The sequence below is a fragment of the Euleptes europaea genome, chromosome 1 (assembly GCF_029931775.1).
Source record: "Euleptes europaea isolate rEulEur1 chromosome 1, rEulEur1.hap1, whole genome shotgun sequence".
Lineage (NCBI taxonomy): Eukaryota > Metazoa > Chordata > Lepidosauria > Squamata > Sphaerodactylidae > Euleptes > Euleptes europaea.
Window position 1 is genome coordinate 116,104,432 of NC_079312.1, and position 133,815 is coordinate 116,238,246.

Here is a 133,815-nt window from a genome sequence, read left to right on the forward strand (position 1 = left end):
AACTACTGTGTCAATTTATTTGCTGACCTATATGAACAGCTAACGATTAGTATTAGAATACTGTATTTATCAACAAATATAAATGGAGGACTATTGAACGTGCACATGTTCCTAGCATAAACTGTTGGGGGAAAGCACATAAAAGTGGGGGGGATGGTAGTTGAAAGGTGACTGCATACCTATACATATAGGGGGATGCACATACTCAAACATATCTGGGGATGATCACTGTGGGATATTAGGGTATGCATGCACATAGCAAGAAAAAAGGAATTAACAGAGAGGAAGAAGAAGAGTTGGTTTTCATAACCCATTTTTCTCTACCTTTAAGGAGTCTCCAGGCGGCTTACAATCATAATCCCTTCCTCTCCTCACAACAGGCACCTTGGGGGTTAGGTGGGGCTCAGAGAGTTCAAAGAGAACTGTGACCGGGCCAAGGTCACCCAGGAGGCTGCATGTGGAGGAGCGGGGAATCAAACCTGGTTCTCCAGATTAGAGTCCACCGCTCTTAATCACTACACCACGCTGGCTCTATCACTGCATATAATGTATCAAAGACAAATCCACAGATGGTACATGCACACACAAACACTGTAGCAGGATGGTTGAACCACACCTATGTGGATAAGTGAACTACTAAGGATGGATTGTACATCACAGAGGAAAATACAATGGGAGTACATGCAGGCAAATACACATGAGGCAAGTTAGGATAACCATATTCATATATGGGAATAAGGAATCTGGGCTCATACAATTTACCATTTAGGGATTACCCAAAAATAAGTACATAGGGATGGCACACTTGTTTAAACATTCCTATCTTGAATTATCCCTTCTAGGTGGCCAACAATGGAAAAAACCATTATGAGGATTCAAAATATAACAGTCCAGTTAGCAAGATTAAAATGAACACATTTCAAATTAAAAGGCACGCAGAATCGAAACACACACTGCCAAATCTGCTGAAACAATTTACCATCCACCAAACATTCTCTGAAATAACAGTCTTACACGCCTTCCTAAATGTAGCAAGTGAAGGCGCCCTCTGCACCCACCCTGGTAGAACATTTGAAAGGGTCCACCATAGGAAAAGCCCATGACTTAGCTATAACAGTCTAAACAATCCTGAAGGAAGGCACCTTCAGAAGGCTGTCTGAAGAACATATCTGGTGCATGAGTACACTGGGAGAAGTGGTTTGATAAGTATGAGGCATTGGGCCATGAAAGGCTTTAAAGATAATAACCAGCACTTTGACTATGACCTGGAAGCAAATAGGTATCCAGTGTAGTTGACACAGCCCTCAAGTTATGCGCTCCAAGTGATTGACCCCAGACAGGAGCCTTGCTGCCACATTACACCAACTGAAGTCTCCCAAGACATCTTCAAAGGCAACCCCACATACAGCGTGTTACAGTAGCCCTATCTGGAGTTGTGATCGTATGAATCAGCATAGTTAGGTCAGCAAAGTTCAAATAAGGGGGACAGCTTATGAGTTAAATGTAATTGAAAGAAGGCACTTCTACGAACACCATCAACCTGTTTATTTACTGACATGGCTGTGTCTAGAAGGACCCTAAACTATGTACAGCTGGATCCTGAAGGGCCCAAAACATTAATTTAAAATAATTTATATGTTTTTCTCCTGAGTGACTCAGGACCTAAGGAAGGTAACAACAATTCAAAATATAATACAACTCTGCATAATCATAGAAATAAAAACAATTAAACATTAAAACCAGAAAAGAATAAACTATATTTCCACACCAGCCTGAAACACATTATACTCAGCTAGCAAGATATTTCCCTTTGCCCAGACTGCCCTCGAGCTCTCTAGGATAATTTTGTTTTACAGCCTCGCTAGGAGGATAAAAGCCTCTCTGCCCTCTCCTGGGAGGCTGTTCCACAGACATAAGGTGTTATAAAATGTGGTTTAGACCAAGGGGCAAGGATAACAGACTGCGCTGGGAAGAATGAAGTTGCCACATGAAAATACGCAGGGAGAGGTTGCCATTCAAGTATGTGGCCATTGGCCATGAAGGGCTTTAAATGGAAGCACAGACATCTTGGACAAAGAAATTAACAGACAGCTAGCGAGGGGATCTCAGAACAGGAGTAGCGTGGTCCCCCACCCTCCAGCTAGGCACTGATAACATGAGGGTTGCATTTTGCACCAGCCGAAGTTTCCAGATTTTTGTCAAGGACAATCCCATGTGAAGCATGTCGCAGTAATCTAGCCTGGAAAGTTACTGAAGCATGGATCAGTGGGGTTAGATCCAGCATCCGTAAATAGGAAGCCAGCTTTCAGTTAAAAGTTCCACACCCCACTGAGGGTAGGAAAATCAATCCCATTTAAATCAGCAGCCCTTCCAGCCACCATAGGGTTGCCAATCTCCAGGTACTAGTTGGAGATCCCCTGCTATTACAACTGATCACCAGCTGATAGATATCAGTTCTCCTGGAGAAAATGGCTGCTTTGACAAATGGAGTCTATGGCATTGAAGTCCCGTCCTTCCCCAAACCCCACCCTCCTCAGGCTCCGTCCCCAAAATCTCCAGGTATTTCCCAATCCAGAGCTGGCAACCCTAAACCACCATCACCTTTGCTTTATCTGGATTCAACTTCAGATATAATAGGGTCCACCTTGAGCCTATATTTGGGCAGAAAGGCAGCATAGAAATGTTTTAAATAATTAAATAGAAATGCATTCCCTTTTATCTGTCTAAAGATGGATACTGTCCACAAATATCATTAATGGAGTCTCTACCCCAAAACCAGGCCGACGCCAGACTGAAAATGATCAAGGGCAAATGCCTCATCCAAGTAGTTCTGGAATTGCTCTGCAACTACTGACTCAATCTTTCTCAGAAAGCTCTGTAATTAACTTATCTAAAGATGCCTTCCTAACAGTCTAATAACTACCACTTTCAGGAAATTTAGAAAAACCCTCCAAAGAGGCATTAGCAATCTTCTGAATTAAAGGGTCTAAAAACTAAGCCCTCCTGCAGAATTTTAACAAACCAAGAAAAATATGCATCTAGAAGTAGTGGCCTTCACAATCTCTATAACCTTGTAAACACCGACCAAGAAAACCAGACTGTACTGATCCAAACAGCAAGTAGATGGTACTAGAGATACCTCTACAACCTGTGTACAGATTAAATCAGCATCTAAATCAGAGCAGATCTGAGAGATTTTATCAGAGGAGAAGGAGAAGAAGGAAAAGAGTTTTATATGCCAACTTTCTCTACCACTTAAGGAAGAATCAAAGGATCACCTTCCCTTCCCCCTCCTCACAACAGACAACCTGTGAGGTAGGTGGGGCTGAGAGAATTCTAAGAGAGCTGTGACTGGCCCAAGGTCACCCAGCTGGCTTCATGCGGAGGAATGGGGAAACCAACCCGGTTCATTAGATTAGCCTCCGCCGTTCATGTGGAGGAGTGGGGAGTCAAACCCGGTTCTCCAGATTAGAGTCCACCACTCCAAATCACCCCTTAACCACTACACCGTGTTGGCGCTCTTAACCACTACACCGTGCAGCAACATTCTAGCTAAAGGTGAAAACACTAACATTTGGGCTCTCCCTCCTGGGAATGGTCAATTGCCAAATGAGTCTAAATAACAGTGCTGGATACTGTCCAATGCATGCAATGATAGTGGAGAGGATTTCTTCTTCGCCATCACTGTCAAGTCATTTGCTTTCCAATGGGGTTCTATAGCATTTTGGCCCAAGTTTTCTGCCCCGATGCTCTAGTCTAGATGTCTCAGCTCCCCTGCAAACGTGAGGGCTGGAATACTATCTAGAGGCAGCAGAGGGCACTGGGGAAGAAGCTTGCCTATTATCTGGCAGAGGCTGTCATCCCAGGCTCTCACCACTTTCCAGTTAACTAGCTAGCAACTGTAGCACTATTTGGCTGCAGTAAAATTTATTACTTTCTTGCCTTGTGCAAGCAACCTGATCCCTGCATCATCCGCCTGTGTTTACAAATGGTGAGTCATTCTTTCAAACAAATAAGAGTGTAAATGATTTTACGTCTTCAGTGCATAATCCCATCATTCACCTTTCTTCTTTCAGAATGTCATGAGGCATAGAAACACTAACGTCTCTAGGGTTTGGGATCTTGAAGGAAATACAAATCTAACCAGACACACACTGAAACTTCCTTGCTCACAAGATTGGGAATTAACAATCCCCCCTCCTTCAGTTTATATGCCCTGCTAGGCATTATCATAAACTAAGGGTAAAAACAGAATGATATGCATTCGATCAGCAATAACTGCCATTGCACCAAATGAAAGTATACGCAAAGCGAATTCTAATCTTGTACCTCGGGGATGGCGATCTGGCTGCGACATCTGTCACCCCATTGATCGCCAGGGTTGATTCAGCTGATCTGGCTGGCTAGGCGGGTTTCCCCTATCTCCCTCACCACTCCATGTGCTTCCCTCCCGAAGCTGTGCACTCGGTGGAAGAGGACGACCATCCCAGATAGGAGTGTACCGTTCTTCGGTCAAGGGTATACGATAGCTGCAGTAACACTAGTAAGGTGGCAAGCCTTGAAAAGAAATACTGAAGCGCAGATGGAGTTTGTATTTTATCATATTATTCTCTTCCAATCCACCCAAATTTTGACTCTCCAAAAACTTCTCTCAGAAAGGTCGCTCTTTAGCACAACTGATTAAACTCTTCCAAATAGTTTTGATCTGATCTGAACCAGTAGGTTGCAGTCCCTAGTTCTCACAAGACTTGAAGATTCCAAAATTATTTAGGGTGGTTAAAACAAAATTGGACTGTGAAGAGCTCCAAAAGGATCTCTACAAACTGGAAGAATGGGCACTAAAATGGCAAATGATATTCAATGTGAGCCAGTGTAAAGTGATGCATATTGGGGCAAAAAATCCCAACTTCTCATATACACTGATGGGATCTGTGCTGGCAGCGACAGACCAACAAAAGGATCTTGAGGTGGTAGTGGATCGCTCGATGAAGATGTCAACCCAGTGTGCGGCTGCTGTAAAAAAGGCAAATTCCATGCTGGCCATAATTAGATAAGGAATAGTGAATAAAATTGCTGTTATCATACTATCTATGGTACAAATCTATGCTGAGACCACACTTGGAATACTGTGAACAGTTCTGGTCACCACACCTAAAAAAGGATATTGCAGAGCTCGAGAAGGTGCAGAAAAGAGCAACCAAAACGATCAGGGGATTAGAGCAACTGCCCTGAGGAGCGGTTGAAACACTTAGGGCTGTTTAGCTTGGAAAGAAGGCAGCCGAGGGAAGACATGATAGAGGTCTATAAAATTATGCACGGTTTGGAGAGAGTGCACAGGGAGAAGCTTTTCTCCCTCTCCCATAATACTAGAACGCGAGGTCATCTGCCGAAGCTGGAGGGTGAGAAATTCAAAACGGATAAAAGGAAGTATTTTTTCACAAACGCATAGTTAAATTATGGAACTCCCTGCCCCAGGATATGGTGATGGCTGCCAACTTGGAAGGCTTTAAGAGGGGAGTGGACATGTTCATGGGAGTATTATTCATGGCTACTAGTAAAAATGAATACTGGTCATGATGCATACCTATTCTCTCCAGGATCAGAGGAGCATGCCGAATATTTTAGGTGTTATGAAACACAGGCAGGATGGTGCTGCTGCAGTCATCTTGTTTGGGGGCTTCCTAGAGGCACCTGGTTGACAACTGCGTGAACAGACTGCTGGACTTGATAGGCCTTGGTCTGATCCAGCGTGGCTTTTCTTATGTTCTTATTCTATTTGCTGAGTACCAGGAACCCTCAAAATGGCAAATGTGGCCCCCAAAAGCTACCCAAAATGGTGGTGCTGACAATGCTGGGAAACTAGAGACTACTTATTGCAGAAAATTTCTGGGATTAGGACTCTGATATCTAGGCAGGCATAAGCAGTGCTCATTCATGTCAAGGTGAGGTTTATTTGGATCATTCTGATCCTAAAAATTGAGCCTAGATGAGGATGGGGCAAAAAGAATTAGAAACACAGCTGACATTTGTATTTGCTTCAACAGGAGGGCATGGACTTGGCCTTACCAGAAGCTGCTGCGCCAGATCCCCCAGTTGTCTCCATTTTACCCACGGATGACTACTTCACTTTCATCAACCGCATCCACAGCATGCAGCTGGAAGTTGCTACAGGAAAAATAAAAAACCCAGCTCCCAAAGATGACAGTGATCAGGATCCTAGCACCTCCTCCTAGAGCTCTGCAAGGCCTCCTCTCCCAAATCTTACAGTTCATCAAGATATAGCATGCCTCACATTAACCTTGTGTTTCCACCGCCTTCAGACCCAGGGACCTAATCTGCAAACACCTTTGATAACCAGCTTCTCTTCGTCTTCTCACTAGAGGTATTTACATCTATTGGAATCTCCTCTTCTTGACTTCATCAAAACTACACATAACATCACCTTCCCAAAAGATCAACCACCATTTAAAGTGGGCACATAACTTATTTATTTTGCTTCCCAATGAGACACATGCAACTCTGTACCTAAAGGCCTAATACCCAACACATACAACCCACAACCCCATGTTTTTTCCCTTACTGATGTTCCCTCAGCTTTAGCAAGCTCTGTCTCAGCATACAATTACAATAAAGGAACCTTTTTTAGTACAGTGGGTGGCTAATTATGGAACCGGATTGTGTCTTGAGACAACCACATACAAACTTTCTGAAGCGCAGACTGAAAAGTGTTGACTCTAGCTTTCAGTGTGTTTGAACTATGTAAAAGTAGAACAGGAACTAGGCAGAAAGATAGCCAGAGTCACAGTTCTGGAAATAAATAAAAAAATCAGAATTTTCAGAAATCATAAAGGGTAAAACATAAATGTAAAAGGAGAAATCACTGGGAGTTCTTCACCCACATCGCGAATTAGGCTTCTTTTTGGCTTCGCAATTTCTGCAAAAGACATACATGCCAGAGAATCCTGTTCAATCATGTCCTTCCCTTCCAAGTTGCAAGCAGAAAGCCCACCAACTTCTTTAAAAATATTTTTATGTTGCCACATGGACATGTATCATTTCATCAGCAATATATTTTTTTAACACCCTGCAATATGTTATAGAGTGTTAAAACTGCTCCAGGGAAGCATGGGGGAAGGTGGTTTCATAATCACCCAACAGCAGCCAAGAGCACTCCTTAGGCAACTCTTCCCCATTCCACCTCAGAATCACTGTGCTCACCTTGGGGCAAAAAAGCTAGGCATCACATAGGTGAAGACAGATAAGACTCTCCCTCCTCTAGGGACAAGTGTGGGTTTTTTTGTTTCTCCTGTCACGTGAACTCGGATTTCTCTCACATTTTCTCCTCTCCTGATTTAGGTTTATCTACTGACCTTGAAAAAATATCCTGTTCCTTTTACAAAGGTTTAATGGGATGTTATTTACCTCACACCATGAGAAACTTCAGCTGTCCATTTCCACACATTAAGCTTCGATTAAAGGGGAGCATTTTTTTCTCCTGGCCAGCTGGTAACCTCGGCTCTTGATACATGGCTTCATCACCAGAACAGATTTTAGCCTCCCGCCTTGCTTCAGACAAGTCTTTGGCTTTTTGTGTTTTACACTTTTTCCCCCAGCTGCCCTGCATGTCTGTTCATGAAAACAGGTGTTTATTATTTTAAGTACTTGTACCCTGCTCTGTCATTTAGCACCTTTTAAAACCCTGAAGCACTGCTACACAATGGGGGTGGGGGCAGTGGCTTTGCACATTCCATAAGGGCCAGTGGATTAGCACTGTGGGCCCTCAGATGGGAAGAAGGGAGCTTTGTGATTGCCAGCACTGGCACAGCCAGATTGCATTGGAGGCAAAAAGAACAGGTTGCTCCTGGGAGCAATTCAGCATGGAAGTTTGTATGCCTCTCCAAAAAGGGGTATGTACAGATCTTTGCATCTTTAAGGCTCTAGGATTACACAGTAGAAAACTGGCTGCCACCACTCTCAACACTGTACATTTATGGACAACTAAATGAAACAAAAGTGTGCCTCTCTCCTATATTTAAAATGCAGCTGTATCCAGAGCTATAGTCCTAGCCTCTAGCTCTAAGTGAGAGAAGAAAGAATTTCAATAGGACTTATAGATGCGGTTTTTGGTACTTTGCACAATAGCCTGCAATGCAACCCAATATAGGAGAGTCTAGAGACATCAGATGCTTCTACTGAAAGCTTTATAGAGACTCAGTCTTCCCATATGGTGTCTTTGTCTATCAAAATTTTATCCTTCCCTCCCTCCAAGGAATTCAGGGTGGTAAGACATAGTTCTCCAGCTCCCCAATTTTATCCTCACAATCCTGAAAAGTTAGACTGAGAGACAGTGACTGGCCCAAGGTCACCCAGTGAGTTTAATCGCTGAGATGGGATTTGAATACACATCTCCCTGTGTAAGTCTGACACACTACCCAGTATACCACATTGGCTGTATACCACACTGGCTTTATTGGAAGTGATTCATGTGAGCCAGGTTTCTTCAGCTGAATCAAGGGCTTTAAACAGTTGTGAGAGGCAGAAGAGCAGCCTCAACAAGAAGCAGCCTACAGTCATTCTTGTCTTAGCCTTGCCTTGCCCGAGAAAGGCTGCAGTTCCCTAGCAGGCACAGAGGAACTGCTTTGCAGTTACTTTCACCTCATTGTCCACAGTCTTTTGGAGGAACATTTGACAACAATAAGGCTGAAACAGAAGGATGCTGATGTGGCAACTTTTGGGAGGGTATCTTCTCCCCCATAAGAACATGATGGGGAGAAAAGGATGCCACACTATTACTCCTTAGCCTCCTGTAGCAGCAGCTGCTCCTCCCGCTTCTTCCTCATTCGCTCTTTGAAGGCTTCCAGCTCCTTTCTCTGGAAAAGACAAAAGCAACCGTTCTATCATCAGCCAGCTCTTTATGTCACAAATGCATCTCTAATCTAGTGCCAGGTCGCTCACAGTGGAATTCTAAACAAACATACATTGACTCCAAAATGTTTAGAGGGCATAACTCTGCTTTGGACTGCCACGTCAGACCCTCTAGTTGCTAAGCATAGTGCTCAACCTCCAATAGACACTAAAATACACAGGACAGATGGGCCCAGAGCCCTTATTCTTTTGACCTCAACCCAGAGGACAGAAATAACACCCAATAACAGAAGGTATAAGAATGAGCATTAGCATGGGTGCATGGCATTTTTTAGAACCTCTGTAGAAAGCAGCAGCCAGGAAAGAAAGGAGTTACCAAAACATGTAAGGACTGCTCCCTTGACTCCCACCTATCTCAACACTAGCCATGTTTTATTTTATCTCTCAGTGCTAGCCATGTATTATTTTATGTGCATGCATGTGAAGAAGAGTTGGTTTTTATATGCTGACTTTCTCTCCCACTTAAGGAAGAATCAAACCGGCTTACAATAACCTTCTCTTCCCCTCCCCACAACAGGCACCCTGTGAGATAGGTGGGGCTGAGAGAGCTCTAAGAGAGCTGTGACTAGCCCAAGGTCACCCAGTTGGCTTCATGTGTAGGAAACCAACCAATTTCACCAGATTAGCGTCTGCCGCTCATGTGGAGAAGTGGGGAATCAAACCCGATTCTCCAGATTAGAGTCCACTACTCCAAACCACTTTTCAAAACCACTATACCACACTGTCTGTGCTGGGAGAGGATACATTTTGGCTCATTGTATCATGAGACTGTAAAGACATACCACACCCACACATAAGAGGGAAAGATCAAGAAAAAGTATACACCTCCCCGCCTGCTGTTCCTGCTGGGCTTTAAAAACAAAAGAAGCAGCCATTGGAAGCCAGAATGGTGAAGACAGGTAAGTAGACCAAAAGTGTTTTTCCCTGGATCATTTTTATGCTCAAAATTCTTCCTACATGATGCTTTTCACTCTGCAGGATTGTGTTTTTTCCTCTTTCAAGGAGAAAACCAAGAAGGGCTGATTTTTCTGCTCGTTAATGGCGCAAGAGAAAAGCGTCAAGAACCTCTTCTCCACCCACCAATATTCTGCTCAAGACTCCAGCTTCTTGTGCTTGTTTTTAGGACAAGTTTCTTTTCTCTCTTTAAAAAACAAAAAAACTTCAGGGAAACTTATATACAGCAGCACAGCATTAGTAACTTGGCTCTGAATATCAAACCAAAGAGAAAACTCTAATGCTGTGTCAGCTTCATTATTTGCAGGAAAGGCACATATGTTGCTAGCACACATCTTCTCAGCAGGACTCTTAGTGTCATTCCAGGTAGAGCTAAGTGTCATTCCAGGTAGACCCTTCTAAGTCCATTGAATGATCTCAGGATATAACTCTGCTTAGGATAGAACTGGCCCTGACCTGGATGGCCCAGGCTAGCCTGATCTCGTCAGATCTCAGAAGCTAAGCAGGGTCAGCCCTGGTTAGTATTTGGATGGGAGACCACCAAGGAATACCAGGGTTGCTGTGCAGAGGAAGGCACTGGCAAACCACCTCTGTTAGTCTCTTGTCATGAAAACCCCAAAAGGGGTCACCATAAGTCGGCTGTGACTTGAAGGCACTTTACACACACACACAGGATAGAACTGACAATGTTTATAACTGAAGCATATTACCTGGTACTCATCTTCAGGTGGAAAGATCTCTCTCTGCAGGAAAAATGATCACAAACAGCATCACACAATTGTAAGGATTAGCAGAATGTTGAAAACTCATGCTCTTCATCCAAACAGATTGGTCCACATCTAGATTATATTGTATCATATAAGCAGAAAGCGAGTCACCTGCCAAAGATACCAGCAGGGTAAGAAAAATAAATCCAACAGCCATAAACCAAGCAAACCATTCTACATGCACGCTCAATAATTCTAAAAAAAAAACAAAAACCTTAGCAAACCAGCCAATCTTACCAGATTTTTTTCTTATAATCCTCAATGCAGTAAAGAAATAGCATGCCAACCACAACACCCTTGATAATGTTTTTTCTTAGCCCCTAGAGAGCTTTCCTAATTTCAACAAGCTGCCAATGAAGCTTTATCCAGGAATAGCGGCACAGGACACAAAATCCTCTGTGCATATATAAACATATGGAAAGAATAGGGAGAGCTTTGTCTTTTCCTTGGGAGAGAACTCAGGAGTTCTGGTTCCCATTCACGTAACTCAGTACACAATCCTGCTTATTCTGCCATAACAAACTTCTATCAAATGGCAGAATAAAGTAACCAGGTAAAAGACGAATTGTGGGCAATGTGAGCCTTAGCCTAACTGAGGGAACCGGGAAACAGTGCAGTGAAAAACTGCCAAGGGATTTCCAATCCAATGTCAGAGCTAAAATCAACACCACAATAAAGAAAAATAAAACCACACAAGAAAAAATTTAATGGGTTAGTCCATACTGTCTCCCTCCTCCCAAAAAAGGACTAGAAAACTGACCTTTCGTTTGATTACATATTCTTCAAAATACTCTGCTTGATTTGAAATCCAGAACATGGCAACAGGAAAAGTCAAATACAGCACCATCTGGAAGAGAAAAAGGGAAAACACACTCAAATGTAAATATATAAATACACTGGTTAAGCCCAATCAAGGATACAGTACAGAATCACATTAGATTCTGATTAGGCAGACTCCCCAACCCCCGTCACTTTTGTTAAGAGAAGAGAATAACCAATGGAGGAAAAGAAGAGCCACTGCCAACCCTACAGGTTCCCCTTCCCACCCGTGTCAGAAAGGGAGAGAATGAGTTCTAGATCACCAGGGAGAAGCGAAGCAAGAAACAGCCACTGACATCATCCGGGGTTGTGCTATTCTGGGGGGAACCATGTCTCAATGACCACAATGGGGCTTTCCTGCAGACAGGTGTGCACACATCGTATCCTAACAATAACTGGGATGCTGGACTCCCCTCTACAAAAACGGGGTGGGGATGGCATTTCTGAACACATACCCAATTAATTTATGCTTTATAACACGTCTGCATGTATGCAATCTATGAAACTGTATTTATTAGATATGCAAGATAATAACAGCCCACTCAAGCAAGCGTTCTAGCGGTTTGCTCTTCCGAGTCTCTCTTTTTTTTTATTGCATTTTTCATAATGAAAAACATACAAAGAAAACATGAAAGAAAAAAAAGAAAAAACATTTAATACAAAGTAAAAAAAGAAAAAATACATATACAAAGCACTGATTAACTACTGTTACATTATTCAATATAAAACCCTATTAGTGCTTTGACTCCAAAACCCTTCCCCCACCACAGTGCCCTTCACCAAGGGACTTCCGATGGAGTGTTGTGGCAATATATAAAAATTCTATTATTATGTATTAATTAAGAACCACTTTATACTATAATTCGTTAATAATATTTTTAAAATCCGTTTTTACCAATTTGTCCCAATATGCGGCAGCCTTTGACCATGTAGATTTAAATTCTTGCATATCTTTACCATGTAAAGAAACTGTAATTTTGGCCATCCGCATATACATCCATAGCTTTTCTCTCCTCTTTAATTGAAGGTTTATTTGTTTGCTTCCATTTTTTAGCAATTATAATTCTTTCCGAGTCTCAATAACTCTATAATCCAAAGTACTGGAGGTGAAGCGTGACAGGGGCCCTAGACCCTGGAGTGGCTTGTCCTCCTGCTGCATGGTAAGGACAGGAAATGCTGGAGGACATCTCCATGGCCATTTCTGCATGGGAGGTTTCGCCTTGGATTTGCCGCTCTCTAGATGCACATTTTCCCCATCTGAGTTCTCAAAACTCTACATGGGGGGCTTATTTTTGAAGGTTGAGAATTTGGATGGGGGGAAACGTGCATCTAGAGAGCGGCAAACCCAAGGCAAAACCTCCCGTGCATCAATGGCTCATATCTCAGGACAAGGTAGGAAGGCACACGGCGCAGCCACCGTGCTGGATCTAAGTAGTTCTAGACAATGGCCAGAGTCCAGTAGCACCTTCAAGACTCACAAAAACATTTTCTGGCAGGGTATGAGCTTTCGTGAGCCACAGCTCACGCTGTGGCTCACGAAAGCTCACACCCTACCAGAAAATGTTTTTGTTCGTCTTGAAGGTGCTCCTGGACTCTGGCCCTTTTCTACTACTGCGGACAGACCAACACGGCGACCCACTGGGAATTATCTAAGGAGTTCTGGGGCTGCTGGGCAGCAGCCTCTGGGAAGCCTTGCAGCTGCCTTGAGATCCATAACAGCAAAACGGGCTATGAACGGTTTCAATTCATTCATCCTGCCATGACGAGGCCGGGGGAATCTGCTCGAGGTCCCCCCGCCCGGGGCACTGTGGAGCGCCGCTAAGTGCCTCGGCGGTTGGTGGGATCAAGCCTGCTAGGCCCAGGGGCTGGAGGGGGACGACGTGGGGAGGAACAGGCTTCCCTCTCCTCCGCTTTACGTCTCCAAAGACGAAACCCCCTCCCAGCCCTCAAGGGCCCCGCAACGAACTTCACACGGACCCGGAACACTTCCAGCTTCACCCCCATTGCGGCGCGGCCATGGAGCGCAGCGACACCCCACCTGCCGCGCCCGCCCCCATGACCTCCTCCCCGCCCCCTTCAAAGATGGCGCCCTGGAATCAACATGGCGTCGAGGAGGAGGTGGTGGGGGGGAAAAACCACACTCGCTTCGCTCCTCCCATCTCTGGTGACCAATGGGAGCTTTGTTGATGACGCATGCGGAGTGGGGGGAGGAGGAGGTGGGGGAAAAAAAACACTCGCTTCGCTCCTCCCATCTCTGGTGACCAATGGGAGCTTTGTTGATGACGCAGGCGGAGTGGGGGGGGGAACCGAACGGGGCAACCGGGGTGACGTCATTGGCGCGCGCCTACGTCGGGAAGAGGCCGTCATGCCGGAGCTGGAAACGGTGTTGGGGAAGCGCGAGCTCCTCTTTGTGAGTAGGGCGCGTGGGGGGCGATGGGGGCCTCGCGAAGTGAAGCTCTGTTGAGCCTCGGGGTTTTTTGTTTTTTTTGAACCGGTGTGGAAAACTAAAAGTGGAGGGTGTCTTTAAACATGTGCAGAGTACGCTTGCCGGAACACGGGGCGACCACAACTGGGCCGCGCGTGCGGCATTAGAGGGCAGGGCTGCCGGTTCAGGGGTTAATTCACAGCGGGTCGCCGAGTTGGTCTGTCTGCAGTAGTAGAAAAGGGCCAGAGTCCAGTAGCACCTTCAAGACGAACAAGAATATTTTCTGGCAGGGTAGGAGCTTTCGTGAGCCACAGCTCACTTCTTCAGATACTTCTTGGTATCTGAAGAAGTGAGCTGTGGCTCACGAAAGCTCCTACCCTACCAGAAAATATTCTTTGTTAGTCTTTAAGGTGCTACTGGACTCTGGCCCTTTTCTACTGGTTCAGGGGTTGTAACTCGGCAGTGCCTTGCGCCTCTCGTTCTAGCAAACAAGCAGGGTTTCTCCGAGCGTTGTGGCTTCAGAGGTCTTCCGGCTTTCTAATCCACTTCTAAAGTTGTCAGGCACTTAGAAATAGGAAGCTTGCCAGGGCTGTGTTTTGTTGTAGAAGCCGTGTTTTCTCGAAGCACTTTTTACTGTATAAAATGTTCATTAAAAATGGGAGCTTTATTGCAGTATCGAGGGTTTTGACAAAACATTCAGTAAACAAGCATGGAACCAACAACTTGTTGTGTTTATAAGCTTCATAGTTTGCCCATCCACCCATACATTTCTACCCACCCAACTCACCTCTTTTCATACTCCAGCAAGAATGCTATTTTCTGTCCCCTGCTCACCTCTGAAGTTCACATCTCCATTGAATGTTAAAATAAAACCCAGTTATGATTTTTAAGGGTTGCTTTGTTGATCGTGCTAGTGCCCCGCTCAGGAGCTAATTTATTTAAAGGACTGCAAGCAACTGGTATTACCGCTGTCACCTCTCCCTCCATACACCTGTCTTTATGGCTGGCTTAACAGCTTGGGAGTTAACTGGTGGTACTCCGGGGGCCAGAGTTTTCAATTCTCACACTTTATCTTCCTGCCAGCCTTCATATTATAAGAGACTTGAAGTCACTGTGCTCCTTATCTTTTGACTATATCTTGTAATGTTTAGTACAGAACAGTATGCTGGGTGTCATTCCTGGCACTCAATGATGCAGGCAAGGAGGCTCTGAGAGTGATAACATATCACACACTGCTTTCATTGGAAGCTGAAAGAAATAATAGAGTTGCCTGGAGCACTGGTACTTTTGTCTCTCACTTAAAATTTAGTTTGGTTGTCAAGAACTCATGAAATAGGCCAGTATTGTTCCCTTTTTATGGGTTTGGGCAGAGCAGGGCTGGGGGATTTATAGGCTTGCCAACTCTGGGTCTGGAAATATCTGGAGATTTGGGGGGGTGAGCTTGAGTGGGGTGGGATTTGGGGGGGGGGACTTCAGCAGGGTATAATGCTGTAGAATCCATCCTCCGAAGCAGCCATTTTCTCCCAGGGGAACTTATCTAGGTCATCTGGAGATCAATTGTAATACCAGGAGATCTCCAGGTGCTACCTGGAGGTTGACAACCCTAGGGATTGAGTGTGAAATCTAGTTGCATGCTTAAGGTCACTGAGTGAATTTGTAATTGGAGTGAGATTTTACTTCCCAGCTCACACTTCGTAATCTTATTTGCTGAGACCCAAGGAAGACTAGCTAAAAATTGTGCAGTAAAAACAGTATAATACACATAACCAACAAAATTAGAGAACAGCACATTAAAGTACAGTTATTGCTTGATGGTATGCCAATAAAGGTATTTTTTAAAAAGTACAATTTGATGCAGACAATAAAGCAGGATTACAAGGCTGGAGAACAGCACTGTCCACCGCTATATATAATAAATGAAGATCGATTGTGGCATTAAAGAATAATGCAATAAAACCTGCGTAGTATACACAGTGACCACTGTCTTAAATTCCACAGATATTAGCTACAACCTTATTCACTTTACTAAAAAAGGCCCCCTGAACAATTCCAATATGCTGCACATAAAGTTACGGAACCATACCCATTCAGTAGCCTGAGAGTTGATGACCTAGCCTCTCAATCTCTGAAATTTCCATCCTCCCCTTCTCAACACAGGAGGAAGAAGACCTGCAATATGAGGAAGAGATCTTGCGAAATCCCTTCTCTGTCAAGTGCTGGATCCGCTACATTGAATTCAAGCAGAATTCTCCCAAGCATGTCTTGAACCTGATCTATGAGAGAGCTCTTAAAGAGTTGCCAGGCAGGTATGGACTTCTGTCTCTGTCTCTCTCAGATGAAGGGCACTTTAGCAAACTCTATGTCGGTGCAGGTAGCTGGAGAAGCTGAGGCTTTTCCAGTGCAGTTTTTTAAAAATGCTCTTATTTAAAAATGTAAGTATGTAAAGATATCTCTGATGCATCAAAAGATCTGTTTGGTGAACTTGATGTGAATTCATTTCTCTACTGTACCAGAATGAGAAAATGTGAACCTTCTGGGCAGATACAGCTCCTTGCTGACCTTGTCAGCCGTTCCATAGAGTTTATTTTAGCAAAAAGAGAGCAAGATGCTTTGACTCCTTTTGTGTGAGAACACTAGAGTGTTCTACTTTCTATGTGGGCATCTAGTACATCTTTATCCCACCATTCCTCCAACAAACTCAGAGCAGCATAGATGGTCTTCCCTTTGCCTTGTCACTAACCCTGTGAAGTAGGTTAGGCTGAGATGCTCAGGATCACCCAGTGAGCATCATGGTAGAGTGGGCATTTCTTTTCCTTCTTTGCTCCTGTCATCCATAGGTCCTGAGCAGTTATTTCTTAGAGGAAAATATGATGGAGAGATATTTGGCCACAGCCAATATTATATTTGGATCTCTATCCATCAGCAAAAAGGGGACTATTTTGTATCTTGTTATGGGGCAGGAATTCTTGCCAATATGGGAGTAATCCATTTATCTCAGTGGTGTTTAAAGAGGGGCCATTCCATCATCTTATGCGATAACGTGTCAATTTTATTTGAATTGCATGAGCAAAGTCTGTCAGAACATGGTAGATTTCTATATCTTCCATTTAATACTGCTGAGGGTGCAGCATTTAAACGGGCGAGCGTAAAGGCTCTTCGGAAGGAAGGGACTGTCTGGGGGTGAGCTTTTGAACCCACGTCTCCTTGATCCTAGTCCAACACTAACCATTGTACAGCATTAGCTTTCAATTACGGTGATGCTAACAGCTTCCTTTGTTATGTTTTGCAGCTATAAGCTATGGTACAATTACCTTAAGCAGCGGCGGAAACAGGTGAAAAGCAGATGTGTCACGGACCCCAGCTATGAAGAGGTGAACAACTGTCATGAGCGGGCCCTTGTTTTCATGCATAAGGTACAGTCATCGCTTATTATGATCATAGACCAGTACTACAAAACATACAATAGCAAAAATATTTACAGAAAACCATTACATAAGAAATATAAAAAATAACATAAGGTGCAGTAGTAAGGTGAGAGGGCTGGTAAAGACCGGGCAAAGGGAAGTCATTCTGACTAGTATCCTGGCAGGGTTGCTGCGGGTATCTTTTTGAAGGGCTCACACGAATTGGATTCCCACATATATATAGTGATACTGTCTGTATTCAATAAAGGAAGCCACAGCCATCAATTTGCAAGATCTGAGCAAGGCTGTCAAAGATAGGACATTTTGGAGGACTTTCATTCATAGGGTTGCCATGAGTCGGAAGTGACTTGACGGCACTTACACACACACACTGTCTATATTGGCTATAGGAAAGAATATTTGAGGTCATACCAAAAGGGGTCTCTGAAAATGTTATTTCAGTGAGATGCTGCCAACAGGAAACAGGTTGAAAATAATTCAGGCATGAGGGTGCCATTATTTAAGGCTGGGAACAGACAATAGTTTTTTCGTAGTTCATTGAGGGTGGTATGCAAGAGTCATTGTTGTCCATGATCATTCATCCAATGACTCCCTCCGGTAAATAGGTTTTGAGGTGTGCTAAAAATCTGGAAAACAGCAGTGAGATGAGAAAAAATGGGTGTACATGCTAGTGGTAATACTGGTTCTGTAACATCGCTTTCAACTCTCTTAGACACAACCATCAGTCCCCAGGCTATATCTGATGTGCCACCATATTTAGAATATTAAGCACATCCCAAAAATTAAGAACCAAGGAAGGTACCAAAGAGCCAACCAAAATAATCAAAGGGGGGCACATCTTCCTTATGAAGAAAGACTGAAGGGGCTGTGGGTTTGTTTGTTTTTTAGATGTAGGGAGAAAACCATTAAGAGAGGATGCAGTCGAAGATAATGAATGGTTTTATTTGCATTTAGTCATAGGCCATTACAAACATGTCAAGGATACCATCGATACACAGTAAAGGAAATAGGAGGTTAATAAAATTCTGGATTGGTAATAAGTATATATAAAATAAAACTATGCTAAAATTGATGCATTCAGAGAAATAATAACTAACAATTGTGGTGGTGTCCCAATCGGCCAATGGGTCCTAGCACCCATTAAAATCAACCCGAAGGTTCAGCTCTCTTAGCAACTGTATTGGACCTTATTTTCTTTGCCGCCAGAGCATACAGGGAAGTCCTGTAAGAAACAAACCATCGATGTCGAAGTTTGTAAATGTATGATCCATTTGGAGAGAAGTAGTAGAGATCAATTATTCTCTTTGAGAAAATAAAGAGAGGGTGATCCAATGAAAGAAATCGAGTGCTGGACTAGATAGACTTTTGGTCTGATCCCACAAAATTATTATTAACATTCTTATTGTCCCGCGTGCCTTCAGATGCCTCGGATATGGCTAGATTATTGCCAGTTTCTCATGGACCAGTGTCGGATCACTCGCACACGCCGGACCTTTGACCGGGCACTCCGGGCTCTGCCCATTACACAACACCATCGCATCTGGCCACTATACCTGAAATTTGTGCGTCTGTATCCACTACCTGAGACAGCTGTACGGGTCTACCGCAGATACCTGAAGGTGAGGCTTTCACCCAGTCCCTAACTAGCATGTCTCCTGCCTAGGAGCTGCCTAGGTGCTCACTCTAAGGCAGGTCTTGTATTCTGAATAAACAGCTGCATTCCTGCTCTGTTAGGCTTCATTCCATTAGTGGCATCAAGTCGGAGAAGGGAAGTCATTTATTCTTGTGTGTTGAACTAGTTAGACTGTTACTCAAATGCTGCATTTGGTTTTATTTTTGGAGGCTATTCCAAAGCTGGAGATTAAAAGAGAGAAAAAAATGTAAACATAACCAGAAGACCATGGAACAAATGATCACTGGTAAAATGGGAGTAACCAGGAGCCACAAACTTCCCTCATTGTCTTTGATTTCTTGTGGGCTGTTGTCCAAGTACAGTTTGTATGCCCTTCAGTTTTCCATCCTAGAGAACGATCGATATCAATTGAGCAGCCAGCATGTATAGAAGAGTGGCCATTGTATTTATTCCTGCATAACCATGAGTTGCCATTTCCAGCCATTGGGTGATTACTGTATGGCCCTCCAGCTGCCACCACTTTGGAATTATTTGATATGTTTATGTTGCAGCTGAGCCCAGAGAATGCTGAGGAATACATCGAGTACCTGCGCTCCATTGACCGTCTGGATGAGGCTGCAGTCCGCCTTGCGGCTGTCGTAAATGACGAACGCTTTGTCTCCAAGGAGGGGAAATCCAACTATCAGGTGAGAATCAAATAACAACAAATCTACACCTATCTATGCATTACTACAAGGTTTCAAAAAATCGCATAGTACTGCCAGAACTCTATACCAAAATATATTCAACATGTGTGTTCACAATTATATATAGACAAACAGTAACAAAACATCCCGTGTACATACAAATCCAATTATGTGAAACATACGTTTATATAATTATTGGCTAAACGCCTAATAATCTTTCAACAGTCCATAAATTGGACACAGAATATCCACTGATGGCTGAACACCTCTCTGTGTAACCAACCAAGTCCAAAGTCATAGACAAAACAGTCCAAGAACTTGGAGAAGACGGAAATTATCCTCCAGAGGCACTCAAGCCGTTTCTTATTGTTTACTTCTTCAGTAGTTTTTTGTTGTTTACTGTTTCTTTGGTTCCATATTGCATGTATTCCTATGCAAAATTCCTTACATTATAGCTCGCAGCTTATGGAGCTAAAGCTTATGGACTGTTGAAAGACTTATTAGGCATTTAGCCAATAATTATGTAAATATATGTTTCACATAACTGGATTTGTATGTACACGGGATGTTTTGTTACTGTTTGTCTATGTATAATTGTGAACACACATGTTGAATATATTTTGTTATAGCGTTCTGCCAGTACTATGCGATTTATTTTGCAACCTCATGGAGAATCCAGCCAGTTCTACCCTGTACACTGGTACGGAGGCTCCTTCTTCCTGTTCTCTGTCTAAGCGTGACTTTGCAGGATCTGGATATTCTTTGATTTTCCTGCCCCCCCCCCCCGGTAGCTTTAAGATCTCCCTGATATTATGTGGTCTCCATTGCAGCTGTGGCATGAGCTGTGTGACCTCATCTCGCAGAATCCGGACAAAGTCAAGTCCCTCGATGTGGGGGCCATCATCCGGGGTGGCCTGACCCGTTTCACAGACCAGCTGGGCAAGCTGTGGTGTTCCCTGGCAGACTATTATATTCGCAGCGGTCATTTTGAGAAGGTAAGCACATGGGCACAAAGGATTTTGTGCAAGGGCTTGGCTGAAGCTAAAGCCTGAGAAGCTCCCAAAAGCATAGGTGGCAGAGAGAGTAGAGTTTAAGTCCTTGAACGGTCTCCTCTAGCTCCTAAGGCATCTGCTGTGATCAAGAGTTTATGGGGGAAATTGCAGGTAGGCAACTTCCTTCAACCCTCTGACAAAGCAATTGGAAATAGGATGCATTGCTTATGCTGTGTACATTCAACCCTCTGACAAAGCAATTGGAAACAGGATGCATTGCTTATGCTGTGTACAGTCATTTCCCCAGTAAATAGGTTTTACAGGGCTTTGTATTGATCATTTTTTTAAAAGAAAACCTGTTTGACTAGAGGTCTGTCTTTCTGTCATGCATGTGTGTTATGGGAAGTGAAGCTTTGCTCAAACTACTTTCATTTCTCTTTGTTTCCATTCTTGGCTTTCTTCTGCCTGCCTACACTTTTAAAACTGTTATGCTGATTTTCATAGATATCAGGGAACAAACCGTAAAAGGAATAACCTCCAGAATCCACTCCAACCTAAAAAATCAAAAGGAAATGAGGGAGCATCAAAGGATGCCAAAGAGAGGAAGCCAGATAAAGAGAATAAAAAGCTAGTGAGCTAAGAGGAGAAGACGACTGAGGGAAGGCATTGGCAAGAGTGGAACTCTCCAGTGCATAGGAGCGGAGGGTATATTGCTACTCAGTGGAATATATTAAGTCCATTTGGATGTCTCGGTCTCAGGGCCATCCCTTTTGCTGTATATAAATATTTTCCTTTAGCACAGAGGTAAAGCATGGGATGTTGTAAGTTCATCACCTGAGTCCTTGCATTTTCCTGAGCCTGCTTACTTTTCCAGATTAAAGCCACCAGTTGATCAAACACTGTTCCATGCCCAGCCGTGCAGACAATATTCTCAAAGTTCACAGGAGCTTCTTGATTATGGGATTCTTAGTTAAGATGCTGTCGCAGAGAAGCACAACAGGAGCTCTTTGTGCTCTATTCAAGCACTGCTTAAGGGGTTGGGAGAGTTACTCTCCTGCTTTTTTGTGATGCTTGGTCATAAGAAAAGCCATGCTGGGTTAGACCAAGTCCAGCAGTCTGTTCGCACAGTGGCCAACCAGGTGCCTCTAGGAAGCCCACAAACAAGATGACTGCAGCAGCGTTATCCTGCTTGTGTTCCACAGCACTTAATATAACAGGCATGCTCCTCTGATCCTGGAGAGAATAAGTGTGCATCATGACTAGTATCCGTTTTTACTAGTAGTCATGGATAGCCCTCTCCTCTATGAACATGACCACTCCTCTCTTAAAGACTTCCAAGTTGGTCAAAGTTTATCTTTTCTGCTGATTTTCCACAGCTAAGCATCTTGGTGCTTTCTTGGTATGATTGTGTGAGTAACAGCATTCACTGTACTCTCTGGGCCACCACAGGCTTTTTTTTGGGGGGGTTAATGCTTATTTTTCCTTGGGGCTGAGGTAATCAGAACTGAGATGGGAAACATGACATGTGGACACATGCATCTGGATACTTCTGGATAGTCCAGAATTTAATCCCCCCTCCAAGTTGAGACCCAAGTTACTGTTTTAGCAAACATGCTTTGGATTTGATTGGCAGCTTTCGTTGATGATTTCCATTGCTCTGAACATGGCTTTTAAGTGGCTATTCAAGCTCCCAGCTGTTACAATGCAATTGTCACTTCAGGCAGAGTTATAGGCTGCTGTTTAACAGCTACGGTTTCTCAGCTCAGGAAGTTCATTGCCTGTTCCAAACAGACTCTCGTGTTGCCGTCCCAGCGGTGGCTGCCTGTTGGCACCTTGTATAAAGGCAAGATCCCCCCCCTTCCCCAGAGGTGACTGGATATCAAGGAGGTGGCTTGTCCTGCCTTGAAAGTCTATCTCCTTGGAAAGATGGCACAGGCATGGGGGCTGCTGGGTGGCTGGTGGTTAGAAGAGAAGCCACCCGCCTCCCCCTCTGCATGGGTGCACGGTGGCAATGATCTCTTCACCCCCCGTCTGTCTTAGGCTCGAGATGTATACGAAGAAGCGATACAGACGGTGATGACGGTGCGGGATTTCACTCAGGTGTTTGACAGCTATGCCCAGTTCGAAGAGAGTATGATCGCCGCCAAGATGGAGACGCAGTCCGAGATGGGCCGTGAGGAGGAAGGTAAGAGCAGAGCAGCTGGTGGGAAGTAAGCTTTCCTCCTGCCATGTAGAAGGAGGCTTGGGCAGACAACATCAGGGGAAGCATACTACCTAGTTTCCCTAAAACCTTTGAGTTGTGGCTCTGGTGAAGGCTTGTGTTAAGAAGGAGCTTCTGTTCTGCTGTTCTTTTGCCTTTTCCACTGGTAGCGGGCACCGTAAGCCAGCCTGGTGTAGTGGTTAGGAGCGGTGGACTCTAATATGGAGAACCGGGTTTGATTCCCCACTCCTTCACATGACCGGCGGAGGCTAATCTTGTGAACTGGATTTGTTTCCCCACTCCTACAGATGAAGCCAGCTGGGTGACCTTGGGCTAGTCACAGCTCTCTTACAGCTCTCTCAGCCACACCTACCTCACAGGGTGATTGTAAGCCGGTTTGATTCTCCCTTAAGTGGTAGAGAAAGTCGGCATATAAAAACCAACTCTTCTTCTTCTAATTCCCTTCCTCCTATTCGAATCCTTTGGGAGCTTGGATAAATAATCACTAGAATGTATAGGTAAGAAGATAGATGTGACCTCCGAGCTAATCACATGAACACATGAAGCTGCCTTATACTGAATCAGCCCTTTGGTCCATCAAAGTCAGTGTTGCCTATTCAGACTGGCAGCAGCTCTCCAGGGTCTCAGGCGGAGGTCTTTCACATCACCTACTCGCCTAGTCCCTTTAACTGGAGAGCCCGGGGATTGAACCTGGGACCTTCTGCATGCAAAGCAGATGCTCTACCACTGAGCCACGGCCCCTCCCCAATCGCGGTTGCCTTCCTACGCTCTCTGATTGCCTCCTCTTCTTCTCCGTGGGGATATAGACGATGTGGACCTGGAGCTGCGCCTGGCTCGCTTTGAGCAGCTGATCACACGCCGGCCCCTGCTGCTCAACAGCGTCCTGCTCCGTCAGAATCCCCACAACGTTCATGAGTGGCACAAGCGGGTGAAGTTGTACGAAGGCAAACCCCGGGAGGTAGGGAAGCATTGTGTGAGCAGAGCCGTAGCTGGTCTGAGAGGCCAGCCAAGGCAGCAAGCTATGCATATAAAGTTCCTTTGTAATAAATGCTGGGTTACATCATCAAATGTGGAATGTTGAAGTTCAGTGTTTTGAGCTTTCTGAACTGTCTCCTAGGAGCTGCTGCCTCCCCACCGTGCCCAGGCCAGAGGAGATTTATTCTTTAGTGTGTTCTTTAGTTTATTCTTTAGTGTGTTCTTGAAAAACATCATTCAACTATACTGGGGGCACCTCCTCTTCATATCTCTGTCTGAGAAGCTTAATGCTTCTGTCTGCTAATGGGAACCCAGGCAGTGCATTCTATATTGGAATCTGCACAGCTAGACACAGGGGTGTTTTATGGATGACTATTCATATTAGTCCAGTTAATCTGCTAGCCGGAAGGCTGCCACTTGAGGCTGAACTGAGAATATGATGTGAAAAGGGGCTGGATATGGGTTGCAGAGATGCCCAGCTTTGTATTGAGAAAGGGAAGAGCCTTCCGTTACCTTCTCTAATTCCTCTGATTTACCCTCTCCAGATCATCAACACGTACACAGAAGCGGTGCAGACGGTCGATCCTTTCAAAGCCACTGGAAAGACTCACACCCTGTGGGTTGCTTTTGCCAAGTTCTACGAAGTTAACCGACAGATAGAAGATGTAAGTGGCCCATGGGAGTGGGAAGCGATTGCTCCCTTACCAGTATCCTTAGGAATGTTTCCTCCTTCACTTTGCTGCTGCCTAGATCGAGAGTGAGCAGGACTTTGGTTGGGCTGTCGCCGGCTGCTTTGAAGTAGATCCAGAAGGGTTTCTGATGCTCTTGGCCCTCGGCCAACTCTGATTGGCTGGCTACGAATGCGTGTGTCTGCACCATTTTCATTCTCTCTCACATCCATACTTAAGTCTACTTCCTCACTACATGCTCCCCTGCTCACCACCCCGCAGCCATGCCCTCTTCCTAAGATTCAACAGCTGGGGAGACTCTCCCTACCCCATGAGAAAACCTCTCCAAAGCTTTAGCTTTTCCCCAGCCACTTCCTCCAGGAGCAGATAAACTGCTCAGTTGCTGCAAGGAAGCAACACAATAAGAAAATCAGGACTGATTTATTTTTTTTCTGGAGCGGAAGTGCTGTGGGGCTGCTGTTTGATACAAAAAAAAGCAAATTTCTGCTTGGAGGCAGGAGTGGGAAGGAATTGGGGACGACAACCCAGAATGTATTTTTATGAAAACCTTCTGGGTGAGTGTTGGGAATAAGAGTGGATTTTTGTGTGGATTTCAGTGGAAGGTGTTTGGATGTTGGCTGTCGCTCTGAGTTACCTGTTCCTTCTTAAAGTGTGGGCAGGGGACAGGCTTCACTTGCCCATTAATAGGGAGAGGAAGAAGCTCCCATTTCTGATTTTGAAATATCCATATTCTCCCACCTCTGAAGCACTGCAGATATTTCGGCCCTCCTCTTCTCCCTCCCGGTCTGCTTCCAGCCTCGTGGATCTCCCTTTCTGTTCTCTGCAGCTTCCTTGCCATAGCCATCTCCCAACTTTGCAGCCACTAGGGGTATTTGGAAGGGTGTGTGTGTAGGGTTTTGTTTTTGTTCGCTTTTTGCTTTTTATCACTTCCAGTTGACCAGTCTGGCCACTCTTTGCGTGTGTGTAAAGTGCCGTCAAGTCGCAGCCGACTTAGGGCGCCCCCTTTTGGGGGGTTTTCATGGCAAGAGACTAACAGAACGTGGTTTGCCAGTGCCTTCCTCTGCACAGCAACCCTGGACTTCCTTGGTGGTCTCCACCCAAATACTAACCAGGGCTGACCCTGCTTAGCTTCTGAGATCTGATGAGATCAGGCTAGCCTGGGCCGTCCAGGTCAGGGCTCTGGCCACTCTTTAGTGCTTGCCAAATAAAGGTGTAGACAAATAAGCACTTGTCCCCCTGTTACTGGATCTTTTAAAAAAAAAATCATTGTAATTTTCAACAAAGTGAGATGATGATGGGTGGAACTCAGCAATAGATAGACCTTAATAGTCAGCCTCACGATAACTTTGCTGGGTTTGCAATTATGAACACAGGTCCTTAGGAATTAAACCTACTGAAGTCAGCAAAGGCTAATTTCTGAGTAAAATTATAAGCAATCAGACTCTTAGTTTGGTTTTTTTACTGAGGCATGAGGGGCATGCTCTGCACTTGTCTTGGGGAGAGGGCCGTGGCTCAGTGATAGAGCATTTGCTTGGCATGCAGAAGGTCCCAGGTTCAATCCCTGGCATCTCCGGTTAAAGGGAGTGATGTGAAAGACCTCTGCCTGAGACCCTGGAGAGCCGTTGCCAGTCTGAGTAGACAATACTGACTCTGATGGACCAAGAATCCAATTCAGTATAAGGCAGTTTTGTGCATTCATGTGTGTCTGCAGTTCATTCCAGTGTACGGCTGGGGATTAGCCCCACCCTTGAGCTACCATTTCCTGTTTGGCTTCTGTTGATGAACCTTGGGGGTACCAGTAAAAAAAAGAAAACCAGACTAGATCATGCAAGGCTGGAGTCTGCCTGCATTTACAAAAGAGAGGATAAAATTCTGCATCCGTATGTTGATAAACTCCCTGAATGTTATAGGGCTTCAGGGACTCTGGTGGCATAGTATTATCCAGTAGACTGTGGGCATGAACTGCCACACACGCTGGAGCCAAGCCAGAGAATAGGTGCTGAAACTGCGGGCCAGATTGCCTGGATTGTCCCTTCCTCTTACCATACTTTCCTTGGCCCAGGCCCGGACCATTTTTGAAAAAGCCAGCAAGGTGAATTTCAAGCAGGTGGACGAGCTGGCTAGCGTGTGGTGCGAGTACGGCGAGATGGAGCTCCGACACGAGAACTACGACCAGGCGCTGCGCATCTTGCGGGTGAGGCACATTTGGGGTCTACTAGATAGTTGTGGTTGGGGAGGGGGAAACCAGGAATCCTCTTTGAGGTGATGGGTGGAGGATCTTGTGGTCAAAACATAGGAATCCTTTTTTTTGTTTTCTTTCTGGAGTGGGATCTGCTGGCCTGGGGTTCCCTTTTACGCCCCAACCAGAATAGCACATCACAGTTAGAGATAGGATGCTAGAAGCTGACGCTCCAGAGCTTCTGCACCTTAAAAGGTTAAGGAGGACAACCTTCCTGTCCAATAAAATGGCTCTGCGCAGACGAAGGGTGGTGGCATGTTTCTGTGGGCCCTCGGACACAGGTTTGCACAGCAACTCCACCCCCCTTGTGTCTCTGTCCTCTTCCCAAGCTGCAGCAATGCTTATTTAAGTAATAATTTGTAGATTCTGCCTAGGATATGATCTTTGTGTTTCATACTCATGCTTTCAAATTCAGTCATTTCTCTCATTTTGCCCGTTGACAGTCTTTTCTTAATCGTGAGACGAATTGGCAATATGTGGGCCATTTTATGTTTCTGTTCTTCTCTTTGGTCGTCTGCCACATTTTCATTTCTCCTTGCGCATTGATCATGTCCTGGTACGGCCAAGCTGTAGCAATGCTGAAGGGAATGAATTGTGATTTTCTCCTGTTGCTTTTTAGTCCCATTGATGACTGCGGGTCTAAAAGAAGCGAGAAAGGGTCAACTCCACGTAGTACAGCCTGCAGGCTCGTTGGGAGGGATGCCTGCGAGAGGCAGCAAAGCAAGATTTGCTTGCGTTTTCTTCCTCCAGCCACGCCAGCCTGAGGCATGTCCTTTGACTGGAAACAAGTGTTTAAAAATGAGCCGAGTTTTTAATCTCATAAGAACATAAGAAAGGCCCTGCTGGATCAGACTACGGTCCATCACATCCGGCAGTCTGTTCACACAGTGGCCAACCAGGTGCCTCTAGGAAGCCCACAAACAAGACGACTGCAGCAGCAGCATCCTGCCCATGTTTCACAGCACCTAATAGGCTTGCTCCTCTGATCCTGCAGAATCTCCAGGGCTCCCTGGCAGCCTGTCTTCTCACCACTCGGGGTGGGGGTCTGTTTCCTGTGCGCTCACCAACTCTGTCACCTCTTGCCTCTGCAGAAAGCCACAGCTATCCCGGCTAAGAAGGCAGAGTATTTTGATTCCTCGGAACCTGTGCAGAACCGCGTATACAAGTCCCTCAAAGTTTGGTCCATGCTGGCAGATCTGGAGGAAAGTCTAGGTACCTTCAAGGTCAGTGGCTCTTCTTTGCTTCTCTTCTCCTCCCGCCTCCAGTGCCCACTTTGCCTGCAGGGAAGAAAAATGCCAGGAACCCTGGTTGGAAGCATCTGCAGCGGCCCACCTCACTCAGATGGTAAAAGGATCCTTTTTGGGGGGCTCTCTTTTCATTACCTTTGTTAGTGTAGCCACAAAGAGGAGGACATTCTTCCTGGCTGGTCTAACGACTAAAGCTGATTGAATAATCTCCTTCTGCCCGTAAGTGTCTGGAAACCTTCTGAGGAAGTAAGCACTGGGCAATAAAGGTCTCCTCGAGCTAGCCGAGAGACAGAATAAGGGTCAACATCTGGGAATTAGACTAAAGACAAATTAGAAATCCAGCCCCAGTTTAGCAGGCAAAAGGATTAGCCACTGGGACAATCTGTCTTGGCAGTGAATGACTTTTACTGCTTATGGCCTCCCGAGTGTCCTTTCAGCCAGGGAGAAGTGAGTTGATTTTGAATTCAGAAAATATTTATTGTCTTTTGCTTGAAGCCAAGTCTGGATATTTTGTGGGTCTCTGTGCTTGTTGTTGGATTCAGTGTGGTATAGTGGTTTGGAGTAGTGGACTGTAATCTGGAGAGCCAGGTTTGATTCCCCACTCCTCCACATGAGTGGCGGACACTAATCGGGTGAACTGGTTTTGTTTTCCCACTCATACACATGAAAACTGCTGAGTGACCTTGGGCTAGTCACAGCTCTCTTAGAGCTCTCTCAGCCCCACCTACCTCACAGGGTGTCTGTTGTGGGGAGGGGAAGGGAAGGCGATTGTAAGCCGGTTTGATTCTTTGTTTAGTGGTAGAGAAAGTCGGCATATAAAAACCAGCTGTTCTTCTTCTTCTGAGTCATCCAAAATGAAAGACATGGATGTTTCCTTGACACCTTCAGGCCGTTCTGCTGACTGGCGCCCTCTGATGCCCTTTCATGCCTTAAAGCTGTGACATAATCCCATGAAAAGGCAGTAAGGCCGCAGCATGGCTGCTGTAGCACAGCCGTTGGCTCCCAGGACCTGAAGCACTGAAGAATCCATCACTTCGGGAGGTCACTCCAGAGAACTGGCCTCCATTTTATAGAGCTGGTCTAATTCAGCGGCATTCTTCACCACTGCCTGGGCCAGCCTTCAATAATTCGGACAAAACCTCTGGCTCTCGGTCCCAGCAACTTGAATCTTTGCTTACAGAATGCTGTGTTTTTGTATGGGGTTTTTTTTTGGTGCAGATGCACATGTTCTAAATAAATTTATTAGGTCTCTTGACTTCCTCTTCTATCTCCTAATATTTTTTGCTTTGTTGTTTTTTCCAGTTCCTCTCTGAAAATCCCGCCCCTTTAGCTGTTGGCAGTGCCTCTGCACCTTGCCCCAATGTTTCCATTCTTCCTTCCTGTTCCCAAGTGCCCTCACAATCTGACGAGTCTAGGCTTACAAGGTCCCGCCTCTCCTCCGGCAGGAGGCTTTTGGGGCAGAGGTGAGGCAAGATCACGCCGACGCAATCGCATCACTTCCGGCTTACACCCGGAAGCGCCACATCACAACGGGCCTTTTACCACTCAGAGTTTGAGTGGTAAACGGCCCCTTGCGATGTGGTGCTTCCGGGTGTAAACCGGAAGTGACGTCGCGCCGCGGGCAGGCACGCACTGCCCACCGACCCTCAGCTGGTCGCCGGGCAGCCAGATGGATTGGCGGGAGTTTGCCCGCCACCGCCTGGCACTTGGCAACCCTACTGGAGTCCCATGGCAGGCCGTTGTCTAGAGTAGAGCCTTGGTTAGCTGTCTGGATTGGCCAACTGTGGGTGTGCTACCACAGTTTCTCTACCACAGGCTGTGCTGCAGGTGGCGTACTGTATTGACCTACAGAGACTCAGTCATATGTTCATGTCTTTCCTTCCTCCTGGTCTCCTTGCCCTCTATCTGGGTGTTGTTGGGGGAAGGGGTAGGGGCTGAGGGTTGTACCTGGGCTTCTGTTATTTTGAGTGGCCCAGCTTAGCATTAATGTTTCTCTTGTCTTGCCACCCCCAGTCTACTAAAGCTGTGTATGACCGCATCCTGGACCTGCGCATTGCCACCCCTCAAATCATCATTAACTATGGCCTCTTCCTGGAAGAGCACAACTACTTCGAGGAGAGCTTCAAGGTGAGCTGGCCCTGCCGATACCCTCCTCGTAGAGCCCGCATGACCAGTCTGGGGGTCACTAGGTGTCAGAGGCCACCTTGTCCAGTAGAAGAGGGGACCTTTGCTCCCAGACATCTAGACTGTGCTGAGACACTGTCTCTTATGTAGGAAGAGGGAGCAGTGCAGAACACCTGGCCTGATGAATGAATAAACTCCACCTTGGATTATAGGCCGAGTGATACTGAGAACTGTAGAAGGAGAGAAACGTTGATGGACTACAGCACAGGAGCAAGGAGATGGAAAGGGTTCAGCAGGCAGTTGAGGAGGAAGAAGATAGTAGCTCATTGGCAGAGAAGATGTTCTGCATGCAGAAGCTCCCCCGTTTGCTTCCTTGGCATCTTCCGTTCCAAAGATTCTTGGGAATGGGGAAAGGCCTCTTTCTGCTGGAGAGCTCCTGCTAGTCGGGGTAGATTTATACTGGTCAACATGGACCAATGGTTTAATTCCCTATTAAGGGCTCTTGGCCCGGGCAAGCGGAGTGGGTCGGTTTCTCTTGCTCTTGAAAAGTTCAGGAAAGATGTGAACATCTCGTTTCCACCATCTGTTCTCTGTGGCAGGCATACGAGAGGGGCATCTCCTTGTTCAGGTGGCCAAATGTGTACGACATCTGGAACACCTACCTGACCAAATTCATCGACCGCTACGGTGGCAAGAAACTGGAACGTGCACGGGACCTCTTTGAACAAGCTCTGGATGGGTGTCCCCAGAAATATGCAAAGAGTATGTGGAATTATAGTGTCTGCAATGGAAAGAGATACTAATCCATCCCGTGTGTGGGGTGCAAGTTGGGAAGAAAGGCTCAGTCCCACTATCCCAGAAAGTTGGGTGATGGCAAATTCCAAGGCCCAAGAGGCAGGACCAACAGAGTTTCCTTTGTTGGTATTCTAGATGCCAGCCACTGGGAGTCTGGGTCCAATGGCGTATCTTGAGGACTGGTTATTTTTCTCGGAGGAGGGCAGCTCTCAGAAGGCAGGGTCTATTCAAACATCTTTTCCTTTGGCATGAGAAACATCATCCAGATCTAGTCCTGTCTTCGCTGAGGTTTTTTCTGAGGTCTGCTGGCACTGTAGGCCCCAGAAGAGAAGACCAAACGCCTTGGTGAGACGTTTTGACCCAAAGTTGGGCAGGGGGCAGAGTCTAGCTGTAACATCCCATCTCTTCACAGCTATCTACCTGCTGTACGCCAAGCTGGAGGAAGAGTATGGGCTGGCCCGTCACGCCATGGCGGTGTACGAGCGGGCCACACAGGCTGTGCAGCCCTCAGAGCAGTATGATATGTACAACATATACATCAAGAGGGCAGCTGAAATCTATGGGGTGACGCACACCCGTAGCATCTACGAGAAGGCCATTGAGGTCAGTTTCTTCTCTGTCGGCGGTCCTGAGTACAGATCTTTGTGTGCTCAGGCCAAGGTCGGGTCACCTGACCTGTGGTTTGCGAGGGACGGTCTTTGCTATTTAGGGGCGGAATAGGAATTAGTTCCCTTGGAGAGTACATACCCTCAAATCTACCACCCTAGGCCTTCTCACAATACTTTTCTGACGTCTTGTTTGCAGGTTCTGTCAGACGAGCACGCCCGGGAGATGTGCCTCCGCTTTGCCGACATGGAGTGCAAGCTTGGCGAAATAGACCGGGCCCGTGCAATCTACTCCTACTGCTCGCAGATATCTGATCCCCGAGTAAGTCGCCTCCCTCTCATCCCCACACACAGTCAGAGGATTAGTCATCAATGGCTGGCAAGTCCTCCTGTTTCCTGGCAGAGAGGTAGTACAAAGTCTTCCTTTTGCGTGGGAGGGTTTATAAATACTAGCTTCCCATTCAGTTCAAGGATGTCTTTCTTGGCAGCAATAATACACTTTGTGGTGGCAGAGATGATACAAGGACCCAATGCTCAAAGAGGAGAGGGCTGTGGCTATGAAACCGTCCCGCTTCTTTTCCAGTGGAGCAGAGTCATGCTTGTATTGCAGAGTCACTAAGAAAATGTTTTCATGCTCATGCTTCAGTGGGCAAGGCTGCCTGGAAGTAGGCTGGGCAGAGCTTGGGGCTTCAGCTGCTGGAAGAAGATGGCACTGTCTCTGAGCAAGGCAAGACACAAGCCGCCTCAGTCCTAATCCCATCTGTGCTTGCCCAGGCCAGAGCTGAGAGCCAGCGTGGTGTAGTGGTTAAGAGCTGTGGACTCTAATCTGTCGAACTGGGTTTGATTCCCCCACTCCTCCACATGAGTGGCAGACGCTAATCTGGTGAGCCGGGTTGGTTTCCCCACTCCCACACATGAAGCCAGCTGGGTATCCTTGGGCTAGTCACAGTTCTCTCCGAGCTCTCTCAGCCCCACCTTCTTCACAAGGTGTCTGTTTGTGGCAGGAGATTGTAAGCTGGTTTGACTCTCCTCAAAAGGTAGAGAAAGTCAGCATATAAAAACCAACTCTTCTTCTTCGTGAAGCTGGGCCTGAAACAGACGTGCATAGCAGAGGCCGTCACTCAGACAGGTTCACCTTCCTTCAGTCACTGAAACCCCCAAAAGCTGGCGCTCTTAGCACTTGCCTCTACATTGTCTGCCCTGCTTCTCTAGCTACCCAAAGAACTCTGGCCAGGGTAAGCCTAGAAGATGGGGGATAGGCTCTGCTGGGCTTGGCACGTGGTTGGGCAAAGGCCATCTGTCATGCCGAATACAGCGCAATGAGGAAATGACAGTACTTAATACAGCAAGAATATTTGGAAACTTTTGGACAGTATATCCTGCCTGACATCAGGCCATGTTTGTTAATGTTCTTGACATCATTTATTGCAACTCTCTTCCTAGTAATGATGGATAAGTGCCTGTAATTATTTCAGAGTGAAATACTTCACTCATGATAGTAAGCAAATGGCTTATGAAACAGTTATGAACAAAAAGGTGGAGGAGTAGACCACTTACTAAATTGAACATGGCTTAATTTGAAACAAAATAATCTCCCTTCCCCCCAGCGTGGTGTAGTGGTTAAGAGCGGTGGTTTGGAACGGTGGACTCTGATCTGGAGAACTGGGTTTGATTCCCCACTCCTCCACATGAGTGGCGGAGGCTAATCTGGTGAACTGGGTTGGTTTCTCCACTCCTACACATGAAGCCAGCTGGGTGACCTTAGGAAAGTTACAGTTCTGTTAAGAGCTCTCTCAGCCCCACCTACCTCACAGGGTGTCTGTTGTGGGGAAGGGAAGGTGATTGTAAGCCAGATTGATGCTCCCTTAAGTGGTAGAGAAAGTCGGCATATAAAAGCCAACTCTTCTTCTTCTTCACTTGGAGGACTCATGCCTAAAGAAGTTGTCACACAGAGTAAGGCGGGGCATGGTTTTGCCTCCCCATAAGGTGCTGCTGTATGTATCATGGACCATTCCTGGTGGGTTCATAGCCCAATGGCCATTTGCTCAGGGGACTCTCCTGCTGCCAGACATTGGGTTTTCCATAGCAGTTTTCTAAGGGGAAAGGCATTTTTTCTCCATTTGGGGGCCAATAAAATTGCACCCCCTGACCCAATCTTCACGAAACTTGAGTGTTTGTGTAAGGAGACTCACCAGCATCTATGCTGCAAATTTGGTGCCTCTACCTTGAACAATAGCCCCACCTCCCAGAGCTCTGCAAAGTCTCCCCGTTGGCGAACATGGAGCTGTGCTCTGAAAAAGGGGGAGGGCCGTGGCTCAGTATTAGAGCATCTGCTTGGCATGCAGAAGGTCCCAGGTTCAATCCCCAGCATCTCCAGTTAAAGGGACTAGGCAAGTAAATGATGTGAAAGACCTCTGCCTGAGAGACGCTGCCAGTTTGAATAGACAATACTGACTTTGATGGACCAAGAGTCTGATTCAGTAGAAGGCAGCTTCATGTGTGTTCAAGTGAAGTTGGGTGGGAGTGAAAAGTAGTTATTGTATTTCACCCTGTACTTCCTATATGCCATGGCCCCTGACCCTGCTGCTCCCGCCCATACTTGACAGTCTGTTGACCTATGAAATAACTGCCTCCTTATTTTTCTCTTCAGACCACCGCCAACTTCTGGCAGACGTGGAAGGAGTTTGAGATCCGGCATGGGAATGAAGACACTATTCGAGAAATGTTGCGCATTAAACGAAGTGTGCAGGCCACCTATAACACCCAAGTCAACTTTATGGCTTCCCAGATGTTGAAGGTTTACAGCAATGCCACAGGGACCGGTGAGCCTTGCCCCCCGCCTCAGAGAAGTGCTAATTCTGCCTCCTGCTCAGCTCCCCCCCTTTCTGTGTCTGCTGCCACCACCACCCCCATTCACGCTTGTCTTCTGGTTTCAGTGTCTGACTTAGCACCTGGGCAGAGCGGCATGGATGACATGAAGCTGTTGGAGCAGCGAGCGGAGCAGCTGGCGGCCGAAGCAGAACGAGATCAGCCTCGAGCCAAGGAGAAGATCCTGTTTGTCAGGTGCGGGTGGTAGAGGCTAATGTGACCTGCTCCCTTCCCTGTACGGATTCAGTGATTTCAGTGGCGGAGCAAGAGCCAAGCCCTGTTCTATGCTTTGGGTGTGGCCGGAGCCCCTGGTGCCATTTTGAGCAGACTGTAAGGAAACGAGATAGTGTGGACACTGATGCTGTCACGAGAAACTTGGTACCTCTTCTAAGTTTGCTTCCTAATGCTGGATGTGCCCTGAATTGTTCTTATAAATGATTTGCGAATGTATTTCTGGTCACAGGCTTGAAGGATGTCCTCCCCAAGACTTGGGATGATGGTGACATTGAAGTGTCACTGGGGCTATTTAGAAACCTTCCTTGTGTTTTTGTGTGCAACACAGCCCTGCAGGTTTCCCAAGCATTATCTTTATGGGTACAGGAAAAACTTAGAGACTTGTTTTTAAATGATGAACGCATTCACGACCTGGCTGTAGCTGGGAAAGGTGTCGAGACTGAGTTGGTCCCAACAGGCTCTTCTGGCATTAGCATCTTAAAGGAGACTGAAGCAGCTTTTATGTGAACTACTGGGGTTGTCCATTAAGAGTTACAGTACATTAGGGCTGGAAGGAAGGGCAACAGCAGTACCTTAAAAGGACCTGTAATGAGGCAACAGGACCTCTGAAATTCTGTTTTTTGCTGCCCCCTAGAATGCTTACCTCCAAACGTCTATTTTTATAAGGTTTGTTACAGTGGCCTTTAGGACAATGGTTATGGCTACTGAGCTGTAGAGGTTCTGATAGCTGGTGTAGGTCAGGGGTCCCAACGAGGTGCCCATAGGCCTTTTCCCCAGCAGAGCTTTTGACTGGCCGTTGGACATTTGATTGGCTTTGCAGTGGACTCTGATCTGGAGAACCGGCTTTGATTCTCCACTCCTCCACATGAAGCCTGCTGGGTGACCTTGGGCTAGTCACTCTCTCTCAGCCCCACCTACCCTCACAGGGTGTCTGTTGAGGGGAAGAGAAGGTGATTGTAAGCTGGTTTGAATCTTCCTTAAGTGATAAAGTCGGCATATAAAAACCAACTCATCTTCTTCTTGCCTTGAAAAACCTGCGGGGTCACCATAAGTCAACTGTGACTTGCTGGCACTTTCCACCGCTACACACATTTTGCTGCTACACTCACCACCGTGTGCCAGAATTTTAAGAGGGCCCACAGAGGCAAAACGGTTGGGGACCCCTGGAGTGTAGCAGAGGGGTAAACAAAGGAGACGGCTTGACCCACAACTGTCTGGGGGCGGGGCATAGTGCTCTCTCTGAGGAAGTGCATCTGTCAAGGGGTCAGCTTGAGAACATGATATACTAGGACTGCCTTGTACCTTCAACACTGTCTCCTTACTCTTTTCCAGGAGCGATGCTTCCCGTAGCGAGTTGGCCGAACTCTCCCGGCAGGCTAACCCCGACGAGATCGATATAGACGACGACGGGAATGAGAGCGAGGATAATGAGCCGGATGGTAAGAGGGAATACGGCTGTTGGGTTTTGTCGCCTTTTCCTGTAAGGGTTTGGTGAAGCTCGGGGTTACTGAGTGACCACCACGGCAAACCGAGAACTTGAACCCCAGTCCTGATCATGTGCGTTCTTCTTCCTGCATTATATGAGTCCTCTCTAACGTGGCTGGTTTTGTACTCTGCATTGACTGTTTCTCCTCTTTCTCCACCCCCCCCCCCCACCATCTTCTCTTCGGCAGAGGTTCAGCTGGAGCAGCAGAGCGTCCCTTCTGCTGTGTTTGGAGGCCTTAAGGATGACTGAACTCTCTGCACAAGCAACTGCTTTCTCTGGGATCACTTGTACTTATTTACTTTCTGCTATTTTTTTGGGGTTGTTGTATTCTTTTGTCAATCTGGCAAATTCCTATTTATAAAATAATTTGGCTAATGGCTGCTGCTGTTCTTCAGGGGAAACTGCGGGTAGGGGAGTGACTATCTGCCTCAGCACCTGCTGTTGGCGCCTCTTGCCAGCTGCTCAACCCTCATTGAGTTTCATTCCCCAGCTGCATTGTATGCCTTCTACTAGAGACCCAGCGTAGTGTGGTTAAGAGCGGTGGACTCTGATCTGGAGAACCCTAACCCACTCCTCCACATGAGCAGTGGAGGCTAATTGGGTGAACTGGATTTGTTTTCCCACTCCTACACACAAAGCCAGCTGGGTGACCTTGGGCAAGTTACAGCTCTGTTAGAGCTCTCTCAGCCCCACCTACCTCACAGGGTGTCTGTTGTGGGCAGGGGAAGGGAAGGTGACTGTAAGCTGGTTTGAGTCTCCCTTAAGTGGTAGAGAAAGTCGGCATATAAAAACCAACTCTTCTTCTTCTACTGAAAAAATGTAGGAGGAAAGAAGCCTCCCTTCCAACATGGGATGCTTGCTTAGTGGCTATAGCTCAGCTGTACCAGTAAACTGAACTTGTTGAGCACATAAAGTGTCTTTAAAGTAGCAGGGATGTCTTTTTCTTAACTACTTCAACAATATAAATAGTAGGACAGAAAGGGGTGTTTTCCAGATTTCATTAAACCTTCTCATTAGATTCTGTGCCTGGGTAACCAGTGACTTCATAAAATGGCTGCAGGGGGTATGACGATGGGTGGCCATGTTAGTCTGCCACTAGCAGTAGAAAAGAGGAAGAGTCCAGTAGCACCTTAAAGACTAACAAAATTTCTGGCAGGTGTATGAGCTTTTGTGAGCCACAGCTCACCTCTTCAGAAGTGAGCTGGTGGCTCACAAAAGCTCATACACCTGCCAGAAATTTTGTTAGTCTTCAAAGTGCTACTGGACTCTTCCTCTTTTCTGCATTTAAGGGTAATGAACACCTGAAAGATGCTCAGCTCCCGAGCTTAACTCATCATAGCATGGATCTGCTGCCCCCTGCAACATCCATCCTTCCCCCTCTGGCAATTACTCCAAATCTTGTTTCCCTATCATCATCCAATTGGGTGAGTGAGTGAAGGCCGCTATGACTGCCACATACAGGGTGATGGAAAAGCATCATATCCTTGCTTGACCCAAACAGGTTATTACAGAGTCCCAATTAACCCATTACTACTATGCTACCAGAAGTAGGAATGTCAGGAAGAGGCCATTTTAACAGATGTAACAAAGTCAGGGTTTAAAAAAAATAAATACAGACACACCCTAAGAGAGATAAATGGCAGTTTTCCTGCTGTATTGGAAAAAAAAAAGTGAAATTGCTGCTACTGTATTCTGAATTTCTTCAGCTTTTTCCATCAACTTGAGCTCATTTTCTCCTCCCTGCCCTCCCACAGCTCATCAGTAGACACAATTGACTACAGGTGCAGTGAGTGTTCACAATTAAACCACTTTTGAAGGTACAGATTGGCCTGCTCATCAATGGTACAGTCACAGACTTCTCTCTATAGCCCCAAACCAACCAAAGTAATGACCAGCAGAAAGCTCATTTAAGTTACTTTATTAAGCAGGCAGGGCAAAAGTCCCCAGCTGCTTTTTACACTGACCCCCCCCCCCGAAACCCTGCACTACACTGTACCCCACCCAAAACACCTACCTGACATTCAGTCAGCAACAGGCAACCACAAGAAAGAGACCAGGAATAAAGTTGCAACGAGACAGAACTGGGCTGGGGTCTGTTGAACGGCATCGTCTCTCTCTTTTCCTCCACCTTAAAAGCAGCTATGACTCCAGAAGAGCAGGAGACAGATGTGGGAAGGAGAAAGACACCCAAGCAGCATTTGGGGAGGGAGTGGGTGCTGTAGTGGCACTAGGTGCTCAGCCCCCCCTCCCCCCCATTAACAGGCCCTTCTGAAGGGACTGAAGAGAAGAACTGTATCCTACATTCATTGCCTACTCATGCCCAGGGCTGGGGCTACAGCTCTGAGTGGCAGGTTGGGGGGGAAGAAGAGGGGAGACTACCGGAAGCTCAGTTCAGGATGCAGAGGCCGGCTCCGTGACCAGAGCCACTTGACAGCTTCCTGGCACTTAACAGAAGTGACCGGCTGAAACCTGCTTGGTCTCAACCAGAAACTGGCTCCCTACTCAACATCCCACCTCCCCCACTACAGCTAAAGAATCATTACATGTAAATAGCCCTTTCCCCTTCCACCAACGCATCCTTGTGAACAAGGGGGTCAACAAAAGAAAAGTTGGCAAGAAGAAAACATTTAAACAAAAGACCCTGAAGAGGGAACAAAAAAAACACATTCATTCCACCACTCTGCTCTTTTCCCTCCCCCCGCATCATGCCAGCCTCATATACAAATACACCTTGCCCCGCTGTTCCAAATGCAATTTGATCCTTTTTTATATACAAATAATTGAAAAAAATCATTAAATAGCTCCAATATATATATATATGTATAGTATGTATAATATAAACAGGGGCTGCCTAGGCAATGAAAAACCCAGCACACAACCAACAGGGCCTGAGCACCGCTCCCCAGGCAAGCGGGAGTCAGAAAAAGAGACCCCCCTTCATTGCCCCAGCTGTGGACTGACATTCAGAGATGGTGATTGGAGGCAGATGGAGCATGCAAAGTTCAGACTCCAACCCCCAGGGCCCTAGATGTAGGGCAGTGTCACTATGGCAACTTCGAGCCTCTAGCTTATCGTGGGATTTGGCAGTTTCCAGAGCATCCTCTCATATACCACCCTCCCCCCCCCCCTGGAAAAAAAGCCAGTATCCGTCTCCTCCTCAAGGCAGGCACCAGCACTAACACACACACACACACCCGAGACCTGTGCGGCAGCTGGCTCTGATCCGGCCAGAGTAAGCGCTGGCCCAGGACTAGAGACACAGTCCTGCCTAAGGACCCCACCTACTCAAGCCACCTATTATGGAAAGCCGCCTGTAAAGTCCCAAAGTCCAGGCAGGGAGTTGACATGGAGCTTTTCAAGTCCCGGTTATTTCGGTGTGCCCGGCTTCTTGGGTGTGCCCGGCTTCTTGGTCTGCCAGAGATGGCCCTGGATGGTGAAGGCATCGACGCTCATGGACATGGTCTTGCTAGGAATCTGAGTGAAGCGCTTGCGATCCGAGCTGTACTTGTAGATGCCTTCGATCATGGGCATGGTGATGGTGCGGGGCCCGTAGCCAGCTAGGCGTGTCAGTTCGTCCGTCTCCCCTGAAAGCGTGTAGAGTGCCCGAAACTGGCAACTTGAATCGCGGAAGAGGATGAGGAAGTGGTTGGCTTTGCTCTTCTCAACTTCCTAAAAATGTAGAAAGGATATAGATATATATGACACGATATAACTACGTATAAGAAAGGAGAGATTGGGGATGATAATTAATGAGATTTAAGTGCTTTCATCAGAGATCTAAGTATTGTATCTAAACCAGGGATGGGGAACCTCAGGCCCGGGGGCCGTATGCAGCCCCTGAGGACATTTCTTGTGGCCCTCGGGAGCTCCAGGGCCCTGCTGCGGAGGTGCGGTGCAGGGCGGCCCTCCCCGAGGGCGTTCCTGGGGCCGCAGCTTGCAGGAAAAAGAGCAAGAGTCCAGTAGCACCTTAAAGACTAACAAAGGTGCTACTGGACTCTTGCTCTTTTCTACTACTGCAGACAGACTAACACGGCTACCCACTGTGAATTGTCTCTTTCTTTGTCTCCCTCCATCCTTTTCTTTCTCCCTCTCTTTCCATTTCTTTCTCCCTCTCTCCCTTTTCCTCTTTTGATGTTTTCCTTCCTTCCTCCCTTCCTCCCTTGCTGATTGACCGCGGGCTGGCTGCCCTCTCGCCTGGGAGGGGGGAGGACTGGGGGAGCGGGGGTGCCCTCCAGGCCTTCTCAGCATGGTCTCTCCTTGGGTTGCCAACCTCCAGGTGGTGACCGGAGACCTGGCAACCCTAGCCTCTCCCCCACCACCGGGAGAGCTACACCTGGTATGGCTCCCGAATGATGTTATAAATGTGCAAATGGCCCTTGGCAGGAAAAAGGTTCCCCACCCCTGATCTAAACAATTAGGAATAGCTTAGGAGAAATGACAGAATTTAAGGATTTAGAATAGGTTCCATAACGTGGTATCAGGCTTCAACGTGGGATGAGATAAAAGTAAAGTTCAAGTCTGGGCACAGAGATAATGAACAACATGTTAAAATTCCCCATTTGTCTTCCCTTTCTTTCTTTCTTTCTTTCTGTATCCTCTTTACTATGCAAAAATAAAATATTATTTAAAAAATGCAGAAAGGAAAGGGGATAGGAATTCCTTTTGGGCCATGCCTTACTGAAAATTACTTGTTAAAAACCAGGCATGTCTATGTCCTTGCTGAGGATTGCCCTGCTATCAAAAAGTGAAGCTAGAAAAATAATAACCTCACGCACTGCTTGCCTTTTTCCTTGAAGAAGAAAGGGAGACCAGTTGTGCTCTCAGGGGACAATCACTTGTTCAGATCAGAAGGGGCTCTTGCCACCATCTGGCATCTGCAAGCTCCCGTCTCTCACCCAGTGGCCTGCCTGAATTCTGTATGCCTCACCACCAGTCAAAAAAGGCCCAAACCTTTTGCACTTATTGCTGTGATATATCCCAGTGGCCCAGTGTGATGTGATCCTTTGAAGCATCCATATCGTAAGCAAAAAGGAAATCAGCGTAGGCACACAGCTTATGTCCACAACCCCAAATCCAGCCACAGCTAAAGGAGGTGCAGACAGTTTTTTGCACTTCCAAATTTACATGGGCAAGAGAAAAGGGAGATCCACGTGAATCCCCAGTGCAGAATTCAACTAGTTTAAGCGCAGAAGCAATTCAATGACACAGGGCTACAGAACTATCATGTTTTTCAATGTTTCATTGCAAAAATTAATTGAACTTTGATAATCAAGGGCTGATGGGCTGAAATCAAAGTATAGCTAAGCAGAGAAACATGGAATAAGGTGAGAGATGGGAACTATAACAGACAGTTCACCCCAAAAGATCCTTTCTGTTGCTGAGCCATCATGGACAAATGATATTTTTTCAAACTTATTGATGACAAGCATGAGGGCTAGTGCCTTTCCTTTAAAACAACATGCTCTTTGTGGATACTGAGTTCTTCCACTTGCCACATACTGTCCCATGACCGTCTACCCAATTCTGCAGGGCAAGTCCCAGCTCTGCTACACACAGCTATACGCTATGGGGAAAGCCAGCTAACCAGATGAGATGCACGAACTGGCTTTTCCATGGCCCCACAGCAGCCAGGCCAGTCTCCCAGCCCGGTTCCACTATCTTACCTCTAGGATGCGGTTTTTCTGGGGCTCGTTGACTTTGCCAGCAAGGCAACAGTGTGATAGTGCATTGTGGATGATGTACTTGTTGGACTTAGCACTGGGCTCCTTGTACAGCTTGGGCCCTGCAAATGCAGAGAAAAGGAGAGATCAGCAATTAATAGAAGAAGAGTTGGTTTTTATATGCCGACTTTCTCTACCACTTAAGGAAGCATCAAACTAGCTTACAGTCACCTTCCCCTTCCCACAACAGACACCGTGTGAGGTAGGTGGGGCTGAGAGTGACTAGCCCAAGGTCACCCAGCTGGCTTCGTGTGTAGGAGTGGGGACACAAATCCAGTTCACCAGATTAGCCTCCGCCGCTCATGTGGAGAAGGGAATCAAACCTGGTTCTCCAGATCAGAGTCCGCTGCTCCAAACCACCACTCTTAACCACTACACCATGGGGTTGCCAGGTCCCTCTTCACCACTGGTGGGAGGTTTTGGGGCGGAGCCTGAGGAGGGCAGGGTTTGGGGAGGGGAGGGATTTCAATGCCATAGAGTTCAATTGCCAAAGCGGCCATTTTCTCCAGGTGAACTGATCTCTATTGGCTGGAGATCAGTTATAACAGCAGGAGATCTCCAGCTAGTACCTGGAGGTTGGCAACCATAGCTATCAAAAGGATGTCCTCTCTTGAAGGGGAACAACTCCCTGCAGTAACAGGTTGAGGGGCTTGGCAATCCCTCACCTAGCAAAGAAAGGGGTTTGGAAATTCCTGAATGCATGCACTACCAGGTCAAGATAACCAGCTTTACCTGTGCACTTGGGAAAGTAGGGAGAATTCAGCGGAGCCCCCCCATCTGAAGAGACTGGGAAAGAAAGCTGGAGTACGTGAAAGCAACAAATGAGGCAGCAGGGGTTTACCAGTGTACTCTGGGATGGAAGCAGGCGAGGAAGCAGTCGACGCGTTCTCCCAGTCGCGCTCCCGGTTCTGGTTCGGCAGGAACCGGCTGGGGGACATTGCCCCAGAAGGAGATGCAGCTCTGGAAAAATCAAAAGAGAGGATACCTTAGGCCTTGCAGAAGTCTCCCCAGTTTTTGGCTATACTCCAGCCAGAATCTCCCACTGAGCCACTCATATCACAGGGACAGAGTCCCTGCTTAGTCACAGCCTATTGCACTGGGACAGAAACGTCAGGAAAGGCTATGGAGAAACGATCCACACTCACCGAGAGGATCTCTTGATGGAGAGTGTATTGGCAGGGTCATTGGCCACCGTTGAGAGAGAGAGCGTTGACTGGGAGTACACCTTGCTCAGCTTGGAGCCTAAGAAGAACATAGAATGTTAAAACCAGAACCTTTTTTTAAAAAATCATTTTTATTTTTTTATATATATTAGGATACAAAAAGAAGAAAAACGGGGAGGGGAAAAAAAGAAAATTTAACAGATATATCAACATGTCTGTGTCCAAGCGACAATACAATAATACATTTTTTGCCCCCATCACTAATGTTAAACTTATCTAAAAGATCATTAGATGATATTTAATCTTCAAGCCATTAGATGCTAATTAAAGTAACTGTTACTGCATTTATCTCTTGTACTTGCTATTATAACAATCACATAGTGAAAAAATCAAGTACTAACTTTGATAATATAGTTTGTAAAGCCATATTGTAGGCTAATTAAACTAAAGCTACTGACTTCGCATGTGGAGTACTGTTAAACTTATTACTAGTTGAGAAGGAATAAGCAGAGCCTTTCTTGCGTCAACGCACCACTAGAGTCGGAAGCCAAACCTTCTCTACAGCAATCCCTGCACCGCCACACAGCACCCTGCCCTCTCGTCCACGTGGGACAGAGCACCCTTCCTTACACACTCCTCCCTGCCCGAAGCGTGCATCCAACTTGCTCTCCGAGCCACTCGGCAGCACAGTTGTTACCTAGGAGCCCTTTGACGGGGCTGCGGGCGAGGGCAGAGTCGTCACAGAAGACCGTCTTGGGCCGCCCCTTCTTCAGGGCACGCACGGTGGTGGGCTTCTGCCGCAGCACCTTGTCCAGGTCCTCCATCAGCTTGAGCTGATGGCGCCTCAGGTACTCCTGGCGGGTGAAGTCCCCACGCCTTGGCCCCACTTCCTCCTCCTGCCGGGGCCGCTCCTCTGCCTGCAGCCTAGGGAAATACAGGTCCAGAAGAAAGGGGGGGGAAACGTTCTTGGGATTAGAAGGGACCATAAATTTACTCCACTCAAGCCCAATTTTGTTTTAATTAACTAAATATCCCATTGCACATTCTGTACAATTACTGTGCAATTGCACTTTCTGTGGAATTACTATGTAGCAATTGCACATTCTGTGCAATTACTATGTGATTTCTATAAAGTGCAATTGGCTTACAGCAGTGGTTTTCAAACTGCTTGTGCGGGACATATTTGCTTATCCATTCCAGGCAGTGGAGCTTTCACAGAAGAGATTCTTTGCAGGATGATCCAAATTTTTTTAATTACTCTTAGATTTAAAAACAATACCCAATACCCCAGTTCTCCATTTGTGGCTAATTGTACCTAGTCTGCAGGAACAATTTAGCCTTGGTCAGGCCATCAAAGGAGTAAGCAGAGTTCCCTGATTCACCTCCTTTGGCTGATTAGCAATCTTTCGCAATGTGTTAATATCAAGGCCCCTTAAGGCAAATAATGAGTACCCAGCTTGTTGGGGGTAAAGGGAAGACGACTGGGGAAGGCACTGGCAAACCACCCCGTAAATATAGTCTGCCTAGTAAACGTCGGGCTGTGACATCACCCCATGGGTCAGGAATGACCTGGTGCTTGCACAGGGGACTACCTTTACCCTAAGGCAAATAATGCATCTTCCCTACCCTGAAGGTTCTCAGACAATGGAACCAACCCACCTCCTGGCCAACCATGGCTCACTGTTTTCAAGAGAGTTGACTGACTTGGCTCTAAAGAATGCCCCAAGTTCCACTTTGAAAGAAGGTGGCGTTCTCAAAACGAATAGCACAGATTCGTGTAATTTACCGCCATTCTGTTTTTTTAGTTTCTGAGTCATTTTATACATTTGCCATGGAAGCTCCACATTCCCACGATGCAATCCCACACAGTTACAATAAGAATGCAAAGGTTGGAGACAGGTGGGTATGGCCAACTGGCCACCCATCCATCACCAGCCAGCAGGGAAGGTGGCGACTGGGTGGGAAAGGCTTGTGGGTCCGCGTGGCTCCAACGTTCCTGTGCATACTGCAACAACGCAAGATTGTACCACAGCAAAGCAGCTTCCGCACAGCAGGCTCAGCCCACACCAGGGGCCCAAACCAGGGAGGCTACTGTGGCCCACTCTTACGCCCCCTCACCTGGCCGCCTCCTCTTTCTTCTGCTCCTTCTCAGCCTCTTGCCACTGCTTCCTGCGCCGTGCCTCCTCACTGCGCCTCTGCTGCCTCTCTAGGACCTTGGCACGCTTCTGTGCCATCTCTTCCTCAGCTTTCTCTTCATCCTGCACAAACACAGCATGACAGCATAGAAGGGGCTTTCCAGGAGATGCGATGATGCTCCTGGTGTCCAAGATGTAATGTGGCCAGACAGAAGCACACACACAACCAAGGCTTTCCCTTTCCTATCCTCCCTTGGCCATCTCCTCTGAAAATGCCTCACATTAAGAGCCTTGAATTGAAGAAGTAAAGCTGTTTTTTATATCCCCATTTTCTCTACCTTTAAGGAGTCTCAAACCGGCTTACAATTGCCTTCCCTTCCTTTGGGGAGCCAGCGTGGTTTAGTGGTGAAGAGCAGTGGTTTGGAGCAGCAGACTCTGATCTGGAGAACCAGGATTGATTCCCCACTCCTCCACATGAAGCCAGCTGGGTGGCCTTGGGCTAGTCACAGTTCTATTAAAAGCTCTCTCAGCCCCACCTACCTCACAGGGTGTCCGTTGTGGGAGGGGAAGGGAAGGAGATTGTAAGCCAGTTTGATTCTTCCTTAAGTGGTAGAGAAAGTCGGCATATAAAAACCAACTCTTTTTCTCTCCGAACAACAAACATCTTGTGAGGTAGGTAGAGCTGAGAGAGTTCGGAGAGATCCGTGTCTAGCCCAAGATCACCCAGCAGGCTTCATGTGGAGGAGCGGGGAATCAAACCCAGTTCTCCAGATTAGAGTCTGCCACTCTTCACCACTACACCACACTGGCATAGGGAAAAGTCCCTTCCTACTCCCTGCTTCACCTCAGCTCTACCTGTTCACAGCATGTTTGTTTCCTGCATAATCCTGCCAGCTATTACTTTTAACCCAATGGGGTTGACGTCATCTGCAGATAGGATCAGGATCCCAATTATAAGAGATAAATTCCCCATGTCTGTTATTGATGTATTGGGGACAAAGGATTACATCTCAAAATTAGGTCAAGGAGAAAGCTCAGGAATCACTGCCTAGGATTCCTGCCCCAACTCCTAAGCTGCCCTGGCAGAGGTCAGCATGCACATTCCTAGGGTCTCTGATCAGAGTCTGAGCAGCTGATGCTCCAGTGCTCGTGTATGCACAGGATGCTGCAGAGACTTACATCTCCACTAGAGAGCAGCACGCTCTGACACAGTTCAATCCCACCTGCAGCAAAGTACCTACACATCTGTGAAATATGACTCTTCCTGACCTGTCACAGAGCAAGATTTCAGTTTTAAGAGGCAGGTGTGCAATGATATTGTATGGCCAATGGGCTCAATGGGGAGAAGAGAAAGATGGACGCCTCATGGACCTGGTTTAAAGTCAAAGGCTTCAACTGCCATAAAAATACCACATGGGTCTACTGGATTGTGTTACGGATTCCGTGGACTGCCAAAAAAACAAATCAATGGGTTATAGATCAAATCAAGCCTGAACTGACCCTAGAAGCTAAAATGACTAAACTGCGGCTATCGTATTTTGGTCACGTCATGAGACGACAAGAGTCACTGGAAAAGACAGTCATGCGAGGAAAAGTTGAGGGCAGCAGGAAAAGAGGAAGACCCAACAAGAGATGGATTGACTCAATAAAGGAAGCCACAGCCTTCAATTTGCAAGATCTGAGCAAGGCTGTCGAAGATAGGACATTTTGGAGGACTTTCATTCATAGGTTCGCCATGAGTCGGAAGCGACTTGACAGCACTTAACACACACACACTACTGGATTAGGTGAACGAGGCACATGTGCGCACATACATACAAAGCAGCGTCCTAAAAAAATCCATATAATCTGCAAGGTATGAGCACTCATGGATCCAATATATTGATGGATTCTAAGGGGGCCTCTGTAGTCAGACTACAGAGGTCACACAGTATATCCTCCACCCAGCATCTTCAACCAATCAGCAAGAGCACAAATCAACAGAGAAGTCAGCAATGAGGAGATCCTGTAGCCTGTTCCACTTTACAACTGGCTGATTCAAGGGAAGAAACATATCCAGACTAGAGTTGCCAGCTCCGGGTTGGAAAATGCCTGGACATTTTTGGGGAGAAGCCTGAGGAGGCCGAGGTTTGGGGAGGGGAGGTACTTCAATGCCATAGAGCCCAATTGCCAAAGCAGCCATTTTCTCCAGGTGAACTGATCTCTATCGGCTGGAGATCAGTTGTAATAGCAGATCTCCAGCTAGTACCTGGAGGCTGGCAACCCTAATCCAGACCCTTCTTCAAGAATCCTCCCCCTTTCTCCAAAAACCCTTTTCTATCTTCTACGGAGAAGTGAGAGATTCTAGTAGGTCAGTAGTAACCCAGGGGGTTAAGCTCTCACCTTGAAAAAGAAGCCCAGGCCAGCACGGGGCTCCGTATCCAGGGCCTCAGTGATGGATTCCTCCAGCGAATCATCACCATCCACATCTTCCTCCTCCCCCTTCAGGCTAGACAGAGGGATTTCAATCAGGCTGCTGCGCCGGTCACTGGGCGAGGAAACGTCACTGGTGCCATCCCCTGAGACACGGCCATTGCCCCCTTGTGGAGGGACAGATGCCACAGGCCTCAAATTACCCTGGGCTTCCACTTCTGGCACTGGTGGCTCCTGGTCCTCAGCAAAATGGAGGGAGGAACGGGTCTGCACAGGCACCTGGCTTGGTGAGAATTTGCGGAGGTGTGGCAGGGTGTCCACGTTGTGAGGAGGTGTCAGGACGCGTGTGAGGGGCGGCAGCTTCAGTTCAACCGGCCGTGTGTGCTTGGGGCTCTTTGGAGGAGCTGGCGCTGGAGACTTCTTGGGGGTGGGCTGAGGTGATCGAGACTTGCGAGAAGGGGATGGCGATGGTGAAGGGGAGGACAGCTCCACTGAAGAGCGGGGAGGAGCCCCCTCTCGGCTGGTCCTCGGGGCAGGGATCACCCAGGCTTGTGCACTGGGCTTCTTCTCCTGCATGAGGCGCTGTTGCTGTTCGCTGAGGCGCTGCATGTCCAACTGCAGTGAGCTCAGGGCAGTGTTCAGCTTGGCCACTGCCCGGTTGTAGTCACCCAGGTTTTCGTCGAGTGCTCCCTTGGTGATATCTGGGGAGAAGGTCACCTGCTTGTTATCCAGACGAGAACGGGGACTCCCGGCCTCTTCCTCAGCCTCCAGCTGGGCGAGCCGTTCCTCCAGACCAAGCCGACCATCCTCTGACTGGGATTCAGGCCCTTTCTGTAGCTGCAGGAAGGCACTCTTGCCCAAGCGCTGGCGGTGCCGGGCAAAGATGGCCTCTATGCGTTTCTTCTGGGCCTCAATGGCACGCCGCTTCTCCTCCAGCCTGGCACCCAACTGGCTCATCTCCGAACTGAGGGCAGGACTCTGGGCAGGGCTTTCGTCTGCAGGCACGGGCCCGGCCTCGGAGCCCTCGGAGCTGATGCCACTGGACTTGCTGTCAGTGGCCGCCAACTTCTTCTTGCGCTCTGCAAAACTGGTCATGCGCACACCAGAGGCGGACGAAGCTGTACTGTCGGGCTGCGAGCTCAACGAGCTCACACACGAGGTGGAATCATCTGGGCCACCCGCTGGCCGGGATGGCTCCTCAGCGTCAGAGTCCAAGCTGCCATCCTGGGCTGGCTCCGCGCCGTTTGGAGGCCCATTGTGGCAGCGGTAAACTGCGGACATGGGTACCTTTTCTGGGACAGAGGCTTTGGGTGGCTCTGGAGAGTGCAGGTAAAAGCCATCCGGTGCTCCCTCAGGGAGGAGCCGCTCGCTGCTGTGAATGATCTGCAGCGCCTCCTCGATGGTGGGCAGGTCAGGGTAGCCGTCACTCAGCCCGTTCTCCACGGCCAGGCCTTCTTGGCCCTTGTGCCCTGCTCCATGAAGTGACGGGGTCACTAGCCCATTGGGGACCTCGGCCACATCACTGGGCCGTGGTCGGGGGGAGCGGGGCAAGGAGGAATAGAGGGCAGGTGCCAGGCTGTCGGAACTAACAGAGCGGAGGATGCCCACTGGGTTGCCCATCACAATGTCCACATCGCTGTCTAGGCCAAAGGGAATGCTGAAGGAGACTGCTTGGGACAACGGGTGGCTACAAAAGGGGAAAGGGAGAACATATTAGAACATAAGAAAGGCCCTGCTGGATCAGACCAAGGCCCATCAAGTCCAGCAGTCTGTTCACACAGTGGCCAACCAGGAAGTGCCTCTAGGAAGCCCACAAACAGTCATCTTGACTGCAGCAGCATCCTGCCTGTTTTCCAAAGCGCCTAATATAATGGGCATGGTCCTCTGATCCTGGAGAGAATAGGTAAGCATCATAACTAGTATCCATTTTTACTAGTAGCCATGAATTACGAAGGGCAAGAAAAACTCCTGAACAAATGGAATAGCCTAGACCCACCTCCCTCACAAAGCCAACCTGTGGCCTCTCATTACCTTCTCTAGGGAGTAAGGGCCCGGGGAGGAAGGAACCCGGAAAAATTAGGGAAAACACTTTTCCCAAGGTCTTTTTTCAGTTTTTCTAACAGAAAAACACAGCTTTTCAGACAGTTTTTCAGACAGAAAAACACTGAAAAGAAACTTCTATGAAACAGTTTCTACTTTAGAATGAGTAAAATGCTTCCCAGGACAAGATTTTTCACATTCAAAATGTATAGCATGAAAACGCCTGAAGACTTCCTCAGTTTTTCTAATGGAAACATTGGGAAATTTGGGGGAAATGTTTTAAAAAGTTATAGTGGAGACAAACAATATTTTCAAGATTTTTTTGTTTTAATGTAATGAATTTTGGCAACAATTAATGTGTAATAATGTGTTTAACCTATTATTAATACATAATTTAGTGATTTCAATATTCTAAAGTTTAGCTTAATATTCAAATGTACTGGCAGTTCTATCTATTTTGACTATGAATTTCTGTCCCAATATTCTTTTGTTTACTACAAAATTTGTTTTCTGCCTTCAAGTTTTATTTTTCCTACCTCTCAGATTGCAAAAATTAAAGAAACATGTGGTACAATAGCGTAGGTACAGAAGTTTGTAACTCTCCCAAGTATTGGGTAAACTTGCAATTTTTCTTATACAAAATGAAGATATGCCAAATAGTATAGTTTTATATGCAGACTTGATTATACAGAATGCATTTTGTGTTGTTAGTAAATGAAGATTCAGTTTGATAGGAAAGTAACTACTGCATATATATTTTAATTTTCTTCAACATTTCCATTATTTTCTAAAAAAAGGGAACCCCCTATGTACCCCTCCTGTGGGTTTAAAATTTCAGGAAATTTTACATCTCTTCTCCTCCCTCAGAACTCTACTGCCGAATCTATTGCTAAAGAGGAAAATGGGATAACTCTCCTCCTACACAGGCAAGGGCCTGTGATCCCAGTGTGATCCCATCACTCTCACCTGAGCTGCTTCTTGCTCCATGATTTACTAAAGCCTTCTACATGGGACATGGATGTGGAGTGGTGCAGGGAACCTAAGGAGACAAACAGCAAAGTTACCGCCAGGGAACCACAAGTGTTACCTGTAGGAATGGCAACAGCATTCCAGGCCCTCATCAGGGGGATGGCAGAAGTCTGAGGAAATCACTGCCTGGGAGCAGGGGAGAGAGTAACCCCCCGCATGTCAAATCAGAGTAAGGAGAATGCCTGTGAAAAATGGACTTTAAAGGACTACTTAGTAAGACTCCCTCCTTAGCAAAGGTGGCATTTGAAAGCAAAACACTCAGTATTTCTGCATGTGAGTACACAAAATTTGTCAGAGCAAACCTGGATCCCTTTTAATTGCTCAGACTGTAACCTCAATCCATCTTTTAAGGCTGGATTGTGATTAAGGTTCATTTTCTCGTGCTGAATCTTTTCAATGAAGACTGGTTTAATTATGTTACACCCTTTAAAAGTTCAACTGAAACCACCCTGGCTCATGCAACTCAGCAAAGGAAAGCAAGCAAGGAATACAGAAGGAGCAAGCAAGCCTAAGACCCTTCTAATACAGACTTACTGTAGCAATCTATAAACCCTGAAAATTGAGCGGCACTTCCTCAGGGGACACATGAAGAGCTATCTAGCATCAAGAGCTTTCAAGACCACAACAGTAAGCCCTTAAGCTGGTCTGGTCACCGAAGATATTTGTAGTCATCATAAGAATGGCCGCAAAGGATTCCCAAGAGGCTTATGGTCAGTTTAACCTCGTAACCCAATCAAATTAAGGGGCTTCTCATTTCCCCAGCATGGGGTGGGCAGTGGGGGAGAAAGAGGAGTGTCTCACCTAAGGAGCCGCAGAGCGGGGACTGTGCCTGACCTCCAGGCAGCAGCGGATGGCGGAAACTGAAGACTGGGGAGCTGCTGGTAGAACAGAAGAGACAAGTAGGAATCAGATCAGAACAGTGACATTGCTCCAAAGTGGCACCCAGACACAAGGGAAGGTGGCCAAGGAGAGCTGGGTCAGCCCTGGAGGCAGGCCCTAAAGGGCTCCCAAATTTCTGCTTGGGAAAGCAGGTTTGGCAGAAACTCTGGCAGAAACTCTGGATTTACACAGCCCTGGAATCGCTGCGTTACGTTATATGTGCAACTTGCCTGTTGTGCAAAAACGCCCGTCTGTCCGTTCACGTTTAGATTTCTGCAAATGGAGTGCGCGCGCATTCGTAGACTTGTAGGAACAGGCTCTTGTAATTTGCCGCCTAGAGGCATTCCCATAACTTAGGAACGGGAGGAGATCTCTGCCTACCTGAAGATCAGAGGCTTTCCCAATCCCCCAAGAAGCACTACGATTTCTACTGGCCTGGAGCAATCTGAAGAGAGCTTCTCTTTCCTCTCCCAGGCACAAGTCACACCAGGTAAGTCCAATAGGCTCCCCTTTGACCAGCCGCCACAGATGATCAGGAACAGGGAGCCCTCTCTTACTACACGAGGCCGGCCAGGCCTGAACTTTCTCCCTGGAATGAAGGGGGGCCCCTCCCCGGCAGCCTGAAACCTGAACGGGCAACGAGCCACCATAAGGCACAAGGCGTTTCCCCTCACCCTGATTGCTTGAATAATTCCTCCTAGATCAGGTTTCTCCAAGCAGCATCTAATAACGTCAAGAGGCCTTTGGGCAAGCAACAGCAGCAGAGTCAATCCTTGGAAACTGGGACTGCCACATCTGAGGAGGCAGCAAGCAAATGCAGAGATTCCCAGGCTCTCGGAGAGCAGAAACTTCCATGTCAACGACGGCACAGGGCTATCACGCTCAGTCTCCTGCAACCCCAGGACTGCTAATACTTAAAGCCACATCCCACTCAGTCTGTCCCTTCTTAAGGTGAGCTGAGATTCTTGGGGCACTACTGAGAAGGGGACAGTTACGACACCTGCAGTTGTTCTTCAAAGCCCGCAAGGCTGTTCCATTTTCTCTCCGCCTTCTTCTTTTGTCAATATTGAGGCTCCTGGACAAATGGGACCGTCAGACTGCTGTCTGGTGGAGACCCTCATCCAAGCATTCCCTACAGCATGGATTCCCAAGTGGCAGTCATATTTTTAAAGCCTGAGGGGTGGTTTACCAGGCTGCCAGCTGCTGATGTTGGTGATGGTACACGCCAGGCTAAGGAAGTTTCACTTTCATGGACAGGAAGTGGGGTTTACAAGGACGGTTTTGCCAGGGGGTTCCCTTAACAGGAAGTTACGGTAACATTCCTGCAGAAAAGGACGCCACTAGGGAGCCATTATCTCTTTTCTGTAGCTCTATGAGCCCTAGTGCAGCACTGGGATGAGCCTGCTATTAAAAAAAACAAAAACCTCCACCTCACTGTCTAAAACACAGAGCCCAAATCTCGGTCCCAGCACTGGCAACAGAGGGAGAGCCCAAAGGGGGCTCTAAGCGGCAGCGGGAGTACAAAGAGAAGCTGGCTTACCTGTTGTTGTTCCCACTGTTGGGCGTCAAAGAGTCATTCACTCCAGGGGAATCTGGAAGAGATGCAGCTACTTTAACGAGCAAGCAGGGAGGGGAAGGAGCAGGGCTAGAGATTAAGTCAACAGAAGGTCAGGAGAGGGTGGGAATGCCAACCACGTGTACCGAGGTACAAGACAGAAACCTGCTCAGATCTCAGCTTACACAGGAGGCCATTGTTCCAACACTGGGGCATGCCAACTCCCAGCTGCCTCTGCTGCAGCTCCACTTACTCGGTGGGGCACCAATTTTGGGGGAGGCAGAAGCACTCTGGCTTGCGACGGACTGCAAAGTACAAAACCCAAACAGGCCAGGCGGAATGGGCGTGTGCTGTACACAGGGCAACTGTATAGTAGCGACTGCTTGTGCCTTACCGTCTGGACGTGGAATTTTACACCATTTGGTGTACAAAGTATATTGGGAAGATAATTTATTCATGAAACAAAACCACAGGACGGACTCGGACAGGCAATGTAATTTGCAGACAAAGCATGCGACGTAAGGAAAAAGGCAATACGAGAACAATGTACATCCTATGCACAAGATGACTTCACAGTAATAAGGGGAAAGGAACTACAAGTTTGTTTGCTCGTTTAATCAGTTTAATCAGAGACCATTGTTAGGTGCAAAGGGAAAAACACAGGTCACTTGTGTTTGGTTATACCTCTGACATTTTGTGGTCTCTGCCACAAACACACCTGTTAAAGGAAGTGGCTCCTAGCTGCTAATCAAGAAGTCCAGAACCCTTCATGAGCTGGAAGCAATTTTTGGTGAAACCTGGCTTCTCTTCTCAAAGCTTTGAGAACCTCGGCTTTTTGCTTTAAGACAGAAAAGCATGGACCTCAGTGTTGTTGCGAAAAGGTAGGAAATGTGTGCCATAATGACTCCAAGAATCTACAAGGGACCGCAATCAAGGCATTTTTGGACACCTCTCTTTCTCCGTGGCCTTCCTTCCCCCAGGTATCCAAACACTGTAAAAATCCAATTCTCACACTCAGAAGTAATCTAAGTAAGCATCTTTGCTATATTATCAGACTTTTTGGGGGGTAATGGCAATTTCTGGCGGACAATATGCCTAACCCTCCCGCGTAAGGGCTACGCAAACATGGTACACCCTCCAAAGTGCAAGGTATTCCTCCTCCAAGCTGGGCATTCAAGTCCTCACTCATGGCTCCCCAAGCCACTAGGTCGCAAGGGCACCAAACACACACAGCGCAGGCCGCCTTCTTACCTTGGAGACCGGACAGCTCCTTGGGGCACACAAATTCTGGCTTAAGCACCTCAAAGCACAGGAACAGCTCTGCCAGGAATACCCCAACGTTTACCTGTAGGGGAAGCAGAGCAGTTAATCAGCGGGGCACTCTGCAGAGGGGGCAGCCTCCTTTCCCCTACAACACTCAGACCCAAGACCTGAAGCTTCCACTCACCTGAACAGAGTTGGAGCAGGGGAAGATGCAAAAGGGGTCTTTAGCTCGATCCTCTGAATAACCCGAAGCAGACCTTGCCCAGGCCGCAGCTGGAGCCCGGGAGGAGAACACCTTCCTAACGCCTGACCTTCTTCCCTCGCCCCCCTGCTAGAAGCACTACGCCACCCACCACAGAACAGCCCCTTTGTCCCGGAGAGACTGAGCTCTAATTAGTGCGCCCAGAGGCCCCGGCCAAGGCTCATTAGGGCCAAGGCAGGCTGGGCAGCCCTGCCGGCTGCAAATCCCCCACTAGTTCCACTTGAGCAGCCACGACAAACACAGAGCCAGTTTTTCCTCTCCACCTCAAGGCTGCAGTCCACTCTCTCCCGAGAGCCAGCGTGGTGTAGTGGTTAAGAGCGGTGGTTTGGAAAAGTGGAGTCTGATCTGGAGAATCGGGTTTGATTCCCCACTCCTCCACATGAGCCACGGAGGCTAATCTGGTGAACTGGATTGGTTTCCCCACTCCTACACACGAAGCCAGCTGGGTGACCTTGGGCAAGTTACAGTTGTTAGAGCTCTCTCAGCCCCACCTACCTCACAGGGTGTCTATTGTGGGGAGAGGAAGGGAAGGTGATTGTAAGCCAGACTGATTCTTCCTTCAGCGGTAGAGAAAAGTCGGCATATAAAAACCAGCTCTTCTTCTTCTTTTCCCCGGTGGCCACTTACCTCTGAGGCCACGCAGGCCTCCCCTACCACAGCCAGGCTACCAATATCCCCCCGCCCCCCAGCAGAAGAGCCTCCCAGGCCAAACGTGCTTCTTGATGCTCCCCAGGTCCAGGACTCACCCTCAATGCAGGTGGCATGTACAGCAGGTCCTCCAGTGACAGGTAACAGCAGCTGCCCAGGTAGTCTGAAGAGAAGCCTTGGATCAGCTGCAGGTTGTACAGGCTGTCTGCCACCGACATGGTCTCCTTCAGGCACACGTCTACCAAGCGGGGAAAGTGCACAATGGTAAATTAGTGAGGGGGGGGGGTCCTGCACCTTCAAGAGGGCTGCCTTGCCCTCTACCCGCCAAGCCCCAAACCAGCGTTTGCCCCATTTGAGCCCCTGCCAAGATCAGGCTCACCCTCTAGGCGAAGAAGCTGGGGGCAGTAGTAGTGGATGGTGGCAGCGATGGCACCCCCGTTGGCCAGATCCTTCATGCCCGTGATCGCAGGGAAACAGGGAGTCTGCTTGGGCAGGGCCTTATCCTTCCGGTAGCGGATCTGGTTAGAAAAGCGGGAAGAATTCACCATACAGATAGGAGATTTCCCCCATACGAGGGCCGCCCTAGAAGCCGACACAGTGCCCTTGCTAACCGCGGCTCCCCCCCCCCCCGAAGCTCCTCCGCCCCACGCCATGCTGCTCCCACCTTACCATGCAGAACCCTCACAAACTTTCCTCAGGGTTGGACACCTAATGTGTTAGCGTTAGTTAAGGGACCAGGTGACATCGGACTCACCGGCCCAACCAAAAAGAGCGCACCTGCAAGATGCTACCTCCCGCCCCCCCCCGGATCCCGAGAGCAGAGTGCATGCTGGGAGGGACAAGGGCATAAAGCAGGGGGAAAGGAACAAGCGAGAATTTGTGCAAGGATCCTTCAAAGGCAGCCGAGGAGAAAAGTGGAGGGCGGGAGGTGAAGGGAGCAGCCAGTAGAGAAGAAGAGAGAGGAGACACCCCCTCCCTTCTGCAGAAGCTCATGATGACCCCGGAGAACAAGAGCTGCCCCTCTTCACCAGTTCCCCTAGGGAGGCTCTGACCCCACACCCAAACCAATGAGCTAGATCACCACCAGAGCTGTGGGGGGTGGTGCTAAGTGGGACGCTTTGCACTACGCAGGAGAGTGGATTATCATTTCCCACTTCAAACATGCTTGTCCTCACCCCAGGACACAGCAGACAAGACAACAAAGGCAGCCCCCACACCAGAGACACACACAGAGCAGGGCAGGCCGTGCGCCAACAGGGCAAAGAGAGGGAGGGAGGGAAGAGGGGCACATACAGACACCGACACCCGGCAGGCCAGTAAGAAGAAGAAGAAGAAAGAGGGAGGCAAATAATTAAGTGTGGCAAACCTCCCCCCCCCCATTCCTGCTGCAATGAGCCGGTGGCAGGATCAGAGGGGAAAGGTTACATCTTTGCCCAGCGGGAGAGAGTTGGCCATATATCGCAAGCGCTTCTTGCTCCACTTCCTAGCAGACCAAAGAAGCCAAGAAACTTGCAGAGAAAGCCTTCCCGCCCACCAGGCTTAGTGATATCTTTGGGGGGTGGGAGTGAGGCCCCAAACAAGGAGAAGTGGGGGGGGGTCACCTGACTGCAGGGGCTGAAGCAGATCAGCTCCTAGTCTAGCAGTGTCTTTATACGACGCCCTCATCCAACCAGCGTGGTGTGGTTAAGAGCAGAGGTTTGGAGTGGTGGACTCTGATCTGGAGAACCAGGTTTGATTCCCCACTCCTCCACATGAGTGGTGGAGGCTAATCTGATGAACTTGATGTGTTTCCCCACTCCTCCACATGAAGCCAGCTGGGTGACCTTGGGCTAGTCACAGCTCTCTCAGCCCCACCTACCTCACAGGGTGTCTGTTGGGAGAGGGGGAAGGGAAGGTGATTGTAAGCTGGTTTGATTCTCCTTAAGTTTTAGCAAAAGTCAGCATATAAAAACCAACTCTTCTTCATCCACTCAGTTCCCTCCCCACCCTGTACCTGGTAACTCTGAAGGAAAAAGGAGGACGGACGCCCTAGGCCACAGGGTGTCAAATAAAAAAGGAGAAATGCAATCTTAAAGTCTGTGCGAGGTTTAGAAAAGCACACTACTGATCATTTATGTGTAGACCCCTTCAACCGTGTAAGAGCAAGAGGTAGCTAACTCCTTGGACATACTGTGGGCAAACAGCAGATCTCTCGCAACTGTGACAGAGAACCAGTATGGTGCAGTTATTAGAGTGTTCAACAAGGATCTGGGGGACCAGGGTATGAATCCTTCAGGCTGCCATGTACGTTTGGGGCAGTCACATACTCAGCCTAACCTACTTCACAGGGTTGTTGTGAGGAGCAAATGGAGGAGAGGAGAATCCTGTACGCTGCTTCAGGTCCCCACCGAGGAGAAAGGTGGGGTAAATAATGGAAGTAAACAAATAAATGGCTACTGAAGGCAGCTGCTTATTGTTGAGAACTTGGAGGAAAGACCCTTATAAAGTATCCAGGAGGGTCCCCTCCTGAAGCAAGAAGTAGGGTTGCCAACCTCCAGGTACTAGCTGGCGATCTCCCACTATTACAAGTGATTTCCAGCCAATAGAGATCAGTTCACCTGGAGAAAATGGCCGCTTTGGCAATTGGACTCTATGGCATTGAAGTCCTTCCCAAAGCCCACCCTCCTCAGGCTCCGCCCCAAAAACCTCCCGCTGGTGGCGAAGAGGGACCTGGCATCCCTAGCCGAAAGCAAGTGAGCAGCACATGGGAAAGGGCCCAGCCCATTGCAGCAGGGACAGCCAGAAGTTCAAGAACAGCAACCCAAGTAGATGGCAAGGCGGTGCAGGCGAGCGGGCAAGCACGCGCGCCGACGGATACGTTACCACAGGAGGCTTATTCCCCGACTCCTTCAAACAAAAAGCGATGGCATGCTGGATGCAGTAGCAAAGAAAAGAGAGAGCCTGATCAATGCACCCGCCAGGAGGGAGGGAGGGAGGAGGGAAAGGCTGCTGCCTTGCAGGAGGGGGGGGGGAGGGCCACGCAGAAAGGGGAGATGGGGAGACAGCTGAGGCCTCACATCTTGCTCCAACTGCCCGCCAGCATGCACTGGGGATCTCCAGACACCCCCTCCTAGAGTATCCCGCGCCCTCAACACCCTCTGTGGCCTACCCAGACCATTTTGGACAAAAAGCATTCGCCAGTCCCAGCCTAGGCTGCACCGAGGACTACAGGGGAGCAAGCAAAAAGGAAGGGGGCAGAAGGCAACAAAACACAGAGGGTGGGGGGGGGGTAGAGGCATGTCATGTGACTAGCATGCTGTTCCTACTTGGCAGCTCTAGGCATGAGCTGCCCTGCTCTGGCTGTCTCTTAACCCCTCCACGCAGGGACATGTGGGCTCTTTTGTTGACCTCTGAGGCACCACAGGCTATGTTACCAGTCCGTTAGGCCCCAAGGAGGCTGTGATATCTGGGCAGGGAGGAGAGAGGCATGATCCCATACACACACGTGTGCGCACAGCTAGGTAAAGTGACCCCCCCACACACACACACACACACAAGAGGGGATACAGAGCTAAGAGAGACCAAAAGCAGGCACATATTTTAAAGGGAAGGGAGAGGAGAACAAAGGATGCTGGGATATACCAGCATCCCAGCAGCTGGCGTCTCGCAGGGAACACTTCTTCTCCCCGAGACCAGGGTGCTCCCCCTGCCCTCAAAGTCTCCCCTTCTAGTCAGAGAGCCCCATTCCACACAGAGCAGAGCAGTTAACAAGTGCAATCCTAAGACAGGGAGTTACAACCTTCTAAGGCCGTTGACTTCAATGTAACTCCTCCAAGGATTGTTCTGTAAGCCACCCAAAGCTTTATCCAAGGGAAGCCCGCACGACACACGCAAGCACCTCTGGCTCCAAGGTCCTAAACCCCAGCATCCTTTGCTCTGGGCCCCCCCACCCCCGGCATGCAGCACAGGAGCTGAGGCAGCGGGGAGATAATAAGTAAAGCCACCCACTTACAGGAACCAGTTTCCAGTACCACCTTGTGGGACACTGAAGCAGAGGAAGGAGAGAGGCCATGGGAAGGAGAAGAGGAAAAAAGATGCAGAAAAAGACAGCTCCGTCATATATTCCACACTTTGACCGCATCGCACCCGCAGCACTGGCGGCCAGGTAGGCAGCTTGGCTGGGACGAGGATCCCAGTATCAGAGAGGAGCCCCACCCCTTGGGACAGCTTCGAGGGGAAATGTCCAGAAAGATCACGGGCTCTCCAAAGGGCCAAGCGAGGCTAAAGCAGGCAGAGCCCACCCTGCATCATGAAGACGAAGCAACAGATTGTCAAGTTGGGGGCGGGGGGGGGGTCCTCAACTCAGAGGAAGGGGAAGATCAGGAGGGAGGAAGCAGACTCTACCCTCTACGGCAGGACGAAACAAGGGCACTGCTCATACACAGAACAAAGCCAGCATAGACACAGCCACCCTTTTCTCTTTACTGTACATCAAAGTCTAACAAAATCTCAGCACTTATGGCTATAATACAATTATGACAATCAAGCAGTGTCTGTGTTGTCCTTTATTTTGATTTTCACCTTGGTTCTTGCTAGACCCCACCTTGGAACACAGCTGGTCTTTTGCCTGATTCTACGTTGCAGTATTTTTGAAAGCTCATAGGACATCGATTGTTAAACCTACAGTTTGAGTGTTTTGGGGAACAGTTCCTTACTGTTGTATTTAATAACGAGATTGCCGGTGCTTTCTATGGGCAAATTGGATTCTTGGTAACTATCATGTAAGAATCATAACGTGGAATGGGCTGGAGATAACCGTGCTGCTTTCGATACCATTGATGATTTGCTGTAGTAATAGGTAAGCTAGCTTAGTTAGATGTAGGAATGCACACAATTTGTTGAATATATGTTTATAAACACAAACACTGCTAGATTGTCATAATTGTATTATAGCCATAAGTGCTGTGATTTTGTTAGACCCTTTTATCTTTGCCCGCTGCATTTAGGTCAAGGGGCAGGGCCCATTCCCGGCCTACCAACCCATGGCTTCGCCTTGCGTTTCAGATTCGAATCCCCAAACCTTCCCTCCAACCCCCTGGCACTCAGAAAGGAAGCCGCAACAGCAAGGCACACGCACCTTGGGACCACTCAAGTAGGCCTGGGTCTGGCCGTCTGTACCAGGAGTGGACCGCTGCGAGCTCTCCTGCTCCGTGCTTTGCTGCATCTTGTGGATGACCTGCAAGAAGGTGGCCGGGATTAAGTCATGGATGCACAACACGCTCCGTTACTCATAATCCCTCTGCTGCTGAAGTTCCCCTTTCCCACAGGTCACAGCATCCACACCTCCAAAGACAGAGGTGTCTGCCTGATCCCAATCTGAAGACAGCACCCGAGGAACAACCCTTACCACACTATGCCCAACCTCGTATTTAACAAGCCAGAGATAATGTGGCGCAGTGGGTACAGCGTCAGACCTTATCTCGCCAGATCATTGCATGGATTGAGTGGTACAGCCCCACACACGCTGCCCTGAGTTGCATGAAGGAAAGGAAGAGGCAGAAGCGTAATCAATAAAGATAAAAGTACCATGTCTATCCAGTGAAGCAGCTTCTGGTCCCAGGAGCTGGCAGCTAGATCGGTGCCCGGCATGACACTTAAAGAGCTGGTGGCTTCCATGGCAAATGCTGTCATCAGCGAGTCAATCAAGGCCAGGTGCACACCCTGCAAGAAAAGACAGAAGGGACACATTAGGCAACATGCGCTGGCCAAGAGGACATCTGTGCACCAGAGACGGAGTTAGGGACACACCTGCTGTGACTGTCAAGGTAAGAAATGCCAACAGACGGGAGAACCATCTGAACACTAGTGTTCCTTCAGGCCAAATTCAATCCAGGTCAGGTCAATTCCGATGGCCGCATCAAATTTAGCTTGGGTTATTTCTCTTACTATCTTTTTATAGAAGCTTTACTTATTATCTCCCCGCTGCCTCAGCTCCTGTGCAGCATGCTGGGGTGGGAACCCCAGAGCAAAGGATGCTGGGGGTTTAGGACCATGGAGGGCTCTACCATTAGGGAGCAACAGCTTCCCCCCATTGGCATAAGTGGAACTGTTTTGTTCCCAGTGAAACAACAAGGTAGAAAAGTAGCGTACTGGCATATACTGAAACATGCTACGTGGGACACTGTCTCTGGGGGTGGGGGAAATAATTTATTTATTTGTTTATTTATTATTTCCATTTGTTACCCCACTCTCCCTGGCCAAAGCCAGACTCAGAAGGTCTTACAGAATATAAAATCATACTAATCAATAAAAGCATCAAAACATTTAAAAATGGCCCTATAAAATCGTATAAACATTATACTAAATTACCTAGGAGCCTTTAACGTACGAAACACAATAATAAATAATAATAAATAAGCATTTGCTGTATGTTTGGGTTGGGAAAGAAGAAACCCAAGGGACTGGAAACCCTTTCCAAACCATGGCGACATCAAAACCCGCCTTCTGACCAAGCAGGCTCAGTCCTACTCTAAACCAAGTCTAATACCACAAGGGAATTTGGATTATTTATCTTAAGCTTTTAATGCAGTTAAGATGAACCTGGATGAGGTAAGGGTAACTTTGGGGGCAAAGGCAGCCAGTAGATATGGGGAAATCTTCATTACCAAGGCCATCGTCATTAAACAGTCTGCTTGCCCCTACCCCCAAATTCTGCAAGCAATGCTTCTCAGTGCCAGCCACAGATAATCTGACTCCGAACACAGCTGTCTAGAAGCAAAAATCTCTTGGTTATTGAGCAGATCCAACAGCAGAGCTCACAAGATTGTTATATCTGGGAAGATCCTGGCATAGCCTTTATCGAACACTTTCTATATCCCCAAGGAAAAACTGGAATAAAACGGTAATCCCAATCCCCATCTGATATCGACAACCAGCGTGGGGCAGTGGTTAAGAGCCGTGGTTTGGAGCGGTGGACTTTGATCTGGAGAACCAACTAGACGTTGGGCTAGTCACAGCTCTCTCAGTCCCACCTAACTCACAGGGTGTTGTAGAGAGAGGAAGGGAAGGTGATTGTAAACTGGTTTGATTCTTCCTTAAGTGGTAGAGAAAGTCAGCATATAAAAACTAACTCCTCTTCTTCAACTGACAAAAGTTGATTCTCAGTTGGCTGATGCCATCACAATACCCATCGGAGCAGGAAGAGTAGTTTTTTTATACCCCACTTTTCTCTACTTTTAAGGAATCTCAAAGCAGCTTAAAATCGCCTTCCCTTCCCACAACAGACACCTTGTGAGGAAGGTAGGGCTGAGAGAATTTTGAGAGAACTGTGAGTAGCCCAAGGTCACCCAGCAGGCTTCATGTGGAAGAGTGAGGAATCAAACCTGGTTCTCCATTTTAGAGTCCGCCGCTCTTAACCACTACACCACGCCGCCTCTACAAAATACAGAGCAAGAGTGAGGAGCGCCGCTGTCCTCCCCCCTCTGCATATTGAAAGCAGACAGGGCCGTTCAGTAAGAGGGCTGCGGGTCTGCCTGTGCCAAGACCAGGCCACTTAACGGTAAGCAGGGAACTCTTCTGTCAGAAGCAGGCCAAACCTGACCCATTCAACATCCTCCAGTGAGGAAAGAGCCCTTCTCGCTGAGGGACAGGGAACTCTCCTCAGAACAATGGAAGGATTAGCAGAAGCAGCCTTCAACTCCATCAGCCCTGACGCTTCCTGGCAACCTGATCTGTCCATTTTCTGTTAAACGGAACAAGTTGAGGATAAGGGCCCAACACTGAAAGTACCTCACTTATATTGACAGCCAATAGCACAATCAAGTGCTGGAGTTGGGTCTTTGAATTTGCAGAGCCCCTGCTCTACCTGCAGCTTGAAGTGATATAAAGCACAGGAAGAGTGCCATTATTTCATTTTGCTGGCGCAGAGTGGTAAACTGCAGTATTGAAGTCCAAAGCTCTGCTCACGACCTGAGTTCGATCCCGACGGAAGTTGGCCTCAGGTAGCCGGCTCAAGGTTGACTCAGCTTTCCATCCTTCCGAGGTCGGTAAAATGAGTACCCAGCTTGCTGGGGGTAAAGAGAAGATGACTGGGGAAGGCACTGGCAAACCACCCCATAAACAAAGTCTGCCTAGAAAATGTCACCCCATGGGTCAAGAATGACCCGGTGCTTGCACAGGGGACCTTTACCTATACTAGTACATCTCACCCACAGTTGTGTTGAAACCACCCAGATAAGCTTTGGGAAGCCAGCCCATCCTTGTAAACTAGGGTAGTACTTCTCTTAACCAAGGTCATACCGTTAGGTAACCGGTGGAATCATATCATCCCCACACTGCACCATATTTCGGAGTGCTAACCTGACCTAAAGAAGTGGGGGGGTCAGTGGGATCATAGCACCAACCCTGCAGAAGGACTACAGAGAATGGGCCCAAAGTGTGCTTGACGTCCACTAGGTCCTGCAACCAGAGGCATCAAGACAAACTAGCAGGCCATAAACAAGCCTCCAGGCACATTTAAACCTCACCCAAAGCTCTCCTGGCAGCCTGACCTTATTTCTTGATTACTACTCCAGACTTTATGACTACTTCATGACTATTTGATGATAATTGTATTTATGGCTGCAATAGTACATCCCCTCATTTAAGAGGGAAACACACATGAAGATTAGTTTCCCTTGTGGGTGGAAGTCTAAAACGGAGGAAGAAGTTTTGTTGTTATATATTTCAATTGTTATCTTGCAAAAACAATGCACGTATAGTCATCAAGATTTTTTTATATATTTATGCATATTTTTGGGTCTGGAATGTTGATTGCTTAGACCACTGAAGAAGGCTGTGTGGCCGAAACACGTATGGTCAGAGTCTAATTGTATGATTTCGTGTCTTATTGTGTTATATGAACATGTCAATTTGGTAGGCTTGTGCAGGGCCTTATATGTGTTATATGTGGTATTAGATTTTATCCTGAAATAAATATATACATATTTTGTACTGATATGATTTTTAGATTGTATAACCTTTGACCTTAGATGTTTGTTTATTTTTTTCTTGACCTTTTGGGTACTTAATTCTGTGGTTTAGGGTTAAGTTTTTTTCCCTTTGCTGTTGGCGTAGCCTCACCTTCGACACCCCGGCAGAAAGAATTGCAGCAGTGAAAAAGGGGGTAACTAGACAGTGAATGAAGACTGGGAAAGTGTTAATGTGGAGTGCATTCTCAGGCACGGGGCACAGGGAGGGGAAATACCGCATGAGTTAAGCTTAAGAGTGAAGCTCCGATGTGTCTTCCCCTTCAGTATGGCTCACACCAAAAAAACCATAAGGTGACGGAGAACTTTAGCTGCAGCATAGTATTCTTTGGCTTTCTCTACACTTCCTCCCCCCCCACACACACACACTTCAGAGTTTGGGCTCATCCCACCAGCAAAGAGGCATAAACCAAGATCAAGCTGAACTGCATTGGATAGAAACAGAGATTGTACCAAACGAGGACACCTGCTTTCCAGTATCATTACTGGCAGTATGCCAAAATCTCTGCTGCTGCAGACACTGCTTCCCTCCACAGACCATCTAATCCTTCGGGCGTGGGGGTAATCCAACTCCCTGTTCCAGTGAGAGAGAGAGAGAGACAGAGCCATCTATACTACAGAGCCATCCTGCCCCATGGGCACGCTCAGGCATTCCCTGGGAGTTCCCAGAAATTATATCAGAATCAAGAGTAATCATCTCTCTGCCTCCCAAGGTAAAAGCCTCTCTTTCCGACTTTCTCAATTGGCAGCATTTTTCCTGTAGCAAAGGACAGAGGATATGCCCTGCCTTCAGCTAACTGGAGCAGCCTCTTTCCGGCCCAAAAGGCTCAAAGCAAATTTAATAACCATCAGAGTGACCCGTTCAACGCAGACCAATCCCATCAGGCACCTGCTGGCAGAGCTACATCAGCAGCTGGGGTTCCCTTCTCCTCACCACTCTCTCTCTCTCTCTCTCTCTCTCACACACACACACACACACACACACGAGGAATTATACTTGCTGGGACCAGAAAGCAGACATCTCCAGCCCCCACCTTCAGGGCTTGAACAATTTAAAAATCCTTCTTAGCACCAGCTAGAGAGAAGCAGAGAGAAACAACCATTCCAGCCTCATGCAACAGTGCACAGGCCTGGGAGACCCTCCCACTAATACCAACCAAATCCCACAGCAGAAGGGAATTTTGGCCATCTGCAACCAGATTATCGACTGGAATCCCCATCTCCGACCCTTTGTACGAGAAGGGGGAGAGGAGCGCCAAACTGATGCCCCCTATTGTACTCCTCCTGATAACAACCTCGGGCACTTCAACCTCCCCTCCACACTTAAAAAAAGAGAGTGGAGTCCTGCATTAAGTACATACAATAGAGGGGGGAAATCTGCAGCCTTTTCCACTTCCCATGTGGCACTGTCCACAGACAAGCCAAGGATGACAAAACACCTTCTTCTATGTTCCACTGCTATAGGTGCTGCTTACAGCCTGGGCAAACGCAAGAAGCAAGGATACAAAACCACAACCGGCCTTCACTCCGGGCTGGGGCAACAGGAGTAGTACGACAACAACCAAGTTGCCCTCTAACACATCCTTATATTTATACTCTTACATGAGACTTGCTGGCAACACTAGGCACTGCTACTGTGCAGCCCGTGTTGAGCAAACATGAATTACCATCTGTTAAAGCACGAGAGTAGAAAAGGCCTCACATCTTGAACAGAGGCTCCTGCTTCTTGTACACAGTTGGGAATTCGGGCATACTTAGCAACAGCAGCCACCTGCTGCACATTATTACCCATCTCAGCTCCCCGGCCTGCCGAGCTATGAAAACATTGACGCTTCAGGCTGTTAGAACAGGTTCCTCTCCCAACAGGTAACGTAAACCCTGGGAAAAGCTATTCCTGGGGTGGCTTCGGCCACACCTCAGTCCTCCCCACCCACAGGGAGATGAGGAAAGGGGTTCCCATGGGTGGCTAGGATCCAACCTTGTAAAGGCCTCGCCCTTATGCTGCGGCGCCACATGGGGCACACCTACTACGAAGGCAGCAATGAAAGAGAGGTTTGGGATTTGTCTCGTCACCCTCAGGGCCTTCATCAGGTCCCTTGCTCAGGACAGTCCTGGAAGGCGTCTTTCTTACACAAAGCAATAAACTAGAGGCCGCTCACTCTTTTGCCTATTCCCAATCTATAGAAGGCCTCGTTGATTGCTTGGAGGGGGGGGGTCTTTTCAGAGGAACTTCTCCAAAACACCTCAAGTAACCTTGAATGACCAATACACGCCACCCCTTACAAAAGCATCAGTCACGAAAGCAACCAAGATTCCCAACAACTACAGCCGCTCATACTGAAAACATACATACTTGCTCGCTCAGGTGGTATTGTACCAATTGAGCAAAAAGTTGCACAACTTGAGGTACGAATTCTGCAGACCAAATATTTATTTTTAAATAACGCATTCCACCAATACTGATTTCCCCATCGTAGAGTTGCAGTAGTTGGAAACAGACAAACTCCAGAGATCTAAGAAGGACCGAAAACTCTGAGCTTGAATCACTGCACAAGCATTCCCTGGGCAACCCAGTGAACTCTATGATTAATTTAGAAGAATGGTTCTGCCAAGTTAATTCTGGAAATGAGATACTACAGTGCCCTGCTTCTCTTCATGCCTCTACAGCCTTCTTTCATGAATCTAGTGAGGACCACCACCACCCCAACATTTCCAGAAATGGTACAAGCCCTGCACCCTCCACAAGAGCCACCATCAGGAACATCAGATCAAGATGGGACCTTGAGAACTGACTGCAGACTTACCAGCCTGATTGGCTTGTGGTGCAAGTCAGCCTCCTTGATAGGCTTGTCTTGGAAGGTGGGCACCAAGCCACGGCGGGCCAGAAGTTGCAGCAAGGCAGCGTTATCCTTGGGGGCTGAGGTGCCATCAGGGCCCGGGGGTAAGGCCTGACGCCAGGCACGGCAGTAGATGTCGGATGATAGCAGCAGGCGGATGAGAGGAGGCTTCATGTGCTCCTGTTCATACTGGTCCGTATAGAAGGGTTCGCGCAGCTCAGCAGGGACGTGCTCTGTTAAGAGGGAGAGAGAAGGAGTCATATGATTTGTGCCCATTCAGCCCCAAACAAAATATCATGCCTATCTAAACTTATCCTCTGCACTTAGGGTTGCCAACCTCCAGTTAGTAGCAGGAGATCTCCAGCTATTACAACTGATCCCCAGCCAATAGAGATCAGTTCCCCTGGAGAAAATGGCCGCTTTGGCAATTGAACTCTATGGCATTGAAGTCCCTCCCCTCCCCAAACTCCACCCTCCTCAGGCTCCGCCCCAAAATCTCCAGGTATTTCCCAACCCAGAGCTGGCAACCCTATCTGCACTCCAAGTCCCAGAGCCTCCTTGCCCCTCGGCAACTCTTGTTGGTTTTTTGTCACCTCTTTCTCCCACATCTGTTAAGGTACTATGGTTAGAATACTGGATTTAGGAAACCTGGGTTCAAATTCCCACACAACAATAAAATTCACTGGGCAGTCTTAAAGATGGCACTGTCTGCTGTGAGAATCAAAGGAGACGTCCCACGTACATTTGCCCAAGACTCAAACAAAGATGGGTACAAATGTTATGACTTTTCCCCAGGGCCCTCCACTGTCTCCCATTTCCTTCACCTTCCCCCACTCCACGGACTTGTCTTGTGGGTTATAAGGAAAGTGAAGGAGCCAGGAGGAGACTGCCTCCAGCCCAACATGAAAGGGAGTCAGAACAGCCTTCACACTCAAGGCCTTCAAGGATCTCTGACGCCAGAGGTTCTCTCTTCACTCCTTTCTGCCTGAGTATGCAGGGATCAGGCAAGCAGCAGACATCAAGCACTGTGTAAGCATATATCAGAACAAATCCCTCAGTCAGCAGTCTCCAAGGAGACTGAGCTCAGTGCTAAAAACACCTCATATTTGACATTCACCTGCACAGTTTGAGACTCCAGAGAGACATGCCTGTAGCCCATCCTCAGTATTCACAGATACGCTATGTTAGCTCAACGTACAACCCTAGTATACTTTGCAGGTAGCTGAACAAATGTTGTGGAAGCCTCAGCCCTTCCTATGCCCTGAAATACATAATTCTTAGAGAAAAAAGGTTTTCCCAGAGCAGACTACAACCCTCCCACTCTAGTCAAGACATACTGCACAAATTAGTTGCTCATTCAGATGCCTTTCCTATTCCAACAGAGGCCCCTCTAAGAGACCAACAGCTACTTAAGTAGGATGAGAAGATCCTGGGAACACGGGCAAACACTCTCTTTCCAAGACAGCCCCCTGGAGGAGATCCATACTTGCAGTCCATTCCTCTAGAGCAGGGTATCAAACATAAGGCCCAAGGGCTGGATCCGGCTCCTTGAGAGCTCTGATCCGGTCCGTGAGCCAGCCGAGGAAGGCACACCCCGCTCATGATCTGTGCTGACAAGGCATGGTTCGGCCCGGCCCAGTCACATTTATGTCATATCTGACCCTCGTAACAAATGAGTTCAACACCCTTGCTCTAAAGAGAAACAGCAAGGGATGCTTCTTAACTAGGTGGATGAGACAAAAGACACCCTAACCACAGAATAACCTGAAGTCTTCCACACTACTCAGTGCATGGGTACAGGATCCTCAGGGGTATGTAGCTCAGTAACACTTGAGAGTGGAAGTGATGGATTTCCCCTCCCTTCAGTTCCACAGCACAAGCCCCATCTTCAGCAAATTTCCCCTAAATAGGGTTGCCAAACTCCAGGTGGTAGCTGGAGATCTCCTGCTATTAGAACTGATCTCAAGGTGATAGAAATCAGTTTCCCTGGAGAAAATGGCTGCTTTGGCAATTGGACTCTATGGCATTGAAGTCCCTCCCCTCTCCAAACCCTGCCCTCCTCAGGCTCCACCCCCAAAATCTCCCAGTAATTCCCAACCCAGAGCTGGCAACCCTACCCCTAAAGCAGGATGAAAGGAAGCAGGAATAATAGGGATGTTTAATTCGCTAGACCAGTGCAGAGCTGTATGCTTAGGGTTGGGGACCAGACTAGAGAAGTACTTCGAATTGAGTCAGAGGCTGCACAGAATGTAAACAGAGCAAATCATGGGAGGCACCCTCGGCTGAGCATTAAACTGGGAGCTCTCACGGAAACCCACCTCACCGAGCAAGCATAGCAATGACAAGCACTTTACGATCACCCACTACTAGAGCTGGCACTGAGCCATAAGAAAAGGAGCATTGTTATTTGCCCTAGCAGACTTATTTATTTCCAGCTGCTCTAAGCAAAATACAGGAAGGGGCAACTAGTGCTTTCACTCTACTTCTGGTAAAAAGCAGAGGGGATTAGGAACATTTGTTCCTGGGTTATAAGAGACTACCTACATTTCATTGCTTACACTATGTCAGGATTCCTTTGGGACGCCTTTGTTTTAGCTGTTCATATATGCTTTTACAGGTTCTGACTATCCGACCCAACTGTCCCATCTGTAAGATCAAACTTTTCTGTATTGGCTGAAGCAAAAAGGCCAGAAGGGGCTGGTAAATCAGAATCTAGAACAGAAAAGCAATTACAGATAGGTACTGCAAATTCCTGTGGTTTTGTAGAGGGAAAATAATCATACACTGTATTTTTACTGTTTAGAGATTGGCAAAGGGAGAAGTCTGCCAACCCTCTCATCCCTAATTTTTATGTCTACCTAACCACAGGTAGGTATACACACAATAGCCCTAATAGCCCAGCTTAGCCTAGTCTCATCAGAGCTCAGGAGCCAAACAGGGCCAGCCACCGATAGTACTTGGATGTGAGACCGCCAAGGAAGATTAGAGTTGCAATGCCGAGGAAGACAATGGCAAACCATCTCTACTCATCTCTGGCCTTGAAGTAGAACTTCATGGGGTCACCAATCATTGGTTATGACTCGAAGGCATACTTTATCTAGGTACATGCATACATACACACAAACCCTTTAACTCTTGATTCCACCTGTACAAAATAACAAAATAACGTTTCCTAAGGAGCATCCAAAACAATGAGCAACAGAGATGGAAGGAAGGGACCTCCAGGGTCACCTAGTCCAACCCCCAGCACAATGCAGGAAATTGACAACTACCTTCCCCACACCCCCAATGAGCCCTACTCCATGCCCACAAGATGGCCAAAAAAAAAAAAACCCTTCCAGGATCCCTGGCCAGTCTGGCCTGGAGGAAAATTACTTCCTGACCCCAAAGTTGCAATCAGCATTACCCTGGGCATGTAATAAAGGGCCACGAGAGCCAAGACCTTTGAGTAATTAACCCAGTAAAGGATGTACAGAGATTCTACTTCTTCAAGATAATTCAAACCGCTGACAGGGGTGATCTGATACTGCCTCAAATGAAAGTTGCCTGCAAAGTCCAGGGCAGCAGAAGGCCACAGGCTGCAAGCCAAGGGACATTTGGCTCTTCCCCTTGGGCCCACACCAATGCTCATGCCTCAGGCAAGCCTTGCTGGAAATTATACCTGGAAAAGGGAGGGACAGATACTTCCAGCAGTTGCTGGTAACTGCCTGGGTATTTCTTCCCCCTCTCCATACCTCAGGCAAGCCTGCTTGAAATTATAACATTTGTTTCTCCAGAACCTGTACTTCTTGTACCTCCTTTGCTTTAGGGGAAAAATGGGGTATAGTGGGAGTTAGAGGCAAAGCTCTCAACGAGCTTAAGAATGAACGGTAGTGGCAGAGGCGTCTCTTCCTTCGCTTGAGAGCCAGAAGTGCAAACTCAGCTCATGGCCTTCAACACTCTGGGTTGCGACTGGCAGGTGTGGGGAGGACAAGAAAGTCATACTAGTCTCTTGTGTTCTCTCCGCCAGCAAGGTAGTGCCAGAGCTAACGCGCACATGCTCTACTGGCCGTTTCCTCAAGAGGCAAAGCCACGAGACTTAAGCACTACGTGTCAGTTCCTGCCAAGGAGTAGGCTGGGAGGGCCAGGACATTCCTGAGAAAGCAAGTACGGGGAACAGGTGGATCAGCTTTGCCAGCTGATTCAGCATCACCTGATCACAGCCGCATCTGCACGAGACCGGACTTGTGGCTTCAACCCCAGCTCCTGCCCGCCCCATGGCTTAGAGCCCAAATAAACAAACCCCTCCATCCACCCTGGCAGAGAGCCCAGCAAGCCCTCCTCCAGGGACTCAGGGCATCCAACACTGGGAACAGCTTGCTTGGGAGGGGGACACAGGAATCCTTACTCAGAAATGCTTGGGTTGTGAATGCAGCAGCCCCCTCTGCCCCAGCACAGCTTCAGTCAGGAGGGGGCCGCATGTCACGAATAATCCCTGGCATGGGAAAGAGCTGGAAATAAATGAGGCACGGGTAATGGGGACACATGTTAAGACTAACCGCACTTTCACACATGCCAAATAATGCGCTTTCAATCCACTTTCAACGTACTTTCAATCCACTTCCAACGCACTTTGCAGCTGGACTTTACTCTGAAACAGCAAAATCCACTTGCAAACTATCGTTAAAGTGCATTGACAGTGGACTGAAAGTGCATTATTTAGCATGCATGAAAGCGCCCTAAGCTTCAAGCCTCTCCTCACTGAGATCACCACCAAGGAGCAAACACAGAGGCCTCATAAAGCAGAGCTTGCCCCAACCAGCACAGAACTTAAAAGAAAGCAAACAGCCCAATGCAGAGACTACTGGCTACATGCAACAAATCCGGCTTTCTGTCTCCAGGACAGCACCTGCACCAAGCCTTCCCAAGGACCAGCATGGCAGCTATTCCCTAGGCACACACTCTTTTGCCCAACTGCAGCCAAGATGGGCAGCTTGCCCTACAGAGACATGCCTAACATAGTAAACAAGCAACAGAGCCAAAGATGATCAAGGCTACCTTGTTTACGCCTCCTCACACTTTTATTGCTTTTGTTTAGGGGAAAGAGCCACTCACAGTATGCAAGGACTAGAGCAGCAGTTACGAGTGGCAGGAAGAAAGTGCAAATGTACACCAGCCTGAGAAACACGTACACTTTTATTCTTTCGCCTACTCCTTCTAGAAGCCAACAGAGGAAACGTGTCCAATGTAGGCTGGCTCAGGGAGCTAATCCTACTGGCAGGCAGAGCTCTTCATCAAGGCAGGAACAAGAAGAAAGTGCTTGCTAGTGGTAGGGGTTTGCTAAGGCCCTGCCTGGAACCCAGCTTCACTTGGATTTGAAGAAGAAGAAAAAGAGTTGGTTTTTATATGCTGACTTTCTCTACCACTTAAGGCGGAATCAAACCGGCTCATACTCACCTTCCCTTCCCCTCCCCACAACAGATACCCTGTGAGGTAGGCGGGGCTGAGAGAGAGTGACTTGCCCAAGGTCACCCAGCTGGCTTCGTGTGTAGGAGTAGGGAAACCAACGCGGTTCACCAGATTAGCCTCTGCCGCTCATGTGGAATCAAACCCGGTTCTCCAGATCAGACTCCACCGCTCCAAACCACTGCTCTTAACCACTACACCACACTGCCAAGGAAAGAGTCTCTCACCACACACTTATTGCTCAGCATGTCCTCCATAGTCCTCCAGAGATGTGGGGTGATCTTCAGGAGGATTTCTTTAGAGCAAACATAGGCAAGCACCTTCAAGTGGGCCACAAGGAGGGGAGGTTGTTTCTGTTGACTTGTATCCGGATCCGAAACGCATGCAAAATTACCGCAAGAATTTAGTTCAAATAACCCTCCCCTGTACAAGGAGAGGAAAGGAGATCACCATGTAAATGTTAGGTAGTTGCAGTGAGGGAATGATGCTATGGTAAAACCATCTTGGAATTGGCAGGCTACACATTAAGCCTTCCTCCTTCAACCTGCTGCATTATCCATAACACCAAATGATTTACAAAGCAGAACAACAGTTGACACAGAGAGCCAGCGTAGTGTAGTGGTCAATGGTGGCCAACTCTAATCTGGAGAACCGAGTTTGATTCCCCACTCCTACACATGAAGCCTGCCGGGTGACCTTGGGCCAGTCACAGTTCTCAGTCCCATCTACCTCACAAGGTGCCTGTTGTGGGGAGGGGAAGGGAAAACGATTGTAAGCCGCTTTGAGACTCCTTAAAGGTAGAGAAAAGCGGGTTATAAAAACCAACTTTTTTTCTTCTGTGAGATGGCAAATGTGCTGTGAACAAGTTTGCTGTGCTCCCCTCAACTAACTTAAAATGATAGCAGCCCAATCCTACAATGCAGAATGAACACACTTTCCATTATGGGAACTTCCATGTGTGGGAAGAGAAATGTCCCTGCCCAGGCGCAAATCAAGGAGCAGGGAGAAGAGTGAGTTCGGAATCAAGTCTCTGTGAGCTCCTTATCCAAACCAAAATATCAAGAGCAGGAAGGGAAAGGTCCTGAGAAGGCCGGTTACACTGAGACCTCCCGGGGTGCGTGTGTGTGTGTGAACATTCAGATGACCAACCTGGAGTACTTCAGTTCCGACCAGTCAAATAAAAGGGAACGGTGAGGCATGGTTCTGTAACGTCAGAAGATGCAGAATTACAAGGCCTCACCCAGCCCCGCATGCAGTCCTTACTATGATATTAGACCAAAACCTGCTCCCATGACAGGAAGTCACTTCACCACACAGGCCTTTACCTAAAAACAAGTAAATAAATAACCACAAGAGGGCAGGTAGCATAAGCTGAGCTTCCCCGACAATTAATGTCCAAGGCAACAATCCTCCCATGCTCCCAGCCAGCAGGCAGAAGCCTTAACACCATTTATTGAGCAACAAGTATGGCGCCAGACTGCATCCTAATTTGACACATAACTTGATTTTTATGTATTAGACGGTGACCACAGAGTGACCAGGATTATATTTTATCCCGCCCTTCCTCCGGGGAACTCAAGGACGCATTCCCTATGCTCCATTTTATCCTCACAACAACCCTGCCAGGTAGATAGAGTGAGAGACTAGTCAAAGGTCACACCGTTTGATTCACAGTTGATCCAGGATCTGAACATAGGTGTCTAGTCCAGCACACTAACCACTACACCTTACTGGCTGTCACACTGCAATGTCCTTGAAAGAACGGCTGTACCTGAATCAAAGGCAGAGAATTTAGTTTGGGGGTCCACAGATGGTAGGGAAAATGCAGGTTAATAGACTGATCGGTGGTTATCCGGCAAATACCTTTAGAACATCCCATGACCACAGCGGAAAGGGGAGCCCCTTTCAAACAACCACCTCAGCATGTTTTGAAGAGAAGACAGTAGTCCCAGGACTGGAAAAGCAGCTTGGAATCTGTTCCTAGCCCCAGCCTACTTAATAACTCTCCAGATGTTGCTTAGATCCCAGAACTGCAAAGCTACATTTAGAGACACATTTCAACACTTAGCAAACCCAGATGAGCTAAGATAACTCACAACAGTTTTGTTTAAAAACAGGTCCAGATGGAAAGTTTCCCACTATTCTGAGGGTTGTTTAAAGTGTGGAGTTCTCATTCTAATCTACATGTGCTATCTTGGCGGGGGGGGGGAGGCATGAATGAAGACAGACTGGTGAGAACATATAAGCAGGTTTTGGAAAAAAAAACTGGAATGCCACGCGCTTTTTTACTCAGACTCAAACGACCTGTTATCTAACAGTAGTCTAACAGCCCCATCATAAGAAAAGCCGGAAAAGCCACTTCTCAGGAAGGTAATCAGGAACAGAGAAGCAGTACATGCAGCCATGCATTTCATCCGTTCCCTTCCCTGTATTTCCCTGATTCAGTCTGTTCCACCTGTGACTCTGAAGATGCATTTGCAACTTCACAAGGGGAAAAAGCCATGTTGGTTTTGAAGCAGGGAAACGGCATTTGGGGAGAGAGCGGGATTTCCTTCTTAGCCCTATTCACATCTCTCTCCCCCGCCAACAGAACCCTCTATTCCTTTCCTGTCACAAATAGGGTTGGTAGCCTGAGCTACCATTTCTTATACTCGGGAAAACCACACCGATTTGATGCTACAGTGGTGAAGGGCGTTTCGAAAACTTTGAACATTTCCTAATCCGTGTTAAAGGACCACAAGAATACGGCCCCCAAAAGTGTAGAGTGGTAATTCTAATAACATGAGTTAATGATTAGGTAGGAGGTGGTATTTGTTGGAGGTAAAAAACAAAAAATCCCTTCGGACGCTTTACAGCACTGTTCTCTGCCTGCTCCCACCCCACAGAAAGTAGTCCCAAAAAGAGAGTAAGTGGAGGAACGGGACCTTGGCTACTTCCCGAGAAGGTTCCTTCTCCTCTGAGGTACGAAGGGCATCTTGCAGATAGACGGGTGTTTCCGTTCCTGGTTCTTAGATAGGCAGGAAGTACAGAAAGTTCAACCTCATTCCCTGTCCCCTGACCGGAAACGCCCCTTCGCCTCCACTTGAGACTTCCAGAGCTGGACAGGAATCTGTAAGGTTAAGTAAAAGGAACAACACGGACCAAACTCTCAGTCACTTGGCTGTGGTAACTTTAATGAGTATTAAACTGGGGTAACCTGAGGTACACTGAACTTGGGTCCGCTATCAAACATAAAGTCTTTTTTTTTTTGGTTCACGTATTCTACGTGCAATTTGTCGAACAGGTGGTGTCATAGGAGTGTGAATGGGAGGAAGCCGGCTCTCTCCCCGACTATGACCAATAAAGAACAAGCGTAAGGTGCTCCAGCCTCTGCCCCAGGGTGGGGCCAAGATGCCCTTCGTACCTCAGAGGGGAAGGAGCCTTCTCGGGAAGTAACCAAGGTCCCGTTCTCCCTGAGGTGAAGGGCATCTTGCAGACAGACGGGATGTCCAAGAGCTACTCCGTCGAAGGGTGGGTGTCGTCAACTGCAAGGACGTGCTGGAGCACCCGACGTCCAAAGGCGGCGTCCGCCGAGGAAAACTGGTTCAGGCGGAAGTGACGCACGAAGGTAGATACTGAAGACCAGGTGGCTGCCTTGCAGATCTCCTCGACTGACGCCCTGTTGTCGAAGGCCGCCGAGGTGGCTGTGCTGCGGATTGAGTGCGCAGTGACGCCAGGCAGGACAGGCCTGTCGCTGAGGGCAGGCTTGGAGAGCTGTCTTCCCTTGTTGGGAGCCGCTACCGAGATGAACAGAGCGTCGGACTGCCGGAATGGTGTGGTGCGAGAGATGTATATGTGTAGGACCTGCCGCAAGTCGAGGATGTGCCATTCCTGTTCCCGTGGGTGTGGCGGGTGTGGCACAAAGGAGGGAAGGTCAATCTCTTGTTGTCTGTGGAAGACCATATTGACTTCTGGGATGAAGGTGGGATCCGGCCTTAGGACCACCTTGTCTTTGTGGAACACGCAGAGACCTGGGCGTGAGGACAGGGTGGAGAGCTCAGAGACCGGGCTGAGGTTATGGGGGTGAGGAAAAGAGTTTTCCTGAGAAGGGCCTGCAAGGGTGCTTCGGCAAGAGGCTCGAAGGGCGGTCTGGTGAGTGCAGTGAGGACCACGTGCAGACGCCAGGTTGGAAATCTGTGGATGACTGGAGGCGAAAGCAGTGAAAGGCCTCTCAGGAAGGTGGCGACATGCGGGTGTCTGGAGGTGGAGTAGCATCCCAGGTGGGGGACTACGGTGGAGATGGCCGCCAGTTGCTTATGCAAGGTGGAAGGCCGCAATCCCTGTTGTGCCCCCTCCTGCAGGAAGGCCAGTAGTGTGGCCGTGTGAGGTTCCAGCGGGTCGGCTCCCTTCCGTCTACACCAGGGGTCTGCAAACTGTGGCTCCCAAGCCGCATGCGCTCTTTGGCCCGTTGAGTGCGACTCTCCGAACTTGGTTCAGAGCCCCTGCTCTTGCGCCCGCTCGTGCCGGCGCGCCTGAGAGAGCAAGCAAGCACGAGAGCAGGCAAGCGGGCGCGCTGTCTCTCCCCCCGCCCCGCCGTGGAGAATGGCTGGGTCCCTTTCCCTTGCCCTCAATGGTTGGGAGGCTAAAGCCTCCCCTCCCCTCTAGCCGTGCGATTGCTGGGCGGGCGGGGGGGGGGGCTTCCTTTGGTAGACCTGGCCTCCGGCTGAGTCCCATTGGGAGGCCATGTCTACCCACTGGCTTTCTTGGACTCAGAGGAGGGGGAAAAGTCCCCCTTCAGAGGCCAGGTCTACCAATTGGCTTCTATGGGCCTCCGGAGGCCAGGTCTACTGCCAAGAAAGCCAATGGGTAGACCTGGCCTCCCAATGGGACTCAGCCGGAGGCCAGGTCTACCAATAGGCTTTTATGGCAGTAGACCAGACCTCCAGACGAGGAGGGGGAAATGGCAGGGACTTACAATTTAATTTTTATCAATAAATAAGATCACTATTAAGTATGATATCAAGTTTTATTCAGTGTACCTATAGTTTAATTAAGACTTAAAACTTTAATTAAAGTTTATTAAGTTAATAAACAGTGTACCTACCTATATAGTTTAAGTTTAAGAAATTTGGCTCTCAAAAGAAATCTCAGTCGTTGTACTGTTGATATTTGGCTCTTTTGACTAATGAGTTTGCCGACCCCTGGTCTACACCAGCGTACAAACGCCTTCCATGTGGAATTGTAAATGCGCTGGGTGGAAGACTGGCTGGCTGCCAGCATAGTATTGACCACTTCAGGGGTGTAGCCTAGGCCGAGGAGCCTTTGCCTCTCAATACCCAGACGGTCAAGCAAAACCAATCTGGATCCGGATGCAGAAGTGGTCCCTGGTGCAGCAGGTCCTTGGATACTGGTATCCTCCATGGTGGCTGAATGGACAGTTCCTGGACAGTGGGGTACCAGGGCCTGCGTGGCCAGTCTGGAGCCACAAACAAGACAGTCACCCTCTCTTGTCACAGCTTCCTCAGAGCTTTCGGGATGACTGGAAGCGGAGGGAAGGCGTAGAGTAGGCCCCTGTGGCCAGGGGGCCAGTAGGGCATCCGTCTGTTCTGCCTGAGGATGTGAGTATCGCGAGAAGAATCGAGGTAACTGACTGTTTGATGGGGACACGAAGAGATCCACTGTCGGCCGGCCGAAGCAAGTAGAGAGTGTGCGGAATACTCGGGGCTGCAGTGACCACTCCCCCTCGTCTATCTTTTTCCTGCTCAGCCAGTCTGCTTAAGTGTTCAGCTCTCCCCTGATGTGTTCTGCCCTGATGGACCGAAGGTGCCTCTCTGCCCACAGTAGTATCCAACTGGCTTCCCGGTGAAGGGCTGATGATCTGGACCCACCTTGTTTGTTTAGGTGAGCCTTTGCGGCCATGTTGTCCGTGTGGACGAGGATGTGGTGCGAGGCTATTGTTGGTTGGAAGGAGTGGAGGGCTCGGCAGATGGCTCGGAGCTCGAGCTGATTGATGTGAAGGGATCGCTCCTTCTCCGTCCAGGCGCCCTGTGCCATCTGGTGGTCCACCATGGCGCCCCACCCCTCTAGGCTGGCGTCAGTGAAGATCTGTATGGTCATCTGGTACCAGTACTGATGACCCTTCTGCAGGTTGGAGGGATTCAGCCACCAGAGAAGGCTGCTCTGGGGGCAGGGGCAGGCGAATGTTCCTCTTCTTCAGGATGTGCTGCTGGAATGGCTTGAGGAACCATTGGAGAGGGCGAGCGTGGAAGCGAGCCTAGGTGACAGAGTCTATGCACGCTATCATGTGACCCTGCAGACAGGCCAACGAGGACAGTCCGGTTGTTTTCGAGGTGAATGCCCCCCGGGCCCGGGAGGATATTTTGTCGGCCTTGTCCTTCGGGAGGAAGAGGGTGCTGCAAGTGGTATCTATTACTACCCCCAGGTGTTGTAGATGCCGAGTTGGGGATGTGTGGCTTTTGCTAAAGTTGATGAGAAAGCCGTGGTTTTCTAGGGTCTGCACAACTCTCTGGGTGTGCTGGACGTCTTGATGCTTTGATGGAGTGGCGATGAGCAGGTCATCTAGATAGGGGTAGACGTGTATCCCCTCCTTCCGAAGCAGGGCTACCAGGGTGACCAGGACCTTGGTGAACACCCTGGGGGCGGAGGATAGGCCGAAGGGGAGCACCTTGAATTGGAAATGGCGATCCATGTAGCTGAAGCGCAGGAAGTGGCGGTGGTCGCCGCATATGGGGATGTGCAGGTATGCTTCCGTCAGGTCAATGGAGGACATGAAGTCGTCTGGACGGAGTGCCTCCACGATGGATCAGAGGGTTTCCATCCGGAAGCTTTTGGCTCGGATGAATCTGTTTACGCGTTTTAGATCCAGAATGGTTTGCCAGTCTCCATTCTTTTTGGGAACGGTGAAGAAGATAGAATAGACTCCGGAGGATCTCTCTGGTGTCGGTACGGCTTCAATAGCCGTGATGTGTAGCAGGTGATTGATTGCCGTCCAGGTCCTCGCGTGCTTGTTGCGGTTGGATGTCTTCGGTGACTGAATGAACCGGTCGGGAGGAAGAAGACGGAATTCGATCAGATAACCCCTGCGGATTATCTGCTCCACCCAGCGGTCGGGGTAGGCCTGAGCCCACTGGTGGCTGAAGAGGCTCAGACTTCCCCCCACTGGGGCGGGCCCGCAGTCACTGTCTTTTTGGTTTGTTGAAGCGACCCGTCCTGTCGCCTCTGTAGGCCTGGAAACCTTTGCTGGGCCTGCCGCCCCCCCTTGCTGCACCCCGGCTGCTAGGCCACACTGGACGCCCGGCCTCAGATCTTGGGCGTGGTAGGGAATGAAAGGACCGAAAGGAGGGGTAGGAAGAGGAGGGTCGTCCTCTGTTGTCCTTCCTGAAGTTGTGTGGCAGCGCTTTCTTTTTATCCTTCGTCTCCATGAGGATCTGGTCCAGCCTGTCCCCAAACAGACGGCCTCCCTGGCAGGGGTAGGCCAGAAGCATGGCCTTGGAGGAAAAGTCTGCGGCCCATGGGTGTATCCACAGTGCCCGTCTGGTGACCGTATTGGCCGCCGCTGCTCTGGCACTGAGGGTCAGGGAGTCCAAGGTGGCGTCTGCCAGGAAAGTGATTGCCCTCTGTACCCTGTTCATGCCCTCCGCCGCTTGCTTGTTATCGGGGGGGATGAAGGTAGCCAGCTTCCTAGCCCAGACTATGGCTGCTCTGGCGATGAGGGATGCAGTGGCAGAGGTTTGTATGGCCATGGTGAGGGTCTCGTGTGCCTTCTTGGCAATCTGGTCAACCCGCCTGTCTAGGGGATCCTTCAGTGAGCCCATGCCATCCTCGGATACGAGCCCTGAGGAGTGAAGGGCCCCCACCGGCGCATCCACCAGTGGGGGCTTGAGCATGTCCATTGCGTGGGGAGCCAGGTTGTATAAGGCCCTCACATTCCTTGGCAACTGTTTGTGCGAGGTTGGTTTTTCCCATTTTCGCTTGACTATGTCCTTGAAGAACTCGGGGAATGGGACAGACTTGGTGGGTGGTTGGGACCTGGGGAAGAGGTCTTGGGGGGCCCTGGGGCTAGAGTAGGCCTTGCTCTCTTTGATTGGCTCATTGTCGGTAAGGTCCAGAGCCATGATCGCCTTGGAGAGGAGGTGCTGCGCTGGCGGGGCTTCTCCTCCTTCTCCTCCTTGTCCACGCGCTTTCGTTTGCGCCTGCTGCCCCCCATCTTGTCGGCGGAGGAGCTGGTCCCAGCCGCCGCCTCGTGCATCCGTTTGCCGGTCTTCTTGGATGGTCCGGGAGCCGCCGCCACGGGGAGCCAGCCGCTGTTGTTAGTGGCCTGCGCCGCCTTCGCGGAAGCCGTGCCGGTCGCCTTGCTGTTTCCCGGCTCAACCGCCTCCTTGGGAGCTCGGGCGGCCGAGGTCCCCTGCCTGGTTTTCAGCAGGAGACCGGCCACGTGGTCCTCCGGCCGGAGGAACCCATCTGCGCTAGGGCTGGGCTGAGAAGTCATCCTCAAGGCATGGGAGAGCCCGGGATGCCCAAAAAGCAAAAAAGGGACAACGAGTGGCTGGAAGCCTGGGGAAAAGTAATAAAATGGCGCTGGTTGCGCTGGAGCAACCAGAGAAGCTGCCTACCTAATCGAGGCAGGAAGAAAATTGGAGACGAAGGGGCGTTTCCGGTCAGGGGACAGGAAGTGAGGTTGAACTTTCTGTACTTCCTGCCTATCTATGAACCAGGAACGGAAACACCTGTCTATCTGCAAGATGCCCTTCACCTCAGGGAGAATACTTCCCTACCCCTAACACACAAAGCAACAACTGCTGTGCTGTGTTGCAGGATACCCATAGGCCTCAATATGACCAAAAAGAAAGTAAGTCGAGGAACACCTCCCTACCCCAACAAAGTATGATCAAAAGTATAACTAAAAAGACAGTAAGTTGAGGAACACTTTAGTACCCCAACAAAGTATGACCAAAAGTATGACCAAAAAGAGAGAAAGTCGAGGAACACTTCCCTACCCCAACAAAGTATGACCAAAAAGAGAGTAAGTTGAGGAACACTTCCCTACCCCAACACACAAAGCAACAACTGCTATGCTGTGTTGCAGGACACCCATAGGCCTCAGTAAGCCTAATCTGCTGCAGCATGAAAGCACAGGAGTTTGTGGAAGCACACACTACAAGTGCATCCCAGGAACGGTGCAGGAGCCCGAGGGGCGAAGGCAAAACCGGCCTCCAACACAGGGAGGCACCCAAAGAGACAACAGGCTCCAACATGTGACAAAGGCCCCAGGATGTACCATACAGTGGCCTGAAATGACATTAGCCAATTTTCTTGATGCTGTCACTCGTCTGCAACCTGGATTCTACTTCCCATCTACATGCCGCTTATTCTAAAGGGGACCACAACTCAGGTGAAAGAGGTTGTCAAGTCAAATAATCCTGTACTACAGTGAGTTGCTGTATCTTCTGAAGGATACTTTTTTTTTCTTTGCTGTCCAGTCATAGCCAACTTATGGCGACCCTGTGTTGTGTTTTCAAGGCATGAGAGGAACAGAGGTGGCTTGCCATTGTCTGCCTTTGTGTAAGAACCCTGGACCTCCTTGGGGGCCCTCCCATCCAAGTACTAACCAGGGCCGACCCTGCTTAGCTTCCAAGATCTGACGAGATCAGGCTAGCCTGGGCCATCCAGGTCAGGGCAAAGGATAAGCTTAAAAAGCATAAACACAGAAAGGCAAAGCACCACATCAAAAGCCAGAGGAAACACATCAGTGAAGAGAGGGAAGCTGCTGTCACAAAGAAGCAAACAAACTTGGTTTTCTCTCCAAAACAGACAGGGAAAGGGGGAGCAGTGTGGCTGTTCTCACTGTAACATACCCGATGATGCGGCCTGGTGACCAATGAAGGCAGGGCAGCCCAAAGAGATGAAAGGTTTTTCATTGACCCCCTGATACCACCCCCTAAGATTATGTTGTAGGGCAATTAAAGATAGAGGTACATGCAGCATCATACGGAAGCAGAGTCTTGAGATAGTAGAACGGAGTGCATGGTTTCCGACTGCATGGAAAAGCTCAGATCTTTAATGCTCATCTGTTAAAATATACGCCCCACTTTGTAAGCAGAAAACTACCACAGTAAGGAAAAAGCGGCAACAGAACCTCCCTTTTTGATGTGCTTTCTACTTGCATTCTACTTGCACCCCTCCACATCTGGAGACTGAAGTAGTGCAGTCCACTCTACCCCAGACTTCTGCTTTATGTGTAGACAAAGCCTAAATGATGACTGAGGCCCACGGAAGGGTCAACTTGAGAAGACTGACAGACACACTAGGGCCAGCAGGAAACACTACCAATCTGGCCAAAGGAGAGAGTTTCCCTTTTTGAGGACCCATCATCCAGACTGGGAGTTGGTTGCCAGCTTCAAAGGTGGTTGCTGCTGCGCAGGGGCCATGCCTGATGGGACACAGATCAAGCTCTGCTCTTGGGCACCTGAAACAGGCAACATGAGAAAGTATAATATGGGTACTGCAGCGCAAGGGATTTGACTCAAGCCAGGAGACCGTTTTGAAAAAAAGCAGGAGTGGGAGACTTAGCCAAGCAGCTGGGTTAGAGAGAAAAACAAACAGGCAGGGCAGCGTTCACCTCCCTGAACACCAAGGTCATAGCCAGGCTGGAGGGGAGGAGCACAGGACCCGGATCCTTAGCACAGTGGTAGGACTCAACTTGTAGGTGTCCAGAAATTGAATTCAAATATATGCCCATTTCAAGGCATATGTGATATGAGGATGTCCAACGGGCACAAATGCTGAAAACGTCCTACTCTGCAGAGCCCCGTAGGAAAGATATCCCACAGAATTGCTGGGGCTGGGGGTGGCATGGGGAAACGAGGGTTGTCAAAGTGGCAGCTAAACCTATGGTGTGGCCATCTCAGTACTGTGGCAAGATGTCCAGCCCACACAGGAGACAAACAGCCAGACATTCCCAGTCCAAGGGGACAAGCCAGCAAGCGTGTACAGGGCCAGCCTGTATGGGGATGCTCATATGGCAGCAGGTTGAACTACACGGAAGCGAAGTCACAGAGAAATGGCAGCAACCTTCCCATTCAACTCCAGCTGGCCTGTCATGGGTCAGAATTCAAACTTCGTCCGAAATAAAGTAACAAATTACCCCACACCTTATTAAATTCTTCCCCCACCTTATATCCTTGAATTACTCTGGAATTAAAAGTAATTTTTTCCAAAATCATGAACATTTTTATTTTCTGTCGCCAGCTGTCCAACGTAATATTTTCTGCCATTTTCCAATTTATTTCGGAAAAACCTCTGATTGTAATATAAGTAATTTAATTAGGTAAACCAATATTTTATGTCTTAATGAGCAGAGAATTAGTGGAATGTATTGATGCTCCCCTTGGGGTTTGCAAATGAAGTTCAAGAATGGTCTTTTTCTTTGGTCTATGTAATTTTTGTGATCGTTTTTTTCTTTCGGTCTTTGTATCTATGCAGTTTTTTTTTCTCGTAATTTCTGATGTTCCTTTTTTCCTGCACTTTCTAACAATAAAACTTATTAAAAAAATTAAAAAAAATAATTCAAACTTCTTCCCATCTACATGGAAGGTTCTCCACCACTGCAGCTACTTCAGAACCTCTTTGCTACCAATAATCTCTGGCCCTTTTCAGATTCTAAGCCAGGGAGTAATCATGGCATGGTAAGACTAGGGGCATAATTCAGATCAACACAGGGTAGTAAGCAAGCAGAATCAGGTGCCAAGGAAGCTGAAGAACTCACTAACAGGTTCACAAAGGCACTCACATGGGCCATTTTATGCCAGATCTAGGCTAATGCAGTGTTTTGCAATGAGGCGGGCTTGACAGTGCCCAGTGCCCACTATGACCAAAGAGATCAGGGAGCAGGCCAGGCTTCCACAGAGCGTACAGTAGTTAGAATGAGTTATTAATATTCATGGTGGGTCATCAGGACTATTGAGTTGCACTCCAGCTGTGAGTTGTGCCTTAGTAGAATTCCTAGAATATTAAATAATAGTTAGTGCTAAATTGAGCACTTGCTCAGTGTTTAGGTGACTTGCTTCCATTAGTAGATACTTTTATTTTTTACAGTAGCCTCACATTGCTAACTTTCTGATTAGATTTTTGAATCCATGTGAGCTAAGGTCTTCATGGGTGCTGCTAGAGCCTAGCCAGCTCCTGAGAACTAAGAAAATACTAGGCAGAAATTTTGCGGGGAGGGATTTCCCAACTGCTTCCCCTCTCATAATTCCTTATGGATCCCTAGCTTGGTTTTAATAAATCCAGGCAGTGAAGGTACATAGCAATACATATGCACCTGTAATCATGGTAACTAGACCACCAGACAGAGCTTGGGCTAATTTTCGATGTCTACTTCAACTCGCCAGGCCAAGTTTGTAAACTAAATGCCAGCCTACTCTAATCCAACATGGAGTTCATCCCACCCCCATGACAATGCGCACAAACAGGCATGCATCCCAACATAAATTAGGATAAATTTTAGCACTTGTGTGTATAAATCAGCTAAAGGTCCTGTACTATTCTTACAGTGTAATTCTACACACTTACCTGCGAGTAACCCCCACTGAATACAGGGGGACTTACTTCCAAATTTACCAGCATAGGATTGTGCTGTCAGATGAGCAGATTCTTAGTAAATTAATCTCTCCAGAGGATACAACACACACCTGAGAATGGACGTCCGCTCTAGGCAAGGCCAAGGAGAGTTTAGGTGTCAGCCCTGTGTATCTAGTAGGCAGTCCTGGAAATTTCTTGGTATCTCCTTGAGATCCCTGCTATTAACTACCCTGGCACCAGTTCAGTCAGGAAAGCACTTAGTTGAAGATTCAATTCATGCCACTTTAGCCTGACAAAACAAGGTATACAGATGAATATAAAGCATACAGATGAATATAAAGCCTAGATGAATATAAAGCTTCATGAGGAACAAGAGAAACCAGACAGCATCACAGCAGTTTGGGGCATGGTTTTTTCCCCCAGATTTCTTTTTCATTTGATAGCTTGATGCTTATTTTTTACTTCAGTCTTCCCAGAAGAAGTAGATGGCTGCCAGGTAATACCAAACAAGTATTAAAAGAAAAAGTAACCACAGGTGGACGTGTTCATGGAGGATAGGGCTATCCATGGCTACTAGTCAAAATGAATGCTAGTCATGATGCATACCTGTTCTCTACAGTATCAGAGGAGCATGCCTATTATATTAGGTGCTTTGAAACACAGGCAGGATGGTGCTGCTGCAGTCGTCTTGTTTGTGGGCCTCCTAAAGGCACCTGGTTGGCCAGTGTGTGAACAGACTGCTGGGCTTGATGGGCCTTGGTCTGATTCAGCAGGGCTTTTCTTATGTTCTTATGTTCTAAAAGAGGTAGTTAAATATTTGTATTAATGCCCTAATGAACTATGCCCACAAGTGCTAAAGGAAGTAGAGGGAGAAACCTCAAAGCCACTAACTATAGCACAAGACAGGAGAGGATGCCGCAGACTAGCAAAAGGCCGCCATTGTGTCTATATATAACAGGGCAAACAGAAGAATTCAAGAAATTACAGGTCTAGTTTCTACCTTATGAGACATTAATAATACAGAACGTCTTATAAGGTAGAAACTAGACCTGTAATTTCTTGAATTTTTAGAACAAATCAGGTGTCAAGAAAAATCTGTAAACACTTAGAAAAAAATAAGATTATTATTAGCAACCAACTCAAATGTGTTAAAATCAGACCATGCTAAGTCAACCTATTCTTGTTATTTGACAGACCGGCTCATTTGAAGCAACTTAAAACTTCTGACAATTCTATACAATATACATCTGAGAGGGAGAAATGCAGATCTGTAAGGACTATCATGAGATGAGTAACTATTACTCTTCAGAAAGCCACACCCAAATCAAGAGGGTTTTTAATTTAAAAAAAAAAACCAGAAGGTGGTTGTATCAGTGTTCTCTCTTAGGTCCTGTGCATTTTTGTTAGTGATAAAATGATAAATGATAAAATACAGTAGTAAAATACAGTAGTAAAAATGTTCAGCTGTAGGTGATGCAAAACTTCAGGACAGAACAGAGAACAGGATGCTGGGACCTTGACAACACATAACTCTGAAGTGCAAGCAATAACATTAATGTCAACTACATATAGTAGATTAAGGAAGTTGCTTTCACTCTGCAGTTACTTCTCAGTGGTCACCAGAGCCCCACTGAATGTTAGGGGTAGTGTCTTTGGATTAAAACAAAGATGTATATTCCTGTTCAAGGCCTCTAGCTGTGCCTGAACTAACACTAGATCAGGACCAATGTACTGTATAACAACTAAACTGGCTAGGCTCTAGCAGCACCCATGAAGACCTTAGCTCACATGGATTCAAAAATCTAAGCAGAAAGTTAGCAATGTGAGGCTACTGTAAAAAAAAAAAAAGTATCCACTAATGGAAGCAAGTCACCTAAACACTGAGCAAGTGCTCAACTTAGCACTAGCTATTATTTAATATTCTAGGAATTCTACTAAGGCAATATTCAGAGGAGCACGATGAAGGATGAAAATATCATACAGAAAGGCTGGAGGAAGACTTATCAGCTCAACTTGGAGAAATAGGGTTGCCAGGTCCCTCTTCGCCATCGGCGGGCAGTTTTTGGGGCGGAGCCTGAGGAGGTTTGGGGAGAGGACTTCAACGCCATAGAGTCCGATTGCCAAAGCGGCCATTTTCTCCAGGTGAACTGATCACTGTCGCCTGGAGATCAGTTGTAATAGCGGGCGATCTCCAGCTAGTATCTGGAGGTTGGCAACCCTAGGAGAGAACATGGGAGAGAAGCAGGGACAAGCCATGATGTTCAGACCCTGCCCTTCTTCAAATGAGCTTCAGAGCAGCGCAAATAGTGTTGCCTTGTTTTATCCTCATAGCTGCCCTGCATGTCAGGATAAACTGAAAGGTAGCTGAGAGGCCATCCCATGATTACCATCGCTGAGCAAGGCTCTGAACCCAGAGCTCCCCCTGTTCGTGCCTATCACTTCCTGCTAGGTAGCAAGGACAAAGATCCACTCAAAGATGAAACTTGTGCCACAGTAATTCACCAGGAGCCGGAAGGGCCAACTCACCATGGGTCCCACTTATAGCAGCATGGACTTAAAATTGGGACATCGAGTGAATTAACTTGGGCTCATCACTCCCACTCCCCCTTCATCTTCTGCCCCACCCATTGCCCTTGAGGATAGAGGCTGCCCCACTTCACGCACCAAGGCACAGGAAACCCAAAGTCTCAAAGGAATCGATCCCAGGGTGCTACTACGTAACACATAATTACTAGCAATTGCCTTGAACGGACAGGAGAGTCAGACAAGAAACCTTGTTAAGGGTTAGCCAATTCCTGACCTAGTTACCGGTATAGGGAAATCATTAGAGAATGGATGGGTAAACCACATCCAATGCACGCTATATGGCACTGGTGCCCACAGGAGAGCTGACTCATCCCTGGGGATATCCCAGGCCCCTTAGTGGAACACTATAAGCCGCCTTGAGTTCCTATACTGTTGAAAGGTGGCTAATAAATATTTTAAATAAATGAAGCATTCATGACTATTTAAATAAGGGACTCTCACTCTTTTTACTCTCTTAACAGAAAAACAACACTGGCAGCATTCTGCCCATTTGCTCAGTAAGAAGCAAACTAGCTTCTAAGGTTCTGCCCAATGGGCATGTAACAGTTAAAAACACACACAAAATAAATTATTGTTTCATCACTATATATAACTCTGAAGGGCCGGCTTCTCTGCAGACGGTGAATCCAGGCAACATGGTAGAGCATGAAGAGGGTTCTGCATACTTGGGGGAAACCCCATATGAAGAAAAATGCAACATTCCCATTAATTGCTAAGCTGGACCAACTTCACCCCACGCTAAAGGGAGTCAGAGATGCTTCACAGACAGTTAAGATTGTAAAGGCAACCCAAGTAGTACTTTGAGAGATTTCACATTCCTAAGGCAATCCAAAATGATGCCTGACCGAACACCAAGTCCTCCGGCTCCCATTGCGCCATGGGATCTCCCCACACAGTGCAGTGTTCTCAGCCAAGAACTGGGCATCAGATGGAACACATTCCATTGCGTAACAAGAGCAGCACACCTTGGCATCTGTTGCCCAAAATGGCACCTGAAGTATCACAAGGCCAACTTGCTAGACTTCAGGTGCCAAAGCAACCTGGCCAGACAACACGGGTGAGGAAAGCATGAGGGGAAGCAAGGCGGACCCTTTCAATTGCTCATGGTTCTTCCACTTGTAAGTTAAGTAACCTAATATATATAAACGACTTATATAAAGGGCAACAAAGATGGTTATGGGGGATGAAGCACCTTCCCTATGAGGAAAGCCTGAAGAATCCGGCACTTTTCAGTTGAGACAGGACGCTGGACTAGATGACCCACTGGCCTGATCCAGCAGGGCTCTTCTTATGTTTGTTGCCATTTCACATTGACTTTAATAATACCTATCCTTTTAGGTCACCGTGAATTGTACAAAGCTCCTGCCTAGGGACCTATTGATCACGGCCACCATCACCCCTAGCTTATTTTGATTGCTGCTAACAGCATCTGGCATGGAGCAGCAGGTGTCATGTGGGGAAACTGCTGGACTTGCAGACTGAAAAAGGCCTCCAGGGCTCTTGACCTGAAGCTTCTGCACGTCCCAGAAAAAGAGTATAAATCCTCCCAGGTTCGCTGGCCACAATTTCCTGGACTTTGAACCCAGCACTGGCTCAGCAAGGGCGATCTGGCCTCCATCCAAGTCAAATGACAAGTCTCTCTCCCGTCACCGCAATGTACTGTTTGTGTGTCACTAATATGACAAGGAAGGGCAGGTACAAGGGGAACCTGTTCTTGCTTGGGGTTTGACCAGATCGCATATTTACACTCACTCCAAGCTTAAGACCCGGCCTTCCAGTTACACTCCTGTGAGCGCACACAGGAAACACACATGGTGGTTTAACATCAACCAAGTACAGCAATTCATGTCACTCTTTCTCCTTCATGTTGGTTCATGGAATGGCTCTTGTATCTCACTCTTAAAAGGAAGTCACATTTCCAGGGGTCACAGCTTCTGGGCAGCAAAGGCCTTATGGCCAAACACGGAAGAGGGAAGAAACAGTTATTCATCGTGCCAACAGCCTCAAAAGTTCTTTCCCCTGTTCCACACCCTCAGGCTGCCTTCCATCCCAGCAGGCTGCATACCCTACTGCATTACTTCCAGGTCAGAAGCCTCAGAGGAACTCCCACCCAGCCCCCATCACCTCTAAACGGATAAACTCAGCCTCCTGGTCACAGGTATGCTGACAACATGGAGCTTCAGACCTAGACCATCTTGCCACAACCATGAAGAAGTCACCCCTGAGCTAGTCATAGACAAAGTGAGCCTACCAGCACCACCTTCCACTTCTCCACTAGAGACCTAAGTCAGACAAATACGGAGAATTTTTAGAGACGCACAACATGAACACACATGAACACACTGGTTGGCCACTGTGTGAACAGACAGCTGGGCTTGATGGGCCTTGGTCTGATCCAGCATGGCTTTTCTTATGTTCTTATGAAGCTGCCTTATACTGAATCAGATCCTTGGTCCATCAAAGTCAGTATTGTCTTCTCAGACCAGCAGTGGCTCTCCAGGGTCTCAGGCGGAGGTCTTTCACATCACCTGCTTGCCTAGTCCCTTTAACTGGAGATGCCGGGGATTGAACCTGGGACCTTCTGCATGCCAAGCAGATGCTCTACCACTGAGCCACAGCTCCATCCCATTTAAGAATACGAAGTACATGGACTACTGCCCTTTCAGCAGCAGAAACAACTGGAAAAGATCACCACCGGAACCTCAAATCTGGGAGGGAGAAACAAGATCTGGGAGAGCAAGGGATGGAAACACCTCAGAGCTTCGGTATAGCAACAGCAAGAAGATTCGTCTCCACCAGGGATTCTCTGCTGCCTATTTTTCAGCCCCTCATACCACCACATAATGGAAGCCCCTCATACCCCTCTCCCCATACATGGAAGCAAGGCCAATCCGCAAATCTTCACAGGACATTAATTTCAGGCCTGAAAAAGAACAGCAACTGGAGTCCAGGATTGCCCAAGTGCACAGAATGGGCCTGACACTGCTAAGAGCTGGATGGAACCACACTAAAAATACTAAGGAGCCCTTGCTTAGAGCCAAGCTGGACACCCTGTGGCAAGGTTAGAAGATCTAGCCCATGCACCCTAAGCCAACAATAATTACTTCCTCCCTCTCTTGCCTTAAAGTAACCACAACCTGACCGAGGAATAAAGGAAAGAGAAGGGCTCAATGGCCAGGGATGTGCTCTTTCCCCACAGCCCTGCTTCCCCTAAAGGAATTTAAACACCAGGGGTGGAGACGCCAAACAAAAGATAAACATGCCCGACCAGAGTCATCACAATAACTGCCCGGGCCGTCAAACAGGGCGCAGCCTCAATGATACCCTCAGCCTTCGCCGACCAGCTGGACACCTGGCTGGCACCTCTGATCTCACCCAGTGGAACACCAGTCATGCAGGCGGGCACTGACAGCGCAACAAAGACAATACAGAGCTAGGGAGGAACCAGAGTGTTTGGGAGGGGGAGAAGACCAGATGTACATAGGGGAGTGCTAAGAAAGCAGAACAAACCCTCTATGACATCATAGCAGCCCCCCCCCACACACACAGAGAGAGAGAGAAGGTCCTTCCCCAGATTCAGGGCAAACCCCCTTCTGCCTGCTTGCTAAAAATTATTGCAAGATTTATTTCGGTCCTTATATGCCTCAAACATTAGATTTACGCTGCTCAAGATCAATGGATCAAGGAGCTTCTAATGGATAAAGGTAAAAATTATTGGGAGGCTCTCATCTGGAGGAAAGGTTCCAAGCCGAGCCCCCGCTGGCCCTGCCAGCCCCACCCGGGCTCTCTGGCCCAGAAGGCGGCGGTGACCGCGCGAAGCCCATTGTTAAGGCTCAAAGGATGGGGTTGGGAAGACCAGGAGGGCTGACCGAAGCGCCTCCCCCCTCCATGCTAGCTGATTCCACTGCTTGATGGTATGCCAATAAGGGTATTGAAATTGAGCTAGCTGATTCCTAGCAGGTAGGGCAGCCCTCGTAGCCGACAGCGATGGGGGAAGGGAACTTATTGTGCCAGCCTTCCCCAGAGAGATGGGGGCGGGGGGGGGAAGAGAAAAGAATGCAGCTCAGATGCGAAGCCCGGGGAGCTTGCCACCCGCCAAAGAGGGAGAAGGTCGCAACAGCGCCCCGACCGGGGGGGGGGGGAGAAAAAATCCCTGCTCCTCTTCTCCCCACGCCCCTCCTATAACAGATCAGGAAGAGAAATCGATAAGGCTCTGGTCTCTGCCCACAGCACAGCACGCCACCCAGCCAGCCGAACAGCCTCCCCGCCCGCCCGCCCGCCCGCCCCATTGGTACCTGCACCCCCGTAGCCCTTGGCGAGCACCCAAGCCAGGCTGGCCGCGCTGCGCGCCCGGGAGAAATCATACTGGTCCAAGGGCTTGATCTCGGGCACCAGGAAGCTCTTCCTCATGGCCGCGGCTGCAGCGGGAGCGGCGGCCACCATGGCCCCCCCGGCGGGGTCTGGAGCTGGTCGAGGCCTGGCTGGGCGGCGGAGACCCGAGTGGCGCTGGCAGCAGCGACGGCCCCAGCCGAGCGCATCCCCGACCCACTCCAGGTGCAAGCGCCCGCCCCGCCGCCCTCCTCCTCCTCCTCCTCCTCCTCCTCCTCCTCCTCTTTCCCCCTGCCCACGTGATCGCGGCCGTCAATCAACGCGGGGGCGGGGCTTGCGGACAGGTAATTGCCCCCGGGGAAAAGAGGGAGGAGGAGGAGAGCCGCAGCCCGGGGTGGGTGGGGCGCGTGCGCGCCTTGCAGCAAGCAAGCAAGCGGGCCCGGCGCTTTGTGGGGGGAGCTTGGCTGTTGCCCGCACACGCACGGGCGGGGAGACACGCGCGGGGACGGGAGGCGAAGAGGAGGCCGGGATCCCCTCCTCCTCCTCCCCCCTCCCTCCCTCGCTGCGTGGGCTGCAAGCGAAGCGCCCCAGCCTTTTCTCCTGGAGAGAGACACAAAGGAGCCGCAGCCCGGGCTGGAGCGAGCGACCTCTTTCGCGCCCGCACCTCCACCATGTTGGCAGGCCCGGCCCTCCCGGGGGCGGGGAGAAGGGGCTGAGGCATCCCTGGAGCGCCCCCGCCTCTGCCCCACTCGCTCTTTTACTCACAGCTGAGCGCGGAGGGGTTTTGCGCCTTGGAGCCGAGCGGGGGCAGCTTTAGAGCAGCCGGGCCGTTGATGCGCGGGAGGTTTTGCCTCGGGTTGGCCACTCTTTGGATGCAGCTTTTCCCCATCCGGATTCTCCAAACTCAACACTAAGCCCCCGTGCAGAGTTTTGAGCAGGCAGATGGGGGAAATGGGCATCTGGAGAGAGGCAAAACCTCCCGTGCAGAAATGGCCCTCGGGATTCCGTGTGCTCCTGTTTTCTCCTTCCTGGCAAGCAGAGCTAGAAAAGAACAGCCACGCGACTCAGACCTCTCCAGCGCCTTCCTTAAGAGAGGCAGCTGAAACGTCCGCGGCTTTTTTAGTTGGGTTTTTTTGGGGGGAGGGGATGAGAAACGATAGATGGCTCGGGGAAAACGCATAGAAATGTTTCTCCCCCCCCCCCAAATATGAGATCTCGGGGTCTCCCGACGAAAGAGGTGGCGGCAGATTTGGACAGACAAAAGAAAATACTGCCCGCAAGGCAGAATTCACAGATGCTCCTGCCAGATGTGGCGGTGGTTGATGATGGCCCCTGGCTTAAACTGGGCATACTCAGACGTGACGGTTGCTGCAGCCAACCTGGTCCTTCTGATTCCTGTAAAGCCCGGCCCTCCAACCTGCCTGGCTGTTTTTTCTTTTGCTCCTGGGCTGGTGCCTTCATTCTGTGCCGGTGGATCTCCCAGAAGCAACCAGCTGGCTGCTGTTAGTACAGAAACAGGATGCTGAACAATGTAGCGCCTCGGTCTGGCCCTCTTATGTTCTTAACAGCTTAAGAAATTGGGTTATGTGTATGGCATCACCATCTCAAAATGAAAGCCAAGGGGAAATCCCCATTCCCTTCACATGTGGAAGTTCTGTATATGTACAGTCTATGCTGTTGCATTCAGGTCATTATTTTTGCTTAGGGATCACTGGGCCTGGCCTTGGGTGTTGTTTAACAAGTGTCCTTAGCATCCAATAATATACTAGGATTTTGCTTTTGGATAATTATTAACAAAAATCAGGCATTTGTCTTGCCCTGTGAAAGCTCTAACAAGCTAGACACATACTGAGAGCAGTTGTTGGAATGCCAGGTGGGTGTTTAATTGTATTTCATCTGTGTAATACCAGACCTGACAAGGAAAGAGGGCCTGCAGCCCTTCTTATGCTGGGGGTGGGGAATTTAGGAAACATAAAGGCACAAAGTTTTTGCAGCCCAGTCCTATTCATGTTTACTCAAAAGTAACTTTTGTGGCATTCAGTGGAGCTTACTCCCAAAGAAGTGAACATAGGGTTTGGGCTGTGGCTTAGTGGTACAGCATCTGCTTGGCATGCAGAAGGTCCCAGGTTCAATCCCCGGCATCTCCAGTTCAAGGGACTGGGTAAGTAGGTGATGTGAAAGACCTCTGCCTGAGACCCTGGAGAGCCACTGCCGGTCTGAGTAGACAATACTAACTTTGATGGACCAAGGAGTCTGATTCAGTATAAGGCAGCTTCATGTGTTAAGCATGTGTTAAAGGTTGCAGAATATCTCCCCACCCACCCCCCAGTTGCAGTGGATAATGAATGCTAGTGAAAAGTCTGTTAGAAGGCTGGTTTATATGCTGCAATACATTTTTCTTTTCTGGAAATAATGTTTACTTTATTACATGTACTGATTGCACATATCTATATTTTCATGGATGTGTAGGGGAAAGCTGTTACAAACTGCACATGCATGCCATGCGTACATACAGCAAAATGCATGTGACTGTCACCATGAAGCCTATATTTTATTTCCTGCACAGAACAAATGCTTTCCATATAGGAAAAAATGTAAATTATAAAAGGAAGCTGAGAAGTCTGTAGAGACGGAGCTTCAGTTCCGCAGCATCAGTGCTGGGGCCCAACCCTGGAACATGCAAAGTAGTAATGATTAGTGCCTCTGAGCCTGTGCAGATTGGTCAAATGGCCATTGTTTACCTCTGAAATTAGGAGGAAAGACGGGTCTAACCTATGCTGGGGAATGTAACTAAGAGCATGACCAATTGATGGTTGGAAAATTCATTGATACTTTGAAGCCTACTAAAACTTCCTAGGAATCTGCTGCTGGACTTAATGGCTGTTACCACACTAGATATTCACAGCGATGTATTAAGAGTTTGGAAATGTTACAAAAAATACTGTTCGCACTTTGTTGTTTGGCCCCTTTAGCTGTGAAAACGTCTTCCAACCATTTTTTAGCCGTGGCATCAAACCCTTGTAAAGCGTTGTTTTTTATAACATTTCCAAACTCTTGATACATCGCTGGGAATACCTAGTGCGGTAACAGCCAATGTTTGAATTCCTTTTGTACAGCGTGGTGTAGTGGTTAAGAGCAGTGGTTTGGAGCGGTGGACTCTGATCTGGAGAACCAGGCTTGATTCCCCACTCCTCCACATGAGTGGTGGAGGCTAATCTGGTGAACTGGATTTGTTTGCCCACTCCTACACATGAAGCCAGCTGGGTGACATTGGGCAAGTCACTCTCTCTCAGCCTCACCTACCTCACAGGGTGTCTGTTGTGGGGAAGGGAAGGTGATTGTAAGCTGGTTTGAGTCTCCTTTAAGTGGTAGAGAAAGTTGACATATAAAAACCAACTCCTCTTCTACTACTTACCAAGCGAGAGAAGTGACCCTCAGATGCTGGAGTCACAGATCTTGGGAAGGAGGAGAAGCCCATAATGTTTTCAGGATTGCTTTAGCTGCTTGTATGTACATGTGCATAGATTTTTGCTGAATTTTTTTAATTCAGTTGCCCTGCGTCGCCTTGCACAAATATTCTAAGAAAACACCCCTGGCACTCCTTCTTTTCTCTCCCTCCCCCACCCAATGCCTGGAGCTTAGTGAGGCCCGGCAACCCACCCTGTTCACCACAGAATAAGCATCCTCTGCTATCAGATGTTTTTAAAATGGAGACTGTATTTTAAGACCTACCACATTTCCCTTGGGTGGGTTTGTTTCCCATTTGGGACTGGAGGCATGTTTTCCAGATGTCTCTATTTTATAGGATGTTCCATATGTCAGCATCCAAAGGACAATCCATTCAAGGAACAGGCTCTTCTGAAATTACCATGGGAGTGAAACCTCACACTTCCATAAACTCATCTCCACAGTCTTATTTTCCACATATGATCCTTTGGAGTCCTCATCTTTGATACTGGCCTATATCCAACCACATTCCAAGAGTACTTAAGTGGTCTTGAAGGGGGGGGGTAATTTCTGCTGATTCTCTCTTCCCATTACAGAAACTCGCAGTGCTGTTCCTAAAAGTTCACTGACCCCCTCGCCAAAACAAAATTTCAAAGGGCTCAGTGGGCTGCAGCAGCGGGGGGGGGGGGGATTGGTTGAAATCACTGCCCCCTTAGTGGTTGAATTCAGGCCAGTAAATTTGAACATATGATTTTGCCATGTTAAAATTGGCTGTAAAGCAACCATTCGGATTTAAGCAGAAATTTAAGCTTATTTTCAGTGACCATGCAGTGCAGTAGTCAGTTGGACCTTGGCTTTTAACAGTACAGTCCTAAGCAGAGTTATAGCTTTTAGTGGTCTTATAAAGGTGTAACTCTGCTTAGGATTGCACTGTAAGTCATTTATGTCTTAAGCACATTTACTTGGAAATGTCCCATTGATTGCACTGGAACTTCCCAATGTGCATAGGGTTACCAACCTCAAAGGTGGGCCCTGGAGTTCTCCAGGAATTACAACTGATCTCCAGACTACAGAGATCCCTTCCCCTGAAGAAAATGGCAGATTCACACGTCTATGGCATCACATCCCTGCTGAGCTCCCCTTCCAAACTCTGCTCTCCTCATGTAGTGCCCCCAAATATCCAGGAATTTCTCAAGCCAGAGTTGCCAACTCTGCTAAGTGCACATAGCATCATAGTCACTAAAGCAGTTGAATTCAAACCAGTTGGTTGGTAGACCATACTGATAAATCTGGGCTTTGGCCAATGCTTTTTAGCTTCTACTAGGCATTCAATAAAAAAATATATAAGCAGGAGACCATGGGCTTTTACAGTATTTTCAAGGAAATGGATTCTCATTTTCTGGATGCTTACTACATTAGCTTACTACTACATTCAGCAGATTGCTGAAGTGCAGAAGAATTCACATCTTCTGCATAAGAGCCTAAGAAGAGCCCCACTGCATCCGACCAGGGCTCCAGTGTGTCCAGCACACTAACTCCGAGCATGGGGATTCCATTTATCTATAATGGCTAACAACCACTAACGGATCTCTCCTCCATCAGTTTGTTTACTAGCACCACGTCTAACAGTGCAGTCCTAATCAGAGTGAATCTTAAATGGTGTTATGCCCTTCTAAGGCTTCGGCTCGAAGGATGTAACTCTGTTCAGGATTAGCTGGCCCCTGCATGAATGAGGAAAGCAGCCAAACCAGGCTACCTGCAGACAAGGTGAAGGGGGCCTTTATATAACTGGGAGAATACTCAGGTATGCAAAAAAAGTTGTGACTTTGTAAATTTACCAAAAGGGAGGGAAAAAGCCTACCTGATGAGACCTGAAAATGGTTCCAGAAGCAATGGAAGGCTGACAGCTGCTGCGTATCAGTTAAAGCACTGGTTCCCAACCAGGGGTCCGTGAGAACTAAATTAAGGTCCGCAAAACAAAGTTATAAACCCATAATAAATTAATATTTTCAATTAAAAGTTCTCTTATTATAAAAATATATATTCAAATATTCTAAGTTTAATGTTTAACTAACAGTTATGATTAAAGTTTATTTTCAAATTCTCAGCATTTTTATTTTGAACCTTGGGGTCCCTGAGCACCGAACAAAAAAGTTCTAGTGGTCCCTGGTCAAAAAAAGGTTGGGAACCACTGAGTTAAAGGGATGGAAACAAACAGCATGCTTATGCCCCGGAGATGTCATAGAGGAGATGAGTTTAGAAGGGGGATTTCCGCAGGGTTCTTCCCCCCCCCCCCCCCGAGCCTCCAGGGACCCCTAGCTTGTGCCCTTTTAAAACAATCTAAACCAGTGGCCATCTTGTGGTAATGAATTGTGTATGTTGATCATGCCTTGTGCAAAGAAATGTTTTGTGTGTCTTAAACAGTCAAAAATTACAGGTAATTATGTTGGAAAAAATTCAGCAACAGTAGCAGAGTATTTTTTTTTTTTAATTTGGACTTACTAAACATTACAAGCAGTGAACCAGCTTTTGAGTTCCCCAGAACTCTTTTACAGGCGGGAAAGTGGAGAAAGGTGTTCTGGGGCACAATGGAGAATCTCTACAATCTGCAGTTTTCAACAGACTGAGTTACAAGAATTATGCACTTTATGGGTTGACTGTTCATATGTGATGATCATTTATCTAGAACGGTGTACTAAGTGCATTTGTAAAAACCAATATAATTTTTAAAATTAATAATTTAAACATAAGATGAAGAAGTACAGGAGGAGTTATGCAGGCTTACATTTCAGGTTGCGCCAAGGGCTTTTAGGACAGAGGAGCAAACAGTGGCTTTTTTCCTCTAGAGACATATCACAAGCAATACGTGAATCTGCAACCAAGCAATTTCATTCTTTTAACAGGTCTAGTACCATGAGAGAGGGAGATCAGTTTGAAAAATCTGATTCAACGAAGATTCAGACGTAGAGCCAGAGATCAATTCAAGGATTTTCTTAAACCAATTAGAGTCTATTCCCTTTCAGGAATATATGGTCAGACTTTTACTTCCTGGTCTTTGTCTCATTCCTAGAGCCTTTAGGTTTTCTAGTGAATTTGGACTTCATCACTTTTTAAGGCTCTCAGTCCATCCACCTGTGACCTGTGGTCACGACTATTATAAGGAATCTATGTCTGTTTTATGGGCTTAATCTTACAAATGTATGCACCTGGTTTCCAGTCTCCTTGGCTGAATCAGAAAAGGACAGACCTGCATGTTGCAGGGCAAAGTCTAACATTGGCACTGTGGTGGAATGTAGTGCAAACCTCCTGTCTGTAAATCATTAATAGATCTGTGAAGTGGTTAGGCAAAATAAGCTCAAAGATCCTTTGGTCTCCTCCCAAGCAAGTAAGCCTGTCTTCTGAAACACCCTGACAGGTGCATTTACAAACCCTTTAGAAAAGGACACTTCTAGCTAGAGCACGTGTAGGAGAACTTATTTCACATGCTTCCCACGCTCTGGATGTCCTTTAGCAAAGAGGCTGATAGAGAACTTGCTTTAATGTAGAAGCGTTTGCCTCTTTGTGTCAGAATGGTTTCACTGCTCCTTTCTGAATCAGTTGTCTGGGACAGATGTCTCATTGCCTACCCCTCCTTAGCCAATTGAGAACTGATTTGAGACTGTGAGGTAAGAGAGTTCCCAAAGAATAAGAACCCCCCCCCAAATCCTCTCCTTCCTGCAACTAATCAGCCATGGCATGGATCCATAAGCTCTCAAGACCCCTTCCCATGTCATGTTACAAACTTGCATCATAGATAGCAATCCTGTCCATGTCGTTGTTTTTTTTTTAAAAAGTTCCTTTGACCTCAATGAGGCGTCCTTTGAGTTTAAAAAGGGACTCAGGGATCGTGCGGACTGGCTGATCTTTCACTTTGGATGGGATCTACAACCTGCCTTTTTCAGAAGTAGCTGTGCTATAAAGGTCAGTTTTGTATATAAACCAGACAGTACCATTCGTTCTTTCAGTGTACCGATATGTTTTCCTCAGCAGGGCCAAAACCAGTGGAGGGGTGATTTTCAAAGAGGAAAAGTGGTTATGTCTTCCCCTGTAAATTATAGCTCCAGCAACTGAAATGTGTGTGTGTGTAGACAATTGGGGACCCACATGAAACTTGCCGGAGCAGCTATCCCATTCCTACTGCCACCTTTGCTTCCTCCCCTCTCCCCCTGCTTCTCTTAGTCTCTCACTTTCTCCCTCCTGCCATCCCTTTTCTTACTCTGTCTCTGCTGGATGTCTGTCACTTTCTCTCTCTTTAACCCCCCCCCATCCCACCACTCTCTCTTTACACCCCCATCACCCTCCTGGCCTCCCACCTGCTCCCCCGCCCTGCAGTGGCAGAATCACAACAGATCTCCCAACTGGAGAGATCAATTCTCTTTAGGGTTGCCAGCTCCAGGTTGGAAAATTCCTGGAGATTTGGGGGTGCAGCCTTGGGAGGGTGAGGTTTGGGGAGGGAAGCAACCTCAGCCGAGTATAATGCCACAAGCACACCCTCCACCCTCCAAAGCAGCCATTTTCTCCAGGGGAACTGATCTTTGTCATCTGGAGATGGGCTGTAATTTTAGGTGATCTCCAGGCTTCATCTGGAAGTTGGCAATCCTAGTTCCACTGGAGGAAATGGTTGCTTTGGAGGGTGCAATCTATGGCATTATACCCTTCTGAGGTCCCTCCTTAAACCCCACCCTCTCCAGGTCCCACACCTCAAATCTTCAGGAATTTCCCCATCTGGAGTTGGTAACCGTATCTCCTTACCACCCAACAACAGCCAACCTACTTTTATCTGCCACTCTGTCTTAAGTTTTCCATCTCCTCCCCCCTGGAGCCTCTACCTTGGAAAACTACAGTCTTTCCCCACAGTGGGACCAATTTAGCTTACTCCTCTCCTTTTTATCTTCACAATGACCCTGTGAGGTCAGTTAGCTGAAAGGATGTGACTGGCCCAAAATCACCCAGTGAGCTTCTATAGCAGTGGTTCCCAACCTTTTTTTGACCAGGGACCACTAGAACTTTTTGGTTTGGTGCAGGGACCCCAACAGTGATCGCGAACCTTTTAGAGACCGAGTGCCCAAACTGCAACCCAAAACCCAATTATTTATCTCCGAGTGCCAATGCAGCAATTTAACCTGAATACTGAGGTTTTAGTTTAGAAAAAACTACTCATACGTTAACATCTTTTGCCTTAAAAGAAAAACACAATAGCAGAGCTTTCAATGATACAAACAACTTTTTATTGAAAGGCAAATCCAAGGCAAAACCTCCCATTCACAAATGGCCAATAACCCCCCCCCCCCATGCAGAGTTTTGAGAATCTGGATGGGGAAAATGTGCATCTGAGTGGTAAATCCAAGGCAAAACCTCCCATTCACAAATGGCCAATAACCCCCCCATGCAACTCGAAAAAAGAACAAGAATTTAGACAAGAAACCCACCCCACCCCCTCCCCTCCCGGGCAACTGGGAGGGGCTTCCAGTTTTGTTGGGGGAAGCAATGAGATGTTTAACTCTTTCCCTCCTGGGTCATTTTCCTGATCTAATCTGCCTCTTCTTCTGAAGCTCTTGGAAACGCCCCGCCCGCCCCAAGGGGTGCCCGCTTCCCCCCCCCACGGGCACAGGCGGGCACCCCTGCCTGGCAGGCCTGTGCAGTGGGTGGGGGTGCTGAGGCTGACTGGAGGTCTGCTCCCCAGCCCTGAAAGGGGCCGCTGCAAGCAGGCCACGCGCTGTCCCACCTCACAGAGTTGTTGGGAGGGAGGAGCCCTAGCCCGCACCCCGGGGGGGAGAGGGAGGAGTGGCAGGACCCTCCGGAGCTCGGCAGCCTCCGCATCGGCACGCTCCCCTTGCCAGGTAGGGGGGGAGAAGAGGGGGAAGCCCCGCCCGAGCCAGACGCCTGAGCCCCGTGGGCTCCGCCCCAGCGCTGGCGGGGGAGCCGCGCACGCTGAGGCTGGCGCTGGGAGAGGCCTCCGTGCGCGAGCACCCGCTCCTCCCCTCCTTCTCCCGCTCCTCCCGCCTCCTCCCGCTCCTCCTCCCCTCCTCCTCCCGCTCCTCCCCTCCTCCTCCCCTCCTCCCCTCCTCCTCCCGCTCCTCCCTTCCTCCTCCCCTCCTCCTCCCGCTCCTCCCGCTCCTCCTCCCCTCCTCCTCCCGCTCCTCCCCTCCTCCTCCCCTCCTCCCCTCCTCCTCCCGCTCCTCCCTTCCTCCTCCCCTCCTCCTCCCCTCCTCCCGCTCCTCCTCCCCTCCTCCTCCCGCTCCTCCCCTCCTCCTCCCCTCCTCCCCTCCTCCTCCCGCTCCTCCCTTCCTCCTCCCCTCCTCCTCCCCTCCTCCCGCTCCTCCTCCCCTCCTCCTCCCGCTCCTCCCCTCCTCCTCCCCTCCTCCCCTCCTCCTCCCGCTCCTCCCTTCCTCCTCCCCTCCTCCCGCTCCTCCTCCCCTCCTCCTCCCGCTCCTCCCCTCCTCCTCCACTCCTCCCTCCCCTCTCCTCCCGCCTCCCCTCCCCTCCTCCTGCTCCTCCCGCTCCTCCTCTCCTCCTCCCCTTCTCCCGCTCCTCCTCCCCTCCTCCTCCCGCTCCTCCCCTCCTCCTCCACTCCTCCCTCCCTCTCCTCCCTCCTCCCCTCCCCTCCTCCTGCTCCTCCCGCTCCTCCTCTCCTCCTCCCCTTTTCCCGCTCCTCCTCCCCTCCTCCTCCCGCTCCTCCCCTCCTCCTCCACTCCTCCCTCCCTCTCCTCCCTCCTCCCCTCCCCTCCTCCTGCTCCTCCCGCTCCTCTCCTCCTCCTTCCCTCCTCCGCTCTTCCCCTCCCTTCCTCCTCCTGCTCCTCCCTCCTCCTCCCACTCCTCCCCCTCTTCCTCCCGCTCCTCCCCTCCTCCTCCCCTCCCCCTCCCACTCCTCCCCTCCTCCTCCCGCTCCTCCCGCTCCTCCTCCCCTCCTCCTCCCGCTCCTCCCCTCCTCCTCCCCTCCTCCTCCCCTTCTCCCGCTCCTCCTCCCCTCCTCCTCCCGCTCCTCCCCTCCTCCTCCACTCCTCCTCCCCTCCTCCCGCTCCTCCTCCCCTCCTCCTCCCGCTCCTCCCCTCCTCCTCCACTCCTCCCTCCCTCTCCTCCCTCCTCCCCTCCCCTCCTCCTGCTCCTCCCGTTCCTCCTCTCCTCCTCCCCTTCTCCCGCTCCTCCTCCCCTCCTCCTCCTGCTCCTCCCCTCCTCCTCCACTCCTCCTCCCCTCCTCCCGCTCCTCCTCCCCTCCTCCTCCACTCCTCCCTCCCTCTCCTCCCTCCTCCCCTCCCCTCCTCCTGCTCCTCCCGCTCCTCCTCTCCTCCTCCCCTTCTCCCGCTCCTCCTCCCCTCCTCCTCCCGCTCCTCCCCTCCTCCTCCCCTCCTCCTCCCCTCCTCCCGCTCCTCCTCCCGCTCCTCCCCTCCTCCTCCCCTCCTCCTCCCCTCTTCCCGCTCCTCCTCCCCTTCTCCCGCTCCTCCCCTCCTCCTCCACTCCTCCCTCCCTCTCCTCCCTCCCTCCTCCGCTCTTCCCCTCCCTTCCTCCTCCTGCTCCTCCCTCCTCCTCCCACTCCTCCCCCTCTTCCTCCCGCTCCTCCCCTCCTCCTCCCCTCCCACTCCTCCCCTCCTCCTCCCGCTCCTCCCCCTTCTCCTCCCGCTCCTTCCCTCCTCCCACTCCTCCCGCTCCTCTTCTCCTCCTCCCGCTCCTCCCCTCCTCCTCCTCCCGCTCCTCCCCTCCTCCTCCCGCTTCTCCCCTCCTCCTCCTCCCCTTCTCCCGCTCCTCCCCTCCTCCTCCACTCCTCCTCCTGCTCCTCCCGCTCCTCCCCTCCTCCCTCCCTCCGGGGGGCCCTCTGCACGCGCCCAGAGACGCACACGCCATCCCCCGCCCACCGGACTCACTGCCTGCCGGAAGGAGCCCCTGCCCACGGCGGTGGCAGGGGCAGCAGCAGAGGTCCCTCAGTCCTCCGGGCTGAGGCGGCAGGAGCTGCCAGCGGAAGCGCGCGGTGGTGGTGGTGGGGCCGCCGGGGAGGAGCCGTGCCTGGGGAATGGGGCGGACTGCACGCCCCGCCCCTGCTGGCCCCGCCCCAGCCCGACAGGGGCCTTGTTGAAGGGGCGGGGGGGCTTCTGGGCCCGAGTTTTGTGAGTAGGCTGAAGATGCGTCTTCTCCTGCCCTCCTCCCCATGCCCCCAGCCAAGTCCTCTGACCGCGCCGGCCCGCCCAACTCTCAGCTGGGGTGCGGCGGCGCACCACCGCATCTCTGCGCCCCGTCTTCTCCCGCTTGCTGGTTCCTCGCCCGTCCCTCGTGCATGCCGGCAGAGAGGGCTACGCCTGCCGAGTCGGGCACGTGTGCCATAGGTTCGCCAACACAGGTTTATAACTTTGTTTTGTGGACCTTAATTTAGTTCTCGCGGACCCCTGGGTGTCCGCGGACCACCGGTTGGGAACCAGTGTTCTATAGCAAGAGGGGGATTTGACCCTGGGTCTCGCAGACACTGCTCTGAAGCTCTAACCCCTACAACATACTGGCTTTCATAGGGTGGCTGCTGTTGAATGTTAGCAAGCAGTCAGGCCTAGTTGAGTCATGCAAGTCAGGTGGTATCAAGTCACCCAGAGGTTGCTGCCAGGCCTAGGGCTGGAGATCCCCCAGAATTACAACTGAACTCCAGACAACAGAACTTTTCTATGGAGAAAATGTCTGCTTTTGAGGGTGGACTCTATGGCCTTATACCCTGCTGAAACATCTTCCCTCCCCAAACCCTGCCCTCCAGGAATTTCACAATCTGGAGCTGGCAACTCTAATCAGGGCTGGCCCCAGTGAGCCCCCCCTCAAAATTCAAAATGGGCCTGGAAAGGGCCCTGCCCTCTCCCTGTGACTTTTACTCATAGAAACTGAAGCCTGGAATGCTGTGGTTGCCTAGCAACAGCCACTGAGGGAATCCGTTGCTTAAAGCCACAGGCACTCCTGTTATCAGTTTTATCACCATTTTAACCACCCCCTCCAATGTATTTTTTTTTTTTCAGATTTCACCTTTTCCTGTAAACCCAGGGCCCTTTTCAGGTTTGTAGAAAGATCTGTCTTGCCCATTTATAGCTCCAGTCACTGGATTTAAGTATCCAAAGATTTGGCCAACTTCGCTATTAGAATATAAGATATATAGATATATATACAAAGTTGTTAAAATATAATTGAACTACACATGGTATGTAGTTTTACCCTTAGAACAGCTGTACTGAATTCTTAGAGCAGCTACAAGTCAACTTTTCTTTGGACAACACAAATCCAAGTGCTATAGACAACAACCTACTCTACAAATAAATGTTAATCCTAACTCCATCCTATGGTAGGATAGGAAGGCAACATAGAATTGCCTTCTTGGGATTATATTCTGCTTGGCATGCAGAAGGTCCCAGGTCCGATCCCCGGCATCTCCAGTTAAAGGGACTAGGCAGGTAGGTGACGTGGAAGATCCCTGCCTGAGACCTTGGAGAGCTGCTGCTGGTTTGAGTAGACAATACTGACTTTGATGGACCCAGGGTCTGATTCAGTATAAGGCAGCTTCATGTGTTCATGTGTTCAAGGTCTGAGTTCTTGCAGAATTCATAGTTAACAAGAACCTTACTAAGGAGACATTAGTATACCAATATGACCACCATCACCAGTTAAATTATGCTAGGCTATCTCACATACAAACCCATCAGTCTATTACATTATCTTGCAAGATCTCCAAGGAGTTAAGCACAGAGTCCATGGTTACCTCTTCTTCTACCATGTGAGGTATGATAAGCTGAGAGAGTGATTAGGCCAAAATCACTCAGTGAGCTTCATGGCTGAGGAGGGTTTAAACTCAGGTCTCCCTCATCCTCGCTGTTTACTGTAATCTACACTGTGCAATCCAGTCAGGGAAGGCTAGAAAAGAGTAGACAATCCCCATTTCCCCATATAATTGAGGGATTGGAACATGTTTGGCATAGAGAAGAGTGCCCCCTGCTGACTGAGTTCCCTTTCAGTCTTGTATGCATTCCTTTCCCTGTGCCAGCTCAGACATGAAGCTGTTTATCCTGAGATCTGCTGTGAAACCAGCTCATGGAAGACTGCCAGCTGTTTTGCAGAGGCAGGTACAACATGCCAAAGAATCTGTCTCATATTATTGTATTGTATTATTATAGCTGAGCAGTGGTGCGGTTATACTTTAAAGAAGGGGGGAAACGCTCTTTAGATTAGGGATGATAGAAGAGAGCAAAAGAGGGGAATGTTTTTCTCTGTAATTAACAGCATAGTTCCAGCCTTGTCTGAACGATGGGGCATGTCTGCATTGCAAGTTTACTGCATTAAAGCGAACTTGTGAAGCTGCCTTATACTGAATCAGACCCTGGGTCCATCAAAGTCAGTATTGTTTACTCAGATCAGCAGCGGCTCTCCAGGGTCTCAGGCAGAGGTCTTGCACATCACCTACTTGCCTAGTCCCTTTAACGGGAGATGCCGGGGATCGAACCTGGGACTTTCTGCAGGCCAAGCAGATGCTCTACCACTGAGCTATGGCTACCACTGAGCTAGGATTGGCTTAGGCTCCAATCCTAAAATCACTTTCCTGGAAGTAAACTCTATTCAATAAAATGGGACTTGCTTCTTTGTAGAACTGCTTAGGATTGTTCCTTTAGTTACCCACTGAATTACTCCTGTCAGTGTTTTACCAACACCTCCCCAGATACAGTTATCCCTCTCAAGGGGGTTTGCTAATGCCACATTATCTGGTGTTAATAGTTCTTACCACCGGACTCACTCCACTGCGAGGGCGGCATCGGAAGTTAACTTCTCGACAAAGAATAGGGCTAAACCAGGGGCCTACAGAACACTGAAAATCAGTCTTTAACCCTGAAAATGGTCAAAGCACAAGATGCAATTCTGCTGCTGAAGAGATGGAGATTGGCCTCAGCAGGAGACTGCCTAGGAACTGTGTGTAAGCTGCTCTTGGGAGGAAGGGTGTGTGTGTAATCAATACATTGCCACATGGAACAAGCAGTCAGCTTTATTATTTTTACCTTTAGCTACCCAGTTCTGCCCTGTGTTTATTCTCCTTGTCTCCTTTCCCCGCCAGTCTTTTCTCCTCTCCCCCCTACTTTCCTTCTCTCTCTCCTTTTTCCTCCAAATTATGTTTGTGGTGCCTTCGTTGACCCATCTAGGCACAATCATGATCCAGCTGAAGACCCAGTGGGCTCTAGCAGAGATGAACAACTTCTCCAGCTTCAGAAACCAGAATCCCACCCATCCATTGAGCTGCAAGGAGGGAAGAAAATTGAAACACCATGCAGTTGCTGAAAGACCTAGCCTCTGCTCTTGCACCTTCTTTGCAGATAACCTTTTAAAACCTGAGCTGTTGATTCTTAGCCTGCAGATCATAACCTAGAGCTTTGAGGAAGAACTGCTGGCAGAAAGGGAAAGAGCTTTGAGGAAGAACTGCTGGCCCACCTTGTAACTCAGAAGCCTTCCCCCATCCCACTCCTGTTTGTTTACATTGTATTCTTGTATTGTAAGCTGCTTTTGTTCCTCATCTGGGCATAAAAGTAGGCTTGCCAGGTCCCTCTTCACCACCAGCGGGAGGTTTTTGGGGTGGAGCCTGAGGAGGACAGGGTTTGGGGAGGGACTTCAATGCCATAGAGACCAATTGCCAAAGCGACCATTTTTTCCAAGGGAGCTGATCTCTTACCGGCTGGAGATCAGTCGTAATAGCAGGAGATCTCCAGCTACTACCTGGAGGTTGGAAACCCTACATATAGGTATAAGTAAATAAAATAGCAATTACGTTGCCTATTCCTGGCAGCTCAGTAGGGAAGAAACCCAACCCCTTCCATCCTTTTTCGCTCTGCCTCTGTTGCCTAAGCAAGGGATTATAGGGTAGATGTTATAGTGCATTGCTTCTTGACAGAGATTGGAAGAGCCAACCAAGGAATGATAATTGGGATATTTTTCCAGAGGCAATGTAGTACAGATGCAAAATAAAATAGGGTTATTAAATCCCGGATTAGACTCAGGGGAAAACTACACATAATTCTGGAGATCCATGATTGGAATTCCAGATGTACATTTGACCCTAAACAGCAGCTTTGGGGGGGGCAATATGGATCCAGGACACGGCGTGGGGATGGGGTCAACTCTTTTCTCTATGCTCTTTCCTTAGCTGGAACTCTTCCATTCCTGGAGGGTAGGCCTCCCTTGGTCTCTTCAGTTACAGAACCTTAAGCGACATTAAGTATAGAATGGACATTTGTCGCCTCTTTTCCTCCCAACCTCTTGCACTGCCTTTTGTCTGCTTCCCCACTCCCCATTCCCCTGCAGTGCGGAACCAGAACATACCATGCAGGAGAGATGAGAGAGTAAATGGACTACAGCAGTACCTCTGTGGGAGGAGGTGAGGGAATGCGGTTTGGCATGCGCAGTTTCCCCACCACGGGGCCCTCAAGGTATCAGAGACCAGTCTTCATCAAGATCGGTTAAATTACTAGGGTTGCCAACCTCCAGGTGCTAACTGGAGATCTGCTATTGCAACTGATCTCAAGCCGATAGAGCTCTGTTCACCTGGAGAAAATGGCCGCTTTGGCAATTGGACTCTATGGCGTTGAAGTCCCTCCCCTTCCCAAACCCCTCCCTCCTTAGGCTCCGCCCCCAAAACCTCCCGCCAATGGAGAAGAGGGACCTGGCAACCCTATAAATTACAGTCCCAGGAACCACGAGATATAAGTAAACACTTAGAGATGGGGGTTTGGGGGGCTGTTACGATTTGAGTGAAGGGAGCTTTTTACATTACTTACTACAAACTGAGTGAGACTTGACCTCTAATCTCTTCTGACCTTACGGCTGCATCTACACAGTTCCTGCATATGCATTTTCCACATGTTGTTTTACCCTTTCCAGTCTCCCTGTTTGCTATTCATATATTTTTTTCAACACCTTTTCAGTTTCACTCTCAGCTGAGAACAGCCACCCAGGAGTATCAGCACTGAAACTGCAAATAGGTTTAAGGGTGGAGAGGATTTTGGAAACACTCTCAAGGGAGGAAGGGATCAAGAGACGGAATGCGATTGAATTTCATTGTTTTTTATGCTGGTGGAGTGAATCTACGTTCCGTAGGAGTTTGAAATGTATTAATGTAACACATCTATTAAACCTAGGGTTGCCAGGTCCCTCTTTGCTACTGGCGGGAGGTTTTGGGGGCAGAGTCTAAGAAGGGCAGGGTTTGGGGAGGGGAGGGATTCAAACGCCATAGAGTCCAATGGCCAAAGCGGCCATTTTCTCCAGGGGAAGTGATCTCTATTGGCTGGAGATCAGTTGTAATAGCAGGAGATCTCCAGCTACTACCTGGAAGTTGGCAACCCTAATTAAACCATATAGGTTTCAAATGCTCAATGATCTAATAGAGATTGCATCCCGGATCCAAGCTTGCTTTTGTGTAGTATAGTGGTCAGAGCATCACAGAAGGCCTGGAAATGACCAGTCAGGCATGAAATGCACAGGAGAACCCTGAGACCAGTCATTCTCTCTGCCTAACCTCCATCACAAACAAGGATAACATGGAGGACAGGAAAAGCATGTCTGCTACCTTGGAGGCAGGACAGGAGAAGCTGTTCTGCAGGCATGATTAATAGATTATAACTTTTTAGTCCTTCACGCTCATGGAAGCTGTTTCTTTAGGGAAGGCTAGATCCTACCCAACAATTGAGCAAGAGCTGTGCATTTGTTGTGCTTTAAAGTGATTTCGGGAAAGCCTTAAATAGCTCTGCGCTGGAAAGGACATCGTGTTGCCCATAAACTCCACCCAATTAATTGCCTAGGTATGAAGAATCATTCTGGTCGTGGTAGCTGAAAAGTCTGTGCTGCTTTGGTCCGTTTATGCAGTTCTCATAATACACAGTGACTGTTTTGTGGTACCCCCGGCTTTTGATTAAGGACTTGTTCTGCAAGTTGAAGAAATGTGAACAGATGGCTCATTTTGCAAGTGAGCTGATAACCTGGGCAAGACTAGATAACAGGAACAGGCCTCCGGCATGGGTGAGAGGATGATGGGTACCAGACATGTCATCCCTCTGTTTTGTTGTTAGGGTTGCCAACCTCCAGGTACTAGCTGGAGATCTGATATCAAAACTGATCGCCAGCTGGTAGAGATCAGTTCACCTGGAGAAAATGGCCGCTTTGGCAATTGGACTCTATGGCATTGAAGTCCCTCCCCTACCCAAACCCTGCCCTCCTCAGGCTCTGCCGGAAAAACCTCCCACCAGTGGCGAAGAAGGACCTGGCAACCCTATTTGTTGTGCATTTGGTCTGAAAAGAAGCAGGTGGTGAATTGCTATTGGATAAATTAAAAAAAAAAAAACCACCTTTGGCTGTATACCTTCCTGTGGGTAGGAGAAGTACCTTACCAGCCTAGCTGTTTCTAATGGAAGACCTTAAAAAGAGGAATGGCTTTGTCTTAATTTGTAATAGATGGCTTTATGTTTGAAATTTAATTGAAATTGAACTTCTGAATCCCAGTATCAGGAAGCAACATCAGGGGAAGGCCTCGGCCTCTATTCCCTGTTGTTGGACCTCCAGAGGAAGGTCCAGCAACAGGGACTATGTGTCAGGGACCATGTGTCAGGATGCTAGACTACATGGACCAATAATCTGATCCATAAGGTTGCCAGGTCTCCACTCACCTTCGGTGGAAGGTTTTTTTTCAGTTGGCACCTGGCAACCCTACTGATCCAGCAGGGCTCTGTTGTTGTACAAGAGCTCAAAACATTGCACGGGTACCATTGTAATGGATGGGGATCCAACAAAATCTGAATTCTACCTGTGTGTCTTACTTCACTGGTAAGACCAGGAGTTTAGTGTGAAAATGTGGAATATAGCTTGCATTTAAGTGGCATCTTGAAGAAGCTTCTTTGCCTCTAAGGGCCAATCTAAAAATGACTTCAGGAAACAGGTGCCTGGATCTTGTGCATTTTTTTTTTAATGCTGAAAGCATCTGTGTGTACGTGCGTGCATCCAGCTATAGGTCCAAGGACAAAGGTTATACACTCTGAAAATTATGTAAGTACAAAATATGTATATACTTATTTCAGGATAAGATCTGACCTTTTTTCTTGATTACTACTCCATACTTTATGACTACTTCTTGACTATGAGATATTGATAATTGTATTCATGGCTGCAATATTACATACCCTCATTTAAGAGGGAAACACACACGAGGACTAGTTTCTCTTGTGGATAGAAGGGAACTAAAACAGGGGAAGAAGTTTTGCAGTTATATATTTTAATTGTTACCTTGCAAAAACAACGCACACATAGTCATCAAGATTTTTTATATATTGATGTACGTCTTTGAGTCTGGAATGTTGATTGCTTAGACCACCAAAGAAGGCTGTATGGCCGAAACACGTATGGTCAGAGTCTTAATTGTGTGATTTTATGTCTTATTGTGTTATATAAGCATGTCAATTTGGTAGCCTTTTGCAGGGCCTTATATGTGTTATATGTGGTTTTAGATTTTATTCTGAAATAAATATATACATATTTTATACTCACACAATTTTTAGAGTGTATAACCTTTGGCCTTGGATTTTTATTTTTTCTTGACCTTTTGGGTTCTTAATTTTGTTGTTTAGAGTTAAGTTTTCCCCCCCCCTTTGTTGTTGGTGTAGCATCCAGATATAGGTTCATGGCATGGGGAAGTTAACCCTTTCTCCTCTGCCATTTTCTAGATCTCTGTAGCATAACCACAGTTGCTATTCACTCCAGGTACAGGTAACATATGTACAGGTAACATATGAATACTTGTATAACCCCCCCCCCATGGTTGGGTTGCCAACTCTGGGTTGGCAAATTCCTGGAAATTTAGGGGTGGAGTCTAGGGTTGCCAGGTCCCTCTTCACCACCGGTGGGAGGTTTTGGGGGTGGAGCCTGAAGAGGGTGGGGAGGGGAGGGTGGGGAGGGGAGGGACTTCGAGGCCATAGAGTCCGATTGCCAAAGCGACCATTTTCTCCAGGTGAACTGATCCAGGCTGGAGATCAGTTGTAATAGCAGGAGATCTCCAGCTAGTACCTGGAGGTTGTGCAACCCTAAGGAAATAATCTCAGTACACAGCCACCAATTTGTTCACTTTTAAATATATTCTTTCTCAAAGTATTTTCTTAGTTTAAACTTTTAACTTATCATAACAACATGGACAACAACAAAGTTATAAGTTCTGAATACAACTAGATTTACCGTTGTATTCAGAACTTATAACTTTGTTGTTGTACATGTTGTTATGATAAGTTAAAAGTTTAAACTAAGAAAATACTTTGAGAAAGAATATATTTAAAAGTGAACAAATTGGTGGCTGTGTACTGAGATTATTTCCTTAGGGTTGCACAATTATATATCAGTACCTGGAGGTTGGCAACCCTAGTGGAGCCTGAGGAGGGTAGAGTTTTGGGGAGGGAGAGCCTACCTGCCAAAGCTGCCATTTTCTCCAGGGGAACTGGTCTCTGTAGTCTGCAGAGCAGTTCAAATCCCAGGAGATCTCCAGGCCCCACCTGGAGGCTGGCAACCCTATGCAATGGAGCAAATAGCCACTACAGGTAGTTAACTTAAACCTGGAAGATGACACAATGCAAAAAAGACTGCACATCTTCCATGCCAAGGAGCAGCCTTGCTTGGGCCCCTCTATGGCTGCAATGTAGTGCTTACACCAGTGGTTCCCAACCTTTTTTTGACCAGGGACCACTAGGACTTTTTTGTTCGGTGCAGGGACCCCAAGGTTCAAAATAAAAATTCTGAGAATTTGAAAATAAACTTTAATCATAACTATTAGTTTAACATTAAACTTAGAATAATATTTGAATATATATTTTTATAATAGAGAACTTTTAATTGAAAATATTAATTTATTATGGGTTTATAACTTTGTTTCGTGGACCTTAATTTAGTTCTCACGGACCCCTGGGGGTCCACGGACCCCTGGTTGGGAACCAGTGGCTTACACAAACAAAAAACAAGGAAGATCCTGATCATAGGAAGTTTGGCTCTGAAAGTCCAGGGCTCAGAGCAGGCTGTCTGCAGCAAACAGGAAAGACACAAAACTGAGAGAAATTGGTTGTTGCTTAGAAGCAGTGAGGCAGCGTCTCTGATGCCTAGATAAGAAGCAAGTGGAGCCCATTCATACCACCCTGGGAGGAGAGGCCAAGATATAAACTTGCCTTGCCTGATGCTTTAGTTGCAAAATGTGGCTTATTTAGGTTAATCTGAGAAGAAGAAAAAACCCATATTATCAAACTTATAAGAAATTTCTTAAAATAAAGTGAAAAGGATAGATATGTTGTTCTAACATACATATTGTGCGGAGCAGCAGTTAAATTAAAATAGCAGCATGCAGAAAAGAAAATGGGGACGTTCACTCGAATGATTAACTTCAGCCAGTATGTTGGATCGTTCTGTCATCCATGACTCTTGAACACAAAACTTCCCGCAAAGGCTGAAATGCCATTGCGGCTTCCACTACTTCAGCAAACGGGAAGCCGACGAAATGCAGCCCCTGCTTCTTCCCGCCTCCAACGCTTCCTCCACAGTTCAGCACATCTGTCAGCCATCATACAACTCAAGCTACGTTATGCCTCTTCCATAGAACTCTTCCTCTGCCTGCTATGAGTGTGCATAGTTGATGCAACTGTGCAGAAAATGCAGTCTGGAAGTAGCTGCCTATCTGTAGGGTTATAGGACAGCAAGCAGATGTCCTTAGTGTAGCTGATTAAACGGAACGGCAGGAAGGAGAGAGGGCGGATAGGACAGAATTCCTTGGCTCTGCTGTTTACAGGCAATGTGGAAACTATTGTTGCTTCTGCAGCAGTCTGGACTCAGGAATGCAGGAACTGTACACAAGTTTAACCTTCCCCTGTTAGCTTTTCCCAAGCCCCATTTCTGAGACTGACTGACAGGGACCAAGCAAGTCATTTGGGGGGTGAGCAATCCCTTTTTATCAAATCCTAAACATTTGAATTTTAAAAACGGGCACAGAGTCAAAGGTGTTTTCTTAATTTATATCACACTTTCTTTTCCCCGAGTGGGACCCCAAAGGGGATTTTTGCTTAATTCTCCACTCCTTCAACTTTATTCTCATAACAACAACCTAGTGAGGGAGTTACGCTAAGAGACTGTGATAGTTCCCAGGGTCACACAACAAGCTTCCATGGCAGAGCGGGGATTTGAACCTGGTCGTCCGAGGTCCTAGTCCAACACTAACCACTATGCAACGCCAGGTTTCGCTGGGACAGCTCTCCACATGGGGACAGGGTTGTGGGGTTTCCCTGTTGCTTCAGTGGCTGTTGATACAGCACAGTAGCTATGGAGCTTCTGCGTGGCACTTTCCCCCACATTTTTCCTGCCCCAGTCCCCCAAGCAGCGGATATTTCCCCCACCACCAGCAGTGCCTACTTTCAGGCTTTTTTTAATTAGCAGTTTAATATTATTACACAAACCCATGAAGCTGCCTTATACTGAATCAGACCCTTGGTCCATCAAAGTCAGTATTGTCTACTCAGACCAGCAGCGGCTCTCCAGGGTCTCAGGCAGAGGTCTTTCACATCCCCTACTTGACTAGTCCAGGGCTTCTGAAACTTTTTCCACTCATGACCCCTTTTCACCAGAGAAATTTTTTATGTGACCCCAGGTATATAGGTATATAAAATAGGTATACAAGTCAAACATTTACTAATCATAAATCATAAATAAATTTATTTATTATTAAAATTCTGTGACCCCCACGTTCAGTTATGCGACCCCCTATGGCAGTGGTGGCGAACCTATGGCACGTGTGCCAGAGGTGGCACTCAGAGCCCTCTCTGTGGGCACGCGCACCGTCTCCCCAGCACAGAGTTTGCCTGAGTTCGTTCCCCCGGCTGAGGAGGCTGGGGACCAGCGGTGCCTTCCTGGCTCCTCTGGGAAGCGCCGGGCTCCTTCCCAGCACCTTCTCTGCAGTTGCTGGCTGCACACTCCAGAAGTGAAGACAATGACGAGCCTTCTGCCGAGGACTGGAAGAGGCAGAGCCAGGACCGGGCTGGACCGGGAGTGGGACGCCTGGGCGGCCATCTGCGGCGAGCAGGTTGGTGATTGCAGTGCAGGGGAATGGCAGTGAGGGCTGAACGGGGGCCCACCTGGCATTTGTGCTGGAGTTAAGCCCTTCGCTTAGCTCGGGTTTCCACTTTGCTTGTTCATGCAACCGAAGATGCCTCTGAGCACGTACAGAGGGCTGTCCCCACCATCAGCCCCTCCACATAACAGTCTTTTTTAATTCGCATGAAGATAACCATTGGAAAAAGAATCAAACTGAAGGGGTGGGGGCTATGCTCCAGCTGCTTTCCTTCCCCCGCTTGGCCGCCAACCTCCAGGTAGTAGCAGGAGATCTGCTATTTCAGTTCACCTGGAGAAAATGGCAGCTTTGGTAATTGGACTCTATGGCATTGAAGTCCCTCCCCAAACCCCACCCTTCTCAGGCTCCACCCCAAAACCCTCCCGCAGGTGGCAAAGAGGGACCTGGCAACCCCTAGCCCCATGTGGACTTCTAGCTGTGTTGGCACTTTGCTATAAGTAAGTGGGTTTTGGGTTGCAGTTTGGGCACTTAGTCTCTAAAAGGTTCGCCATCACTGCCCTATGGGGTCACGAACCACAATTTAAGAAGCTTTGCCCTAGTTCCTTTAACTGGAGATGCCGGGGATTGAACCTGGGACCTTCTGCATGCCAAGCAGAGGCTCTACCACTGAGCCACAGCCCCTCCCCATCCTTATAACAATCTGTGTATTAAGTTCTTTGAATGGTCAGCTTTCATTTATAAGTAAATATCTAGCCTGTATCATTGCCTTTCCCCTTATATGTCTGCAACAAATAGGGTTAGAGACTTACTCTGAATTCCCAGTGTTCATTTTAAAAGTATCTGATAAACAGATGGTTTTAAAGATGTTCAATTGCTGATGAAATAAACAAAGCCCCCTGGGAGATAAGGAGGGGAAATGACTGCCCTGTGGGTGGGACTGGAAAATCTCAATTTCTTACCCACACTGTGGCCAATCTTTCACAGCAAAGCAGGTTTAAGAGAGAAAAGAAAAAAAAAGCTGGGGAGTCCCCAGGAGGTGCACAAATTCGCCCCAATGCTTTGAGGAAGCGGGAAAGAAACCCACTTCCTAACAGCATTGAACCCAGGTCAAAAAACCCATGCAGAAATGGCCATAGTCTCTCCCCTGCCCCACTGATGCCTGCATTAGTCATGCTAGGTGGGGGAACCGCTGTAGACCACAGAAGACATGTTCACAATGCTGTTTTGGAATAGCTTGAAAAAAGGATTCTTACAACTTGAACGCAAGTCTTTGATCATACTTGGTATTACCATGTTCGCCAATAAGTATATGAAGAAGAAGAAGAGTTGGTTCTTATATGCCAACTTCTCCACCACTTAAGGAAGAATCAAACCGGCTTACAATAACCTTCCCTTCCCCTCCCCACAACAGGCACCCTGTGAGGTGGGTGAGGCTGAGAGCTCTAAGAGAGCTGTGACTAGCCCAAGGTCACCCAGTTAGCTTCATGTGTAGGAGTGGGGAAACCAAACTGGTGTCCGCTGCTCATGTGGAGGAGTGGGGACTCAAACCCGGTTCTCCAAATTAGAGTCCACTGCTCCAAACCACTGCTCTCAACCACTACACCACACTGTATGAAGGCATCCACCATTCATCTCTTGCCCTGAAAACCCTATAGGGTCACTGTAAATTAGCTGCGACTTGATGGAGCATTACACACACACACACACAGTCTGTTTGCACCCATCTTTTACAAAAGATCCAGTTTAGATCACTGTTTAGAAACCAACTTCATGCTTAGATTACCTACCAATGGGAGTTTAGAACCTTGAATGGGGCAGAGAGGCAGGACTAGGCCTTAATTTCCTTCCATATTACTTGCATTTATTTTGTGGCTTCCTTGTTGGTTCTAACTAAGCAGTAAGTGATGACAGTTAGGAGACATTAGTTCTTGCCAGTAAGTTAAAATCCTCTTTAGACTCCGTGGAGTACTTTATTCCCACATACATGTGCAGGGGGAAGGGTGTATGTGAAAAGCAATTAAAAAAAAAAAGGGGGGGGGTAAATGTGGTCGGCCTAGCTGTGGATATCAGCTGAGCGGTTCCTCGCACGAGGTGCTACTTGACAATCTCTGCTCTGGACTCTGAAAGAACTTCTTGGAGGAATTAATACACCCGGTGGCTGCATGGCTTTCACTAACTGAGAAATTGCCAGGGCCTCAGCATTTGTAACCCTTGAAGACATGTATCCAGGTGATCCCACCCCACAGTTTGAGAACATACCTTCTATGGAGAGTTGTAGATCTCTCTATAAGCAGAAGGTCTTGGGGGGAATGGACAGACTCTTCAAGTGTCATTTTTGTGCCTGTTACGGAGCTGTGGACGACTCTTTTATAAAGCACAAATAATTTGAAATAAGATCAGTTTTCTAATAACTACATTCCACTGCTGGACTGGTGTGAAGCCAGGGCAGCTCTTTTAAAGCGAGTGAGCTGTACCCATGGCAAAGTTCGCCCAGTAAGGAAGCAAGGCCTTAATGGGGAGCCTTTCCTGCTATCGGTACCAGGCTCCTGAAGGTTATCAGTTTGGCTTCCTCGCTCTATAATGTTCCTGTTGTGCAGGCAAAGGCTGGACATAACTGAGCAAAGAGTTCTTTCATTGCCAATTTGAAAGGCGCCGAGTATCTATTACAGTCGGTTGTAGGCAAATCCTGAAACGAATGAACACATAAAGGGTGTATTGATGGACGCTGGGGCAGCTTACAAATAGTATTGAATTTAGGAACATCTGTAACAAGTGGGGAGGGGGGTACTCTTAAGAGGTGTGGATGGATCTGATTTGACACCTTACCCTGTTTTCCGTTCTGGCTCCCCCCTTCCCCGGGCTTCTTCTCCCTGGTGGCTCTGTACCATCCTTTATTGTTGCCATGACGGCCATTCACAGACCAGTAAGCAGCCTCCAGCCCCACAATCCAGTTCCTTCTAAACACTGCAGTGTCCTTCTGTTAGGAAGTGACCGTCTCTACGTGTGGTAGAAGTTCATTACACAGGCGCTACTATATCAAGAAGTACGAGGATGGCTAGTGTCCATATGGAAACCTCAACTCAGACATTGATTACTGCAATTAATCCTCACTCCAGTGTCTTCAGTGTACTTTATCCATCCTTGTTAAAGGACACAATGCTCCCTGTTGTGAAAAAAACAGGAATTTTCTTTTATCATTTTGCTGTCACCTCTAGCCACTCTTTCAAATTCAGCACAGAACACAGTTACTACCCCACCCCTAGTTTTTGTAAGGTTTTTTTTCTTAGATTTGTAAGTACTGCTCCTGGGGTAGTTAATCCATCAGGGCTTAATTTGGTTGAGGATCAAGCCTTTTAATACCAGGTCTCAGATAAGGGCCATAACAATTGGCGGGGGAAGGGGGAGGTTAGGACCTGACTGCCTTCAGGATATTCTAGACCCTCCCCTGAATTTTCAGCTTTAAAATGAAAAGCTCTTCATGGACCATTTTATCCAGTCATTTGCTGAGATGTAAATCTAGCCTAAATTTCCAGCTACTGCATTAAAAGTTCTTAAATTAAGTCAGTTAATATACTTCTATTTTAGAGTATTAATTAGATTTCCTCCCCCCACCCCAGCAAATTTCCAGCATTCATCTTGACTGAAACGTGGAACTTATGCAAAATAATGTGCATCCTTTAGTACAGAGCTGTCAAGTCACATCTGACTTATGGTTACTCCTGATGGGGTTTTCAACCTAAGAGACGTCCAGAGGTGTCTTGCCATTGCCTTCCTCCATGTCACGACCCTGGTATTCCTTGGTGGTCTCCCATCCAAATATTTCCCAGGGTCGACCCTACTTTGCTTCTGAGATCTGACGAGATCAGGCTAGCCTGGGCTACCCAGGTCAGGGTGCGGAGCATGTGAAGAATACCATATGACTACCTGGGGAGAGGTATCCAGGGCAAAGGACTTTCAAACAATCCTAATGTCCACCTGTCAAGGAGGTCCGGCCTGCCCTCCAGCAAAACCGGTACCTCCTTGGGTCAAAAGTTGCCAAACTCCCCACTGGGCTTCAGGACTCTCCCTAAAGCACAATGCGGATAGACTCTGCTACCTTGTCAAGGAGACTCTGTCTGCTCTCCAGCAGGCCGATTCCTCTGTAGTTCAAAGTCACCAAATGTTTCCCTAAGGAAACCCAAATTCCTTACTGTGCCCCAGGATTCCCCCTTTGAGCGCAGTACAGGTATATCGCCCCCAGCTCTCAATTCCAAAAGGCTGGCTTTCCCAGGGATGAGCTGAGAGCTACTCTTCCCCAGCCAGTTTCCCAAAAGTCAAAACAAGCAAAAACCGTCCCTGCAGAGTAGAGCTCCTGCCAGGGGAGGCTTATTGCCACAAAACACTAGGGTAGGTGGTTTCTCACACACACACACACTCAGGCACTTGGATTTAGCCCTGAGACCCAAAAAAAGGTTTCTCAGACTTCAAAATAAAGTCTATAAGTTTATTTAATAAAATGTGCTCGTTACAGAAAGGAAATTGTTTGTGAGGCAGATAGCATAAAAACAAGAAATCTTAGCAATCTCTAACTTCACAGTAGTTCTTTAAGTTTCAGGCAAAATAGGCAAAGTTTCCAAGAGAGTAACAAATGCAAGGTTTTAGTTGATTTATAGTTACCAAGACCCAGTTTTGGTCCTAACACGCAGAGTGTCAGCCCTTCCTGGTTGCCAGATGATGATCGCTTGGAGACATGACCAGCATGTCTCCCTCCCAAGCTTCATGATTTTTGATTAGAACAGAGTTCATATTTATCTCTCCCATCTCATTGGGTGATGGCCATTCCGCCCAATGAGATGTTGGGGACGCAATAAACTTGTAAGATATTTGGCATGACACCTCTAGGCCTTTTGAAGTTACAGATGTATTTGCATCTCTGCAGCAATACAAAACATCTGGGCTCCTTCAAGCTTTTGAGATGTCAGGCTTCTAACAGGATTGTCACCAAAAGAACAGATAACTGATTTACAATAGGAAGGCTTTGAAATGGAGGTGCTTTGAAGTGGAGGTGGCAATGCCTCCGGTCTCCACACTTTTTCCCCCCAAAGTGAGGTGGCTTCCCATGGGAAATGGAAATGGTTTCCCACGGGAATGGTTTGTGAGAGAGCTGGTCATCAGCTCCCAGAGTCTGATATCAAGACATTGAAGACATAGAAGGCCGCAGCCTGAACCAAGGTTTGGTGATCAGAAGAAGAGCAAGGTGGAACTTATGCAAAATAATGTGCATCCTTTAGTACAGAGCTGTCAAGTCACATCTGACTTATGGTTACTCCTGATGGGGTTTTCAACCTAAGAGACGTCCAGAGGTGTCTTGCCATTGCCTTCCTCCATGTCACGACCCTGGTATTCCTTGGTGGTCTCCCATCCAAATATTTCCCAGGGTCGACCCTGCTTTGCTTCTGAGATCTGACGAGATCAGGCTAGCCTGGGCTACCCAGGTCAGGGTGCGGAGCATGTGAAGAATACCATATGACTACCTGGGGAGAGGTATCCAGGGCAAAGGACTTTCAAACAATCCTAATGTCCACCATCTCTCATTATTACTAACAGTGATTGGATAAAGCTATTTGCTGCATATTAGAGATTCACTGCATGGTAACTGCAACCATACGGGGGAAGGAGCCCCTTGCCTCCAGTCTACCACACCCCCACATCTAATCAGAAGTGTAGGGTGGTCTTAAAGCTCATCTCACCATCTGGCTAGATACTGCAAATGACCAGTTTCCTGCATGACCCTCTAACAAGTTGCAGGCAGTAGCATTGTAATTAGCCATTTGAATCCAGTCACTATTATAGCCTCTCTCTTGGAAAACAAAGCTGTTATCAAACAACTTCCTTGAAACTCTCTCACTTGTCCTTACAGGCCTGTAAGTTAACTAGTTATATATGCAAACATCTCAGGTGCCTAAATTGGGAGGGGGAGGCAAGGTATGAGAGGGCTTCTGACAGTAAATACACGTACTCTTGAAGAAAATAAAAGATCAATGGACATTGTTGGAAATGCAAAGTGGATGTAACCTTTTTCATACATGGTGGTCTTGTAAGAAGATTAAAAACACTTTTGGATTGAAGTACACAGTGAAATTCAATTTTTTTTTGAAGATTAATTTTCCACTGGACCTGAAAATCATGCTATTAGGAATCTTACCACCAGTAATAGGCAAAAACATGGAAGAAGTATTTAGATATATGATTACTGCTACAAGGGTGGCTATTGCCACCAAATGGAAACTGGATGAAGTTCCTAAAATAGATGACTGGCAAGACAAATTAGCAGAATATGCAGTGATGGCCAAGCTGATGAACCTAGTGAACAAAAGACCCATGGAAGAATTAAAGAACAACTGGAAATGGTATTATGATTATGTGTTTTAAATTGTTTTTAAATCTGTAAAGAGAAATTATTGAGTAATACAGTTAAGTACATGAACTTGTTTAGTGATGATGAATAGAATGAAGGGCATTTAATTAGATTAGAATATATAATTTAAAAGAAGAAGCAACAACGTTAAATTGTGCTACCAAATGATGTTTTATTTACAATAAATAACATATAAAAATGCCTGGAATAATATAATGACCAACTTATTAGTGATAACACAAAAATATGGTTAATTTTATCTTCTTTTTTTGTAATATTACTTGAAAGTATAAAGAAGGTAGAAGGTAGCAAAATAGCATATGTTGTTCCAGAATAATGTAGTTTTGTTATATGTTGGATTAGAGAGTTATCGTTATGTATAGTATGTAATGAATTGTTTTGTAATGTGGAGTTTTGTGTTGTGAAAGTAAAACAAAATTAAAAAAGAAAATAACGGATTGTTGAAGATTGGTGGGATGCAGTGGGAACTCTTAGGCCAGTGATGGCGAACCTTTTAGAGACCGAGTGCCCAAACTGCAACCGAAAACCCACTTATTTATCGCCGAGTGCCAATGCGGCAATTTAACCTGAATACCACCCCCAGAGGGGGCCCAGAGGGAGAGGCTAGGGTTGCCAAGTTCCTCTTCGCCATGAGTGGGAGGTTTTTGGGGTGGCGCCTGAGGAGGGCGGGGTTTGGGGAAGGACTTCAGTGCCATAGAGTCCAATTGCCAAAGTGGCAATTTTTTCCAGGGAAACTGATCTCTATTGGTTGGAGATCACCCGGGGTGGGGCAGAGCCGGAAAGGCCAGCGGCTTGGAGGAACCGCGCGTGCCGGCAGAGAGGGCTACGCGTGCCGGAAGTGGCACGCGTGCCATAGGTTCGCCAACACGGTCTTAGGCCATGCTACTGGCTCTGCCAGTACCTCTAGGGCTGCCAACCTCCAGGTACTAGCTGGAGATCTCCTGCTATTACAACTGATCTCCAGCCGAAAGAGATCAGTTCACCTGGAGAAAATGGCCGCTTTGGCAATTGGACTCTATGTCATTGAAGTTCCTCCCCTCCCCAAACCCCACCTTTGTCAGGCTCCACCCCAAAAACCTTCCACCAGTGGCAAAGAGGGACCTGGCAACCATAAGTACCTCTGACCCAAATTTCTCCCCCTTGTAGTTGCTTCAGACACAAAGTAAGGTTGGCTTTTCCCTTCGTATCACTTCACATCTGAGTCGCAGTGGCGGGAGGGGGGAATTGGGCTCAGAGGAAGCTCTCTTTCAGCCCATCCCACCTTGTACAGCTCCGCTTACGGCAGAGGTGAGAAAGGGGGGGAAATCATTTGGCTCCCTCCTTCCTTCCTTCTGATACACTCTGAGAAGCATACCTGAGTTGCCTGCTGTTGAAGGAGAAACTGCAGTCTTGCACAAGTCCCCTCCTCCTCCTGCGTTAAAAGCTCAGATAATTAGGCCATTCACTTAGACACATTCTTTTGCTTATTAGAACTTAGGAATTGTCTTCGGCTGGCTGCTTAAAACACAATGGTAAACACAGCTAAAATGTACTGACAAGGCTGAAGAACTTTGCTCTACCCAACCCAGTCTGGTGCCAGCAAAGGCAGGATGTGCCACTGACCACCACCACTGTGCCTTAATTAGGGTTGCCAGCCTCCACGTGGTGGCTGGAGATCTCCTTCTATTACATCTGATCGCCAGCCGATAGAGATCAGTTCATCTGGAGAAACTGGCCGCTTTGGCAATTGAATGCTATGGCATTCCCGCCCCTCTCCAAATCCAGCCCCCTCAGGCTCCGCCCCCAAAATCTCCAGGTATTTCCCAACATGGAGCTGACAACTAGGGTTGACAGGTTCTTCTTCGCCACTGGCAGGAGGTTTTTGGGGCAGTGCCTGAGGAGGGTGGTGTTTGGGGAGGGGGAGGGGCTTCAGTGCCATAGAGTCCAATTGCTAAAGCGGCCATTTTCTCCAGGGGAACTGATCTCTATCGGCTGGAGATCAGTTGTAACAGCGGGAGACCTCCAGCTACTACCTGGAGGTTGACATCCCTACTGGCAACCCTAGTCTTGATGACTGCTGGTTCTAATCCTTTCTTTCCCAAAGAGCTGCAGAGAAGCATCCAGGTGCACCCCTTGGCCTATTTCCTGAGGTGGGGGTGGGCAACATTATGCTTCTGTGCAGCCTCTTGCATTTCTGTTCAGTGAGCTCAACAGAGGTTTTGAAGGAATGTTCCCTTAAAATAAGGATAGCTGGCAAGACTACTGAGATTTGGGTTCTTTTTACCCTCTGACACATTTGCCAACATGTGCGGCCTAACCCCACCCCAGTACGCACACAGGCACATTCACTGTGCAGGCGCCAGGGCCGTACAGGCCCCAGCAGGCCCTGGCAACCAGCACCTCTCCCACCCCTGAAACACATGTTGGCACACCCTTGGCTTGCTTCCCAAAGTCTGTCTCCCGGGGGCTACTGCCGACTCCTCCACCCAACAGACAGGCTCATCAGGTGTGCCACTTTTGTCCGACAGGATGCTACTGGAAAGGCATGGCCCGTCGGTTGCCTAGTGCAGTCCAGCATCCTCAGCTGACCTGAAACAAGCATCCAGCAAGAAACGCTCCTCCCTTGAATTATAAGAGCAGTGTTGCTGCTTGGACTCTCCAACAGTCGCGTTGGCATTATATAGAATCATAGAGTTGGAAGGGACCACCAGGGTCATCTAGTCCAACCCCCTGCACAACGCAGGAAATTCACAACTACCTCCCCCCCACACACACCCAGTGCCCAGAAGATGGCCAAGATGCCCTCCCTCTCATGAACTACCTAAGTTCATAGAATCAGTATTGCTGACAGGTGGCCATCTAGCCGCTGCTTAAAAACCTCCAGGGAAGGAGCACTTACCACCTCCCGAGGAAGTCTGTTCCACTGAGGATCTGCTCTAACTGTTAGAAAATTCTTCCTAATGTCTAGATGGAAACTCTTCTGATTTAATTTTAACCCATTGGTTCTGGTCCGTCCTTCTGGGGCAACAGAAATCAACTCGGCACCATCCTATATGACAGCCCTTCAAGTACTTGAAGATAGTTATCATATCCCCTCTGAGTCTTCTCCTCTTCCGGCTAAACATACCCAGCTCCTTCAACCTTTCCTCATAGGACTTGGTCCCCAGACCCCTCACCATCTTTGTTGCCCTCCTCTGGACACGTACCAGCTTGTCTGCATCTTTCTTAAATTGTGGTACCCAAAACTGGCTACAAAGATGCCACAGATGATCCAGCATCTTTTTCCCTCCCGTGCCCTATCTTAAATCCAGTTTTGTCCTGTGTTTGCTCAGAACTCTTGCAGGCATGCAATCTGTTTTAATCAGACTGCAGGGGGCAGAGGAAGTTAATCCCCTGGCATGGGGTTCACATTCCCCAAAGGCTCTGTACCAGCCATGTGATGTACACACCGTCCAAAAGGTAAGAGGATTAAATGGCCAAGACATGTCCAATTAAAGCTCTATGAGCAGCGAAAACGCCACAATGGGAAAGGTCCTCCAGAAGCCTGCAACCTGGATTGTTCCTTAGGGGACTAGAAAACAGAGTCCTCACAGCCTAAAACCCAGATTCTGACCAAAACAAAAACCCTCCTACCCCTTCAATCTATTTTTTCAGAGCACTAAAAAAAACACACTAGAGAATTGTGTTGGATCTCTCTCCCTGGTTGGCTACATTGCAATCTGCAGGTTGGATAGAAAAGTTCCCATTTCAGGTCATTGAGTCTGGCGTGAATAAAGTGTTTTAGACACACATATCCTACCTCTTCACCCCCTTTGAACATACATCACTGAACTTCCGTATGCTAGTTTGCAGCTTTGCAAGTTGTGATTGCTAAGTCTCACTGAAACTGGCTAACAAACGTGTACAACTTGTGAGGACAGGCAGTCACAACTGTACAAATAACAACATGTGTTGAGATTAGAGTTTTTACATACATGAATTGCCAGATTTCAGTGACCTTTCCATCCCTTTTGTGTGTGTGGGTGTGGGGTTGTATGAAGTGTTTGCATACATCTGCATACATGAACGGGCCAGCTCTCACACAAGGTCATTTGTGCAGTGGCAGGAAGGCACATATTCCTGACTCCTTGACCTATAGGAGGTCACTGCTGAATGTCAATCAGCTGTCTGAATTGAACATGAAAGGAAGTTGAAGATCAACATAACCCAGAGACAAAAGCTATCCTATGGGAAGGTCCAGAGGTCCAGATAGGTAGATTTCAAAGTGTTAGAAAGGAAGGAGACCATGCAGGGCCAGCTAGGGTTGCCAACCTCCAGGTACTAACTGGAGATCTCCTGCTAATACAACTGATCTCCAGTCAATAGGGATCATTTCCCCTGGAGAAAATGGCCACTTTGGCAAATGGACTCTATGGCATTGAAGTCCCTCCCCTCCCCAAACCCCACCCTCCTCAGGCTCCACTCCAAACATTTCCAGGTATTTCCGGAGTTGGCACCCTGGGGCCACCACTTGAAGGCCTATTCAAATCCTTCCACATGGGTGGAATCCTTCACCATACAAGGAGCCATTATGCAGCTTTATTATTATTTTTTACAGGAGGACAGATCTAAAAGTACATTTGTGTTTGCCGAGCTTGTTTATTTGTATCTTACTCATGTATGCGTTTTTGTTTTTTTAATAAGTCCCTAGTACTGAGTTCATGGATGAAAGCAAACTCTTTTGTGCGCCTCGGTCTCCTTTATATGTCTCACACCCCAAAATGGTATCTGACTGGAAAAGTCTGGCCAAGATTCATAGTGGCTGCCACCACAAGGCCTTGTCACATTGTGTAGGTAGTGAGTCGCTGGTGGTCACCAGTGGGCCTGTTCCTGGTGAGTCCTCCTCCATCAGGGAACATGACAGAGGAGGCAAATCCACCCCTCCCCGCAACCTTTGTTTTGCAGAAACCAAAGCTTGGAAGACTGGGCAATATTGTGTTTGCCAAGCAACACCCAAAACAGCCCTGACATCTCAGAACATTGTTTCAGAGGGTGTTCTTTCTTAAAGCTACAGGTGTTATTTTTACTATTTTGGGGAGTTTTAATACCCAATGTATTAAAATGTCATTTTTTCTGCAAACTTAGAACTTCCTTCAAGTTTCTAGAGAAATCTCCCCTGTCTGTCCCTGGCTCCATTTGTAGATTTTTTGATCCACACTCTATGGCTCAGTTCAGCGTTAGATATATGGTCACTTGTTTTATAGTTTTACCATGATATTTTTACAGCTTTGGCAACTGTATATGCAGTACATTTTCAGTCACATCTTTCCATAAGTTCCTAATACTAAGTGGAGAATGAAAAGTTGTTGAGTCTAAACTAAGAAAATACATAAATGGATTCCAAACAGCATGAGAAAGCATCTGCAGTCACTTTGTTAAGACATTTCTAAACTCACCTTTCCCCCAACCCAGTTAGGAATCAAGTTGGGGAACAACATTTAGGTTATTGCGCTTTTACCCCGCCCTCCCCAGCCCGAAGGCCGGGCTCAGGGTGGGGTAAACATAAAATTAAAACAATAGATCAAAACAAATACTTAAAACCAGAAAAACGCTTTCAGATAACCTATAAGGTGGAACTATTTGAGGTCTTTTCAAATGCTGTGGCCTTCTTAATTTTCTTGTGTACGAAGTCTCATGGACTTGATTCATTATTCCTCAGGAACTAGATGCAGGCTGATAAAAGTCTTCATAGAGGGGCTTGAAGCACTTCTGTTTCAAACTGAGCAAACAGAAAGAAGTTTGCTTGTTGTACCACGTCTTGTTTCTGTTGCTCATGTGATGCAATATCTATGAACTCTATTGACAACGAATTTGATATGAACTGAGCTTTTGCGCCTGTTTATTCTTATATTTTGTGTTAATTTTGGGATAACCTTTGACCCATTGTCACATATTTTGTTGCTCTCGAAGTGTGACTGTATGTAATTTGTTATCAATATACTCTTCTAAAAGCAAGATTTGCATTGTTATTTTCCTACATTTTCCTAGATTGGAAATATTTGTCTTGTGCCATATTTTGAATTCCATACTCCTGTAAGCACTTGTAAGCCGTTGTTTGATTACTACCACCTGGAGGTTGGCAACCCTCTGTGGTTTTCTTATTGCTGCTGTGGCTGCCGATTCAGTGCAGCAGTAACGGGGCCTCCACACTGCAGGTTTCCTTGTATTTTCCCTGCTCCAGTCCTCTGTGGTGTCCATTTCACCCTACACCACCATGGCTGTTGGTTGGTTTGCTTTCTAGTCACCCTTATAATGATCTGTCTATAAGGTCCTCTGAATTCCCACCTATTTAAAAATGTCTCTAACCCCTTTTGTTCAAGATGCATAAGGGGATAGGCATATCTCCACACTGAAGACATTTTTTAAAAAAATTAAAGCTGATTATAGATCATTATAATCCTAAAATGAGTAAGTGACAAATTGTTATAAAACCTCCGAAAATCCTACAGTGCCATGGAGAAAAAATGGATACTACAAAGGACTGGGATAGGGTTGCCAGGCCTCTCTTCGCCACCAACGGGAGGTTTTTGGGGAGGAGCCTGAGGAAGGCGGGGTTTGGGGCGGGACTCTTCAATTGCCAAAGCGGCCATTTCCTCCAGGGGAACTGATCTCCATTGGCTGGAGATCATTTGTAAAAGCAGGAGATCTCAAGCCACCACCTGGAGGTTGGCAACCCTAGGCAGGGAAAATGGCACCAATGTTAGTTGGACTGGGAAAGATCTAGGCTTGTTCATCCACACAGCAGTCACCCTGGCTTAGCTGCAATCTTTCCTAAATATCACAGTAGAGCAAGTAAATATGCTCCTGCAAAATCTCATCAGTTGGGCCAGCCTACTGACAACTATAACACTTCATTTCTTCCCTGGATCAGTTTCCCTTTGGAGAAACACAGCCCCCCCCCTCCCGTTGCAAGTTTATTGGGGTTTTGCTTGTTTGCTTGTTTGGGAGGTACCCCAGTGGCAAAAATAAGCAGATTTCTAGGACTGACTTTTTTTTTTAACCCAAGTGCATTTCTGTTTACAGGAAGATTGTAAATGGCTGTTCCTTGAGGACTTTGTTTACTAAGGCACAGGTGACAATGTCCTAAAAGGACACAGTAATTGAACCACTTCTTTAAGCATTTTACCTCCCCCCAAAAAACACAAAAACTTGCAACCTAAGTAGAATTTTACCCCAGATTATTTGCAAAAGGATTTAAATATATTTTCCCTAGCTCCTGCACAACCTTTCTGTTAAGTAGGCTATTTTACATTTGGCACATTTTCCCAGTCATATTTCTCTGTTGCAGTTTATTTTCTGAGGGTGATTACATTCCCAGCCATGGGTTTGTTGTGGCATAAGCTTGTGTAGGACAGAGCTAACTTGATCAGACAGAGATATATTCAGCTAAGAGGTAGGTATATATTGCTTGAATTTCTCCTGCTGTTGTGTTTTTAATTTTAAAAAACCCTTTTCTTCCACTCTCTGAAATCAGGATTTATTTGCTTACTTGGTTGGGGCCAAAACAGACATGAAAACACAGAATTCAATCAGTCTTAAAAAGAGAATTGTGCGCCTGAGCATCTGCAATTCAGACTTGGACCACACAGGAAAGGAAGAGGGGAGAACCCTTCAACCTACCTTGATTTCACTAATCAAAACCAGGCTTACCCTTTTATTATATTAGCATTTTAAAGGGACCTGTTTTTAAATGGCACATATCCCCCCCCCCCTTTAAAACCACTAAAAACAGGATTGGGAGCTCAGTTTTGATTTGTGAAACCCAGCAGAGGTTGAAGGGTTAAATCCCTTCTAGCCTGCATGTGCAGCCTCACTCCAAACCATGGCCGTGTGCGCAATTTAGTTTTTTGCAGACTGATGGAGATCAGACTTGCGCAATGTCTGTTTTGGTCCTTAGATGATCCCCTTCGTGCCTCTCCCAAAATAAATTCTGTCCTGCAAAACTTTATGCCAGAATAAAGTGGTTAGTCTTTAAGGTGCCATGAGACCCTATCGAATGATACCGCTGTTTGTATTTTACTTACGTACTTAAGAAAGGAATAGTAAACTTAGTTGCTTGGATCAATCTGAGTTGGAAACTTTATGATCTCTGCTGCCACACAGTGGCTAGCAGCTGCTGCAAGCAGTGCTAGAAAAATTAACAAGCAAGGAGGAACGAAGAGGACCAGGGATTGGTTGATGGAAGTAGATTAATAGCAGGCCTAAAGGAAAAGCAGAATTTTGCTGGGCTTTTTTACTTAAAACAGCAGGGGTGGCCCATTCATAGAAAAAGGACCCGGCCTCATGGAGTGCCTTTGATCCTGGCATCCACTTCTACTCTTCGGGTGGCAAAGTTCACTCTCTGCAACTTCCTTAGAACTGTCCAAAACGTTTTGGTGGATTGTATGGGGAAAGCACAGCAACACCTAAAGCCAGCCGCTTGGCCTGTAAAGTTCCAGGGTAAGGAGTGCAAATAAAGAAGGTGGTCCCTCCTTTAAAGCAAGGGACTGAGATAATCATTGTATCAAGAAGCAGACCAGTGCAACCACATATTGCCTGGTGCCTCTCTCTTGCTGGCTCTGAACTCCGAATGCCAGGGAACGTCTCTCGGGTGAGAACCGACAACCTTAGTTCTGTGTTAGGGGAGGGGTGGTGGCTCAGTGGCAGAGCATCTGCTTGGCATGTAGAAGGTTCCCGGTTCAATCCCCAGCATCTCCGGTTAAAGGGGCCAAGCAAGTAGATGATGTGAAAGACCCCTGCCTGAGACCCTGGAGAGCCGATGTTGGTCTGAGTAGACAATACTGACTTCGATGGACCGAGGGTCTGATTCAGTATGAGGCAGCTTCATGTGTTCATATGCTTTTGCCTGCTTTGCACGGCAGTTGTGAGAATTATGGTGAACATGTGAAGTACTCTGAACGTTATAAAGTGCTATATTGATTTTATTATTATCTGCCTTTTGTCATTAGGTAATTGATGTTTGAATAGCAGTTGCTTGTTGATCTCTTTCCTAAACTAACTTTTTTAAGAAGCTGGCTGTGGGGAAATTTTGCAATACTGATTATTCAGGAATTCAGACTGCCATCTTGATTGCAAATTATCATGGTGAAGCTAATGCTAAAGCGAAAAATGAGGGAGGGGAAACCAGGAGCCAGGTGGCAAGCAAGTGTAGCTAAGAACATCCATCTTCTATTGAAAAGAAAGGGTAAAAGTCATAAGAAGGTACAAGGGATGTGACCAATTCAAACTTCTACAATGCCGGAGCTTTCATTTGACACAGGTTTTTGTTGTTTGTCATTAAAGTGCGCCATTTCCCAGTGTGATTTCAGGGCTCTTCCAGTTCCTAGGTCTTCACTTGATGGGACCACTTGAGACCACCGTACTTTCGCATAGCTCAGGTTTAACCCCGGTAAACTGCAAGTGTAGAAAAGCTCTAGCTTTGAAGGTATTAGAATAGATTCTCCAACTCAAAAGAAAAAAAATCTTCGGGTTAATATTCAGTGAACCACCAGTGGAACCGAATTTTACCTGCATTTCTCCTCCCTCCCCCCTCCCCCCTCCCCCCTCCCCCCTCCCTTTTGACCCCAGGAAAATTATTCTCTTGATAGCAGGACCCACCAGGACCTACTATGTGAGCCAGGGGCCTGCTGGGAGGAAGGGAAAGGGATATAAGTGCTCCCCTCCCTCTTCTGTCAGAATGGAGGGGAGGAGAACTGCGGTGGGGGGGGGGCGGAGGAACATGGAGAGAATCTATGTATCTTCTGTCCCCTGGTTCATTGGATACAAGCCCCTGTTCCTTTGAAAATCAAGTTTAGGTTTCTGCAGTCTCTCTCATTCGTTCAAGGATCCCGATAAAGAACAGAGGTTTGTGACGGAAGGTTACTTCTACACAAGCTGTTTAGTTTGGAATGGACATCATTTGTTAGCTGGTTTTCGGCAGAGAAATCTAGACAGAATTGCTGGCAGCCTGCTGCATTCTAGTGTCTTCCTATGGTTGTCCTGGTTTCAGAACTGACTTGTGGCAGTTTTTTACGCACAAAAGTGTAAGTCTAGGCTATCCAGTGTGGACAAAGTACTATTGAGGTTTCTCAGAGCTACAGGACATTTATATTTTCCTCCTGCTTCCAGTTTAATTTGTCATTTCTCTCCATTGTTAATTATCTAACCTTTCTGAGTGGCAGTGAAGAGTAGATCAAACGGTTTTTTACTTCATTTATACCTTGCCTTCCCCCTCCCCCAATGGGGACCCAAAGCAGCTTATATTGTTCTCCTATCCTTTATTTTATCTTCACAACAACCCTGTCAGGCTGGTTAGACTGAGAGTATGTGACTGGCCCAAAGTCACCCCGCAAGCTTCCGTGGCAGAGTGGAGATTCAAACCCGGGTATCTTGGATTCTAGTCCAACACCCTGACCACTATACCACAGTGGATCTCTGCTTTTCACTTTGCTGGGGGGAAAGAACTATTTTCAAAAAACCATTCTAGCACTACTACGGAATTATAATTAAAACATTTACAATTAATTTGACTGATAAAAGTGAAAAGTTCTTAAGGGCCCTTCCTTCAAAACAAGAACTGGCTCAGGATGATGCAGCCGCGGGAAGAAGAAGAGTTGGTTTTTATATGCCGACTTTCTCTGCCACTTAAGGGAGACTCAAACTGGCTCACAATCACCTTCCCTTCCCCTCCCCACAACAGGAAGTTCCTAATTAGGCTGTAATCAGGAAACCAGCAGGGGGAATTGGAGTTACTTCAGAGTAAACCCAGAGCCAGATCTTCGGGAACAGGCATTTTTGGATTTTTATGGGGAATATAGCACTGCATTGTGCCATTCTGTTCGCACTGAATGTGGAAAAGGGGAAATCGAGCAACCTAAGTGTCCCTAAGGAGAAAGCCGTGCCGTCTTATGCAGTTACACCAGCCTAAGTCCATCAAAGTCAATGGAGTAACTCGGCATAAGGTTTCGCTGCAAGCACAGCTGTAATCTCTCGCAGCTGTGACAGCAAGTAACCTTTTCATTATTCCTTCTGCTCATAAGATTTTATTCAAAGCTCAAGAGTCGCTTAGAAGTTTATCAGAGACCCCCTCAATAGAAAGACCAGAATGGCGAGGGACAAAATTTCTCGAAATCAGAGCTTGTCCACAACCGTCAACTTTCCCCTGCAACGTATAGGTACAGAGGATGTATCCGGCCTGTTCCAAAGTGTGGCTGGTGTGTCCCTGAGCTCATGGGGGACAACCACAAAGTCAGGAAGGCCTGGCCGGTGTGGCACACAAACCGTATGTGTGCCTTGGAACACGCCAAGTTCTCGTGGCAAGTCAGATGCTGTCGAAAGGGCCGTCTGAAGGAAAGGAATGACAGTCCACCGACATAGATTTCACAGACCTGTCCATCTGTCCGTCTCAGCAAACCCACTTTTATTCCGAGACAGCGATCTTTTTTTTTTTAATTATTCCAGTTGCGTCTAGTGGAATGGTTGTTTCTATTTTTTCATATGAACAGCCCCAGCCTCCCACCTCCTGTGTGTGAATAAATCAATAATAGAGTTGGAAGGGGCCATACAGTCGAACCCCCTGCTTAATGCAGGATCAGCCTATAGCATCCCTGACAAGTGCTTGCCCAGCTTCTGCTTAAAGACTGCCAGTGAGGGGGAGCTCACCACCTCTCTAGGTAGCCCATTCCAGTGTCGGATAACTCTTAGGTCATTTATGCAGGGTTGAATCTGCTCCTCGCTCAATGCTGATTTTTTTAATCTGACCTTTAGAATTACTATTCACGGTCCCGATGCAAGAGGAGAAAGTACAACAAATTCCACCCCCGACTTGCCTGCTCCTTCATTCCTTCATTTGCATAGCTATTAGCAATAGTCATTTGCATAGCTAATCAGTCGACTGTGATTCTTAATGCTTGCTTGAGTGGATGCTTCAAGCGGGGGCACAGCAAATACAAAAGGTCACATTAAAGGGGCTCTTAAGAAATGAGAAGCAGGTATGCACCAGCTTCCCAGTGACTTCTAGAATGATGGTTCAGCGTGAAGAACTCAAAAAAATATGCAGGGCACTTCAGCCTGGGACGCACTGCTAATTACCAAGCTAAACGGCCTTACTGTAAAAACAATTCCCTGATATCCAGCCAGTACCTTTCCTCCCGCAATTTAAACCCATCATTGCGAGTCCGATCCTCTGCTGCCAACAGGAGCAGCTCCCTGCCCTCCTCTAAGTGACAGCCTTCCAAATACTTAGAGGTCCCTCCCCTCCTCCCCCGCCCAAATAAAATAAAACAAAGGACACATGGAGGAAGCGGAGGCCGTTTCCTTATTAGCTATGTTTATTATGCCGCGGCTCAAGCCGCTCTGTACACAAAGCACCCAGCTGCTTTAAAGCTACTTGGTATACACTGGATTTTTTTTTAAAAAAAAAGAGGTTTAAAATGAGCTAGAAATGGTCCTTCTATGGCGGAGGGGTGACTGACCCAGGGCCATTCCCCCACTATGCTACACAGCACGGGAAGGGAGGAGGGACCAGCAGGCCACAACGGACCTTGGACCGCAGTATTTACAGCCAGGAATAGCTGGAATGTACAGGGCATGGGCCGGGGGTGGGGAGGGGAGGCAGGGAGTGAGGAAAATAGGTAGTTGACTGCTGGGGCGGAAGTCTTGGGGGAAAATATTTTGTATTTTCTCAGTACCTTTGATGCCAAAAACAAAACACTTGGTGTCGGCAGCTGCCCCCAAGATCCCATAGTACCACAGGGCAAGGAATCTGCCCGACAGGAAACAACAGCTAACTTAGGCTGAAGGAAGATTTGGACCACAGGAGAGAAGGGATATAAGTAGGGGCCAGGCATAAAAACA

At 47.9% G+C, this 133,815-nt stretch overlaps 3 protein-coding genes across 3 annotated transcripts; 1 reads left to right on the forward strand and 2 right to left on the reverse strand.

Moving 5' to 3' along the window:
* Positions 1-8,761: 8,761 nt before the first annotated feature.
* On the reverse strand, positions 8,762-13,500 carry LOC130493208 (protein PET100 homolog, mitochondrial). Its single transcript, XM_056866907.1, has 4 exons — positions 13,443-13,500; positions 11,407-11,493; positions 10,590-10,622; positions 8,762-8,870 (listed from the first exon to the last, which is right to left on the reverse strand). The coding sequence occupies exons 1-4, from the start codon at positions 13,467-13,469 to the stop codon at positions 8,790-8,792; spliced, it is 228 nt and encodes a 75-aa protein (XP_056722885.1). The 5' UTR covers positions 13,470-13,500; the 3' UTR covers positions 8,762-8,789.
* Positions 13,501-13,791: 291 nt separating this feature from the next.
* Positions 13,792-36,358, forward strand: XAB2 (XPA binding protein 2). Its single transcript, XM_056848112.1, has 19 exons — positions 13,792-13,875; positions 16,048-16,196; positions 17,180-17,303; positions 18,737-18,934; positions 19,500-19,634; positions 20,465-20,629; positions 22,667-22,811; positions 23,654-23,805; positions 24,368-24,487; positions 26,574-26,705; positions 27,842-27,973; positions 30,011-30,124; positions 30,721-30,883; positions 31,329-31,519; positions 31,721-31,843; positions 34,172-34,343; positions 34,458-34,584; positions 35,956-36,062; positions 36,297-36,358. Exons 1-19 carry the CDS (start codon positions 13,831-13,833, stop codon positions 36,356-36,358), a joined length of 2,556 nt encoding a protein of 851 aa, XP_056704090.1. The 5' UTR covers positions 13,792-13,830.
* A 3,031-nt stretch (positions 36,359-39,389) lies between these two features.
* On the reverse strand, positions 39,390-92,139 carry CAMSAP3 (calmodulin regulated spectrin associated protein family member 3). The gene is made up of 19 exons (XM_056855813.1): positions 91,963-92,139; positions 67,025-67,290; positions 60,781-60,915; positions 60,332-60,430; positions 59,207-59,239; positions 58,078-58,125; positions 55,595-55,733; positions 55,314-55,453; positions 54,294-54,387; positions 53,028-53,079; positions 51,410-51,486; positions 50,546-50,618; positions 47,510-49,226; positions 45,111-45,250; positions 43,690-43,916; positions 42,975-43,071; positions 42,671-42,789; positions 41,773-41,891; positions 39,390-39,778 (listed from the first exon to the last, which is right to left on the reverse strand). The coding sequence occupies exons 1-19, from the start codon at positions 92,108-92,110 to the stop codon at positions 39,476-39,478; spliced, it is 4,026 nt and encodes a 1,341-aa protein (XP_056711791.1). The 5' UTR covers positions 92,111-92,139; the 3' UTR covers positions 39,390-39,475.
* Between the last annotated feature and the right edge of the window lie 41,676 nt (positions 92,140-133,815).

Excerpts from the sequence above, each read along its gene's own strand:
- LOC130493208 (XM_056866907.1), bottom strand. The coding sequence starts at position 13,469 with ATGGGGGTGAAGCTGGAAGTGTTCCGG. Across the intron at positions 11,494-13,442 it reads TGAAGCTGGAAGTGTTCCGG|ATGGTGCTGTATTTGACTTT; the intron begins GTCCGTGTGAAG and ends TTTCTCTTCCAG. Across the intron at positions 10,623-11,406 it reads AATATGTAATCAAACGAAAG|AGAGAGATCTTTCCACCTGA; the intron begins GTCAGTTTTCTA and ends TTTTTCCTGCAG.
- XAB2 (XM_056848112.1), top strand. The coding sequence starts at position 13,831 with ATGCCGGAGCTGGAAACGGTGTTGGGGAAGCGCGAGCTCCTCTTT. Across the intron at positions 16,197-17,179 it reads CTTAAAGAGTTGCCAGGCAG|CTATAAGCTATGGTACAATT; the intron begins GTATGGACTTCT and ends TATGTTTTGCAG. Across the intron at positions 20,630-22,666 it reads GCAGCGGTCATTTTGAGAAG|GCTCGAGATGTATACGAAGA; the intron begins GTAAGCACATGG and ends CGTCTGTCTTAG.
- CAMSAP3 (XM_056855813.1), bottom strand. The coding sequence starts at position 92,110 with ATGGTGGCCGCCGCTCCCGCTGCAGCCGCGGCCATGAGGAAGAGCTTC. Across the intron at positions 60,916-67,024 it reads ACCACAAGCCAATCAGGCTG|GGTGTGCACCTGGCCTTGAT; the intron begins GTAAGTCTGCAG and ends CTTTTCTTGCAG. Across the intron at positions 45,251-47,509 it reads GCCTGGGCTTCTTTTTCAAG|GATGAAGAGAAAGCTGAGGA; the intron begins GTGAGAGCTTAA and ends GTGTTTGTGCAG.